The sequence below is a fragment of the Anabrus simplex genome, chromosome 10 (assembly GCF_040414725.1).
Source record: "Anabrus simplex isolate iqAnaSimp1 chromosome 10, ASM4041472v1, whole genome shotgun sequence".
Taxonomy (NCBI): Eukaryota; Metazoa; Arthropoda; class Insecta; order Orthoptera; family Tettigoniidae; genus Anabrus; species Anabrus simplex.
Window position 1 is genome coordinate 50357188 of NC_090274.1, and position 132382 is coordinate 50489569.

The 132382-nt window shown below is 39.2% G+C and overlaps 1 protein-coding gene across 4 annotated transcripts; it reads right to left on the reverse strand.

The window, feature by feature from the left end:
* Positions 1-43823: 43823 nt before the first annotated feature.
* On the reverse strand, positions 43824-98932 carry LOC136881953 (gastrula zinc finger protein XlCGF7.1). Of its 4 annotated transcripts, none has more exons than XM_068229417.1 (6): positions 98738-98932; positions 96923-97005; positions 68260-68391; positions 62585-62680; positions 55427-55509; positions 43824-44184 (listed from the first exon to the last, which is right to left on the reverse strand). In XM_068229417.1, the coding sequence occupies exons 2-6, from the start codon at positions 96989-96991 to the stop codon at positions 44049-44051; spliced, it is 516 nt and encodes a 171-aa protein (XP_068085518.1). In that variant the 5' UTR covers positions 96992-97005; positions 98738-98932; the 3' UTR covers positions 43824-44048. The 4 variants fall into 4 exon arrangements, with proteins under 4 accessions (XP_068085518.1, XP_067010520.2, XP_067010522.2 ...); XM_067154419.2 differs by lacking the exon at positions 43824-44184 and adding an exon at positions 44913-45867; XM_067154421.2 differs by lacking the exons at positions 43824-44184; positions 98738-98932 and adding exons at positions 44913-45867; positions 76105-76183 and having other exon boundaries at positions 96923-96988.
* Positions 98933-132382: the final 33450 nt, after the last annotated feature.

Consider the following 132382-nt stretch of genomic DNA (forward strand, 5'->3'; position numbering starts at 1 on the left):
GTTTTTCTCTCGCGTTGGAACAACAGATTCTTTCGTTCAATAATGCAGCGTAGGAAACATAACTGATTAAATGCGATCAGCACAAATGTACATATCACCATGACCAAAAGACTGTCTACATGATTTTCAGAAAAGCGGGAAGGCCAGCAGTGACTGACAGAGTCCATTACAATGTCAAAGAACTAACAAGGGTTAGTCACTTCAAATATCTGGGAGTCATATTCCAAACCAGAGGTGATGTTTTCACAAAACACATAGAGAATAGGACAATCTTGGCATTTAAAGCATTGAACGAAATCAAAGATTTACGTAAGATGTTAGTTAAAGCAGCGGTACAGCTCTTCAATATTAAAGCTGTGCCTATAATAACCTACGGTCTACAACTCGTCTGGGAATACCTAAATAGCAATAGTCTACGACGGATAGAGAAAGTCAAAGCCGCATACTTAAAGAGAGCTCTGGGGCTTTCGAAGTATACGCTATCTCGACTTGTGTATGTTCTGACGAGGGAATCTTTCCTGATCGAAGAGCTACGCCTCAAGATGTCACTACCATCCGCGACGAATTACGATCGACTACTTACGGAACTGAAGCAGAAAAGAGAAGACATTTGGCTAGATTTCTATGCAACAGATGCTATGACGATGCGGGGATGGATGGAAGCGAACTACGAATTAAGACATATTGTAATTAGATTGGCTGTTCATGGCTTTCACTTTTAGCACTGCAAAACCAAAACATTTCATGAAGCTGATTTCGGATGCATGTGTAAATTGTGTGATCGTGAATGTGATAGATACCACGTCTTAACATGTCCTAATAGAGGGAAATCGCTGATTAAATTCTGTTCAGAAGAATGAGACCCATGTGGCTTGGAAACTTAAAATTAATGTACTTAATTACATGGCCTTTTGGCTGCAATAAATCTATTATATATCACCTTGTATAGAATCTCTTAGTACCGGTTCGGTACGCACAGTATTTTTTCTTTTTTCGCGTACAGTATTGTCACACTCTCTTCTATTTTTTTTTCAAGAACTATTACACAGTAGGAGACGTATATGTTCGATATATTAGTACTCCTTACACGACCATCCAGCTAAGGAGTCGGACTCCTTACACAACTACACGTTAATAAATAATTATTTGAAAATATACTGCGGTATACACTTTGGCATGAGTTATTTAGCCTATATTTCAGCCAAAATCAACGGTATTTTCTATTGCCCTTCATTCGATTTAAAACTACGGTATATCATTTTATCCACTGTGCCGAAAAATCGAATAATTTTGGCAATATGTTGATTCATAACTACGAAACATGTGAGGATTTGTCAGAGTATTTCTTAATTATTTCAGACAGAATAAAACTACGCCGTTTTTACTTGCCGGTGGTATATTCAGTATTCTGGATATTGACTGTTGTTCCTGCTTTAGTTGAGGATAGTTAACCTGAACTTGGTGTCGTTTATTTGCTCTTAAAACTTACTGGATCTACAGTACATCCTTCATAAATTGTGGGTGTATACAGGAAGTGAACTGGTAAGTATTGCTCTATAACATGTTGTTTATTGCATTTTATTGTTTCAGCAAGTTGCCAGAAGTATGGGACAATTAACGTGCCTAACAGACACACCAGACACCACAACCACTGCGCTCAGTGCACTGACTGACACAGAGTTTACACGAGGACAGAACACTGGACAATACAGTGGGCCAAGACAATATTGTCCTCGTGTGAACGAACTAGCCGAGGACAGGACAATGAATAAGCTACTGTCTTACGAGTTAGCCTCGCTTCCTATCTATCGGGACAATGTCTTCCCCCTCCCCCCCCCCCCCATCCACCAACGCTCTTGTTGATCTGTTGATAAAGTATGTTAGAATCCATAATTTGTAGTTTTTCTCTGGCGGGTAATGCTTCTCTCATTAATGTGCCGTTACGTTGAATCATCGGTGAGACCTTCCTCAGAAGGTCTTAAAAACAACATTTTATATTCTTGAGAATCTTCTTCTTCTAATTCTTTTAATAATAAAACAGACGATCCTAATGAAGATTTGCGTGACAACCATTTCCGTAACCACAGTCTCTTCTTATTTTTAGTTATAACGTCTTCAATATATCTAACACTTCTTCGTATAAGATATGAATCAATTTTCTTAATTTTCCTTGAAGAGCACGGCGTTGTGGATCCATTTTGACGATGGAAAGCGGACGACTTGATATTGTCTTGTCTTGCGCAAGGGAACTGTTCACGGAGCACAGGACAATACCAGGACAATACAGTATTGTCCTGTCTTGCGTACTGTCCTCGTGTAAACTCGACTTTAGGGCGGGAACAGGTTGGACGAAAGCGGTTTCTGTATGTCACGTGATTATCTGATGCATGGTATTGGCCAGAAATGAACGAGTCAATGTAATTGAACGACTAGCTCTCGTTCAAAAGAGCCAGTTCGTTCATGAACGACCCATCACCACACACAAGCATAAAACCAATAATGATAAACTTATTTCTATTTCCAATTAAACTGTACAGAATGAAGGATAAAAGGTGAAATGTATCAGTGCCCGTTTGGAATGTTCACAATGCTTAATATAACGCTGGAGCTACTTGCCGGAACATTTTGATTTTTTTAAAAAAATATTCATTTAGTCTCCAAACATTTGTAACTTCATCAGTGACACAAGTAAAATATTATGATATGAATTTATGGCTTACCTAATGGAATAAACAATCATATTACAGACAAACCAGGCTCGTTTTTTTCTTTCTTCAATATCACCGACCGATAATCGTTGCCTACGAGATACATAAGGCAGTTCATAGCCAAGTCGTCGAGCATCAAGATTGCAGACGAGTTGGCCGTGCGGTTAGGTCTGCGTAGCTTTCAGCTTCCATGCGGGAGATAGTGGGTTCGAACCCCACTGTCGGCAGCCATGAAAATGGTTTTTCGTGGTTTCCTATTTTCACACAAAGCAAATGCTGGAGCTGTAACTTAATTAAGGCCATGGCCTATTATTCCCTTTCATGACCTGCAGGACCACCGATGACCGGGATTTGCTGATCCTTTGAAACATTCTGTTATTTAGAAATAAATTTATATTAAAATTATTAGCTACGAAAATAATGGAAGGATTGACCGCACACAAGCTGACTCTGGAGGCCCATTATCATAAAGACAAAGAAGCCGAGAGAGTCAGCCAGTCTGAAGAGATTGGACTCCATTTCCGAAAAACGATAAAAAAATTGCGTTCTTTTCCTTGGAGAAAATTCCCGGGAGCCAACGACAATGCTCAGAACAAGTTGTGCAAGCAGAAGAATATATGATTGCAAAAGCGGGCTAGACACCTCAAATCGAGGGAAAAACCCACGGAATGACTAAACAGGAGCAATGACGTGAACATTGAAAGTAAATTCATACACATGACCCACAGCAGAATGAAATGGAGAAATAGGAGCAAAATAGCAGACCCAGCCATTGTATGTATGTTGGGTATTCAGCCCGAAGGCTGGTTGGATCCTCAACAGGTTCACCGTTAGCTGTAATAGATGGCCTAGGTGTCACTGAAGAGGCGTACTAGGGAAATGAGGAGTGAGGTAGTTTCCCGTTGCTTTCCTCGCCGAGCCAGAAGTTGCTATTACACATCAGTCTGCCAAGCCCACTGAAATGCCTGCACCAACCGACCCTATGAGTGACATTTTCACACAATTCAGAGCAGGGACTGGCTGCATAAGGAATGGCATTACTAGCGTCACTCATACCTCAGCCACTTTCATATCAATCAATCAATCAATACTGATCTGCATTTAGGGCAGTCGCCCAGGTGGCAGATTCCCTATCTGTTGCTTTCCTATCCTTTTCCGAAATGATTTCAAAGAAATTGGAATTTTATTGAACATCTCCCTTGGTAAGTTATTCCAATCCCTAACTCCCCTTCCTATAAATGAATATTTGCCCCAGTTTGTCCTCTTGAATTCCAACTTTATCTTCATATTGTGATCTTTCCTACTTTTATAGACGCCATTCAAACCTATTCGTCTACTAATGTCATTCCACGCCATCTCTCCGCTGACAGCTCGGAACATACCACTTAGTCGAGCAGCTCTTCTTCTTTCTCTCAATTCTTCCCAACCCAAACATTGCAACATTTTTGTAACGCTACTCTTTTGTCGGAAATCACCCAGAACAAATCGAGCTGCTTTTCTTTGGATTTTTTCCAGTTCTTGAATCAGGTAATCCTGGTGAGGGTCCCATACACTGGAACCATACTCTAGTTGGGGTCTTACCAGAGACTTATATGCACTCTCCTTTACATCCTTACTACAACCCCTAAACACCCTCATAACCATGTGCAGAGATCGGTACCCTTTATTTACAATCCCATTTATGTGATTACCCCAGTGAATATCTTTCCTTATATTAACACCTAGATACTTACAATGATCCCCAAAAGGAACTTTCACCCCATCAACGCAGTAATTAAAACTGAGAGGACTTTTCCTATTTGTGAAACTCACAACCTGACTTTTAGCCCCGTTTATCAACATACCAATGCCTGCTGTCCATCTCACAATATTTTCGAGGTCACGTTGCAGTTGCTCACAATCTTGTAACTTATTTATCACTCTATAGACAATAACATCATCCGCAAAAAGCCTTACCTCCGATTCCACTCCTTTACTCATATCATTTATATATATATAAGAAAACATAAAGGTCCGATAACACTGCCCTGAGGAACTCCCCTCTCAACTATTACAGGGTCAGACAAAGCTTCACCTACTCTAACTCTCTGAGATCTATTTTCTAGAAATATAGCAACCCATTCAGTCACTCTTTTGTCTAGTCCAATTGCACTCATTTTTGCCAGTAGTCTCCCATGATCCACCCTATCAAATGCTTTAGACATGTCAATCGCGATACAGTCCATTTGACCTCCAGAATCCAAGATATCTGCTATATCTTGCTGGAATCCTACAAGTTGAGCTTCAGTGGAATAACCTTTCCTAAAACCGAATTGCCTTCTATCGAACCAGTTATTAATTTCACAAACATGTCTAATGTAATCAGAAAGAATGCCTTCCCAAAGCTTACATACAATGCATGTCAAACTTACTGGCCTGTAATTTTCAGCTTTATGTCTATCACCCTTTCGTTTATACACAGGGGCTACTATAGCAACTCTCCATTCATCTGGTATAGCTCCTTCGGCCAAACAATAATCAAATAAGTACTTCAGATATGGTACTATATCCCAACCCATTGTCTTTAGTATATCCCCAGAAATCTGATCAATTCCAGCCGCTTTTCTAGTTTTCAACTTTTGTATCTTATTGTAAATGTCATTGTTATCATACGTAAATTTTATTACTTCTTTGGCCTTAGTCTCTTCCTCTATCTCGACATTATCCTTGTAACCAACAATCTTTACATACTGCTGACTGAATACTTCTGCCTTTTGAAGATCCTCACATACACACTCCCCTTGTTCATTAATTATTCCTGGAATGTCCTTCTTGGAACCTGTTTCTGCCTTAAAATACCTATACATACCCTTCCATTTTTCAATAAAATTTGTATGACTGCCAATTATGCTTGCCATCATGTTATCCTTAGCTGCCTTCTTTGCTAGATTCAATTTTCTAGTAAGTTCCTTCAATTTCTCCTTACTTCCACAGCCATTTCTAACTCTATTTCTTTCCAGTCTGCACCTCCTTCTTAGTCTCTTTATTTCTCTATTATAATAAGGTGGGTCTTTACCATTCCTTACCACCTTTAAAGGTACAAACCTGTTTTCGCATTCCTCAACAATTTCTTTAAACCCATCCCAGAGTCTGTTTACATTTTTATTTACCGTTTTCCACCGATCATAGTTACTTTTTAGAAACTGCCTCATACCTGCTTTATCAGCCATATGGTACTGCCTAACAGTCCTACTTTTAAGACCTTCCTTTCTATCACATTTATTTTTAACTACCACAAAAACAGCTTCATGATCACTAATACCATCTATTACTTCAGTTTCCCTATAGAGCTCATCTGGTTTTATCAGCACCACATCCAAAATATTTTTCCCTCTGGTTGGTTCCATCACTTTCTGAATCAGCTGTCCTTCCCATATTAACTTATTTGCCATTTGTTGGTCATGCTTCCTGTCGTTCGCATTTCCTTCCCAATTGACATCTGGCAAATTCAGATCTCCCGCTACAATCACATTTCTTTCCATGTCGTTTCCCACATAGCTGACTATCCTATCAAATAATTCCGAATCCGCGTCAGTGCTACCCTTTCCCGATCTGTACACTCCAAATATATCAAGTTGCCTATTATCTTTAGAAATGAGCCTTACACCTAGAATTTCATGTGTCTCAACTTTTTCGTAGCTTACAAATTCTTCTTTCACCAGAATGAAAACTCCCCCTCCCACCTTTCCTATCCTATCTCTACGATACACACTCCAGTGCCGTGAGAAAATTTCTGCATCCATTATATCATTTCTCAGCCATGATTCAACTCTTATTACAATATCTGGTAAATATATATCTATTAAATTACTTAATTCTATTCCTTTCTTTACAATACTTCTACAGTTCAACACTAACAATTTTATGTCATCCCTACTTGATTTCCAGTTCCCTGTTCCCTTATCACCGCTCCCTAGGCCATCCCGTTTCCCTGAATGTACCTCCCTATTACCCTTCCAAACAAATTTCCTAACTTATACGTACCACTGCGGTTTAAATGAAGGCCATCCGAGCGCAGATCCCTATCTCCTACCCATCCATTAGGATCTAGAAATTTCACTCCCAGTTTCCCACATACCCACTCCATAGTCTCATTTAAATCCCCAATCACCCTCCAGTCAGTATCGCTCCTACACAGTATTCCACTAATAACAATCTCCGCTTTCTTAAACTTCACCCGTGCTGCATTTACCAGATCCCACACATCTCCAACTATGTTGGTACTTATATCAGCTTGCCTTACGTTGTTGGTACCAACGTGAAACACTACCACCTTCTCCTTCCCCTCCTCCCTCTCTTCTACTTTCCTCAACATCTGCCTCAACCTAATTCCTGGATAACATTCTACCCTGGTTCCCTTTCCTCCACACACTTTCCCCACGTGTCTAACGATGGAATCCCCCATGACCAGAGCCTCAACCCCACCCACCTCATTTGATCCCCTCCCCTCCTGGTCAGCCCTATCTTTCCTGATAGCTGCAGAAGCTACTTCCTCCTCCCTTTTCTCCTTTCCATGACCCTGTTCCACCTGTCTTTTCCTATCCTCTACTCTACATTTCCCTTTCCTACCTTTACCCTTCCTCCTACTTCCACGCATCTCAGCAACAGTTCCCTGTCCCTCATCTTCCCTCTGTTGTTCTACCTGGAGTGACTCGTACCGATTTCGCACAGACACCTGTCCTGAATTCTGATCCTGAATAGAGCCCTTGACCTGCAATCTCCTTCCCCGTAGAACATTAGACCACCTGTCTTCTACAACTCCTTCCTTTCCTTCCCCTCCCTCTTGTACACCTACTGTAACCTGTGCATTGTTTGAGGGAGTCCTTTCTTCCTTCCTGTCTTCTGTGAGAATCCTAATTATCTCCCTCAAACTTTCCAACTCCTCCCTCATACCCCTCAATGCCTCACCACACCCACAATAAGTACACTCGCGCTCCTTAGCCATTCTTTACGGGGGGAAAATTTTAAATTAAAAAATAAAATAACTTATTTGCGAAAAAATAAATGAACGGAGAGATATATTGTCTGGGATAGTACACAACAATAAGGTAATTAATATACGACTACACTACAATACTACTTAGTCGTGCTCTATTTTTTTATCCTACAACCCCTAACAGGATAAAAGCTGCTGTTAATTACTGAATATCGAAAGTAATACACAAGAAATACACAATTCCAAACTGCAATTAAGCCTATCCTAATTTCAACAATATTTTAGTAAGAGTTTCTACGGATACCTCTACCACACCAGTACTACACAAATATTTTACAATAATAAAATAAGCACACTAAATTCTAATAGGATATTACTCGTATACTACTGTACAGTACACTACAGTAATTTTTAAACTACTTTCAGACGTATCCTAATTACGATACCGGTACCGTACCGTATGTCACTACTAAGCACAACAGAAATGAAATTTGCAAGAACTACTGTACTAAAAGATTACCAACGAAGCTAAATGCTTAGACAAATTATTATTAGTATTACGGTCTAATAGATATACACGAAAGATAACACACGAATATAGCACGCAAGATACGGCACTATCTAAATGTACTGTATCTATACTACAATGTATCTACACTACACTACGGTACACTGCGTTTGGTTAAATGCTTAAGTATCAAAAGGATTGCCGTACACGAAGAAAAACACGAATATAACTGGCAAGATACTATCTAATATATTATACCTTATCTTCACTACAATTCTACTGAAATGTGGTTATGTGATTATTACAGCTGGTGGATTACTATTAATTTCCCTACTCCACGGGACCGAGAAAAAAAAGTGTCCTTAATTAGGCCTACTGAAAAATACGAGGTTGTCTACAATAATTTCTCAAATATTTCTATCAAAACTACTACTACTACTACTCCAGGGACTTGAACTGCAAATACTGGGATATATGAACTTTATTATTATTAGCTAACCGCTCATAAATACTGAAAGATCGAGGGAGCGAAATATAAATTACGGATACTAACTACCTACTCAGAAGTACAAATGAATGGAATACAAGGTCAGCTGATTTTTATTTATATTTACTTGACTACAATACACCCTTTGTTCACGACTGTAGCCAACAATGCAATATTTGAATATGAGGAGCGACAATAATCAATAACAATACGACTGTTAACTATTACCGTGTAATCTCTTTAACTTCTTTTTAAATGGAAGTTTACAGGCGTATCGTGTTTTTTAATGTAGTAAATTATTACCTTCGCGATAGTTTGAACGTATATCTATACGAAATACCGGAGAAGTTGCTGCAGAAGTTACGGTACTATTCCTTATGATAATCTGCCTTTGTAAGTACAACCAACGAATCTACAGATATTTACAAATATTTTTAAAGTTAATATTGATACCCAAAGTATTACCTAAACCTAAATTCGAAACAAGGGCACCTAGCTAGCCTACTTAATCTAGAAAACGTAATTTACTGAAGACCAACTGAATTACTTGTTACAAAATTTAAATAATTATTACTACTCCCAATTTCTACCAACAAGCACTAAACACCACTATATAAACAGCACTAAATGAATCAGATATACACAAAATTAAGCTATTTCAATAGGTTTTCACTACTTTATCACTACAATAATGCAAGAGCTCTCTCAACAGCCAACCGTTCTCAAGCGCATCCAACAAAGCCAAGGAAGAGACTGAGACAGCCATTAGACAGGACTAAATCCTTTGGAATATGGTCACTCGCAGGTGTAATAGGCTACTTCTGGATCAATAAATGCTGTTTACTCGATCATAATATGCAATGCTTGGTTCAATGTAACATAAAGGTATGTTATAGGGTAATATCTATATTTAACTTGTGTGTTTGACAGACTGAAAAGGTTTTACGTTACACTTAACTGAGTCGCCACTGGAAGGTAGACAGATTTGTAGCCAAAGTATCCATGCTTTGCTTCCTTTAAGTCCCTCTGAACACTTGACTTCTTGAGCGTAAAAATCTTTTATTACAGAGGAAAATTACATATTCGTTGAACATTTCACCGTCTGTATGACTACTTACATTAGGAGAAATGCAATAATCAGGACGTTCTTTGTTGAAGTTCTCCGCTTGTAGCTTACGTTGCTCAGCTTTATTCTTACTTCGCTGAAATTCTCCCCGTTGCGTCCTATCTTATGTTACTAGTTTGGGACGTCATGTGCATTGTATGCAGGGTTGATACGAGAATAGGGAGTAGGAGTCCATTGTTTCCCGTCAAGCGTGTTCATTTTCTGCGCTCAAATCCAAACTTACTTTCTAAACTATGTTGCTTTTAATTTGGGAACCTAAAATCCTTGTTGCAGCTGATCTGTCCTGGGACATAATGTTGCACCCGACTTAAGCACATTTGCTCCGACTCTCTGAAGAGTCTTTAACCCTTGTGTGGTGGCGCGAAAAAAGAAACGTATTTGGTCGCACACGGTCAAAATGACCGGGCATTATTAGAAGTGGGCTAGAGTTACTGACTCCTCGTTATCATCCATATCAGATGAGAGGTAGCTGACCTGACTTTCGTCCATGGCGTTACGGTTTTCAAAAATTTGTCGAGCGCCTTTTCACTTTGTAAGGTTTTGTTTGGGGAAGAAGAGAGAGTTTTTATCTTCTTTCTGTGCTCTCCTGCTTCTCTCACCACACTCCAATGTAATCTTCTGTGTGTGTGGCTTGCAGCTCAGTGGCTATTCATCCTGACAGGAAAAGTGTATATCGGAGTAACTCACAGGGTAAAGTAATGGCGTGGTAGATTAATTTTGATTTGTGTGATCCTGTTTCGGTCTATTGGTATTTGAAGATGCTGAAATATGTGTGTTTGTTGGTAGTTATACAGGCCAATAATGAACTACTACACTACAACATTATGGTACCTCGGTGTCTTTGAAAACATTAAAAGTTGGTAGAGGTACATTAAACAAATAACTGTGGCTGGACAGTAATAATCTACTCCAAAGACCAGTAACTGCTACCTGATCAAATTGATATTGACAGACCAAGAGTTCCTTAAAAGTAGAATTCTGCCGTTAATGCAAACTCTTCTCAGAATAAATGTTGCTGGAAGAGTGTGAAGCTACAGGATTGATGTCTAAGCACGTCCGACGTATGTGTTCAACACCTCCGCGATTGATATTCCTTATTATCCTCTTGAGGTCCGGCTATATAAAGTGTCCTCAGTTGAAGACATTGAGTTTTATCTTAATTTTCCATGTTAAATCCATTGACAATACTCCAGACCAACTGTACTCCTTTGAGAACAATTGGAGTGCTCTCTGATAACAGAGTTTTCAACTGGAATAGGCGGGATCTGTTTATTTTACATCGCAAGTTGCATTGTTTACCTATGAGATACTCCACAGCAAATTATTTATATTGTTTGTGTATGATTGTTAGTACTCAAACCTTCTCTGTTGATATGGTTTGTTTGAAGTTTTCTCTCAGTCCTCGATTATTTACTGATGGTGATTGAAGATATTCTGATCTGCATTCATCGTCGTAGAATTTGTCCTCAAATGAAGACATCAGGCTTCAATTTAGTCTTTTCAAAGTATTTACTTATTTCATTCAGTCTTTCCTCTTACTGATTAGATAGGAAAATTTAATCTTTATTCTTACAACTTGACTTTATTGACAAAGAGGATGTCACTGAAGAATGCATTATCTGAAGATGAAATTCTGGATTCGATTGAAAATGGCAATGTCTCTGATTTTGAAGATGGCTATTATATTGAACGCAGTGTTGAGAAAAGTGCTTATAATGTAACGTTAACACAATTTAACACAAATGCTCCAATTTATTTACATAAAACAAGTTTAGAATTCACTGCACTGACCAAGAGATACATTGTACGCCATGATCTACAGCACAACCAAAGATTACACAAACAAGATAAACAGTGTTGTGTCACTTGTAATGTTCATAGATATGCCAATAAGATATGACATGGCAGTCCATGGAATAAATGTGGTTCCGTAACATCCTCCCACCTTGCAATTGTTATTTTCAATTGCAAAATACTCCGTACCGCAACTGAAACACAAACACACAACACAATAAATAAATGAACACAAAAGCAAGGTCACATCAAGAGTATTCACAAATCAAGTCTTGATGGCACTTTAATTCTCCGCCCCCTTTTGACAATTTGAATTCTTCATGTGGAGGCTTTGTCTCAGGCAAAGTGATAGTCACAGTTTCAGGCTGCTTCCAATCCTCTGGAGTTGTGTGCACCTCCAATGGATAGAGACGCTGGAGTGGTCTGATCAGCTCTCCCTCAGATGTCTTCAGTTTGGCTATTCTTGATACTTCATCCTTCCCTGGATACACTTCCACGACGACCGCGAGGGGCCAGTTGATGCGTTTTGTGGAATCTGCTCCTATCAATACCACATCTCCCACCTTGATGCTGTTGGTCTTCCTCTGGCCGTGGTGAACTAGGAGCGTCAAATATTCATTCCTGAATCTTTGTCGTAGGTCCTCACGTAGTTTCTGGAGGTACCTACAACGTTTAACATAGTCAACCTTGTCAACTGCATCCAAATCTGGAGTCTCATTTGTAGGAATACCCTGCAGAAATGTTGCTGGTGTCAAAGGCTTTAGTTCAGACGAATGGTCCGCAATGTATGTAAGTGGTCTAGAGTTGATCGTCGCCTCGCAATCACACAACACAGTATATAGCTCTTCATAGTACACAGAGGCTCGTCCCAAGATTCGACGCAGTAGTTCTTTCACTGTTCTGATTAGTCTCTCCCACCATCCTCCCCACCAGGCTGCTGTAGGTGGGATAAATTTCCAAGTAATCTTTCCCACAGCTGAGTGGGTGACAATCCCATCCCAATCCAACGCTTTCAGGGCATTATTAAGTCCTATGAAATTGGTCCCGTTGTCTGAGTACAGCACAGAAATTCTTCCACGCCGGGCAATGAATCTTCTTAACGCCAGAATGAAAGCATCAGTTGTCAAAGACTGCATCAGCTCCAGATGTATCACACGATACACCGCACAAGTAAATAATACAACCCACGCCTTTTCTCCAGACTTTAGCAACAGCGGTCCAGCATAATCCACTCCCGAGACCTCGAAAGCTGCTGTTGAGCCCACTCTATCCTTGGGCAAAGGAGCAAAAGCTGGTGCTGTAGGACTAGCCTTGTACCTTTTACATTTGACACATCTTGCAATAACTCTTTTGCCACTTTCCTAACTCCAAGAATCCAGAATCTTTCCCTGAGTCTAGCTAACAGCGTCAGTAGCCCTGCATGCTGTGACCGATGATGTTCGACCCAAATCAATCTGGTCACGATGGCATGGTTTGACGGCAACAAGATGGGTTTCGTGAATGCTTCACTTTCTTCCCCAAAGGTAAGTTTTGTTTCAACCCTCAGAACTCCCATTTCGTCCTTGAATACCCTGACTTTCTTCTCAAGTTCCTGCTTGTGATCTCGAAAGCATTCCTGCTGCACAACTCTCAACAAGGTGTTCTCGGCTTGTTGCATTTCTTCACTAGTGAGTTCACATCTTCTTGCATGTTTTGCCTTAGTAAAATTGCGGAAAAATCTGATGATCCAACCAATCATTCTGACTATCTTGACATAACTTGAGAAATACAAGAGGCGCGAACAAAAGTCAGGTGAATTACACGCCACACTCGATATAACTGTCTTCCGTTTCTCAATATTGACTTCGTCTTCAGGTGCGGCAATTTCATAAAACGGCCACTGTTCAGGATTATCCCTTAGCCACCGTGGTCCTTCCCACCATTTGCTCTCAAAGAGTGCCTTTGGACTGCAGCCCCTTGATGGAAGATCTGCTGCGTTCAGAGTCCCCAGTAGGTGGCGCCAATCATCAGTATTGGTGTACTGTCGTATTTCATGACAACGGTTACCCACGAATGTACTCCAGTTGTCCGCCCGCTTTATCCAAGTCAAGGCTACTGACGAGTCGTTCCAAAAGAATGTCCCGCACCGTTGTATTTCATGACAACGGTTACCTACGAATGTACTCCAGTTGTCCGCCCGCTTTATCCAAGTCAATGCTACTGACGAGTCGCTCCAAAAGAATGTTCCGCACCGTTGTAGTCCCAACGCCTCTTTCACTTGGGTAGAAATTCTGGTACCAATGACTGCTGCCAACAGTTCCAAACGTGGTATAGTGACATGTTTGACAGGAGCAATCCTCGCCTTAGCCTGGACCAACTGGACCGATACCTCTGCGCCTCTCCTTTCCCTCAAGAATACACAAGCTGCATAAGCAAACTTGCTCGCATCACAAAATACATGAAGACTGATATCTTCCTCTCCCCAGTCCACTTGTACCATTCTCCTTGGAAGTCGACATCTAGCTAGCCATTGCATCTGCTCCACCCAGTTCTTGAATTTACTTGTAATAATATCTGGAAGCTCTTCATCCCATCGAAATTTGTGTTTCCATGTTTCTTGCAGCATCAGCTTTGGTAGTAAGGTAGACGGGCATGTGAAGCCAATTGGGTCGAAAACACGCTGAGCCACAGACAACAGATTCCTCTTGGTAACTCGACAAGTGATCATCGCAATGGTTTTGGCATCACAGAGAAGCTCATCTGTAGTGACATCCCATAAGAGACCCAGGACCGGAACAACTCCGTCTTGCGTCGCAGCTCTGTCTTCTTGATGAACGGGGCTGCTGATCCATCCGCGAAGATCAAATTGTGCTGTAGACATCAGTGCAGTAGCTTCCCTCAAAAATTTCTGTAGCTGTTCTTCATTGGCTACACTGGTAACACAGCTGTCCACGTAGAAAGAGTCTCTGTGTCGCTCTGCACTACTATTCAGTTCCTCAGGCGCATGTCTCAAGTAATGTGATATAGTCGCACCCAGTAGAAATGGACTAGACGACACTCCAAAAACAACTCTGCAGTGCCTGAGGATTGCCACCTCTTTGTTGCGACAGTCCTTCCACCAAAGAAATCTTAAAAAATCCTTGTCACCTTGGGCTAGCTTGATTTGTAAAAATGCCTTTCTGATATCAGCTGTCAATCCAATTACATGTTTTCTGAATTGTATCAACAGCTTGGGTATTAATTCCACCAAATTGGGCCCTTTTTCAGACAGCTGTTAAGTGAGTTGCCTCTTTTATCTTGGGCTGAGGCATCGAACACAGGCCTAATTTTGGTGGTCTTACTAGATTCCTTTATTAAGGCTGGTGAGGGAGGTAGTGACCATCATTCTTGCTGGCAGAGGGTATCATTTTCACTATGCCCTCCCGCAACCATTCACGAAAGATTTCATCATACTCTTCCAACTTGCCAATGGTTTCTAGTCTTTTGCTTACACTCAACAATCTCTTCCCCGCTAGATCGTAGTTGTCCCTCAGCTGCGGGTGCCCCTCTTTCCAGGGTAGGCAAACCTCGTATCTTCCTTCTTGGTCAACTTTCACTGTCTTCTCGAAGAATTCAAGTGTCACTGCTTCTAGAACTTCTTTGGTTTTGACATCTGCCGGGTCGCTAATGCCTATGGCTTCCAGACGCCACAAATCAGCTACATTAAAACCTGCCATACAAAAGAGGTCAGTTACTGTATTGCAATTGCTGAATATTCTACGCTGCCCCATCACCGTCCAGCCCAGCTTAGTTTCGAGAGCAACCATCGTGTCATCTAAAACTAATCTGCAGCCTGTTAGCAGTTGCCCCATTACGTCTGCCCCAAGTAATATCTTTACCTCAGGAACATTATAGCCTAAATCTGATAAGATTATGTTGTGGTTTCGAAGCACTGGGTAATACCGCTGGGTCTCAAGCCGGGGTACAAAATCACAAATTTTCTGTTGGTCCAACATAGGAATGGTGCACTCAAAATTTTCATCTAAACTTCTAAGAGTAACTTCGTAAATACCATGCACTTCTCGCCCTGTCTCTACTCCACCAAACAGATTATGTATTAACGTCTCTTTCCCTATCTTCTTCAGCCCAAGCTTGTGAACACTGTCCTTCGTGATGTATGATCTTTGAGATCCCGAGTCTAGTAACACTCTTCCTCGATTTCGTCATCCTCATGTATCTTTCTGAACTGCCCCCAGAAGGCTATCCAGTTACGGACATCTCCATCAAACTGTTTAAGTTCTAATTTAGGCAATCTTAAATTTCTTTTACTCCTGGATTTACTAGAACTAGTACTAGCAATACTATTTGCCCCATTGTCACTGAGTGTGTCATCATGCAAAAAATTCTCATACCTGGTCTTTAAGGTTAACCACCTTCCGCGGTATCCCTCCATGATTTCGTATTCCGCAGCGATCTCTTCTTCTTCTTCGTGCTCTCCGGCGTACCAAACATCACGAATTTTTTCATCGAGCACGAATAATCGTTCAGCTTTGTCCTCGAAGATCTTGAATCCTGCCGAGACCTCTTCTCTTGTGGCTGGAACTGTATTTAGCTTCTGTTCAAAGTCATTGTCAGCACGTGTAAACAATCGGTGCAATTGTGTTCGTTCACTTTTCAATTTCGTAATTTCTGCCATATTTACGCGGAAACTAGTCCTGTACGGTCGCCAGATGTTGAGAAAAGTGCTTATAATGTAACGTTAACACAATTTAACACAAATGCTCCAATTTATTTACATAAAACAAGTTTAGAATTCACTGCACTGAACATGATCTACACCACAACCAAAGATTACACAAACAAGATAAACAGTGTTGTGTCACTTGTAATGTTCATAGATATGCCAATAAGATATGACATGGCAGTCCATGGAATAAATGTGGTTCCGTAACACGCAGCATTTCAGATCATTCCTTTCCTGACATTGTATCGTATAAGGTTGATGTTGAGAATCGGGAAGTGGTTCAAGAGTAGGATGATGTGGAGTTCCATCTGAAATGATTGAAAATGAGTTGGAAGGGAATATTATCCAGCCATCTGTTTCTGCAAAAGATTATTTACTTCTTCACAAATGGAGAAAACACTACCAGTTTCAAAATCCAGAAATTGGAGACGATATTCATCCTTCATAGGAGGATGTTCAAAATAAGACAGAGTGGTCTGCCATTCACTAGTTTAAACAACATATGACTGAAAACATTTGTATAACTGTGGCCTTGAATACTAAATTACGATCTGTACATAATAATGGAAAGAGTTTGAATGTAACCAAGGATGAAGTTTAGCAATTTACTGGTGCTGGCATCCTTACCGCTAGTCTAAAATACCCACAAATTAGAATGTTCTGGAGGAGGAGTACCAGAGTTCCGATGATTGCTAGTTCTATTTCAAGTCAAAGGTATTTTGACATCAGAACTAATTTCAAGTGTGTCAATGACAATGATGTTACGCAAGAGCAGTAAGATAAGGATAAGCAGTGGAAAGTTCGACCATTATTAGATGCTGTTCGCTCAGGCTGCTTGATGCTCCCACGTCCCACGTCAATTGATGAACAAATGATTCTCTTTACAGGGAACACATCTCGCAAGCAGCATGTAAAAGGAAAACCCAATCCCGTTCGACTAAAGAATTCTGTTTTGTCATCGTCATCAGGATTAGTACTCGGCTTTTATGTTTATCATGGGAAAGGAACATCATTTGCTAATTCTAAGGACATTTGGGATATAGGGCTTGGTGAATTGGCTGATATTCATACTTGTGAGACAGTGCCACCGGCATCATGTATTTACACAGACAGGTATTTCGCGTCTCACAAACTGGTCGACTTCTTGCTCCAAGAGTCTGTCTATGTAACTGGTACCATTCCAATCAACCGAGTAGTGTTGCCATCCCATAAATATATTCTCCGCCAAATTTTAGTTGAAAATCCGCTAAATTTCTAAATAGTATATACCAGCTGTTAAAATTAAAGAGATTAACTCAACACTAACCTGTTTCAGAACAAGGAGTTCATCATCTTCTCCTCCCCGCACTATATGCTCTGAAGCAGATGTGCTGGGTTGAGATCCTGTGGTTTCATATGAAGCCACATGATACCATTCCTTTTCGAAGTACCTATACGCTGGCAGTTCACAGCTGCAAAGCACATACGGAAATTTTCAAATCTATTTCGAAAGTTATTTTCACTTTCATTACTGTTTTCATTGTTTTGGTAAGTGCAGAAAGATATACTGTCAAACAATTTCGCATTTATATCAAATACAGTAGAGACAATACGCAACACTTACGGATTTAGCCTTGTTAAAATGGGAGACAATTCGACGGTGGCGCTCCTAGTGACTTGACCTGAAAAGTCGCGCTAAATTCAAATATCAATGGAAATGTATATACGAACATGGATAAATAAATTACGTCTAGAAAAAAGTATTATTGAGATATTAACTTCGAAGTTGCTAAAGCAATTCTGGATAAATGAATGAGGAATTATTTAAAAGGTTATTATTTAAAAACCGAAATTAGATATATAAACAAGATGTGAATTGAACTGCTGTGAAAAGGGTTGATCTTTCATTTATGCATTAGTTTTTTGCTTTAGCATTCCTGCCTGAAGTTTTATGGTTAGATTTGTGTTTTTTTCTCATTTAAAACACATTGTATCATCACATTAAGACACTTGTCAATCAAAATATCGGCACATTCCTTACACTCATGATGCAATGAATTAACATTTAAAAGCTGGAATATTTTCCTCTTAACATGAAGCCTACTAACAGAAAGAGAACCTAAAAAATCCCGGCTTTAATCTGAGAAGAGGGATAAAAGAAAGAAAAGTATGAAAATGTTGTCGATAGTGATGCTTTGAGGGATATTTACGTACAATTAGAGTAAAAATGTAACATACCCTTGGCTGTATAGTCGAGGATTTTTAAAGTTGCTGGCCTGGAAATGATCTGAACAGACCTTATAATTCTTATATAAGCGTAACGTCCCTTCGTTCTTGTACATCTTATCCAAATCACTTCTGTGACATTTCAAAACCCACAGATCACACCTACAACAACACATCGGTATTGAAGGTTAACTGCTGCACTATACAATAAAATATGCGTGTTACATTTTAAGCCAGTTAAAATATGGGTCGAGCAGGCCAGAAGAATATGAAGTACTATAAAAATCGTCACTGGAAGAATATATATGCAAACACAATATTACTTGCATATTCTTGTCACGCGGGAAGCGAAAGAAAGACCGCACTTTCTTCTCTGCTTCATAGTTACATCAGTCAAACACAGCGCATACCTTTCCCCTCATGCTGAGAGGAGATATCAAGGAATGGCACACGCTACTATTTAATTATGTCAACTCACTGAAAACGTATAAATAACACCAAAAACTTCACACACGAATACACGTGCTCTTATCAGTAGTTCTCAGGTCTACCCGCTAGAGAGAACTCTAATAGCTGTCCATCGATATCTCGCTGAGTGTCGCGTATTGTCTCTACTGTATTTGTTTATATTGTACTGCCAGTAGATGCACCGTCGGTATGTTGGATCAGTGGGAAACTCAACCAACTAATCTTTTAAAGTTTAATTATTTCACCCCTCTTTACGAAATATCTGACTACTTTTTAACCTATCCTTTCGACATTATTGACGTACCAAAAAGATCCTGTTGTCAAAAGAAACACGTTATCAAACACGACACTATCCGGATCATCAAGAGTACAGTAACGATTGTAACAAATTCTGACTGAGGCTGTGGGCCAGAGCTGGTCTAGAAAACGAGTCGTAGTATGCAGCATAAGTTCAATACAACTGGAATAAGTAGACTATTATGCCGTAGTAAGTTCTATATTTTTGCCCTGGTGATGAAAGGTGATACCGTTACCGCTGAAAATCGCTAAAAGAAATTTGAAAATCCGTAAAAAAAATCCGCTGTTCGCTAAATGGAAAATTCATCAGCTTTTCTATTTAAAAATCCACTAGATATGGCGGGAAATACGCTGAGTTGGCAACACAGCAACCGAGCTCCAATTGTTCCTCTAAACGCAAAGAACTCTCGAAACGGTCCCGTGGGCCATTCGAAGAACTTTTTTTGTGTTGATGGCAAAATTTCTTTAATAAAATGTTACGATAAGAAGGGAATTATAGTAATGTCCTCTTGTGTCAAAATTCTTCATAAGTTGGCAAGTACAGGAGATGGTGTACAAGAAAACAAATATAAAAGAGAATGATAATTATAATGAAATTCTATAATGAGTTCATGGGAGGAGTCGACTTGAATGACCACATCATTGCATATTGTCGCAATAAATATCGCACGTACAGGTGGACTCTCCGCACAATTCTCCATTTCATTGACCTTCCTTGTGTTAACGCCTGGTTCCAGTATCGAGAAAATTGCAAGGTACGAGAAATTGCTCGAATGAACCTAATGCAGTCCTTGAACTTTCGTATTCTTCTTGCTGAAGAACTAATCACAGGAAAGGAGGACACAAATGGAGCGCGTAGTGAGGATGATGACGATGAGCCACCCACGAAAGTAGTTAAAGTTCCATGTGAAGAAGCAAGGAAAAAGGGGGCGATTCATCTTCCTGAAGTTGTGGAACTACTTAACCCACAACGTTGCCGTCGTGAAGGATGCCATGGGAAGAGCATCAGGTGTAAAGGGTTCCTGTGTCTCAACAAGGGTCAAAACTGCTTTGTTATGTTCCATTCCTAGATATGTCAGTTAGATTTCTGTGTTGTTAATGTTAAGTATCATTTCAGACCCGATGTCCTCAATTGAGGGCACTACTTAATTCACTGTCGTTGCTGAACAACGTGAACTTTATCGTTATTATTGGTATGTGTCATCATAGAATAGTTAAAACCTGTATTTGCTTATCATTAGAAGAATGTATATTTCAAAATATTTCTGGGCCTCAAGAGGATACGTCACATATAGGCCATCATGGAGGATACGGCCTTCGTCTGGATTTCTGACGTAATCGAAATGGTTTGCAGCAAGTTTGTCCTACAACCACAGTAGAATATGAAAGAGTTCTCCACTGGACGGAATACATGTGACACAGAGGAGCACCAAACTATTCACCTGTGGTAATGAGATTCATGAATATCTCGATTTTCAAGCAGAATACTCGTTCTATGCTGTCATGTCGATGCTGATACATTTTTCTAAGAATAAATGATGTTCAGTTACTTCAGGCCAGTTCATGTTGCATGTGTTATAGATCAGGTCTCCTCACCTAGGTCATAGCGTCCTGTGTGCACTCAAACTAAGAGTTGGGACCGGCAGTAAATGGCACAATTCTCGAGCATCCACGCCATCTTTACGTTAGTGCACTTTTTGTTTGTTGTAGTTCCTAGTATACCAAAGTCTTACAGTTTCAGCTTTTGCGTACATAGCGAATAAGAAGTGGTTTAATAAGCTGTGACAGGAGAGCCAGAATTCTAGGGTGTCTTCTCTTATTATCAAACGATATGAGCAAAAATCAACAGCGGACAGAGTTTTTAATAGTCTGTTCTGTGTGAGGGTCAGCTTGAGGCAATGATATCTTCCCCGTGGCAAAAGCTAAAGGGATATTGTAAGGAAACGTACGATCGCTGAGTCTTCTTTATCCTCTGAAATTTGGTACCGGTTTTCAGATGTTTGTGCAACAACTGCAACTTCGTTACTGGTAGTACGCTCGATCTTCAACCGCGCGTATTTTAACTTCGTGTATCAAAACACTGAAATGTTGGTTTTCGGTAGGAGCACATTCGACGGTTTTCAACATTCTGACGTGCGTGTTACAAATATGTAGAAATCGCTGTAGGAAAATAACTAAGGAATGTCTTAAAAACATCTTCAATCTGCCTCAATATTCTCGTCACGTAAGAAGTGTATTCACGGGAATTTATGATCCTCGTTGGAGGCGAGTAGCAAACTATAACTATGCCGTAAAAGGCAGCAAGTATCTCTTTGCAGCAGAAGAACTTCATTTGGAATCTAATATCTTATTTTCTTAAGTGGCTCAACATACATCCACACTCAGGATAGCCATGAGTCCAGAGACTTTTGACGGGTGGGAATTCTAAGTTCCCATGGACGGTCCTGTAAAGGAATGTCGTAGAACAGATATCGTAATTAAGATAAAACTTTCAGTAAACAATTTAATATAATAGAAAAACATTATCCTTGGACGTATATGAGTAGGCACTAGTGGAAAGGATTTGTATCTAAAGACTTGTAACATAGCAGCAGACACACAGTCTTCCAATATGGCGTCAAGAAACATCACCATTAGGTCTCTGGTGTGAAACATGTATATATTCTTTGTAAATTGTTTTGTCAGTAGAGCGACTGTTTTCTTAAAAAGACCAAAAAAGTTAGCACAGTGGTGGATAAAAAGAGATATTGACGAGAACAGGACAAGTTTCGTAGTGATAATAAAGTCGTTTTAGACATAAGTAAACGCGTTCTCGTGTGATATTTCATTTCATAAAATAAACATCGCATATAGAGAAAGATAAATAGCCGACCGCGACAGGACTTTCGAAACTCAGCGATGAAGATTGATCAAAAGACCGTGGTGATTTTACGGAAGGCGCTGGCATCCCGAGGTTTACCGACGTTTGGAAGTAAGGCGGAGTTACAAGAGGCTACGCCAGGATTTGATAGAAAACGAGGAGGACCCAGGCAGTTTAGACTTCGAAGTCATCTCGGAGAAGGAAAGCAACGACTGGGTAGGCATTATGCTTGCACAACTAACTACATTGATCGAGTCACAATCTGAAAAACTTGAAGAGAAAATTTTTTTTTTTTTGCTAGGGGTTTTACGTCGCACCGACACAGATAGGTCTTATGGCGACGATGGGATAGGAATGGCCTAGGAGTTGGAAGGAAGCGGCCGTGGCCTTAATTAAGGTACAGCCCCAGCACCTGCCTGGTATGAAAATGGGAAACCACGGAAAACCATCTTCAGGGCTGCCGATGGAGGGATTCGAACCTACTATCTCCCGGATGCAAGCTCACAGCCGCGCGGCTCTACGCGCACGGCGCAGAGAAAATCGAGGTCCAGTCTCAAGAAATAAATGGCCGAATCAATTCCTGGGACAAAGATCTGAAAGAGGATATTTCAAAAATTAATGATAAAAACAACCGCGTAGAATTAGATGTAGATAACATAGTAAGTGATATGCGTACATTGGAAAACAATGTCGAGGAGAAGATTGGAGAATTCGAGCGGGAATCCGATCGTTTTAAAACAATAGTAGGTCAGAAATTGACGAAGGTTGAATCCGAGGTTAATGGAAAAATTTTAAATATGGAGGACAGCCTACCAGAATTTCATTGGAGATTCAAGGAGTGTCCTAAAGCATTCCTAAAGACATCGGAGTCTCTACTGCGTAGGACAAATATACATACGGAGATATACTTACAAATTGTCAGCCAACAACTAAAAGCATCAGCAGGGACTTGATGGCAGAACATCAAAGGCTGAATCTCGACTGGGAGGAATTTAAGAAGGAATTCGTCCAGACATTTGACTTGGAGTCTGTCCAAACTTCAGTACAAAAATGTTCCTAACTGAAACGCGACCCAGTTGAATGAGAGCGGGAGCTTTCGTAATTCAAAAACTCCAGCTATTTAAGCGAGTCCACGAAAGGGAAAACATTGATTCGAGCGTCCCTTATATAATTGAACTGCTACATGATAGGGTTCGATCGCTTGTTAAGATGGCACAACCAAAAACCTTTGAAGAGCTCTGTCATATCGTAGCAAAATTGGATGAAGAAACAAGTTATCATACCTCAAAAACGAAAACCTCAACAGTGGAGGAACCTCGGAAACGTTACCGATGTGGGAAGACCGGGCATTTTAAAAGCCAATGCCCGTAAAACTAGCTTGGGACCGTTCGAGTTGGGGTAAGGTGGGTTCCGGAAGAATGAGGAAGCCCAATATATACGACACCTGGCTGGAAGGTAAACATATAGGTCAAATCTGTAGTGATGATGAGCCTAGTCCACCCCACCCGGCTATTAACTTGACGAATGATGATAAGCCTTTAATCGCTACCGTTCATACTCAAGGTTCACACTCATTTGTGAGCATGTGAGCATGAATGTGGCAAAATTATTAAAACCTATTCGTCCTGCTAAGGTGGTAACAGTCAGGGGGGCAACTCGTCACATACATTACCAGATTGACGGTTGTACCTTTCTTCAAGCCAAATGCTCCACTGAAGTCACAGTCATACCGGTGAGGGTTGTCAAGGATTTGATACCTGAAATAATATTAGGCCACGACTTCGTATCTAAATGTGGGGGTAGTGATAGATTATATAGCTAATGAAATTATCTTTGGTAATAAGAACAGAAGTAGGCTGGCATAGGTTGAAAATAAAGCTTTTGAGTCAGAAACTTTATGACCCAATGTATTGGCCGAACTAAAAACAGGAGTGTTGAGGGTGGAGGAGAAGGACGACCTTGAAAAGTTGCTGAATAAGTTTCCTGAGGTCATTACTGATAGAATCGGATTTACCACAACGGTAAAACATAAAATAATTTGTAAGGATAATACCCCAGTTAAACAAAGGCCCTACCCACTTAACCCAGATAAACGAAAATTTGTAATAGAAAAAGGTCAAGGAAATGAAAAACCAGGGATTGATTGAACCTTCTGTATCAGGATGAGCTTCTCCAATAGTACTACCTAAGAAAAAAATGGGGATTACCAACTTTGTGTAGACCTACGTCAGGTAAATAACAAGACTATATCAGATGCCTACCCCATACCGCATATTCGCCATCTGATAAAGCAAGTGAGTGAGGCAAAATTCTTCAGTACCCTCGATTTGAACTCTGGCTACTGGCAAGTAGAAGTCAAAGAAGAGTCTCGACCGATAACTGCTTTTTCCACCCCAAGAGGACTCTATCAATTCAGAGTCATGCCTTTTGATCTTAAGAATGCTCCAGCTACCTTTGTGCGTCTGATGGATAAAGTGTTGTCCGGATACACAGGAGAATTCTGGAAGGTCTATTTGGACGACATCCTCGTGTACAGCAAGACATTTTTGAACCATTCGGAACACCTAGTTAGAATATTAGAGAGGTTGAGGATTCACGGACTTACCTGCCAAGTAAGGAAGTGTCAGTTCGCATCAAACTCGGTTGAGTACCTATGTCATGTATTGACGGACACGGGATTGGAGAGACAAACTGAGAAGAATAGGGCCGTTCAGGAACAGGAAAGGCCTCGAACGAAACGCCATATACGTCAAATTTTAGGCCTCTGCGGGAGGTACAGTAGTTTTGTACCGCACTTTGAAACGAAAGCTGCTCCGCTAGCCGACCTCCTCAACAAAAACATACCATTTAAATGAACTCAGAGGGAAGAAACAGCCTTCCAGGAAATAAAACGATGTATTTGTGATGCTCCAAGTCTAGCATATCTGGATACAAGCCGGGAGGTCTGCTTTCAGGCGGATGCGAGTGATATCGGTATTGAGGCTGTACTGTTCCACGAGAGAGCTGGAGAGGCAAGGATATAATTGAGTATGTCAGTAGGAAACTTTCTGCTCCCGAGAGAAACTATTGTACAGCCGAGAAGGAGGCATTAGAAGTTGTATGGGCTGTCGGGAAGTTCAGAGGTTATCTAGAACGAAGGAAGGAAGGAAGGAAGGAAGGAAGGAAGGAAGGAAGGAAGGAAGGAAGGAAGGAAGGAAGGAAGGAAGGAAGGAAGTTCAGGCTCTTTACAGACAACTCTTCACTACAATGGTTGAACCAAGTGTCTGGATCTAAGTCCAAACTGATCTGATGGGCCTTGATCCTTGTCGATTTTTACTTCGAGATTTGTCATGTTCCTGGCGCAACCAATTATGCTTCGGATAGTCTATCAAGAAATCCTGAGGACGGACACATATCAGCCACGAATTTATTAGAGAGAGAGATTCCTGGGCCAACTAATATGTCTCGAACCGACCCTGTGCTCCTTGCTATCCAGCGAGGAAATAATGAGATCGATTTAGATTTAATAAGGAAATGGTATACTGAGGACGTCCTGTAACCGAATGATATCCTGGATCAGCAAACGAACCACTGATTGTCGGTCTGTCCCAGTTCAGTTTAAGATGCGCTACAAGAACTTTTGACTTGAAGACGGCATACTTAAATATATTTCCCACCTGCCAGGATCTTCTCCGGTCATCGTCATTCCGAAGTCGCCAACCACGAGAATTTGGAACAAATACCATGATAATCCCAAAGCCGGTCATCCTGGTCAAAAGGAAACCTATTCTTCGATTCGGCGACGTTTCTTCTAGGTACACATGCGTCAGGAAATTAAGAACTACGTCCAAGCATATGTTATCTGTACTCGCACTAAGGCGAAGAACCAGAAGGCGAGTACCAGCATGAGAGGAGGCCGGACCCATCAACCTTGGGAGGTACGGTACTCGCCATTGACATTATGGGAACCTACCCTACGACATATCGGGGAAAAAAGGGGATCCTCGTGGTGACTGACCTATCCACCAGATGGGTGGAAGCATTCGCCATCATTGAAGCTACATCGGGACGAGTCGCAGTACTCTTAATGATGGAAGTCTTCAGCCGGTAATGCACCCATAATCGAATGAGCCTAATGGAAATGATAGTTTAATTATTGAAATTCGCAGATGTGAACACTGTAAAGGCAGGGAAAAGCTAGCAGTCTCACAAAGCGACACTCAGGAGCCGTGTTGGCTGGAAGTACATCCGTCAAATATGCTTTAAGTCACGGACAGGAAATAGCTAACTGAAAGCCTCCCTCTAATAAAGGTTTATTGCGCCGAAGTATGCAGACCTTTTATCTGGTTTCTCACGGGAAATCGGCAATATGGAATGTGCCCATCCCTAGTGTGCGACAAAGAAAATACCTGTCACCCCTCCGCAGAAGGTGGTTCAACCCAAGCCACGAGGAGCGGCAAAATTTCAACCAATCACAATTTACAAAATTTAAGTGTCATGTCCTAGCGGGAATCTGTATCCAGTTTTCTGTGATGTGGTGTCGAAAGTAATAATGGAATACAGTGTCCTGACTTGCAAATAATATTTAACGAATATTTCACGCAAATACGTGGTTAATTATTTCTCAAAACATACGTTTTCAACATTGTTTGGAAGAGTGGTTGCGCCCAGAGAGCGGAGTGTCATGGCGGCAAGGAGCCATGTTCCCAGTGTAAATAGGCCCTATGACGCTTTTCAATTTAAAAATTAAGCTGCGATAATTTCTCATAACGTAATGCAACACTCAAAGCAAACCAAATTTTGGAGTATTTAGAGTGCATTCCCGAACATTTTAACCTACGGACATGTGGAAAAACGATCCAAGGTACCGTATTACTACGCCGCATTCCCTCCAATCGGACTATTTTGAAGTGGGGGTGTGAGAATTTACAAAAGCAGTAGCCGCAGTGTGGTGATATCTCAGTCCTACTTGAAATTTCAGTGCAGACAGGTGATTCTACAGTGAGTGCAGCGCCAAGAGACGACTTAACATTTGTGTGAGTAAAGAATTAGGCAAGCAAAGAACACTTAGGGAGAACTCTAAAATAATATCAGACTTTAGGAATTAGTCAAACAATTATTCTAGCAAAATGACAGTGATAGTTGTTTTACAAACTTTTCATTAATGAACATTTAATGTAGTGAGGCTGGCGGACAACAGAGACGGACAATAGGAGTTTGCTTCATCTGTAATTATACAACTTTTCTTAGCTCACAATTAGCTTGCACGTTACGATCCTAGTGGAGAAGTATTGTTTTGGAGGACGGTATTTTCATAAACATTTCTCCATATCTTACATGGGAACATTACAATTAAAGGTGAGCAGTCTATAAAATGGTTATTTCATCTGAGACATTTGGGAGCAAACATTAGGTGAGCTAATTGCAGGGTTAAACTTTGTTTACTACTGGAGCTTAACGGTACAAGGACTGGTATCCAATTTCATTTGTCAGAGAGAGGTCGATGGCTGCTAAAATCCCTTGTGTAAACAAGCGGTAGAAGGAGGGTGCTGAACAGAGACGACCAGCAGCAGATCGCCAGGTAGACGTTTTTCTTCCAGGGCACGTCGACTCATCGAGAGCTATTGCAGTGTAATTTATGTTTTTCTTCATATAATTGTTAAAAGGCGTGTGAAATAATCTTACGTGTGCAACGCAAGCTTGAGAATGGATCCAATTCGTGTGTATAAAGTGTTGAATAGCCTTCGCAAAATGAAGAAGATGGTGTAAAATCATGTAGCGGGGACTGTGAGGATCCAACCCGCCTTCCAGCACAAAGGTAATGTGAGCATATTATAATCATGTAACAATTTACTTGAGGGCTATGAACAATCAGTGGTCAAATTTAGGGTAGCGTTTTATGTAGGCTTAATAATTATAAATTTTACGTACCGGATGGAGTAATTATATTCTTCGATGTTATTTGTAGTTAGAGTTAGATGTGACACCAGGGCAATCATATCTGACGACTCGGGATGTGAATGCCATGGTGTCATGATGATAATAATAAATATAATAATCTAATAATCGTATTTTTCTTGGTGAGCTTTTCTCACGTATTTCTGAATAAATTTTTGATATGAGTTACCACTTTTAACAGTCGTGAATCTAAAGTTTCTGTAGATATTTTATGTCCTGTACAAGTTCTGATTTTAACATATAATAATATGGTGCCTTGGTGATATTTTGATTTTATGGACGCTGCCGAGTTGTTTTGGGATTTTTAACTAACTGTAATTATAGCGCACCCAATTTTAGTATTCATTTTGCACTATCACATTTTAGATGATCGTTTCTCGTTGGATATCTTACCTGTTTTTTGCGGTATTGTGTTTATTTCGTAAATAAATACTTATTTTTTTATTTTCTTTGTGAGTACGTGGATTCACATTTTGATAACTGGGTATTTGACAGGCAAATCTTGTTGTTACAGTCTATAAATAAGGATAGGGAAACCATTGCAGGTCAAATCTGATAATCCATGGCATGTAAATGTGGAAATAAGATGAAATAAATGAACAAAGAGATGGTAATACCCCTGATGATAACAATTGAAAAATGGAGAATATGAAGCTTGAGGACCATGTTGTATTATGGTGTCGTAATAAATGAATGCGTACGACACAATGTATTATTAATGATTGGCCCGTATTCAAATGAGCGAGGCTACATTGGCGAATAAGTGCCACTTTAAGGATAATGAGATGAATGTGAATTGAGAGGTAAACAATTTAACTAGGATAGTTAAATCTTCGACGATATATGTGACATTTGCAGGTAGAAGGCTTACATATTTAAAATTTTTCCAGGGATGAACGTATCACTCGGATATATGCAAATCAAAGACCGAGTTGAAACATGGAACGGACTGACCAAGCAATGTGTGAAATCATAATTGACATGTAATATTCCTAGTTAGAATCCTTGAAAGTTGTGAGAGGTCATGCCCAGACATTTACGTCTGATATCATGAGATTGCCATCAATTTCACCCTATTGTTACTTTAAATCTGTTTGATTACGATTATTCTGCATCTGGATCTGTGCGTATTTTATTTAAATTTTGATAGGCAGTGATCACGTCCATTTTATTGTGATTTTCCTTATACGGTTTCTTTCTGCTTTAAGCGGATATTTTATTTTTGGTCACCGTGTTTTAATATATTTTTGTAGTGCCAGAGGTACGTGAAAGATTGTTCATGATTTAATTGATGTAAATAAGATAGGAGTAGTTAGGTTATTTTTGAATTTATTTGTTTTCTTTTGGAGCACTGTGATTACTCCATTGTCATGTGCATTTTGTAAATAATAATTTCAATTGTGTTCGGTTAGCAAGACCACAGATCGTTCATAGCCAATATCAAAGTAAACATTTATGCTCTAGGACATCGTAAATCACAAAATTTTGAACCCCACTACAAAAGTTAAAGTAGGTAAATGGTTCGACCTTTGATAAAAATAGCTGTGTCATAAGTGCCGTAAAACACGTAGACAAGATGGAATCTGCCTCCATCGATGGTGATGACATATAATTATTAATCATTCTCTGTGCAAGGGTCGAATTCATTTAATAAGGTAAAACTGAGGCACTTGGCCTAACTTGTTCATTTCATTTATAAAGTGTCCAGAATATCACAGCTGGTAATGTGTAAATTAACTAAATAAGTAGCTACTTGTCATCAACGATTGATTTGATAACTTTCCTTGGTTCAGCCAATCTTTATTCAATTTTGTGGCTAAGAAATAGAATGGTGGTGAGACACCGTGTTCATGGATTTTCTTTTATTAACTATGGCGATTGTACACGATTATATTTTACAGTTGGGCAGTTATCAACTTAAATTGAACTTTGTATCATCAAGTCTAGGATATCCACATTATGTAATCATTTAATTAATTAATTATTTAAAGTTACGCAAGTCCAGTTATTTGAGATATGATTTAAATGTATTCCATGTGTCTTATTCAAATGCTGAATATTAATGGACCAGTAGTCTGTCGTGGTTGTATCTCGTACATAAGAGACACCATTTCGATGGTGATGTGTATTATTAAAATTTATTGACCTTCAGTCGAATTCATTTAGGCAGGCGTTTTAATATTTCGTTGAGATTTTGCATTGTAATATTTTCAAGTAACCTTATTGATTTTAATTTGATTTAACTTCATTTTATTCTACACATTTTTCCGACTTTGTTCAATAAACTATTTTATTATTCAAATTTAATTAAGTCTCTGGGTACCGTCATTTTAGTAGTTTAGTGACCCCTCGTCTTTCACTTCCTCGCCCCCGATCATGTGTGGCCTGTCAACCCCGAGGAAAGCTGAAGGACGTAACCATCCCTGAGAAGATAAGAGTCTACATGAGCGGTAGGTATTATGTAAATGTCATTTGTTTACAGGAGCAGCCGGCGCATCAATCGAGAAAGAAGACTACCGCTTCGGAGGTCTTGAAAAGGGCACAGTATGGATATCCTCGGCGTATACTCACAGAAAATGGTAGTCAATTTACTTCTGCAAACTTTGTCAGAGTGGTGAATTGAACACTGTACTACACCGATCTACAACCCGCAGGCGAATCACACCGAACTGAGAAATCAGGAGCTAAAGAAAATGTTTCGGATTCACTTGATTGACAAACAACATACTAAGTGGGAGCAACACATACATGAGTCCCTCCTGGCCATCAGACAGTTGATTAATCGCGTCACGGGTTTCTCACCTGCAGTACTTTCCCTTGGACGTCCAATCAAGGGAACTAGCGACTGGAAATTCATCCAAGGACGAGGAGAGGAACCGGACGGTCCTGATGCATGGTATGTGCGCAACCAGCGGCAGATTCAACAGGCACATCGCCAAGCCGAAGAGCGTTCCAGGAGAGAAGCCGAGAACAACGATGCACCAGAGGAAATGGAGTTCAGACCTGGAACACTAGTTCTTCGTCGAAACTATCCCATCAGCAAGAAGCTTCAAAAGTTCCACGCTGGGATGGCTCCGAAGTGGCTCAGTCCTTTTGAGGTGGAGAAAAAGTTTGGAAATGGTTTGTATCTTCTGAAAATTATACCGCCGACGAAGGTGCATACGTCGGAATTGAAGGGGGCTTCTACCCATAAAAGAAGGCGGAGAGAGCGGGGAGTGGCCACTCTCTAAAGGACCCCAGAAGAATGCGGACTCAAGAGAGGATCACCATACGCCGATACCTACCTTGGAGGATAAGAGAGCTGAAGACACAGATATCAGGACACCTAGGAATAATTTAAAGCCTAGAGAAAGAAAGGTCCAGGATAGGTATTGAAGGTTTTAGGGGGGATAATTATCATAGGACAGATATCCTAATTATTAGAACTTTCAATAAACATATATTAGCACTGGACGTATATGGGTAGGTACCAGTGGAAAGGATTTGTTTCTAAAGACTTGTATCATAGCAACGGACACGCAGACTTCCAATATGGCGTCAAGAAACATCACCATAAGGTATATGGTGTGAAACATGTATATATTCTTTATAGATTTTGTAAGTAGAGTGATTGCCTTTTTAAAGGGACATAAAGAAGTTAGCACAGTGGTGGATAAAAAGAGAAATTGACGAGAACAGGATAAGTTTCGTAGTGATAATAAAGTTGTTTTAGACATAAGTAAACGTGTTCTCGTGTGATATTTTCTTTCATGAAATACACTTAAGAAAATGGAAATTGCAGAACCCAGAAGGAGTGGTGCTACATTGCTGCAATTGAACATGCAGGATGAGTGTTCGGTTGTAATTCGATGATTATATAATGGATTTTGAATAACTCGTCGTGAGCCATGAAGTATTTTACGGCTTAGTTATGTCTTCATGTGGTTGTCGCCTGTTGAGTGAGCTTGAACATCGAGATATGCATTGCCTTATTCTTCGCTCGGTAATGGTACGCCTTCTAGCGGCCGGCATGGTACTAGGGTTCCTTGTCGCTAGTATGTGCTGCTCTCTAGCTGCGAGAAGTTAAACTTGCTATGCGATCGACTGACGTAAGACGACAATGAATGAGGAAAGCAATTGTTTTGATTATTAATCTGAAGAAGGAAGTTCGCTGGCAACGATCGGCTCCTACATTAAGCAATAAAACTGCATATTCGAGGAGTGTGAAGATTTATCTGCCAGGCGTTTAGCGCCTCCTAGTGCCGCACCTGTCGGTATTTCTCCAGAAGGTAACCAGGATGATCCACACCCAGCAACATCAGCTGCGAGCAACGAACACCAGTCAGTGTCATGGGATAACAGTGCCACTTCAAGAACAGTAATCCGTCCCCAGAATCAAGGAACACTATCTATGTATTATGCAAAACCTTTGTCTAACAAAAGAAATCAGGGGATTGATTTTGCAATCCTCGAGACTGTAGTGAAAGATTATTTGCTCTTTAGCACAGTTGAGAGCAAACATCTTCAAATGTTCGTGTTTTAACTAAATGGTGCTTATAGAATACCTGCGCGGAAGACCATTTCCAACACACTTCTCCAACAACAATACGCCATGACGAAGGAAGTGGTGAAAACCAAAATTCAGGCTGCAGAAGCGGTTGTATTGACAATGGATCGGTGGACTTCTATTAAAAATGAGAACTACTTGTCAGTGCCAACACACTATATTAAAGACCTGAAGCTGGAATCGTCTCTTCTAGAGTGCTTCAAGTACGACGAAAGACACACTTCAGAAAACCTCGCCGATGAACTGCCACGTGTTACTATGGAATGAGGCATTGAAGAAAAAAGTTGTGTGTGTAGTTAGTGACAATGCTCCTAATATTGTGGCAACAATACGACTCACAGCAGCCTGGAAAAACACCCGCCTGTTTAGCACACATCCTAAATTTAATTGTTAATAATGGGTTGCAGTACATTCAACCCATTCTGAACAAAGTTAAAAATGTTGAATTTTTCAAAGCATGAGGCTTAATAAGATGCAGGAACAGTTGAAAGAGCCAGTCTTAACGATAAAACAGGATTCTACCACAAGATGCAATTCAACCTTTGAAACGCTACAAAGAATAGTTGAAGTCAAGCATTCCCTGATGTCGATTATAACCATAAATTACCCTGATCTTCCAAATTTGACCACAGACGACATTGCAAGCCTGTGAGGTGTTCAATGTTTTCAAAATTATACTGAGGAAATTAGTAGTGAAAGACTAGTTACTGCATCAAAAGTTATACTCCTCAGTAGGTCATTGAAAAGGTGGTGTTGCCAAATTTGCCAATAACTCTGAAATTCGTGGTGATGTGAAACAAATAGCCAAGAAGCTAGTGGAAGAGCTAAATCGACGATTTCACAATATAGAAGAAAATACAATTTTCGCAAAAGAAACGTTATTGGACCCCTGATTCAAATCACATGGATTTTCTGAAAAAAACTCTGCTGAGAAAGCAGAGCAAAACCCGATCGGGTACTGTGAGAGATATGTGTCGGATACATCCATAAGAGTACCCCTGCAGGAAACCCAATTTCAATCGCCGAATCTACTTATTATCTTTGGGTTGAACTCGATGAGGTAGTTTCCAGGGTACAGAGTAATTCACACTCCAGAGCTGCTGCCATAGCGGAAGTTGATAAATATTTTCAGAGGCAAGGAAATCCACTTCATTGGTGGTCACTACTCAGCACCCTTTTTGAACTTGCTAAAATGTGGGTATGTATTGTTGCAATCTCCACGCCATGCGAAACTGTGTTCTCGAAGGCCGGACACCTCATAAAAGATAGAGGGAATCTGTTTTATTTCTATTGGTTTTACGTCGTACCGACACAGATAGGTTTTATGGCGACGATGGGACAGGAAAGGGCTAGGACTGGGAAAGAAGCGGCCGTGGCCTTAATTAAGGTATAGCCCCAGCATTTGCCTGGTGTGAAAACGGGAAACCACGGAAAACCATCTTCAGGGCTGTCGACAGTGGGGTTCGAACCCACTATCTCCCGAATACTGGATACTGGCCACACTTAAGCGACTGCAGCTATCGAGCTCGGTACAGGAGGATTCGCCTGACTGGAAAAAGAGTGGAACAAATTATGCTTTTAAACGGAAATCTCTAAATATTTGTTTAAGAAGTGATATAATGTCCGTTCATTTTTATTTAATTAGTCTATCCCCCAAAGTGAAATTTTGTTTAATTATGTAAGTGTTGTGTATGTGATAAACGTACCTACAAGGAAGACACTCTTTCGGGCGTGGATTCAACGCATTCCTTAGTTTTAAAAAGTGATACATAGTCCGTGGTCCGCCTCTGTGGTGTACTGGTTAGTGTGATTAGCTGCCAACCCGGCTCTGCCACGAAATTTGAAAAGTGGTACGAGGGCTGGTACGGGGTTCACTCAGCTTCGGGAGGTCAACTGAGTAGAGGTGGGTTCGATTCCCACCTCAGCCATCCTGTAAGTGGTTATCCGTGGATTCCCACTTCTCCTCCAGAGAAATGCCGGGATGGTAACTAACTTAAGGCCACTTCCTTCCCTTTCCAGTCTTCCCATCCCAACCAAGGCCCCTGTTCAGCATAGCAGGTGAGGCCGCCTGGCCATTCTCCCCAGTTGTATCCCCCGACCGAATGTCTCACGCTCAAGGACACTGCCGTTGAGGCGGTAGAAGTGGGATCCTTCGCTGAGTCCGAGAGAAAAACCAACTCTGGAGGTTAAGCAGATCAAGAAAGAAAGAAAGATACATAGTCCGTTCATTTTTATATTTTTATTTATTTAGTATCTTCCCAGAGAATAGTTTTATTTAATTAAGCCTTGTCTATGAAATAAAATACTCCTGCAAGGAATATACACTTTCGGCTTGGATTCAACGCATTTTTTACTTTAATATTCACAAGGTAAGATTTTATTTGCATGTCTGCTGTGCTCAATCTGTCGGACTGTCAGTGTCTTCGTATAGACAGGGTGAACAAGAAATGCCGCACGTGGAGGTCAGCATGCGGCACCTCGTCGAAATTCACGACAAAGTTTATCTTGTAACACCTAGTCCCACCAGTAGGTTTAATAGAAATGCGAGTTAAGGAATGAGGCTCTGGCAACGCTGTAACGGGGAGCAGCGTGGCCAAGGACACGTCGCATGAACCCGGCACTCTGCCGGAGCTGTCTGATAACCTCAGTGAGACGAGGTAATGCCATAAATGCCGGTTGTGCAGACGCTCCGATGTTCGAGTCGCGTTCGCGCCAATTTTTTTCAGTTAATGTATCAAATTGTATCCAATGTACACCTCCACTATGCAATACACTATGCTCTATCTTACCGTTACAGTTACCTTTATTTAAACATTCAAACATAACATTAACTTCTTACAGACGTAAACGACAACTGTGTTTCGTCCATGGCACAAATAAAGCCAATACGTAGAACATAATAGTGGATACAGTAACATCATCTCTATCCAATGCGGTGCAAGGAAACACAATACAGTACAGTAGGTAGTCTACACTGGATCGCCCATTATGTTACGTACAGTACGTGTACAGTGTACATGTGACGTCCAGTCTTATCTTCACAGAGCCGGTGGGTACACTTACGAGCAACGTTCACTTCACAGCAGATGTTCAAAGCGACCAGCTTGCATTTGCAAATACTTCGCCACTCGCTGGAACATACTCTGCCGGACCCTATACAATACACTTGCATCCACCGTTACCGACGCAGCATGCACGCGAGCTATTCGATCTTGTACATTCATGGGTGGAGTACTATAAACGTGTTACTTTAGGTGTACCCACAAACAAAAATCTAGTGGATTATGGTCCGGGGAACGTGGATGCCACAACACTGGACCTTCACGACCAATCCATTTCCCTAGAAAAGCTTCATTTAACCAATGTGTGGCGATGCACAATCATGCTGAAACCATAGCTGTCACCGAACACCAAATGGTACGTTTTCTAAAGCGTCCAGCGAAATATTGCCCAAAAACGTACGATAGCGGGGCTTATTCAGATTCTCCGGCAATAGGTAAGGGCCTAAAAAGCACTCCTTGCACGACACTAGCCCACAGATTTATGCCAAAGCGTGCCTGAAAGCCACGTTCACGGGCGAGATATGGGTTGTGGTCAGACCAATAGTGGCTGTTGTGATGGTTGAAAGTCCCTCCTCGAGTGAAGCTACATTCGTCACTCCATATCATATTCTTTATAAGAATGTTCGTTATCTTCAACTTGTTACATAAGCCATTCACAGAACTGTACTCGTTGAATGAGATCTTCTGACCGCTGGTGTTGAGTTAACGTGTAATGATATGGATGCAGTGTTTCGTCGTGCAACACGTCAACAACCAGTGTTTGAGATACCTGGTACTGCCTTGCAATATCAGGGTACTTCGCCGAGGTGACTGGTGAACGGCTTCAGGAATGTCGTCCTGTGTTTCTGGAGTACGTCTAGTCCTAGGATGACCTCTGTCCACTACTTTTAGACGAAGATTACAGGTTTCCCGCAGGCGTTGCACAAGGCGACGAAAAATATTCTTATCGGGATGGCGCCGTTGAGGGTAGCGTGCTGGATACTCACGAGCAGCAGCAGAAGCTTCGTTATCGGATGCACCCAGCACTAAAAGCATATCCACGTATTCGCCGATTGTGTACTCCATCAGGAACCCGTCCTACATGCACTTGACAGGACCAGCTACGGTTGGGCACTGTGTGGTTAGTCGAATCATGCAATCAGCTGAATGGATCACACTGTCATGTGTTCGACTATTGTCATGTGACAACAGGAAGCCATTCTTACAAATGCAGTTACACGACGGGAACTAGGGACCTGACGTAGTTTCGAGCCGTAGCTCCATGGTGCCTGCGGGTTTGATAACCCAGCAGTCTACTCAGTGAGATGCGACGGCGGGTGCGGTAGAGTGGGATGATACACGTTTCTCTATAAATTCCGATGCGCTGCAGGATGTGACAGTGTTGCCAGCTTCTCGTTTTCGACTTGTTTTCCAATGGCACCAGATCCGATTTGGCTTTAGAACCTTTTGTCTTGCAATACGTTGAGGAATTGGATGCCGACCTCCAAGTTCACCTGTATACAGAGTGAAGCTAAATTCGCGCACTCAGGCGTCGCAGCGAATTCTTATTGCGAATTTCGCTTCACCCTGTATATCTTTAATGGTGTAATAACCCAGTTGACAGGTAGGACGGGACCGGGAGTGAAGGAAGAAATGAATTGCGTAGTCACAGGGGTGCAAGAGAGAGAGAGTGAGCGAGCGACAGCCGAATCGAATGAGCTGTGAATGACATGAAATTTAGGGACGCTGGGATTGAGTTTTTGGTGAAAAAGTAAAAATGATCGATTTTTCAATTTGTACATATTATTGTACGCCAACCTCCTGCGGATCATTTGGCGGTGGTATTTTTCGCTCCCATACAGCTGTAATTCCATTGTCACCTACAGTTCAATGGACATAACTAACCAACAGCGACTAGCATGATGGTGGCTGCTGATTGTCGGTGACAGCGAATTTCAGAGGCCGTGCCGGTTCCGCACATCGCTAAAGGAGCGCTTTCATTTAGCGAGTTAACTTCGGACTAAGATTGTGCTTATGGCGATTTGGCTAGGCCTCGTTCAGTTGTGAATTTCATTACAATCCATATTGACAATCGAACAATATCAAAGGGTAGAGAAAGGTCCACCTGTTCAATACCATTATATTAATATTATACCTTATATTATTGGTACTAGTTTTTAACCTTGCCACGATAGGTCATCTTCAGTCATGATCAAATTGCAAATACATGCATGTATATAACCACCAATACAAAGTTTACAAATTGGTATGTCTTAAGTAATGTCTTAAACTAAAACAATGATGGAATGTTACACTATATACTTAAAATGTTAATGAAATAACACATTAGATCTGTTGTGAACAGTGTTGTTGGACTACACCAATCTCCTTATAATAAACAAGTATTCTTGAGTCTTGATTTGATCTTGGACCTGATATTCATTGTTTGTATAGAGGACCTATTTGATCTACAAAATATGCCTCATTGAGTAGAATATATGAATTTATATAGGTTTGAAGGGGACGTTCACAACTTGAATAACGTACTTGATCGCACATAACTCGTATTTTTTTGACCAAAAATAAGTGTGAACATTTTTGTTGCGTTATATGTGCGTGGATTGCTACGCGAAAGATCGTATGCCCGAAAAAACGCAAAATTTCCATTAGGCTATTGAAACAAGACAACTGGCATACTTAACCTATTCATTGTCACTGCCTTCAATCTCAGAGCTATTCTCCCGTCCATCATTCTGGTCACCATCCCATACTGCATCACCCTGACTTCCATCCAACATATTTGCGATGCCCGTCCTCAAGACACTCTTCGCATAGATGTCCGTCGACACCATAACCCATGCCTGCATAACCAAATTACACTCAAGTTCAAGTACCGGCCTCTTTATTTTGCCCGCTGGAATCAGCTCATGCTTCTGCCATCCATTCGGCATACAATTTACGTGCGTTGTCCTTGAAGGGCTTGTTGACGGAAACATCTAAGGGCTGCAGACAATGAGTGAGTCCACCAGAAATTACGAGATCAGTTTTCACTTCCTGAAGATGTTCCTTTGTGTCTTCCACCAAGTGTCCGTGGAAACTGTTCCATACTAGCATTGCTGGGCATCGAAGTAGTGCCCCTGGTCGTGCTCCCCACACCGTATGGACCCAGTCCTGAAAAAATGTATCCACCCATCCTTTCTCTTGAACTCGTACATGAGTGCCTTTGGGAAACTTCGCTTTTGGTACTGATTTACTTTAAAAAATAACGTATGTCAGCAATTTTTTTCCATCTGCGGTTATTGCTAGCATGACAGTGCAATGCTGTATTTCACACCCAGTTATACGTAAAAGCACACTAGATTCTCTCTTCTTGTTGATGGCAGTGTTGCATGGCATGCCGAGTTTATCGGGCTTTGATCTGCATAGCCAATCTGAGATAAGTGGTAACTTTTTTCCCGAATGCTGCCACATGGCGAAGAGAATCTATGATTTTGTTGCTGGAATTGCTTGGCATTTTCTGACAGAAATGTTTGTCTTCGCAGACACAATCTCTTTCGTGACATGTATCTATGGATCCAACCCTGGCTCACATTCAGATATGAACAGCTATTTCTCCTTTAATTGCTAGTTCACACACTTTGAAATGTATCAGCTCGTGCGGGATACTAAAGCCATCATTTCGCTACTCGTCTTCCAGTTAAGGAAACTTACCAGTTTTCGACCCTCTGAATGTCTTACATGTTCGGTTGGTGGTTTTTAGCGCAGCTTTCTGTTTACGACAGTAGCAAACATTAAATTCAGTCAGACCGAATTCTCAACCGGCTGCTCTGTTACCATATTCCTCACCATATTTTATCACTTTCAGGTCAAATCCAGCTGTATATCTCCCACGTTTATCCATAACTTAAAAACTACTAGTTTTGTGCCTCCAGTATCAGCATATCTTGATTGTATTGTATGGCAGATGTACAGATAACAAGTTTACAAATCGGAAACCGTGAGTATGTCCAGTTCATAGCCAAGTCATCGTGGATCAAGATTGCGGCAGAGTTAGCTGTGTGGTTAGGGCTGCACAGCTGTGAGCTTGCATCCAGAAGATAGTGGGTTTGAACCCCATTGTCAGGAGCTCTGAAAATTGTATTTCGTGGTTTCCAAATTTCATACCAAACAAATGCTAGGATGTACCTTAATTAAGGCCATTGCCTACTAATCTCCTTCCTTAAGTGTAATGTTTAAGGAAGCAGTAGATGAATTAAATAAGAATATTATGCATGTATCAGAATAATGAATTCCAATAAATGATTACTCTCTCCCCAGTTCCAGGAACTAGGGGATGAGAGTATTCTATTCTGATTCCTGTTCAAAATTCAGAACTAGTGAGAAAAGGAGTGAAACACCATGAAATTATAACTATAAGATGGCATAAGTTATTTAAAATAATTTTAATGTACTGTAATCAATCTGAATAGCAACGTGAATATAGTCCATCACAATCGTCGCCATAAGACCTATCTGTGTCGGTGCGACGTAAAGCAAGTAGCAAAAAAAAAAAAAGAAAAAAACATATAGTCCACCATCAATTAACAATTGGAAAACATACAGAAACCATCAATAAAAATAAGTCATGGAAGTATATCACACTGTGCATATAAAGATGCAGTTATTTCCCACGATTATTTTACCAAGACTCAGTGGCTGCTGTCTTGAGGTGGGGATGATGATTTGTATCAATTAACTTCATAATGGTACGCAAATGTGTGGAGGAATAGGAAGAAAAACATAAAAACACACTGAAGTTTTACTGAGTGATATTTTAAAGTTTGTTCATCATGATAAAAGAAACAAAAATTACGCAAAAAAGCATCAGAATGAAGAGAAATATTAGGAAGAAAATTAAAAGTTAGCTCTCAGTAGAGTTATAACTGTCGTGAATTATTTAGAAAGTAGAACCAGCAAGGGTTGTCACAAAAATCTTGTCCCATGCAGCAGAATGCCCAATTATTTAAATAATTAGTGATGAACAATATTTAAAAGATAATAAAAACTAAAAGATCACATCAAGTACATGCAGATCACAAGAGCTGTTAAGATGAAACTGTTGACTTCTAGAGTGACTTTGATTACCAGTACAGAATTGCTTTAATAGTCTGTCTTGAAACCACATTTTGCTGAGAATGTTTTCAATTCTGATTTCACACAAATTCATAATTAGTGCCATAAAAATGACTCAACAATTAGCAGAGTGCATGTGCAGCACGTACTCATCTTAATGACCAATATGTGGACACCCATATGCAAAAAATTTTGTTATTTTAATAAGTCAGATTAACCCTCTACCAACTGGAATCACTAAAGTTAATACTTTCTGTGATTTTAGTAAGTAATCCATTGCCATACATCTTCTTTGCTTGGAAGTTGCCAGGATATTCTGCACAAGCATTTATGTGTAATGACTCTGAATGTAGTGCTAAATCAAGGTCCTTGATTTATGTTGTTCAATGCTTCTGCCACAGTTAATATATTATCTCTATGAAGCTAGAAAGATATTTACATATGATTTCCAGCTTCGATTATTTGAACAGGATCTTATTTGACTATGTCAAAATGGGAATGTTACATTGATGAAATTATTCCAATTGGAATCAACGGGCTTTTCTGGTGTGTAGTATACTACATAAAGTCCACATTGTGTTGTCAAAATCAATGACTGCCTACCCTCATAAGAGAATGAAAGTTGTTTTCTGTCCTTGGATGGGTGCTCTTGATGCACAGATTCTTTACAAAAGATATTACAAGCACAATAATGCAAAAATGTCATGTAGTTCCTCGAGTGGAATATTTCGATAACGTCTGTTTTCATGGCTGCCTGAAGAATTGAATCAAAGGAGAAAGGGCATTATTTTTGAGAGCAGTTATCTCCACCAGCTCCGAAACTTCCATTAGTGGGCAAACAATTCAACCAGATTGGCCACTGGCCTCAATATTTGAAGTAAAAAAACAGGCAAAAAATGTGTTTTAAAGACTTCGATATAAAGTCAGTATGGGTGAAAAATGACAAATTATGCTTCATTTCTAAATTCTGTATGCTCAAGTGACATATCCAAATAAGGTTGTACACTTTTTATTGCATAACGCAACTCTACAGAAATTGAACACAGGCCCGTAAGGACGGCAGTAGATATATCAAACTGTCATGCTCCGGAAGCGGACTAGAATAAATGTTCCAGACGAAATTAAAAATATACTTACAAATTATTGTATGCTTCTTTTCCGTAAAAAGCCAGAAATATCATTTCTGATGGTTGAACATTTCCAACAAAATACTGCCCCCTTTATGCCGGGCTCAGCTCGCCGGAGAGCGAGGGTCTCAGTGGTGGACCGTTCGCTATCGGCTGTGCAGAAAATTTTAAAGGCAGGGATAGATGAAGGACTAGCGACAAATGAAAGAAGACTAAAATAGGTTTACACATTTATTAAAACTGACACTCCTTTAAAGAAAACAATTAAATTCACAAAATCTGGGTTTGATTCTTGAAAAACATCTTCTCCTCGTGCTTTCATTCATGAGGGATCTCGCTCAAAATTAAATTTTCAATGATTGTTCTTTTCTGCAATAATAAATATAGAAATCATTAACTTACTGAAAAATTGATTGAAAAACAAAATAATATCTGATATCCTTCTCCTATGATGATAATCCAATTATTAAAATTAAAGTCTTCCCTCCTGGGTTTCACTTATTTTCCAAGAAAATGATTATTTTCTCCTCATTTAAATTATTGAAAATTATTTAATTCATTAATTTATGATTAGCAAGTCTTCCCTAGACTTTCCTTTCAACAATTACTTCGTTTTTATAATTATTGATTGAATAAACTTCTTCTAATAAATTTTACTTGAACTTATATCATCCTAACTTTTGCTCAATTTTATGCAGAAAGTGACTGTACAATATCTAACAATTAAATCTCGTGACATCAGTCCACGGACGTTGCCTTCTCTTATTCACTTTGACTTAGTAAATTAGGCCCTAATCAACCTTAAATTAAGATAAAATCTTCTAAAGATTCAAAATTGATCCAATTACGGACACGCGAAATAATACAAGTCGGTCAAAACCTTGACGCACATTATGAAAATTACCATCACAAAATCGTACATGAAATATTCAAAAAAACACAGATTAGGATCAAATCTCACATCACACATTCACACAGGGGTACACGGCATTATTATAACATTATTTACACGAACACTAACCCATTATTATTAATTTTAGGATTTTACTGCGAATTAGGGAAATCATTCTCTAGATGACACTATCACACACATCTCAGGTATCAATTCAGAATGTGATAGAATTAAGGTTATCACTTATACAAAGAAATTAACTATACAACGATGTTCAAGGAGTATTTTAAACAGAAATCATCCTAATTTAGCGAGTAGAATAATTATAACACAGGTTAAAATAATAGAATACGCGTTTACGGTACATGAGTTGCGGCATTTATTTTTATTCATCATAATGTCGTGGCTCTCAATTATTCTGCACTGAAGCTCGAAGAAATCATGTCCAGTGACACATCTCTTCCCAAAATTGACTCTAATGGGTGCATAAATTACTCAAATACAATGCCCATCTGAGTGTCATACTCAAATTCATAGCGCAGAAATATACCTATAATTCGTCGATACTCCGTCCGGAGAATTTGCCATGTCCCAGGCTTACTTTACATAAAGTGAGCACACGATAATACTTTCCTAAAATAACTAACATTAAACTCATGACCTTATTAAATCATTTTAGCCCGTAATTAGCTTTAATTATTTTTACTCATTATTATTATTATTATTATATTCCTGACCGTGCATAATCTCATTCGCAAAGTTGTCGTGTGAAGTTATTTGGATGACTCTAAATAAATTCGAACCCATAAACATGTCGTACAATCGTAGAATGAAATTCTACACGAAGAAAAACACTAGAACATTGTCCTAATTTGTTTCAAATAACTTTCAAATTATTTCAAAACTAATCAAAATTAACGCGGGGTTCATTTAATTTTTATCTCGTCTATTAAATTCTTAGGACAGTTAAGGTCTCTCTCGATGACTCACACTCATTTCTAACTAATAGAGCAAACACACACTCATTCCAAGGTTCTAACTACCTCTCACCAAAGAAAGAAGAATGAAAAATCAAACTACTGCAAAACTAATAGAAATCTAAATGAATAAGTAAGGCTACGCTTACAAATATTTACAAAGATAGAAAGCAATTGAATTCTTAAAGAATACTCATGTGACTGGTGTGAACTGGATTGTGGCTGATGACCTAGCACGTGGTCACATCACCTTCCATCGAACGAAGTCTCGCCCATGTCCGATGCCTTACATGTTTAGTGACTCATGGAGGCGTTGACGATGTACAGGAACTTGCAGTATTCTTCGTGGAGCTGGATAACCATCTCGCAGTAAACTCGAACTCAGGACCTTTCTTCTTCCAAGTTCTTGTAGAAAGCTGAAACTAACAAAAAGTCTTAGAAATAGCCCAGGATTCACTCTCGATACTGAAGACACTTATCTTAGGACAACCCTAAATAAATCGTAGCTAATTTTTCGAGTGTCTGAATTGCTGTTTATACAGTCCTCGACGCCTTCTCCAATGTAAAGTCTTCCGATGAAGCAAACGACGTCCAGTCTCTTCGGTTGCTGCAGTCAGAGTAATGCTCAAATTTAGCGTTCAGAAGTATAAAACCCTCTACCAAATTTTCCTCTGGAATTACCATTAATTTCCTGTATCAAGACATAGGTGTGTCTCTTAATTACATCTAATTGGTGGATTTGTTGAATCCCAGTGAAGGTTGTCACTTTTATTGGCTGCTCCAGTTTTACGTCACTTGACTTACCATTTATTGATCGATTGAGATCAGACTGCTCGCCGGGTCACGTGGTACGCACACATGTGTCTGAAGGCCACATAACAGGAATTCCACCCTGCTCCCTCGTTCTCTCTGTAGGTCGGGAAAAACCGGTTCGCGAAGTAACTAGCTCGCACTGGCACGAAATACAGAATCTCACCCTCTTGTCGATTAAAATATTGTTCCAACACGCTGATGAAATAAATCATTTTTTTCTTAATAAATTATGACCACTTTTGAAGGGGACAATACATTCACATGCAGAAGTCCCAACGGTGCTGCCTTGCTGAGCAGAGTTGACATACGAGATGGTAGTGCACTTCAGCGAGCAAAATACAATTACATCCTATTCAATGCAACATTTTTCCGGAGACAGCAATGACCTGATATCCTAAAAAATTACAGCAATATTCCACAATGTATTACGATATGCTACCCGAAATGATCACCTTACTATTTAAATGTACTATTGCATTGATTAGAATGGCATGCTTTTTCAAATGGTGTGGGTTTGATGTTTACTATTAAAAGCAAACGAACCATTGTAATCTAGGCATGAGAATGACATTTTTCTAGAATAAAAACCCTATGGCTACACATATTACTGTACAAACAGTTTACAGTATAATCTACGTCGGAAGTTGCATTGTTAGCGATGTTATGGTCTTTTTACGGAGTGGATTGCCATGTGGCTACGGACACCAATCTTCCGGGAAAACGACCTGTTGCATTCATTACATGAATACGGTCTTGCCTCAGAATGAATTATCTCGTGTTTACGGAGATCACTCCTACGTGCAAACGATTTCCTGCATTGGTTACATTGGTAGGGTTTTATTTTTACCCCGGAGTGAATTTTTACATGATCAAGGAGAGTAGTTTTCTCAGTAAACGAAGCGTTACATTTGTCACATATGAAAGGTCTAACTCCAGCGTGGTACAACTTGTGTCTACGAAGATGACTTTCGCGTGTAAACGAACTATTGCATTCGTTACATCTATACGGCCTTACTCCAGAGTGAACGAACATGTGTCTCTCGAGGCTATTCTTCTGCGAAAATGAACTTCTGCACGTGCTACAATCATATGGCCTTTCCCCAGTGTGTACTCTCATATGCGCACGGATATGGCTTTTCATGTAGAATGAACTATTGCACTCACTACAAAAGAACCGTCTTTCCCTTGATGAGTGTTGTTCCGAAGGAAAACGATAAGGAAAAGTATCGTGCTGCAGTTTACTAGCATCCGCTTCTTCCCCAATGTGCACAGGCACAGCATCATTATCAGGTCTGAAATGAAAATGAAAATAATTACAATATGTTGGGGGGGGGGGGAGGATAATCACAATTCTTCTGGGCAGATCATTGTAGGTAAGATACCTCAGCTTTAGAACATACAGTATTACACGTTTTGCAGCCCCCACCAGGACGAAATAACCATGTAATACCCCTTTATAAATAATGACATGTCTTTTAATGCCAAAACAATGACATGTCTTTTAATGCCAATTAAGTGGAGTCAACTGAAATTTTACCTCCTGAATGGAAATTCTGTATTATATGCGGTATATCTCACAGCATTTGTTACTGTCCTCCCTTACAGTAAGTTTTGGCACCTCCTGCAGCTTATTCCTCTACTTGCTATACGTAATGAAATTGCTAAACAGTCAAATGAAGGCTTTGGATTTATTACACTTCAAAAATATATCTCTGGCATTCATGCATCCTTCCGGCATGAAGGAAATAATGAATTCGGCATTTAAAGATTTAAAATTTTTAACAGGTTTCCATGGTAACAAAAATTACATAAGAACATTCCATTATGTATTATCTCAAGTAGCCTATCATAATGTATTTCCATGTTATTTTTCCACTGGCTCATATTCTGGATACTTGCTTCTATGGCAGAGTACTGAAAAACTCATATCTTCACAAGATAAGATCACTGATTGCAGAAAAACTTAGCAGCAAAAAGTTCCATGTATTTGAAGGGGTCTACAATTTGCCTAACACACAGTACAAGGTGAATCGACATAACTGCCGGTAAATATAGTGACAAAAATGGCTTCATTATCGACCTCACTATCCTATTCCAGAACAATGTCGACAAGCCTACTGAAGTCCAGCTTGAGAAGTAGAATATTTACAAAAACAAATACCAGCCAAATGAAATGGATATTATCAGCCTAATACTTAGGGCTTTTGGCGCAATACCTGCCTCGTTCATGGAGTTCTTGAAGAAGTTTGAGCTATGCATAGCTTTGAGAGTATATTTTCCACCACTATATATGGTTCTACACTCACTCTGAGATCTCATTTGTTCGGACTTCCATAACTGAAAACAAATTACCGCTACATTTCTATAAGGTGAAAATTTCTGCAACCTGATGTGATGACCATTGCGACAACCCATAATGGTAGGAAGTTGTTGATTCATTCAAGAAATATACATGCTAAGCCCCATAAGCATATTCCTATAGGTGCAAACAGAACATTCCAAACCAACAATGATAGTTGATTTGTAACATATCGAAATTGATGAAAAATCTATAAAACTCTGGACATTACTGTCTTTGACTCAAGATGGTATTTTAGTCAAAAAATCAAAAGTGGCTTGTAGATGCAATTATTGGCTCCATCAATATCCTCAAGCTGGCCTCCAAGTGACTAAAACTTAATGGTGGGATGAACTACATATCCAGGAGGACAGATAGGTTTATCAGTGATATTAACTTTGTGACTGCTGTTGGGATTTCAAAGCTCATGCACATCTCCATTGATGATAGCATTCTAGAATTTGGCAGTTGCAGGTAAACATCGGGAGTCACTATGACATTATCTGGGGCAGGTGATTTAAAATTGTATTCAGGCCCTATTTCTGCGCTAAGTAAGCTTTGATATTGTCTAGAATATTTAATTCTAAACCACGATTGCTTTTCTAAATAAATTTCATATCTCTTTCAGGCCATAACATTTGTATTATTGCTGTAAATATGTTCTGCAAAATCCGAATATTTCTTAAGTTGTAGTGCTTTACAGTGTTCTTTGTAACACTGAGCAAATGTTCGGAGAGTCCATCCTTTATAAAACATCTTACCATCTCTGCAAGTTAACCTCCATGCTATCGCGTTGTTGCAGGAATTATTTTTATTAACAATACTGGACTTGCAGATTTTTTGTGAAGCTCTGACTTCAAACTAAATTTTCTCAATAATATTCGCATTTTTATACACTTTTACCAAAACCAAAGAAAAAAGATCTAGAAGGGTCATGAAATCCTCCTCCGCCACTCCTTTTCTTCTTCTTCACCTTCACTGCATTCTTCTACATCTCCTGAAGGATGACTGAAGAATAAGAAGGGAAAAAATAGACAAGGGCCTTGATGTTCTCATTCTTCAACTTTTTTTCTTCTTCATCATCTACTTTTACTTCTCCTTCCGAAGAAAGATTGAAAAATACCAAGTGAAAATGTACATGAGAATACACAACTGCTCCTCATTCTTCTTTTCTCCTTGTCCCATCTCTACATACCAGAGTGTGCAGCAATGATGATAACAATATTGTTCAGTATTGGTAGTAATCAGATGAAGTACAGGCAGTAAACGCAGAAAATATTACTACTTCTTCTTAAAGAATATTGGAAAACAAGAAGAGAAAAGATACCGGAGGGCCTTGACATTCTTCTTCCTCTTCATTACCTTGTTCTACGTCTCCTTCTTAAGGCTGACTTAAAAGATCCATATTCATTTAAGACTACTATTAAGATGGGATCGCGAGACACAAAATTGTCTTAGAGCAACTGCCAGCAGGTTATCAGGCTGCATTTTACATGGAGTCCAGACATGTTTTGCAGGCTGGGGAGAGAGGCTACTTAATGCACTCCTGTGCGAATTTCTGCACTGAGGGGACCACCATACCATCTTATGAAACTCAGCCGCCAAAGCCGTCGGTCACCTTAGAGGATCAGGTCCAAAACTCAGTGCTGAGACACTGACTGTACCATAGGGGAGTAAGTAGTCCAAAACCGTAAGCACATGATGTTGAATATCACATGTCAACAGGTATGGATTTCCTAGGTAATTGTACACACAACCCAGTGGAAAAGAAAATAACTGCATAGATTAGCAGTGGGAAGCAAATGAGCTGGGGAGCAAAAAAAAATTAATTACTCTGCTTGGAAATTTAATCCATTTATTTGATGAGTCTAACATTTTATCAGGAACTTGTTGGACGACCCTGTCTTGTAAAGATTGCCTATATCTGTTCCTGAAAAATTCTTTAGCATTCATGTGAAATTAGTGTTTGCATTATATGCCTTTCCAAATGGATCTTTGAACATTTTTTGCTTTATCATGACAAATACAACATTGGTATCAAATTTGCTGTTTCCATCAAAGCCATAATTTTTGGGGGTTCAGTTAAGTCTAAGTGTTAATACACATGGAACAATGAAATTGGGCTTCACCATTATAGAACGACAGTGGCTCACCAAAGAGGTTATCCCATGGCAAATTAGAAGAATGACATCTCATTAGCAGGAAATTTTGAAGAAGCAATGTTCTCTGCCACTTTTTTTATTAAAAGATGAAAAATCTGACTACTACACACTAGCAGTATGCTACAGTTACCATCAAATGCAAGAAAATCTAATTTTTTAATGAATATATTGTACCGGTAATGGCGGTACGAAACTAAGTCCCGCTAATGAAAATTTAAAAACTTAGGCGTTACGCTCCAGACCAGCAGCGAAAGACTGACTGAACAGCGAGCAACAGCTGTGTGCGTGAGACGTAGAGCAGGTGACGTCACAGCATGCCTCACAACACAGAGCCTAGACTGGTGTGGAATCTTCCTTGAGCTTCTAAGGATAATAACTTTCTCCATTATAATAATTAGACAAATTTAACCATATCATCGTGCAGCCAGATCCTTTATCTACGTTCCTGCAAAGTTTTACGTAAATCCGACATGAGACAACGAAGTTATGGAACGAGATGTGAAGGCACGGATCAGATATAAATACAGTACTGTTTCGCTTAGCAGAGCAGTGTGTGACCAGCGTATGTATGTGCACACATGGCAGTGGAATTCGTGCAGTCGGTTCGTGAGGGCCACGATATAGCGTGAAGCGGCCGTCATACTTCGAGTCCATGGACTTTAACTCAATCGCAACGAGTATGAACTTGTACGAGTTTCTTTCAACTGTGAGTGATAAACTTCTGCTCCAACAGGGCGTGATATAAATTGTGCTTCATCTGAACATCATCAAGTGACTGTTTATTCTACACGAGTGTCTAAGACTTGTGAATAGTTTTCAAGTACTCGTAATTTAAAGTTTAATGTTGTGGACAGGTTTTGGAACAGTTTGCTCCTTACAAAGTACTGAATACTTCAAGTTAACGAGACTGTGCTTTATTTCAGAATTACTCAAATTGCAAGCATGATTACGTCACTAATTTACCATTTCATGAACTGTGTAAATATTTGTAGGTAATGAACTTTAGACTGCGTGCATGAACTGTGCATTTCAATTCTACTAAGAACTGTACATTTCAATTGTACGAACATTCAGCTGTGCGTTTTGATTCTATGAACAGTCGAACCGAGGACTATTGATGCATGATTAATTTCGTTTTATTTTTTTTATGTATGTCATTACCAATGCGTGAACAAGTCTGAATTCACGAGTGAAACACCCTTATTTTTCCCAATCCAAGTGATTACATTGAACAATGCTTCAAACTAAGAACTAAGTTGTGCAGCGTAACTTCACATTATGACAAGTGCTACAAACTTTAAGCGACTATTTTGAAATTCGATAAGTTTCGAGTGGACTTTCATTTTATGAATGTTAAACTTATATACTCATTCAAGTTTAATGACCTTCTTGTTCATTTCAAATGATTGAGGATTTAACACGGGATAGATTTCTACCGTGTGATAGACCTTCAAACATACGTTCTCACGTATCATGAACCTTGTTAAAACCAGTGATAAACCTTTCTCTCATCTGTGCAGAAGCAGTTTTTTGCATTAACTTGCCCCAAGGCTTAACGGTGTTCATTCACGTTCGTCATTTACATGGTCTGTCTCAACGCCCTTCATAAGCACCGTATGGAACTTCTAGTCGTCGAATGGATCTTCTAGAACTTCCATCGAGGGACAAATGGTGGTCCACTGGTATGGAAGGGAGAGGAGCTGCCGGAATCCAAGGATGTCGCCAGCCCTAGGACGGGGGATACTTCTACTATATCTGCTGTACAGAGGTGACATGGTTTTGAACTTGTTAATAAATTTAGAAAAAAAATTTGAAAGATTTTCTTCTAAACACACCTTGCCTCACTCCTTTCCTTATTGCTGCTTCTTTTTCAAACCTCTGGATTCTGATCATTGCAGATTGATTTTTGAACAGATTGTCGATAATTCTTCTTTCTTGATATCTGATCTCGATCACATTCAAAATCTAAACAGCTTGGTCCCATCAACATTATCAAATGCCTTTCTAAATTTTCGAAGGCCATGTACATGTGCTTATAACACTTAATTCAGTCGTCCAAGATCAGATGTAGAGTCGAAATTACTTCACATGTTCCGATATTTCTCCTGAAGCAATACAGATCTACTCCCAACTCAGTTGCAACTTGTCTTTCCATTGTTCCGTAAATAATACCTGTTGAAATGTTTTGGCCAGTGGGTACTAACATGATGGTGCCGTTGTTTTCGCACTTGCTTTCCTCGAAATAGGTATAACAAAACTCTTGTCTAAAATAGGATGGCATTTCTCCTGCATCACACATCTTACATACTAAACAGAATAACCTCACCATACAGGTTTCTCCTCAGGCAGTCAGTAATTCTGAAGGTATTTCACCAATTCCAGGTGGCTTGTTCCTATTTAAGTATCTCAAAGATCTATTGAATTCTGACCTCTAAATTGGGACTCCTTCTTCTTGTTTCCAAATTTGGCTGCCTATGGACCGCATTGAACTTAAGGCTTTCTCTTCTTCTTCTTCTCTCAGAACCTTATCATCCTTTCAATTCTGATCTTCCTTTCTTTCTCAGATATGCCCAGTTTGGGTCTACATTTTGGTGGTTTCTCCTGGAATATTTTGATGCTGTCCACTCAGCATCTAAATTATTTTCTGTTGTGAATCACATCCATTGTAAGTCCTCTTTCTATTGCATCTCTTTTTACCTTTTCTACCAACTTCGTCGAAGCTTTCAGTCCAGTGATGTACTTGAATATTTTCTTAGTTAGCCATTTCTCATCCATTCTTTCTAGATGCCCATAGAATTACAGCCTTCACTTTTGCATGGTGATAGGGATTTTTTCAGTGTATTTGTAGAGATCATCATTTTTTCTATTCCTCCACTCCCCATCAGCATTTTTCTGTGGTCCTAAAATATTCCTTAAGATTATCTTCCTTTTTTTTTCAAGTTCTTGAAGCTCACCCTTTTTATTCATTGTCAGGCTCTCTGAAGCGTAGAGACTCTCTGGCTTTACCACTGTGCTGTAGTGTCTAAGTTTTGCCTTGTAAGATATTGTTCTTTTGTTGTATCTGTTCTGGGTTAACCTGTAAGCCAATTCTAGTTTTCTAATTCTTATCCTATTCACCTCTTTATCCAGTCTGTTAGATTCCATCCATTCCCCTAGATATTTAAAATTCACAGTTCTTTTTTTTGAGTACCATGCTTCACTTTTAAGTGTCTCTCCCCTTGATGTCCATATTCCACATATTCCATCTTCTCAGAAGATACTCTGAGACCAATTTTCTCAGCGATCTCATGTAGAGATTTCAGCATAATTTGGGCATTTCATCAGAATCAACATCCTCTTTGTGTTCCAGAACATCAGTATCTACTTCATTACCTTGATACATTCTTTTAGATCTTTTGGTACACCCCTATTCGACTGTATTGTTCCACATACGGCAGTGTTCTGTTTCCGTAATTGTTTCGCGAGTCCAACGCTATTTGTAATAATTGTCCATATAGACTGTATACCCCTGGCCAAGATAATTTTCAAGCAGCTGAAAAACTGTGCTTTGTAAATTCGCATCACTTGCATCATTTATATTGTCCCTACATGCCATGGTTACACTTCAGAACGTGATCATACACACGCTTGTGCAATCACAAACCAACTACGCAGCTAGTTGTGCGAGCGCTAGGCTACCTTCAGAAACAAAACAAAGAAAGTGCACTGGGAAGGAAAATCGCCGTGGCCATGTGGTTTTTGGTGAGTAGAAACATTCATACGGGTATTACTTTCATCTCTCTCGCACATATTTGTGACCAAAATAGATCCCAGCTGCGTAGGAATGGCTCGAGTTCAAGATTGCGCTTATCCGGGCTAACTCGGATACGGTCCACAGCATGGTCACACGCTATAGGCAATAACTCGGATACAAGTGTGAATGTGTTATAATAAGGAATGATGTCATCAACAAACACAGGAAACTGAATGCACTCTGGTTTTATCCTCTAGTTTAGAACCTTGTATTGCACGGACCATAACATACATTTCATGAATATTTCCAATCCTTATCATTAATACCTAAGAAATTTTGTACAAGATAACATGGCATAGAGAACTGTTTGAAACCATTTTAAAAACTGATACTCAACTAACAACCACAATCAAGGAAAATGCACAGACTTACTAAACGACACACTACACAGGTTCTCCTAAATTGTAGAGATGAAAATTAATGCACTCTCAATTTAAATCATTTATACTCAATATGAGAAATTTATTTCCACATTCCCAATTAACTTATTCACTCCCAAGTGCAATGATTGTTGTTTCAGAGCACTGATTCAAATAGTTGCTTCTATTTCCCACTCATAGCATCCTAATACTAGAAAACTTGCTATGCAAGATTAACGATAGTGCTCTGAAACAACAGTGTATAATGGGTGCGCTCTGTTTATCAAACAGGAACCACAGAACCAATCACATATATGCCTACAAGCAAGGATAGGTTACCATGTAGCATCATAATTCATCAATGCATAATATAGTTGGAAAGGCAGAAATCTATTCCATGCTGAACAAGTGCTTTTAATGTTACTCTGAAAGCTTTCAAAACATGGGTGCAACATGCTACCAGTATTACCACTAAATCAAACTATTGCAGGAGACCCTAGGCTCACTTATATATGAATTTCGTGACCTGAAAGCACTGAAAAAAGAATTGTTCCAGTTAAAAGCTGAAGTGAATGGCAAGACAATCAGCTGGATGAGGCCAAGCAATACAGACCTATCTCTCCCTTCCCATCACAAAGGGTATTCCTTAGAAACAAACAATTTCCCCTATACCATGGTGTTCAAAATGGTGCCTTATAAATGCTCTTCCTTCCTGCTCAGACTGAGGAGATACATGCAATTGTTGATGATAATAAAATACAAGTTTTATTATGGTGGCTCACATCTATCATCTCATCCTCTACAGTACCACTTTGTCACTACAAGCTGGACCACCGGAAGTGATCTGATAGTAGTAACTGTTTATTATATAAAGCACTTCAAATGTACAGTAATATGTAAATCATTACATGATGCTCAGCCAGGACCATGTTGAATGAGATTATTGTTAGTTTTCTACAAACATCTTTGAGTAATGAACGTGTCTGACTATGATGCTTGTTTATTGAAAACATATCTTCCCATAAGCATGTAATAATCATACATGACTTCAATATCAACCTAATGAACAATTCAGCCCAGACTGAAAAATAACCAGACATGATTTATTCCTGTAACATGACTATTCTTCCTTTTAAACCAACTAATCACATATATACAAATAATCACACTTCACACACATTAATATATCATAACAAACGAACCCCATGAAGTTCTAAATCATGGCTAAATTCCTGTTCCGTTCATCTCAACTCACCCTCCTCCTATCAGTAGCCAAATACAAGCTATTTCAAGATTTCAAACATTATTGTACACTAGCAAGTCCTAAGAAACATTAATACTTTAACTCTTTCCCAGGCAAATAAAACACACGTAATTCTTGGAATCAAATCCATTCACTGGGTATTGTGAAAGGACATGAGCAGCAACCTGAACCAACTGTAACTTGAGAGAATTTACAGTACATATCTGAGCTGTTAATCATCTGTGGCACTGTTGCACTGAAGCCCTGGTCATGGTCGCTATGAAGGGGAATAACGAAAATTATTCTGTTGAAAGGGGAGGAGAAGTAGGGAGTTGAGGGGAAAACTGAACACAATAACAGTTTTATTGAAAGGGAAGGGCTAATGCTTCTCTGTCATCTTTTAATCTTTTTAGTGTATCAGGGAGTAAATGTACATTAATGACAATGATGAAATAAAAATACAGAAATGAATTGAAGAGTTTCTCGTAATACATAATTATTACCCTCAGTGATAAATAAGAAGCTAATAAAACCTCTCAAGAGGTGTGAATACTGCGTGTATTCAGACTATTTACTACAATGAATGGTACTGCATGATAATGAACCCGCTCCAGATAGATCTCAATATACCAGAAATTTTTTGTCAGTATATTCAGAAACACATTCAACACGTTTTAAATCACCTGACATTTCACTTGACTCCACCCACTAGTTTTCACTTTACAAATGAAAAAAAAGACTTCCATAATTCACCTTACGGAGGATAAACAGGAATGCGGAATAAAATTTATAACATACAACCACTAGTTTTTTTATGATATTTAAGACTAAATTTAACCATAGAACGATACGATTAACTTAACAAAAATGAACAGTTCACAGAGATAAAACACCCATGACAGTGAACAGGTATAAGCAACCCATTTCATATTGTGTAGATTAAGTAGTATACTTACTTGTTTCCTTTTTTGACATGTGGGAGCAGTTCACCAAAGGTATCTTGCTCTATGGATATTTCCTCCATAATACATGCACTAGGCTATGAGCAAAAAATAACAAACATAGAATAAAGAGGTAAAGAACCAAAATATTACAACAAGAAACAGCTGACAAAATACATTTCATAATGGCACAATAAAATTATTATCTATTTATGTTCCAATGTAAAACTACACCGAAGAAAATGGAAATTGCAACACCCAGAAGGAATGGTACTACATTGCTGCAATTGAACATGCGGGACGAGTGTTCGGTTGTGGTTCAATGATTACACTTTCAGGTCCCTCTGACCGCAAGTTTGGACAACAATCAATACAGGATCTGCCCACCACGAGCTGCAATACATTGATGAATTCGTTGAGGCATGGAGTCAATAAGGCCCTGGATCACTTCCTGAGGAGTTGTTGCCCATGCTTGCTGCACTGCACGGGTCAGTTGTTCCAGAGTTGTGGGTGGCTGAGGACGGTTGGCCAGTTGTCAACCCATCATGTCCCACACATGCTCAATAGGACTAAGGTCCGGGGATCTGGCAGGCCATTCTAAGGTTGTGATGTCGTGGAGAGCTACTCTGGAGATGCGTGCAGTGTGAACCCGGGCATTGTCATACTGAAACATCCCATTAGGAATGTTCACCATCATAGGGACAACCACTGGATTGAGTACCCTATCAACGTACTGTCGAGCAGTCATAGTGCCCTCAACAAGCACTAATTGTGATTTTACATTAAAACCAATAGCTCCCCATACCATAATGCTTGGTGTTGGCCCTGTGTGCCTCTCAACAATAAGATCTGGGCGAGCCCTCTCCCCGGTACGTCGGCGCACACAATTCCGGCGATCACTGCGGGCAAGACAGAAGAACGATTCATCACCAAAGACAACCCTATGCCATCCGTCGACCCACGTCGATCTTTCTCGACACCAGGCCAGCCTTACACGTCGCTGTTGTGGGGTCAATGGAACACCTTCTGCAGGGACACGGGCTCGTAAGCCAGCTGCATGCAGGTGATTACCAACTGTTTGTTGTGTAACGTAGGGTGTCACAGCTGCTCAAATTTGTGCTGCTGTTGCATGGGGTTCCATCCTGGCCATCCGAATGATGGGGCGATCTTCTCTCACAGTTGTCTGTCGCGCTGGGCCTGTGCCAGGTCTATGAGTGTGGGTACCTTCATTTAACCACTGCTGCCATACACGTACCGTAGATCCTGTCGGCCAACACGAGCAGCGACAGTCCTTAGCGATAATCCAGCCTCACACAGCCCAATTATCCGAGCCCTCTCAAACGGCGACAGTTGTTGATAGTGTGCTCTTTTCTGTCGCTGAGGCATGTTTGACGGGGAACACTTCACTGCAAGTCAACTACGCTACACCAGAGTCCGTATACTGGAGTTGATTCCTCCACCACCAATCATGTGGAGAGACCTGTAGCAACAATCCAATAAGTCTGAAACGTTGATCGTTTACATACCTAAATGACATCGTTCCATATCCTGAAAATCAACACAAACGACCAATGCCTTTATGGTGTTGCAATTTCCATTTTCTTAAGTGTATAAGACATAGAGAGTAATAAGCAAATTTTAAATCAAGTCATAATTACACGGATATATAAGAATATGAAAAAAACACACGGTTAGACAGCACAAGAAAAGGTAGGAACAGAAACTGAGAAACTTCAAAGGACAACGATATTCTGCACATCTTTACACAATATCATCCTTTGTATTTTTATTTCCATTGCTCCCTTTCTTCCACACTCACTAGCTATTTAGTTTATCCTATTATATGCACCTTTCCCTGTTTGAATCTTTGCTGCTGATGATAATGATGATGTCGATGATGATGTTTGTTTTTTAAAGGGGCCTAATAGCCATTTCATAGACTCCTAATGGTACATGTTGTAACGGAATGAAGTTATAATTAAAATTTCCAAATCATCTAAAACAAACAACAAATACTAAAACAAATAATAATGAAAAGTGACCATGAATCCAAAAGAATCAGAGAATCAGACATGGAATATACAGAGTGAAGAAGCAAGGTGCAAGGCATCAGAAATCCTGGGGTTCCTATGAAGGAATTTAAGAGGCTTCAATTCGCAACCTATAAGGTCAGCTTATAATTGCTCTATTCAACATGTACTCATATATGGTCTACCTGTTCGGCATCCCATAACAGCAGAGAACATGAGGAAGTTGCAGAGTATGCAGCACCACACCAAAAGGCTAATTGTCACTGTCACTCCATCTCACATCCAATAAGGTTACCTTCCATTGAGATAACAGCCAAACAAACTCACCAGAAATCCCTTTCTGCCTTTCTAGAAATTAATCCCCTCTCGTGCCTCTCGCATGCTTACCACTGAGAAAAAAGAGGCAAACAGAGATACCATTTGTCCACCTTTTCGCATACCTCTACCTTTCAGAAGGGCTTTTATTGGTATTCCGCAATGTTATGGAACTTGTTGTCAGGGAAATCTTGCCTCTTCCAAAATTTTAGAGTTATGTAAAGAAAAATGCAATTTAATGGAACTGTCTGTGAGTGTGTGTGAATCAGAGAATAACAGATTGGCAGAGTGAAAGGAAGTATGTGAGCACAGGAATTACAAATTAAGTATGCATGTATATATTACACAGTATTATTTAAATCTTTTGTAAACTATGTAAATATTGTAAATAAGATCTAATCTTAAGATAGGTCTAGGGAAAATTTAATATGTACATAGGGGCTCACCATTTTTCTCTAGACTTTCCATATTCTTGTACAGAATTTGTGGTAAATAAATACTAATACCTTCTTTTCTGAGATGATGCTTGTTGTCCAAAAGGGTCCAAAGTCCAGGTAACCAGCCCAACATAATAATATTAATCGCTGGTAAAGCAGAACCATGATGTTCCTCACATAGTGGTACTGATCATAGGTAATACAGACTCATGGTGTCCCTCATATGGTGGAACTAATCACAGGTAGTATAGACCTACAGTATGTCACACACAATGGCACAACTCAAAGGTAATAAAAACCCATGGGCTTCCTCACATAGTGGGACCAATCATGGGTGCTGGCTGGATCCATGTTGCTTCTAACATAGTGGTACTAACTACAGGCAACATCAAAACCGCGGTTTTCATCACACAATGATACTAATTACAGGGAAAACCCAGACCCATGGTGTTCCTCATATAATGGTAATACTCCTAGGTAATATAGACCCATAGTGTTCCTCATATGGTGGTACTGCTCCTAGGTAATGTAGACACATAGTGTTCCTCATATGGCAATTCTAATTGCAAGTAATGTTGACCCATGGTGTTCCTCATGTAATTGAACTAATTGCAAGTAGTGTCATGGCTCAAAGACATTCATCCCATTGTTACCCCTTTTATTTGCCTCTTACGACAGGGATGGGATACCATGAGTGTATTCTTCCTCTGCATCCTCAACCCACACGGTGTATACAGTCTGAGATTCATTATTTCACTTTTCATTTTCTTGTACTGTTCCACTAGAATGAGGATTCTGATCGTCTTACAGACAAGTAATACTAATATAAATGGTCTGTTATTGGACATTGTAAATTTTCCATTTAATTAATTCCTGTTTTGCTTCAGTGTACTAAATTGGGCTCATCAGTTGGTAAGACAGACACAGTTTTTATGGTCAAATCAGTAGTGCTGGGATAAAATATAACATAATTTTTGGACCGCAAGTCATTCCGTACTATACAACACGCCTTCATGTTAGGAGGGATATCTAAGGAAAGAATATTCCTATGAATGTCTCATATAAAACTTTATCATGGATGGTACACTTTAAGCATGAGGACTAAACATTACACTGTTAGACTAAACCACAGAATCCCATATTTAGTCCTAAATATATTCATTTTCACTGTCCAAATTCTTACTTCCATAGACCTGATACTTCAATGTCTTCTATTCATCACAAACAAATCAACTATTCCATACATGGTGGTCCTAAGTGTCCTTCTGCCGCACTATTAGCAATGTTTCTACCACTTACTGAAATGTTCCATGACAAAAAAAATCTCTTAACAGGTGGCACTCAGAACTTTTCAAAACAGTATACGGCACTGTTCACGTCTGAAAACCAACAAAATAGTTGAGACAAGACAAGACTCTTTTTTCTCTCACCCACTTTGCTGGCCACTTCCCCTACTGCCACCTAACATCAGGTAGCTTATCCAAGACCATGATATTATAACAAGTGCATTTCTCAATAGTCAGAGACAAGTGTTTATAGACTTTCAGACCATAAGAAGCAGGGAATTACGACTGTATTTCTTGGGACTACAAATGCACCTTATGAAGGGTAAAAAGAATAACATGCATTTAAATATGGGTGGGAGATGGTCAACAGTCACACAAACAGTGTCAGGTATGGTGAATGGATGATATTGCAATGTGATAACGTATGATAATACTGCGTCCACGATCACATAAATCAAACGATTCCAACTGAGGTGCTCCCATGACCCCAGCCAGCCCTGGCAGCAGCCCCGGCGCTGTGCTGTAGCCCCGGTGAGGTGGTGACGGAAGGATGGGAAGTGGCAGAGGCAGAACCACAGGCCGTCAAGTCAGCGCACAGCGTATGAAAACAATATTATTTATGATAATTCTGTGAACTTATAAACAATTTATTCTGTGCATACATTGTGTTTGTCATAATGTACTTTTAGTGTTTAAGTCGACTGTTGACATCATTTTGGGGCAATTAATTTACCAATATTCGGAACAATCGATTTAACAGTAAAATTTCTAGGCACAGCCTCTAAGACAACATCAGACAGAGAAGTCCAAGTTCTACATTTATTTATATTCAGAATTGAAAACATCTGTTCACAAGCATAAGTGGTACCGAATACTGACGTAAATTTTAAGGCAAGTACATGAAGTCTGGGAAATTCTTGTGGATGAACATCTTTCTAAAAGGAAATCAAATCACCGTCATAGTTGTGGTACCTGTCCTTTAGGATTGCGTTGCACTGTAGTTTCATCAGCACTGTTTGGAAATATGACAGTGATTTTTCAAGACGTGCTGGCAATGGGGTCATAAATATTTCAAGTTGAGGTGCCATATCATTCATTTCTTTGAATTGGGCATTGAATTCCTGGTGCAAAGTCTGTAACGATGTCTGATAGTCTCCAAGACTTTTGTAAGTAGACAATTGTAATGATTTTAATGAAGTAAAATTGTCAAAATTTCCAGCTCCAAGCTGACTTTTCAATTACAAGCTCTGCATTTTGAAAGCATTAATTCTATCACACATGGTGCTTATCAATGTGTTTCTCCCTTGCAATAAAATATTTAAATCATTCAAATAAGAACGTTATGTCCACCAAGAAAGTGAGGTCAGCTACCCATTGTTTATTCCGCAAAGTTGGTTGTGGAGAAACTTTCATCTCCATCTGCAGAAATTTACAATTTTTGCACAAAACTATTCTGGATGTAAAATACGATGTACTGCATAGAATAGGTGGGGACAGAGGGAAACTATGCTCCTGAGTGCACCGCTGGTGCGCCCCAGCACTAAGTGCTCGAGATGGAATGGCCTGACATAAATAGAGAGAAATTTCATGAAGCACCACGGAGCATCCAGTTGAACGTAGTGCCTGTCAAGACTCATGTCAGAGTGCAATGGAGCAAAGCACAAACCTTGAGTTGTGTTACAAATTGTATATATCTCGGTGCAAATGTAACGGAACAGAGGCCGTAAGCAGAAATTATGTTTATGACTGATTCAAACACTACAGACAGTTTTATTTTAAAGTAAAATAAAATAATTTACATGATAAAAATTAATTTTGAAACCATGAATAAAATTTTTAAAAACGTATTTTACTTATTCATACAGCATATCAAAATATAAAACTATCATATTTTAATACATCTGTATTGTATATAATGGATGATAAAATACAGTAGTATATACTGTAAATCTTCTGTCATTTAAAGCATATAAAACATGCATTTTATTAATATACATTTTATTTTGTACAAACACAGCAAATCATATTCAAAATCACTCACTTTTTCATGATATGGACAACTTGTGCAACAATGACTGGAGTTAGGTGATGTTTGATACCTTCATTGACGATGTTACCTAGATTCATTGCATGTTATATTAAAAACTGTGGAAAAATGGTTACTACCCTTTGTCATCTTTAGTGATCATTCTACCATGTCTCATTGCATTCAGTCTGGTCTCCCCAAACAGTCTCTAGAGGACCAGCTGCGTGGATGAGGATGTTCCCTAAGAGGCTGTATTCCAGTACAATTTTTATTACCCATACAATTATTATTATCCCTATTACCATTGCCGTTTTGGTATTGGTGTTCAATAGTTATTAACACTACAAGACATAGTAGTATAGGCTACTGATTTGTACATGATATTGTATATAATGAAGAGGTTTTGTCAATTTGTAACATTAAAACTTCCGGAAAATGCTTAAACAAAATTCACACTACTGTTCTAACACCACGCTAATATGCCATGGATTGAATTAAGAATTCCTGCAATATACTTCAATGATACCAGGTCCCATAAACACTAGGTACATAGTGAAGAAACTTGGTACTATATCAGTTCTTTCATGGTGCAGAGTGGAGGGTACTGAAAAAATATTAGTGGTTTACAGTACCCTTGGAAATACATGAAGGAAATTGGATTATCATGTTTGATATCTGAAAATGAGGGTCTTTCACTGAAATCAGTTCAATAGCATTTTCATGATATTATACATATTGTTAATAAGAGTAACAAGATAATAATAACCAACAGAAAATCTGACTTCAAAGATATTAATACAATCCGAAGTGTTAGTAGCAACAATACCAGCTCCTAGGTGATGTGATATATAGCAGTGGTTTTTGGAACTATACCACCTGTCATATGATATCTAGTGTAAGACCTTGGAATTACTCAAAGGAAATATGAAAATCAGTTAAAAAATATGTCAGTCACATAAAAATTTATATTTTGCCTAGGAACTTGAAATCATATGCAGTGAATGTCCACTGAAATTTATTCAGCCATCTTCTCACTATTTCAATTATTAGACAATATCTTATCAAATTATGTACATTACCTCAAATATCTTTCCCTGATTTGGCCCTGGTTCTGTCAATTCTAATTTGGTTTCCTCATTCACAGGTTTCATATCTGAGACAAGTTCAAAATTTTCCTGAGGAAAAGAACACATATTAGGCATGCTATTCACACACATCTGCCCAGTTAGTCACCAAAAAATGAGCATAATATTTAATTGAGTCAACTTGCAAAATTTTACTGATGTTATAGAAAAAAATTTCTTCACATAGAGGAACCTTATAATCAAAGTCCAGGAGAAGTAAAACATCCTATCTGAATGCTCAGGGACTTTTTTACTGTACAGCAATTATATCACATATTTAAAACCCTTAAAATTAACTGCAACATCAGGAAAAAGTATGCAAATACTAATAATTATTCTACTCATCCTAAAAAAATTAACACTTAAAAGTTCAGAACACCAAACTTAACACCAACAAAGTACAGCTCAGAATGAAATATATCTTCTCCATCTCACCTGTTCTAACTTACTCCCTCAGCTAAAAGACAGGATGTATTATAAACATATTTGCAATCAACTGCCGTAACCAGCCTGGGTGCCATCAAGAAGTCATACTAAGGAAATGAGGAGGGAGTTACCATCCCGTTACAATCATTTCTTAGCCAAACAGTTGGTCTGTCAAGCATGCTGACATGGCTATTTCTTTATTATTTGTTATACATTGCATCAACACAGACCTGTTTTATACTGATGATGGGACAGGAAAGGGCAGAGACAAGGAACGTGTGACCATGGCCTTTTTATGGTACATAAATGGAAAATTATAAATAATGACTTCTAGGGCTGCCCTAGGTGTTTAAACCCACTATACCCCGGATGTAAGCTTACAGCTACTCCACAGCCAACTCACTTAGTCCCACTGAAATCTACACTCTAATGTAAATTAATAGAAAAACTTTCAGAAATGTGTGTACTGAGATTGTCACTAAGACCAAATTTCTACCAGCTCATACCAGAAGATATATCGCACAGAATTGATGAAGGAAGCTACCGTAGACATAACCCCTAAGTATAAACATTAAAAAAACGAACATGCAAGTGGCAACCATATAACAGCACATTCTAGGGAAAGATGTGTTATGCACCAGGCTCAATGCAGGGGAAAAGACCTTCTTTACTATTGCAAGGATATGATGTAGTGCTCTGTGAAGGACTGTGGGGATGCAATTATAGGTAAAATCCACTCTCTCCTCCTTAACCATCCTTAGTGAGCCAAAGGAGTGGGAGAATACACCTGCTGGGGCGAGGAGGAAATATTCTAATATAAAGTAAGTAATTTTTGCTAGTTAAAACTTGATTATTATAATGTATGAAAATCTGCATATTTAATACAGAAGTAAATGTATAATAGGAAAATAAAGTAATGGGGAAAGAAAGAGATCCACAAAATGTCAATTATAGCTATGAGGAAGGGAAAGAGTACGAAGGGAGCAGAAAGTACAATCAGTGAGATACTGTGAAAGAGGGACACAATGGAGGGTGATTGTAACTCTGGAGTGGGTATGTAGGAAACTGAACGAGAAGTTTGGATACAGTGACATATCTGGAATATTTATTTATACCATGTGCATGAAAGAGCTATATGAAGATAAAGTTGGAATTCAAGTGGACAAATTGGGGCAAATACTCATTTATAGGAAGGGAAGTTAGGGATTGGAATAACTTACCAAGGTAGATGTTCAATAAATTTCTAATTACTTTGAAATAATTCAAGAAAAGGCTAGGAAAACCAGAATGGCTGCCCTAATTTCAGATCATTAGTGAATGATTGATGCCTGGATGTGTGCCATGCGATGAAAAGAAGCCCTGTAATAGTACTGACATATAATGTGGAGAGTATACATTTCATATTTCCAAATATTATTTGATGTGAAAGACTTTGTAAACTTCTTCTTCTTCCATTCCCATCTGCATTGTTTCATTCTGAATCTGTGCCTCTGTCAATGTTTACCATTCCAAATTCCTTGGGACACTGTCATATGCCTTTTCAATATCTAGAAACATCACTACCATGTCTTTTCCACATTCCCAATACCTTTCCATCATTTGATACAATGTAAATTATTGGGTCAAATATGGACCTGCCTCTCTGAATACATACTTGTGTTCCCCCAATTTTCCCTCTATTCTGTTTCTTATCTGTTTATCCAAGATTCTTTCAAGGATCTTAGCTGTATGAGGGATCAGTATCACTTCCCTGTAATTTTCATACTGCTTCCTCTCTCCTTTCTTGAAAATTGGTATAATGACACCTTTGATCCACTCTTTTGGAACAGTCCTTTTTCTCCATATTCACCCTGAAGAGTCTATAGAACCACTGTAGACAAATTGCTCCTTCTGCTATTATCATTTCTGCAGTGACGTCGTCAATTCCAGCTCCCGTGCCTCATTTCATCCTTTAAGTGGCCCTCTCAAATTCTGCCATGGTCACCCCATTTTCCTTATCTTCCATCTGTAGTAAATCTGGTTCTTCGATTTCTCCTTGAACCATGCAACTAATGACATGGTCTGGTAGAGATCGGGAGTTATTGCCATTTAAGTGAAAATGTGGGAAGGGCTCCTGAAGTGGTATTGCCATGTTCTGAGGGAAGGAGCCAATACTGTAGCTTAATGATGCCTACAACTTCAATGTTGTAGCTGTTTGCCATATAAAAGTCACAGGTGTTTATTCATTTCTGATATATACTTTCTTTCTAAAGGTGATAAGTGAATTTTCAGACTACGGAAGTTAAACCTTGGGTTGAATCCGTATTATTTTTAATGAAATTTATTTAATTTAAAATCAGGTAATTCACCACAGTATAAATAAAATATTGTACACATGAGCCGCTAAAGTGAGAAGTTTACTATACTCATTTCAAAATTCCATGAACATCTCATTGGTGACGTAAAAGACCACCTTCCATGCCTATTACATGAATATCTATTACACAACTTTCTTTATATTAAATTATTCAATACAGCTAACAATAATGCACAAAGATTCAGATGTGGCTCATAGGATTTGGCCCATATCACATTCAGCGTAATGATATGGCATAATAAAGCCTCCCCTTCGCACTCACAGCTATGGAATTTATTGTCAGCATTATGATACACTCATTCATACAGGCAACTGCACAAGTTTGAGTTGAAAACAACTGGACTTCATATGCAGGGCACATGAAACAACACATAGCACATAGTAATCTTCACAGCAAAGTGCAGGCAGGTTCCACCGCATACATTGCAGAAAGCAAGAATGACTCACCTTTACTGTATTCAGGTATGCTTCAACAAAGGAGGTATTCATTTTCAAAATTTCCTTCATTAATCAAATGGCTATGCGAAAGCCCATAACACCTCTGTCGGTAATAGCTTATTTAACTGCAAACAGCTATTTTACGAGCTATTTAGAAATGAACATAACAGAACACCTTCAAGATGAGAACTGATCATGATTTAGATTTGTCTACAAAAACGCGACTCACACGAACATTGAACAACGAAATAAAAACTGTCCTCTATCACACTCGAACCTCTGACTAATGAGCACCACATTCCTCCTCTAAATCAAGCACGTTAGGCTATCACCAGCTGTCATTTGGAAGTGTTATATCAACAGTACTTCTAGTCATTCAGACATTATAGTCTCTGTATATGAAGATTCTGTGATACAGAATGTTTACAATTCTTTATAATCATTCAATACTTTATCATTAATGCTGATTTCATTGACATGAATAAACAAATTATAGAGAGCCTAGTAAGACCAGACATCACTGTGAGTAGCCAAGGTCAGTGTTTTTAGGTTAGGCTATATTCTGTGTGTTGGACAAAACTGATTGAATAGGGTCAGCTGTATCCCTCTGTACATATATGTATAGTTTCTCTGTACATTCTGTGTGCCATATCAAGTAAATAAATAAATTGCTATAACTGATTTTGTGGGGCTATTTATAGTTGGGTGCAGCGCTTGTAAGGAGACCCTCCGATGAGGTTGGGAGGCATCTGCCATGTGTATGTAACTGCCTGTAATTGTCATGCAGGATAGTGTTATGTGCAGTGTTTAAGTTAAAGGGATGTTGGGGACAGCACAAACACCCATAAAGACATCTTTCCAGATAACTTTATAGTTTGTTTATGGTGAACATGCTATTCTTGTGTCATACAAATCTAAACCAAGTAAAGTGGCTTGGTTGCTGTCGAGGAGAGAATCCCCTAGCTGCTAGCATAACATCTGCAACTCTGTGGTTTGTAGAAGACAGCAATACGGTAACTGGCCCATACTCCGCCCCTTGCAACAGACTATAGTGCAATACACCTCTGATTAGAAGTGTACGAACATATGCTTATGCCACAGTACCTATGTGAGTCCTTTTGAACTAGCTCATGCTGTACACAGTCGCTCATCAACACCACTGTTGCTCTTCAGGTGAAAAAGCTCGTTTTCACCAAGTGGTGACTATTGACCATGACGATGAATGTGGTATAGACAAACAGGAATAATATTATTTTCAAATAATTTCACATAATATTACAACATTCTAAAGACTATTGTGATGCTGAAAAGAGAGAGTTTGCGGGACACAGTGTGTGTGGCGAAAATACTGGTTGGAGCTGAGCAATAAGATGGTCAGATTAGCAATAAGTCAAATAATAGATTCAGTGATTTACTGAGGCTCACATCAAGGAAACTCTAATAATAATAATAATAATAATAATAATAATAATAATAATAATAATAATAATAATAATAATAATGTACCCTACAGAGAGGCCTGGTGCGGGTCTTTCCATATGACACTTTATAGATGATCTGTGTGTATATGAGGATGGGGATGTAAAAACGAATTCTAATGATGAAGACAGCACAGACACCCAGTCCTCCAGCCAGAAGATTTAGCCAATTACAGTTACAATCCCAACCCGGACAGAAATCAAACCTGGGTACCTGTGGTCTGAAAGGCAGCATGCTAACCATTTACAAGTGGAGGCAGACAATAAGGAAACTGATTAACAACAAACGATCTCCACAGAATGATCTGCAAGTAGAAACTACTGTAACTACAGCAATCTTCTACAGACTTATATAGAGTGAACTCGGTAAACAAATCAGTCTTCGGTGAGTGAGTGCTGCATCGGTCATGAGCGAATGAAGGTAAGCATATCAGATGTAGGGCTTTTCAGGCGTTTGCTCTATTAACCAGTGTTTCGTCTTAGGTCTGACACTAGACTCATCAGAGTGGGATGTGTCAGACCCTACCCACTGACGCTGGGATGTATGCAGGTGAACTTATCAGAAGCCTATATAAGAGGCACAGTCTGATAACTGCATACGGGAGATAAATCTCCATAATGGAATTATTGCCCGCCTAGCAATTCCGAATGGAAAATTCTAAATTCCCATGGAGGGAATTAGATACATATATATATATATTTTAATCTAATATTTAATTCTAATTCCCTACATGGGAATTTAGAATTTTCCATTTGAAAGTAAGCAGACGGATGCCTGAATAGGCATGGCCTATGAACTGGAAGGGTTGTTCAATAGAGTTCAAGTTCATCTGCCCATCCACTCAACTTCAAGAAAGAACATAGGCAGCCTAAATGGCATAAAATCAAAACACCTGCATACCACAGTTGGGCAATAAATTGTTATTATTCACCTGGATTTCATATTCCTCTTTTACTGTGCTCACTCCAGCCTCATAGGAATTTTCATCAGCAAAGTCATGACAAGGTTCAAACTTTATTTCAGCTAACATATCATCAGCAGTTGGAAGCAGTGGATTCGGCACCTGAAAAAGTTTGGTAAGAATCAACATTATCTCCACATCAACTTTTACATTTTACATTTGTGTGTGTTACAGAGAAAACTGTCAACTTGTACTGGAATATATAAGGGGCAGTCAAATGAAAACCAAACATGCGCCATAACGCACATTCTGCATGAAAGGTGGCAATACTTGTTACGTACCGATACTGCCATCGCTGTGGTAGAAGAACCGCATAGTGACAACTCACAGGTACATTCGGGTTGTTCGGTCATGTCTTTGTTGGCGCAAGAACTGGTCTAGTGTCTTCGTCCAGCTGTAGAAAAGGAGGCAATCAATGGAAAGCAGAGAAGTGTGGTTCGTTTCCTGATGGTTCAGCACTCCGAAGACTCTACAGAAACTGCTAAGCACCATACAGTCAAAACACCCTGGAATGCTGTCGGATGGAGTCATCCTGTTGCATGGTAATTTTTGCTTCCATACTTCCAACCTGGAGGAGGATACAGTTCAGCAGTTTGGTTGGGAAACACTTCAACATCCTCTGTACAGCCCGGATCTACTACCTTGTGATTTTCACATTTTCATTCCTGGATGTCAGTTTCATTCAGATCAGGAACTGTAAGAGTGTATGTGGTTGTAGATCCACCCGCAACTTACCTCTTTCTACAAAACTCCTTCTGATTATCCCATCTCCCAGTGGAATAAATGCATTAATGCTTTTGGCAATTACTTCTGAATAAAATCACTCCCTGGTCACTTTGTAGCAAGTGTTCAGTTCCCATTTCACTGCCCCTTATACGTAAATCAGACTATATCATACAATATACAAGTTTTAGTAAAAGTCCCAATAACTGGAGATGCACTAACCAGGTAAATAAGCAGCTACCAAGGCAATGATTTAAAACCATTTAAATTTTAAGACTGCATTGTACTTGAAATTATATTTTGATATATGAAATTTAATTTTGAGTACAATGTGTTTGCAAAATTTTAATAATTTTGTGAATTGGCAAACATCGCGATTTGTAGGCATTCTAGAGTTTTGATGGCTAGAATGCCACACTTACTTGTTCTTTTGGGAAAGAGCTAAACAATATGATGTAGGCCACCACAGCTCAATGGTTAAGAGCATTCAAAGTTAAATGGAAATGTTGTTGGTAAGGATTGCACTGGGGTCTAAATGGCATTGAGCTGTCTAATTAACATCTCCACAATATATGGTAATATGTTGCAAAACTTTTTGAATCAGTACCCACTGTTATTAACCTGATCCTGTCATGATCCTATATTTTTCACCCACTATACACTAAATATGACAGATCAGGAGTGATAAATAAATACATAAGTAGTGATAAAAGACCGCTTCTGGCCCAGGGTCTAATGGGCAAGATGGCCGCTATACATGGGCTCTTATGGGACTAACCCACCGAGAGCTGGACCAGGAGGGAATGGGCAAGATGGCGGCTATATATAGGCTCTTATGGAGAAAGCTGGCCTAGGGTAGGATAGGCGGTATACATAGGACTTACGGAGATGGCCTAGGGGACTAATGCACAAGATGGCGGCCGTGTGCAACTTCCTAATGCTAGAGCTCCAGAGGCAAGACAGCCGCCTGGGGAGGTATGCTGGTGTTGAAAAGGTGTACGTGTTACGTAGTGTACTTCAAGCCAATCAGGACGCTAAAAGGTAGAAAACTGCCATTAACACCACTGCGAAGGTTGTAGCCCCGTCTGACCGAAGTGTAGCAAGTTCTCTACACCCTCTGTGAGGGCTCTAGCATCGACCGATCAAAGCCTGGAGAGGTATGCTGGTGTTGAAAAGGTGTACGTGTTACGTAGTGTACTTCAAGCCAATCAGGACGCTAAAAGGTAGAAAACTGCCATTAACACCACTGCGAGGGTTGTAGCCCCGTCTGACCGAAGTGTAGCAAGTTCTCTACACCCTCTGTGAGGGCTCTAGCATCGACCGATCAAAGCCTGAGGAGGTATGCTGGTGTTAAAAAGGTGTATGGGTTACATAGTGTACTTCAAGCCAATCAAGACGCAAGAAGGTAGAAACCGCTATTAGCACAGCAGCGGGTTTTTTAAGCCCGTCTTACAAAAGTGTAGCCAGTACTCTGCTCCCTCTGCGAGGGCTCTAACATCGACCGATCAAAGCTTGAGTATACCATGAATCTAAAACTCTAAGTATAAATGCTAAATGCTTTGTGGATGCCTCTCCTCCTTTATCCGGGCTTGAGACCGGCACTAGGGCTTACCCTAAGGCGGAGTTAACACCCTTAGAGAAAGAAGAAGTGAAGGAGTCTGCAACATTATAGCTACTCGGTCCACCATATGTTACAGAAAGTAAGGGTTTGAGGTTGGTTAGGTATTAGACATAGGATTTAGGGTGTTATGCTGCACTGTAGAGAGAGACGACTTTTTCTTTGCTAATATAGATAGGTTTGTTGAAGACTAGTTTCCGCTTCGCCATATGAATAGCCGCCAGGTTGGGTCCGAAGATCGTTCTGTCGATGAAGGTAGGTTTTGCTACGAGTTTTTCTACTACCTTGCTATCTGTTACAAGACGTATGTCTATCCGTTTGCGAATGTTTTCCATAGTTCTTCCGAACATTGCATTATTAAAAAGTTTATAGAGGTCCTTCTCGAAGTCGTTCTTAGCTTGTTTTCTGAGATCGTTATTAAATTCTACGTAACATTTCAGCCAGCGTGACTGTCGAAATTTCAGCGCTCGATGTACCTTCTTTAGTTGCAGTCCATGGTTCAAAGCTTGTTGGAGGGTCATGTAATGCACCACGTAATGTTCTCGTTTTCCAAGATGTGTTATTAATTTTTTCGTTACAGACGATTCAGTCGGTTTCATACTTTCTGGAAGGAACGGTAAATCATTATGAAGCGCATGTAGTTTAGGAGGATACTCAACGTCTACTTCTAAAAAGTAGCCGTACGGATCGTCTTCTTTCAGCGTATTTAGATTAATAGTGTCTGGGGAGACCCACTGAAATTCTCCGTAAGGAAGGGGATGGCACATAGCCCAACCATACTGATTGTTAGCATCTTCATATGTAATAAACCTGGATGGTTTCTCAGGATCGAAATCCGACATATACTTATTATTAGCCTCTCCATAGCGATGTGATACTTGACATATCCCACCTCGTATACCAGACTCTACCATAAGTAGCTGATCGTAATCTCTTAGTAACTCCAGTTTAATACCTGTATAGAGCATCATAGCGTCTCACGTAAGTCCGGGCGCAGTGAAGTAGTGGGCCGGATCGACTCTATGGGTTTCCATGGTAGTAGCACGAAACGTTTCGAAAACATCTGCTAAGAGAAGTACGTCAGACGTCAAGTAGAGATCGCTGTATTCTCCCAAAGTTTTTATGTTGAAATGATTCCACACGTTGTTTGCATGTTCATAATCTTCGTCACTGATTTCGTCTTGTTTTAATTTGCTGAAGAAGGCTTCTTTAGGAGGTAGAGATTTTTCACTTAATTTTTCCCAGGAGTCTAGGTAATCATACGGAAAGACGCCTTTTCGTGTCATTAAAACCGAATTTTCTCGTCCAAAGTATTTGATTGTTTCAGGACACAACGTTAGATTTTTTACTAGTGTATCCAAGCTGCTAGCCATGAACCGATACGTATCCACAAATCTATGCTTTATATTGCCAACATATTTAGTAAAGGAGATGTACTTCTCTTCAGAACTAGGAATAACTTCTACTCGCTCAGTAGTGCATCCCAGCTGCCTTACTATAAAGTGTCCATCATACCCACTAAGATTGTGTATAAACACTGGGATGTAACTAGCCTGCCTACACTTTAAATTGCAAGTGTTGTGAGAGCTTCCGCGGTACTCTCCAGTAATATGACAATGATCTCGCACTTTCCAGTTATCCTCGGTAAATTCTCTACAACATAGGTAACAGCTCGTAGACGCCTGGAACTCCTGTTCTTGTTCCTCTGTCAAGGCTTTAGGGGTGTTTCTGATGTATATTTGACTTATTTCAGTAGCTATAGACGTTAGATATTCTATAAACTTCTCGGCATCATTAGGTCCCCGATATACGTACGGCTCTTTAGGCAAGTTAGTTGCTACGTGTTCAACAGATGTAGCAGGCTTAACGTACACAGCAAAGCTCATAAGAGTATGACTTTGGTATGGCATTGTATAACTTACATTATCGCTAGGTGCGCATGTTTGAACCGGAGTCAGAATAGTCTCAAAGTCTGCGTAGATTACATACGACAGTTTCAACAAATTTTGAAAATTCTTAAATTCTAGAACAGAGTTGTTAACGGTAGGCATTTCTATTCTAGCAATTTGCTGCTGGAGACAGAATCTTCTATGCTCTTCTAGCTTTTCTTGTGCACTTGCTTTATACCGATTATCGAAGTGGGTGAAACAACGCTTACATATAACCACCTTATGCTTATACTTAGTAAGCTGACAGCTTACAAGCTTCTCGAAATCTTTTATAAACACATAGTGACCAACACCAGAATTATTGCTTAGTAGAAGAAGATCACGATGATCGGATAACTCCACATCAACTACCTTTAGAGGATAAATTTTATTACTTTTATCCAGTCCGAAAACGTTTATAGAAATATTATTATTTATTTCAAATTTAGGAATATCTTTGAGAGGTGTAGGAAATGCAACACTCGAAAAGTCGTATTTATCCTCCAAGCCTGCGTACTTGCTAACGCGTTGAGGATGCTTTTTAACGAATTTCGCTAGTACCGAATATAAGAAACACCTTTCGTCTCCATAGTTTTCAGTATTTATGCATGCCTTTTTAGCAGCGATATTTGCTGGTAGCGGTATATAGGTACTCCCACGCAGCGGGGTATACTTCTTAATTTTTACTCTTAGCCCATCAACAGCTAGCAAGGACCAGTTACTCCCTTTAAGCGTTGATTCTTCCATTTCCGACGTTAACTTTTGAAATTTCTCCTGAATAAATTTGTCAAGATCTGTTTCAAGAAATACGACGTCATTTTTAGTTTTGAAAGCGCGATCTATTGTGTCTCCGTGTATGTTAATGAACCGGCATCCAGCCATGAAATTAACTTTTAAGGACTTATGAACACGAAGTTCTTTTAGTATGGCCTTAACTACCAGATCTTTTGCCTCTTGGAGGTACACATATAAGTCTTCGTACGTATAACATCGAATAAAGTACGACCGTAGTCGACCTTCGAAAGAAGTTTCATATTCAGTAACGTTATTATTATCAGGAATCATCGACAGCAGGTGATGTTTAGTGGGTTCAGCTTTTACCTTCTTTGCAGGCGATGATATACCGACAGTTCATGACGTTTCCTGTGGTATTCCCGGAGAAAGGTTTTTCCACACTTCTTGCAAACATAGGTTGAAATAGTTTGCTCCATGATAGGCGTCATCTTCTCCTAACAGATTCTCCTTTAAATATAGATCACACCTGTGGAAGAGAGGGCAACAGAATGATCTATGCTCACATCAACTGTTTATTACAAACTAAATCTACTAGGCACTTACTTATATACTGCAATACAAATATGTGTAGAGTACAATAGTAGCCTATACTAGAATAAGGACGAGAGATCTTACCACGATGTGGACTGCTCGACAGTTAACAGTAAACTAACAGAAAGCATGCAACCTATCCGTCTTATATACAACATGAATCGCTAATCATTTAAAGATGTTAAACAATTTTAAAAGAATTGCCGACGTCATCATCTAACATGTATAAACATGTTTTTACAATCTGCTTTACGTCGCACCGACACAGATAGGTCTTTTTATTTTTATTTTTTGCTAGGGGCTTTACGTCGCACCGACACAGATAGGTCTTATGGCGACGATGGGATAGGAAAGGCCTAGGAGTTGGAAGGAAGCTGCCATGACCCTAAGGTACAGCCCCCAGCATTTGCCTGGTGTGAAAATGGGAAACCACGGAAAACCATCTTCAGGGCTGCCGGTAGTGAAGTTCGAACCCCTATCTCGAAATTCCAAGATCACAGCAGCGCGGCCCTACCCGCACGGTTTTTAAAGTTAAAGCTAGCTTAGTAGGTTTCTTTATGACTATGCAATGCGCGCTGCTATGTACGTTGGTGTGAATGGTTGTAATATATACACAAGGTTAGTATATAGCCATAAGGGCATCAGTGTACGTATCACTTGATATACATACTTCGCACGGCTATGGAGATAGACCATGATTTTACTCGGTGGCGTAGCCGTTTGCGTTCATTTATGCACCACAACTGTGTTGGGGAGTGCAGCAAACCCTCGAGTTCATCGGTTTAAATTTTAGCACTAACAGCACCCATCCTTAATGTGGTTTCCTCTCCCAGTTTTCTACATTTCTTTTAGGCAAATTACGGGGCTGGTTCCCGAGTTTTAAGCCGCAATATGCCTACCTCAGTCCCCTGCTGTAATTAACACACAACTACATTTATCATAGAAACACAGGTTATCAAACAAATTCTACATACGAGTACATACAAGCATACGAGGCTGATGACCACGATATATCAAACCCATACATAGAGCAACAACAACTACCACTACTTTAGTTTATGTGATTTTGCAGATCTAGCCCTCTCAACTTCCTATTATCATACGCAATCCTAATAAGTAGAACGGTTCTGTGAGTAGCGAGCCTCTTACAGATACAGGCGGCTTCGAGCACTCTCTGATACTTCTGATACCCTTATAAGTGTAAGCTTTTAAGAGCTCTGAACGGTAGATTGTAGCGAAAAGATACGACTACGATGGGATAGGAGAGAGGAATTCTCCCTTGTTTTAAAAAACTTGTTAAGAAATTTAATTCTAGTCTGAGGGTTGGAACGAGGTACACTCAGCCCAGCCTCGTGAGGCAAAGATGAGAATAGGTGGGTTGATCCCTCCCGACCTCAGATTATCCTAGAAGTAGTTTTCTGTAGTTTTTCCACTTCTACTTCGAGTAAACGTTTTCCCAATCCTAGCCTCCTTTACAAATAAAGACTCCCATTCTACAGTCGTAATGAATCAACAATAGCGACATTAAAGAACTATTGTTATTAAATATTTTTAATTACCCATCATGCACTGCTTTTTGAATAGCTTGATCACGCGGCCTTTTTTAAATTTTCTACATATTATTCCTCATACACTGTGTTTAGGTAAGAAATTACACATATTCATGTAACAAATCATAAAACAACAAACTTTCTCACTTTTACAAGAATATTAAGCTCCAGAGGGTAGCGTTTCAGAATAGTTTTAAACTATTCGTAAAATTATATCGTAACAGTAACATTTTGAAAGTATATGTTTGTAAGCCAATCAGGACGTTAAAAGGTAGAAAAACTGCCATTAACACCACTGCGAGGGTTGTAGCCCCGTCTGACCGAAGTGTAGCAAGTTTCTCTACGCCCCTCTGTGAGGGTTCTAACATCGACCGATCAAAGCTCACATACTTTACACAAAATGTACGTGGAAGACAAGCTCAACTAAAATTAACTACAATGCTGTACGTAAACTCTCATCGTTGACATACCAACGAGGTTTGCAAGCTCGGATGACAAGTATGTCTCAGAGGTCTACTCTCCCTTCGTAAAGGGCACCGCGCAATATAGTTATGTTTAGAGGAGCAAGCATATAACTTCTTATGTATAACTTTTCCAAATGGTATGATTTCAGAAAAAATCTCTTTCTAAGCTCACTAGTTCAAATAATTAATAACATATTTATACATACCTGCAAATGTGAGAGTGGATACTGCTGTAGTCAATGGAGCATCTACGTAGAGAATGTACTCACACAGCTACTAAATTACCTGTAGAAAGGAAAACAATACTATTTGAAAAATTAATCTGGTACATAACTCAATATATCAGGTAAAAGTGTTAATAATAATAATAATAATAATAATAATAATAATAATAATAATAATAATAATAATAATAATAATAATAATAATAATAACAACAATAATAATAATAATAATAATAATAATAATAATAATAATAATAATAATAATAATAATAATAATAATAATAACAATAACCAAAATCCTAAAATAATGGTTGGAGGGCGGATTAGTCTATATCATCTGTTAAAGGATTATTTAAGCGATTTTTAAGCTAAACATTAATTTTATAGCACCAACCGTTTAGGAGATATTACATTTTTAACTTAAGGGTTGTTTTCACCCCTAGCTTTCTCTAGACTCTAAAAGTCATCTAGAATATACTCCAGTACCAAATTTTAACATTTTAAGCTCTTTTCGCCCAAAAACCTAAAATAATTGTTGGAGGGTGGATTAGCCTATATCATCCGTTAAAAGATTATTTTTAGTGATTTTTAAGCTAAACATTAATTTTCTAGAACCAGTGGTTTGGGAGATATCGAATTTTCAAGTTAAGGGTTGTTTTCATCCCCCGACTTGCTTTTGAATCTATAAGTCGTCTCGAGTATACTGCGACACAAAATATTAACATTTTAAGCTATTTTTGCCCAAAAAATGGTTAGGGGGTGGGTTGGTGTATATCATCTGTTAAAGGATTACTTTTGATGATTTTTAAGCTAAACATTTATAATTTTCTACGACCAGCTGTTTAGGAGATATTAAATTTTCAATTAAGGGTTGTTTTCCCCCAAAGAGGCTTTTAACTATAACAGTTGTTTAAAGTATTTTCAGGTACATATTTTTAACATTGTAGGCTATTTTGCCTAAAAATCTAAAATAACAGTTAGAGGGTGAGTTAGTGACGCTGATACCATTGACGTTTATGAGAAAATGGTTAACCTGTTTCAATAGAATAATAATAATAATATTATTATAGGCTTTACGTTCTACTAACTACTTTTACGGTTATCGGAGACGCCGAGGTGCTGAAATTTTGTCCTGCAAGAGTCCTTTTACGTGCCAGTAAATCTACCGGCACGAGGCTGACGTATTTGAGAACCTTTAAATACCACGGGGACTGATCCAGGATCAAACCTGGGGGTCTCAGAGGGCCAGCGCCTCAACCGTCTGAGCCACTCAGCTCGACTTCAATAGAATAGCTATTGTGCAGGTCGCTATTTCGGTACTTATACACTCCTCAGCTGAATTCAGAATACGTTACTGATTCAAGCGATCTTACAAAAAAAAAAAAAAAAAAGAAAAAAGGGAACTACAGTATATATCGAACTTCGTACAGAAAGCATGCAAGAGATATCTGGAATAGAGCGTTAGTACTTACGCGCTGCTGCTTCTTCCCCAATGTTATTCAGGACACGGTCACTGGGAAACTGATTATTATTTGCAATACACCGCTCTGATATAGACATCACCGCGAACAAGCTTTGACCTTCACGGTGACGTCACTACCAACAAGCTTTGACCTGCATAACAGCACATGTCACCGCCAGCAAACTGAGATTTGAAGTGTTAGAGACGAATGCTGGGATGGTTCCTAACTTAAGACCACGGTCACCTCTCACCCAATCTTAACCCCCTTACTACAAATACACGCACTACTAGAGACTGCAATGACACAGGTTATCAGAGAAATTCTACATACATACAAGTACACGAGGCTGATGTCCGCGACATATTCAAACTTATACATAAAGCAACAACAACGACTTTATAAAACTACTGTTATTGAGAGAGCGTGAAGTGAACAATTAATAATAATAATAACAATAACAACTCATGTCTAATTCAGTTACTCTATACTTCTTAAGACACACCGCCAAGCCAAGATTGGATGAGTAAAGGAATGAAATGAAATGGAATGAATACTTACAGAAGGCTGATTTCAGATGTCACGTCCACAGGATGTCGTTTCTTCTCAAGGTCAGCACGTTATTAGTACGAAATTAAGCCGCCTCGCGATTACCCCTGCTTATAAACGGCATTGAGCGCTGGAATGTTAAAGGTGCTAAGTAGTTGTATCACAGTACACCAAAGCCATTATAATTTAATTTTCAGTTAAAACAGAATTTTGATCTCCTCGTATATTAAGAAGACACTAAAAGGATACTGTATCAATACTGAATTAGTTGAATTGCAAACATTAGAAGCATTATTATCAAATTAGGCTAGACATGGCTAGTAGTTAAATGACCTTGGTCTACTTGCTATGCAGTGCTATAAGAAAAACAAGTTAATCCTGCTTAGCACATGCATGATAATAATAATAATAATAATAATAATAATAATAACAACAACTTGGCAGTTATTGGATAATTATACTAGCACAATTCTGTCCAGAATACTTAAATACTGATAATGCCGCCTTATTATTATTATTATTATTATTATTATTATTATTATTATTATTATTGTCCGACTCGTTGGCTGAATGGTCAGCGTACTGGCCTTCGGTTCAGAGGGTCCCGGGTTCGATTCCCGGCCGGGTCGGGGATTTTAACCTTAATTGCTTAATTCCAATGGCTCGGGGCTGGGTGTGCGTGGCGTATTCAACATTAGAAATCATCCTAGGTAGGGCCCTCATCTTCACAGACAGGCAGGTCGCCTAATAGGCCGTCTACTAGAAAAAGACCTGCATCAGGCCTCTCCGGAGGCCATACGCCATTAAATTTATTATTATTATTATTATTATTATTATTATTATTATTATTATTATTATTATTATTATTATTATTATTGATGGCGAAGCACAAGGAGAATGTTTGTTAATTAAATCCTGTGCCGTAGTCTTAGTCATAGTCTGTAGATTATGGGTGACACTTGGTCAGCCCATCAACTCCATCAGTCGCATAACTCAGCTTTTTTGACTGGGATCGCAACCTCTTATATCAGACCACAACGCCGTTATTCACACAAGGCTGAGTCAGTTCAGATCAGGTTGAAAATCCCCGACTGAGTCTGGAATCGACCCGGCCGGGAATCGAACCCGGGGCCCTCTGAACCGAAGGCCAGTACGCTGACCATTCAGCCAACGAGTCGGACAATAATAATAATAATAATAATAATAATAATAATAATAATAATAATAATAATAATAATAATAAGTTGGTATAGGTAAGGAGCAGAGAACCAGCAGTTTTTAACCGGCTGCTCCTGGTATTATCCGTATTTAGCTATTCTAGACAGCATGAGTGTCTTGTATTTATAATCAGACTCCTTCGCTGATAGGTCAGCGTTTGAGTCTTCGGATCAGAAGGTCATGGGTTCAATTCCAGGCGGCATTATCAGTATTTAAGTATTCTGGACAGAATTGTGCTAGTATAATTATCCAATAACTGCCAAGTTATTATTATTATTATTATTATTATTATTATTATTATTATTATTATTATTATTATCATGCATGTGCTAAGCAGGATTAACTTGTTTTTCTTATAGCACTGCATAGCAAGTAGACCAAGGTCATTTAACTACTAGCCATGTCTAGCCTAATTTGATAATAATGCTTCTAATGTTTGCAATTCAACTAATTCAGTATTGATACAGTATCCTTTTAGTGTCTTCTTAATATACGAGGAGATCAAAATTCTGTTTTAACTGAAAATTAAACTATAATGGCTTTGGTGTACTGTGATACAACTACTTAGCACCTTTAACATTCCAGCGCTCAATGCCGTTTATAAGCAGGGGTAATCGCGAGGCGGCTTAATTTCGTACTAATAACGTGCTGACCTTGAGAAGAAACGACATCCTGTGGACGTGACATCTGAAATCAGCCTTCTGTAAGTATTCATTCCATTTCATTTCATTCCTTTACTCATCCAATCTTGGCTTGGCGGTGTGTCTTAAGAAGTATAGAGTAACTGAATTAGACATGAGTTGTTATTGTTATTATTATTATTAATTGTTCACTTCACGCTCTCTCAATAACAGTAGTTTTATAAAGTCGTTGTTGTTGCTTTATGTATAAGTTTGAATATGTCGCGGACATCAGCCTCGTGTACTTGTATGTATGTAGAATTTCTCTGATAACCTGTGTCATTGCAGTCTCTAGTAGTGCGTGTATTTGTAGTAAGGGGGTTAAGATTGGGTGAGAGGTGACCGTGGTCTTAAGTTAGGAACCATCCCAGCATTCGTCTCTAACACTTCAAATCTCAGTTTGCTGGCGGTGACATGTGCTGTTATGCAGGTCAAAGCTTGTTGGTAGTGACGTCACCGTGAAGGTCAAAGCTTGTTCGCGGTGATGTCTATATCAGAGCGGTGTATTGCAAATAATAATCAGTTTCCCAGTGACCGTGTCCTGAATAACATTGGGGAAGAAGCAGCAGCGCGTAAGTACTAACGCTCTATTCCAGATATCTCTTGCATGCTTTCTGTACGAAGTTCGATATATACTGTAGTTCCTTTTTTTTTGTTTTTGTAAGATCGCTTGAATCAGTAACGTATTCTGAATTCAGCTGAGGAGTGTTCAAGTACCGAAATAGCGACCTGCACAATAGCTATTCTATTGAAGTCGAGCTGAGTGGCTCAGACGGTTGTGGCGCTGGCCCTCTGAGACCCCAGGTTCGATCCTGGACCAGCCCCCGTGGTATTTAAAGGTTCTCAAATACGTCAGCCTCGTGCCGGTAGATTTACTGGCACGTAAAAGGACTCTTGCAGGACAAAATTTCAGCACCTCGGCGTCTCCGATAACCGTAAAAGTAGTTAGTAGAACGTAAAGCCTATAATATTATTATTATTATTATTCTATTGAAACAGGTTAACCATTTTCTCATAAACGTCAAGGCTATCAGCCTCACTAACTCACCCTCTAACTGTTATTTTAGATTTTTAGGCAAAATAGCCTACAATGTTAAAAATATGTACCTGAAAATACTTTAAACAACTTTTATAGTTAAAAGCCTCTTTGGGGGAAAACAACCCTTAACTTGAAAATTTAATATCTCCTAAACAGCTGGTCGTAGAAAATTAATGTTTAGCTTAAAAATCATCAAAAGTAATCCTTTAACAGATGACATACACCAACCCACCCCCTAGCCATTATTTAAGGTTTCTGGGCAAAAATAGCTTAAAATGTTAATATTTTGTGTTGCAGTATACTCGAGACGACTTTCAGATTCAAAAGCAAGTTGGGGATGAAAACAACCCTTAACTTGAAAATTCGATATCACCCAAACCACTGGTTCTAGAAAATTAACGTTTAGCTTAAAAATCACTAAAAATAATCTTTTAACGGATGATATAGGCTAATCCACCCTCCAACAATTATTTTAGGTTTTTGGGCGAAAAGAGCTTAAAATGTTAAAATTTTGTACTGGAGTATACTCTAGATGACTTTTAGAGTCAAAACAAGTTAGGGGTGAAAACAACCCTTAACATAAAAATGTAATATCTCCTAAACGGTTGGTGCTAGACAATTAATGTTTAGCTTAAAAATCACTAAAAATAATCCTTTAACAGATGATATAGACTAATCCTCCCTCTAACCATTAGTTTAGGATTTTGTTTATTATTATTATTATTATTATTATTATTATAACTATTATTAACACTTGTACCTGATATATTGAGTTATGTACCAGATTAATTTTTCAAATAGTATTGTTTTCCTTTCTACAGGTAATTTAGTAGCTGTGTGAGTACATTCTCCACGTAGATGCTCAATTGACTACAGCAGTATCCCTCTCACATTTGCAGGTATGTATAAATATGTTATTAATTATTTGAACTAGTGAGCTTAGAAAGAGATTTTTTCTGATATCATACCATTTGGAAAAGTTATACATAAGAAGTTATATGCTTGCTCCTCTAAACTTAACTATATTGCGCGGTGCCCTTTACGAAGGGAGAGTAGACCTCTGAGACATACTTGTCATCCGAGCTTGCAAACCTCATTGGTATGTCAACGATGAGAGTTTACGTACAGCATTGTAGTTAATTTTAGTTGAGCTTGTCTTCCACGTACATTTTGTGTAAAGTATGTGAGCTTTGATCGGTCGATGTTAGAACCCTCACAGAGGGGCGTAGAGAAACTTGCTACACTTCGGTCAGTCGGGGCTACAACCCTCGCAGTGGTGTTAATGACAGTTTTTCTACCTTCTAACGTCCTGATTGGCTTACAAACATATACTTTCAAAATGTTACTGTTACGATATAATTTTTTTAAGTCAACTCAGTCATATTTTTAGACAAAAAAGATGCTTGCTCGTCTAAACTTAACTATATTGCGCGGTGCCCTTTACGAAGGGAGAGCATACCTTTGAGATAGACTTGTCATCCGAGTTTTCAAACCTCGTTGGTATGTCAATGATGAGAGTTCACGTACAGCATCGTAGTTAATTTTAGTTGAGCTTGTTTTCCACGTACATTTTGTGTAAAGTATGTATGCTTTGATCGGTCGATGTTAGAACCCTCACAGAGGGGTGTAGAGAAACTTACTACACTTCGGTCAGATGGGGGCTAGAACCCTCGCAGTGGTGTTAATGTCAGTTTTTCTACCTTCAATCATCCTGATTGGCTTTCAAACACATACCTTCAAATGTTACTGTAACGATATAAATTTGAACTTGAGTATTTTTTCCAGTAATGTGAAGGCATTAGGTTAGCCACACTTCATGAAAATAATTTGAAGTACTGCATCCTATATGTCAGAAGATTAGCATAAGATGTTCAGTTCACCACGGACTGTTGACGTGATAACATCGTTCTTTATAAATGAAAGTATATACCAGCAGAAGAAGTGAGCAATATTTTAGTTTGTAATAAACTTTTGAGGGGCGGGCATACATTACTCTGCTTCTCTCTTTTTCTCAGGTGTGATCTATTAGCAGAAGAAAAAGTCTATCATGGAGCAAACTATTCCGAGCTATACGTGCAAGGAGTGTGGAAAAATATTTCACCGAGGCTATCATAAGAGACGCCATGAGATATCTTGTAGAACAATTTTTCAATGCAAACATTGTAGAAGAGAGTTTAAGAACGCTTACAACGCCCAACGTCACGAAGCCGCGTGTAATGTAGCATCATCGAGACGAAAATATAAAGAGCTCAACCGTATTCAAGCAAATACTGGGTTATGTTTAAAAAGTACACCTCTGCGAGGGATTTTTAATTCTCACTCGTCTAGGCCTACTACAAGTTCTGTTAGTAAACACACATTTCGAGATAAAGAGAAGCAAGATAATGGTGATGAGAATGAAGATGACGAGGAGGAGGCGGATAAGGATGCTGATGATAATAGTGATAATAAAGGAAACGAAGGAGAAGAAGAAAAAACGAAGATCTCAATGTTTCTTTGCCATTAGAGCTTTATGATTTTACCTCATTTTCTAAGCCTGCAACACGTTCTGTAGCCGTGCAAACATCTCAAGAAGGGATGCAAAATGAAGTAGAAGAAGATATCAACGCTTTGCTACCAACACAAGTAAGGTTTGTACCTGGAAACGCTACTGCAAAATCACGTATTACATCAAAACAAGTCCCTACACATCAACGGTCTGCATGCAGGCACAAAGTGCACAACAAGCCTCTGTTACCCCATGTAGACGTAAGATACTGTAAAGACCCCAACCTACTCGTAGAACGTTTGCAACTGCTAATAGCCTACCAAGATGCAGGTTGCACAGAGTATAAAGCAGATATTTTGAAAATAGAGCAAGAATTGCGTCGTGCAGGTATTATTGAGTAATAGCTCTTCAAAGTAAATACCTTACCTGTAAGCACTCTCTCGACAGTACAGCAGCCTAAACAACTTCCTACATTTCCAGCCCTCACCCTTACCTAAGTCATCCTGCTGAAGCATATAGTAGATCGAGTAGCTATACTAGTACAGACTCTTTTCGAAAGTTCTCCCTTCCTTAGGAAAGAGCTCAACCGAATTCAAGCAAGTACTGATTAATATTTAAAAAGTACACATCTGCGAGATATCTTTAATTCTCACTCGTTGTCTAGGCCTACAAGTTCTGTTACTAAACACCCGTCCCTCTACAGTACATCATAGCACCCTAAACACCTTCCTACATCGAATACATTCCCCACGGCTGCTTCCCACCATACCCATCCTTCTGTAGCATATAGTGGACTGAGTAGCTATAACGTTGCAGAAACTTTTAAAAACTTCCTTCCCTACATCCTCAGGGTGTTAACTCCGCCTCTAGCTGTAGAGCCGGTCTCAAGCCCGGATAAAGAGAGGAGAGGCACCCTAAATGCTACAAAAATGTAAGCTCTTTTGCTCTTTAGCCTATTAGCCCTTTAGCCCATTAGCCAATTAGCCCTTTAGCCCATTAGCCCTTTATCCCTACCTATGTAGAATGTCTCAAAACAAACACGCTTGCAAGAAAGCCTATAAACATTATTATATCTCGAAAACACAATGTATCATCAGTTAAAATTAATAAGATAGCCCTGTCACCTCACGACGATAAAAGAGTAATCGCATCTGATCAGATATCTACTTACGCTCATGGTCACTATGTGGTCTCTTCATTAAACTGCATAAAATGAAATTACTGCCGCGTTATTATCATGTTATTAACGCAGAATAAAAAGTGTGTCTCTCCGTCTACAGTACATCATAGCACCCTAAACACCTTCCTACATCGAATATATCCCCCACAGCTGCTTCCCACCATACCCATCCTTCTGTAGCATATAGTGGATCGAGTAGCTATAATTTTGCAGACACTTTTAAAAACTTCCTTCCATATATCCTCAGGGGGTGTTAACTCCGCCTCTAGCTGTAGAGCCGGTCTCAAGCCCGGATAAAGAGAGGAGAGGCACCTTAAATATTACAAAAAATTGTGAGCCTTTTTGCCCTTTAGCCCTTACGACATTTTGCACTTTAGCCCTTTAGCCCTTGAGCCCTTTAGCCCATTAGCCATTTAGCCCTAGGAGGAGGAGGAAGTCTCGGTGAGGACGAGGAAGAAGAGTCCTTTCATCCTTTTGCCCGTCTGATAAGATGTGACCCTTGGGTTCTCTTCCCTATCATGCATGTAGTACAAATTTTTTTCAGATCATGATTTTGTAATCCTACACTGAATGAACTTTATCACTTCTAACAGAATACAAAGTTAGGTTATAACAATGTTCTATATGTTTGTCTACATCTCATCATTCTAATTATGCTTTAAGCTTTGAGCGACTATCCATCCTCGAGATCGCTAGTGCAGCTTTCCTCCCCCAGTGTTAGTCCCATAAGAGCCTATGTATACGCAAGAGCCCCCCTGCGCTAGACTGATGTTTGGAAGGGTATCCGATTAGGAGGATAAAACACCGACCCCCGCATTAGCCCAATACTTGAAAAGCCCTAGCACAGCTCTCCCCAAGTTAGTGCCATAGTAGATCGAGTAGCTATACTAGTACAGACCTTTTCGAACTTTCTTCCTTCCTTAGGATGTTAACTCCGCCTCTAGCTGTAGAGCCGGGTCTCAATCCCGTATAAAGGGAAGAGATGCACCTTAAACACTACAAAGAGTGTGAGCACTTTTTGCCCTTTAGCCCTTCTGACATTTTGCACTTTAGCCCATTAGCACTTTAGCCCTTTAGCCCATTAGAACTTTAGCCCGCCCTTTAGCCCTTCTGACATATTGCACTTTAGCCCATTAGCCCATTAGCACTTTAGCCCTTTAGCCCATTAACACTTTAGCCCATTAGCCGTTTAGCCCTAGGAGGAGGAGGACGGTTCGGTGAGGAGGAGTAAGAAGAGTCCTTTCATCCTTTTGTCCGTCTGATAGCAGCTTGGATACACTAGTAAAAATCTAACGTTGTTTCCTGAAACAACCAAATATCACATCGCTATGGAGAGGCTAATAATAAGTATATGTCGGATTTCGATCCTGAGAAACCATCCAGGTTTATTACATATGAAGATGCTAACAATCAGTATGGTTGGGCTATGTGCCATCCCCTTCCTTACGGAGAATTTCAGTGGGTCTCCCCAGACACTATTAATCTAAATACGCTGAAAGAAGACGATCCGTACGGCTACTTTTTAGAAGGAGACGTTGAGTATCCTCCTAAACTACATGCGCTTCATAATGACTTACCGTTCCTTCCAGAAAGTATGAAACCGACTGAATCGTCTGTAACGAAAAAATTAATAACACATCTTGGAAAACGAGAATATTACGTGGTACATTACATGACCCTCCAACAAGCTTTGAACCATGGACTGCAACTAAAGAAGGTACATCGAGCGCTGAAATTTCGACAGTCACGCTGGCTGAAATGTTACGTAGAATTTAATAACGATCTCAGAAAACAAGCTAAGAACGACTTCGAGAAGGACCTCTATAAACTTTTTAATAATGCAATGTTCGGAAAAACTATGGAAAACATTCGCAAACGGATAGACATACGTCTTGTAACAGATAGCAAGGTAGTAGAAAAACTCGTAGCAAAACCTACCTTCATCGACAGAACGATCTTCGGACCCAACCTGGCGGCTATTCATATGGCGAAGCGGAAACTAGTCTTCAACAAACCTATCTATATTAGCAAAGAAAAAGTCGTCTCTCTCTACAGTGCAGCATAACACCCTAAATCCTATGTCTAATACCTAACCAACCTCAAACCCTTACTTTCTGTAACATATGGTGGACCGAGTAGCTATAATGTTGCAGACTCCTTCACTTCTTCTTTCTCTAAGGGTGTTAACTCCGCCTTAGGGTAAGCCCTAGTGCCGGTCTCAAGCCCGGATAAAGGAGGAGAGGCATCCACAAAGCATTTAGCATTTATACTTAGAGTTTTAGATTCATGGTATACTCAAGCTTTGATCGGTCGATGTTAGAGCCCTCGCAGAGGGAGCAGAGTACTGGCTACACTTTTGTAAGACGGGCTTAAAAAACGCGCTTGCTGTGCTAATAGCGGTTTCTACCTTCTTGCGTCTTGATTGGCTTGAAGTACACTATGTAACCCATACACCTTTTTAACACCAGCATACCTCCTCAGGCTTTGATCGGTCGATGCTAGAGCCCTCACAGAGGGTGTAGAGAACTTGCTACACTTCGGTCAGACGGGGCTACAACCCTCGCAGTGGTGTTAATGGCAGTTTTCTACCTTTTAGCGTCCTGATTGGCTTGAAGTACACTACGTAACACGTACACCTTTTCAACACCAGCATACCTCTCCAGGCTTTGATCGGTCGATGCTAGAGCCCTCACAGAGGGTGTAGAGAACTTGCTACACTTCGGTCAGACGGGGCTACAACCCTCGCAGTGGTGTTAATGGCAGTTTTCTACCTTTTAGCGTCCTGATTGGCTTGAAGTACACTACGTAACACGTACACCTTTTCAACACCAGCATACCTCCCCAGGCGGCTGTCTTGCCTCTGGAGCTCTAGCATTAGGAAGTTGCACATGGCCGCCATCTTGTGCATTAGTCCCCTAGGCCATCTCCGTAAGTCCTATGTATACCGCCTATCCTACCCTAGGCCAGCTTTCTCCATAAGAGCCTATATATAGCCGCCATCTTGCCCATTCCCTCCTGGTCCAGCTCTCGGTGGGTTAGTCCCATAAGAGCCCATGTATAGCGGCCATCTTGCCCATTAGACCCTGGGCCAGAAGCGGTCTTTTATCACTACTTACATATACATTCAAATTGAGCTGCAACCTTCTGACACTTTTGACTAGGGTTTCCTGCACTAAGTGTCACATATAATAAGCTATCATTAACAAATTATTGCAAAAGTTTTGCCAAGCTGGTATTTCCTGCAACTTAAAAAAAAATGTTTAATCTATCTGAGATAACAGAATGATAACTAGGATCTAGAATAATAAATGTATAAATTAATAGTCTACATTAGTTATGATCAAAGGTAGTAAAAAATAAATATCAGAAAAAGAATTTAGTGATTTCCAGTCTAATGAATATGTTAATGTGAGGATGAAAATATCTAGTCATTCCATAAATTCTGTCCTTAATCTTCAAAGGTAAGTATATGTTATTTTGGCACCCCTGCAGTATTATTTACAAGAAAAGTGTAATAATTCAGGATCCTGAAAAAATGAGGGCTGAAGATAATTTGCTTCTTAGTGAAGATGTAAGGGAGACTAAAGAGAACTTAATTGCTGCAATTATATGATACAAGTGCAAGAAGACTCGGTATCTGACCTGACTTATCACAATTTCTATAAATCACAAGCACATTTATGTATGTCATATTTCAACAATAAGAAAAGACATTCTTCCTCTGTGAACTCTTATAGTGCCAGACAGCTGTCTACGAGCCATGTGAGCTGCTTCTAAAAATGATGGGGACAATCTGCCAGCTATGTTTTTTTCCCTGTATCTTCAATTCCTGCCACATGAAAGCAGCGTAAGCAATATACTGGAAAGATTGAAGGTATTACTCTCTGAAAATACCAATAACATGCAATATCGATATCAGTGAAGTTTCATAGACGCTTTATTTTGACACATTGCAATTTCACGTCTGGTAGCCCTGCACTTTGCCACTTTGTGTTACTTGCTTGTTATTTCACGTGTTTATAAGTTTATTTACTTCCAATAGTATAAATGATGGATAAGTATATGAACGATTATTAAAATATGCAATGTTTTAATAGTAAGTGATTCTTTAGAGAATAGTTTATAGACTGACAAGTGTTTGAAGTAAAAAAGAGGTTAATGTATATGTAAAATATGTGTGCATAACTTTGTAAAAAATTCATGATTCTCAAAAAGTATAATCATGAATTGATAACATTTTAGATTCTTATTCAAAATTGGCTGAATATTCTCATAAAGGTATCATACTTATAATAAAAGTACAGCTATGAAATTAAAAATTAGGTCAAAAATTAACAGTTTTGTTTTTAAATAATAATGAAAAAATTTGTATACCTTTAAATGAAGGAAATAATAATAATGGTGTGTGACTTCCAGAGAGGCCTGGTGCAGGTCTTTTGATATGACTCCCGTAGGCGACCTGCGCGTCATGATGAGGATGAAGTGATGATGAAGACGGCACATACACCCAGACCCCCTGCCAGTGGAATTAGCCAATTATGGTTAAAATTCCAATCCCACCAGAATCCACCACAGGATTCCTGTGATCAAAGGCCAGCATACTAACCATTTAGCCACAGAGCTGGACAATGAAGGAAATAATAATAAATAATAATAATAATAATTGTATGGCCTCAGCTACCGTGTGCAGACATTTCGATTTGACGCCACCTGGCTGTCTGCTTGTCAATTTTGACGTTCCGTTTTACTCTAGGCCCACTAGATGGCAGACAGAGTAAACCGGATATCTCTAGGGCGTCTATGGCTGAGATTTAATGAATTTTGTCAGGTAAACACCAAATGTGCCAGCTATGTTTTTTGCCTGTATCTTCAATTCCTGCCACATGAAGGCAATACCAATAACATGCAATATCGCCATACAGTCAAAACACCCTGGAATGCTGTCAGACGGAGTCATCCTGTTGCATGGTAATTTTCGCTCCCATACTTCCAACCTGGAGAAGGATACACTTCAGCGATTTGGTTGGGAAACACTTCAACAGTTATAGTCGTACCTGTTCTCTATCCACCCCTGTGCAATGGGAAAAAAGAACAGGGATTTACCTCCAAAAATGTAAGTAGGAGTATGTTTCCCCTTAGTGTGTGTATTTTCATTAAAATTGTCTTGGCATTCTTAGCGCAACCACTACAATACAGTCTGGCATCAAAAGGGTTAATGATATGTAGGCAAGTTGTACACCAAGTTCGACAAACATATCAGTAACCATCAAAGAATCATTTCCCGGAAATTAAGGATCTTCCACAACTGATGCAATACCATGTTGAAGAGTACCATGGGTGAAGGTTATCAATAAAGCTCAGGATTGTGGCCAATGGTAGGTTCACCAAACAGGCACATAAGACTGTTGGAGAAATGTTAAGATGGCAGGTGAAAATCTGGACAATCATAATGATTGGGTATATGGCCACAGCAATCAGGAAACTGATACTAACCACCCAAAGTGGAAGGACAACATCATCCACAGTGAATAGTGGGAATTATCATGTTATCCCTATATTTCTTGGAAAGACAGGTGAAAAAAACCTGTCACCAACTCACAAAGCAATATTCTTTAATGGGTTATTACCCCTGACCAGCACCTTATTCACAGATAAGCTCTGGATATGTTACAGCAGAACTTGCTCTCAGCACACATGACCACGTCAACACAAGGTTAGCTGTACAGCAATGTACCTGATACAATGCTGCTTGTGGAAATTCTGATCATAATTAACTCAACGATCAACTGTTGAATATTTTTGTGGAAAAGACCTGATCTAAACCCCATAAAAGGAGAGGGGTCTTAAGGGCATTATCACAGGCCGATCCTGATATTGTTAAAATTAACAGGTTTATATCTCACTTTGTCTGGAACAGTTGAAGGAGATATAACAAAATTCTGATAGGATATAGATTCATATCTAATGCATTTACTGAACTATGTTCTTACTTCCACCTTTATTAGAAATCAAGATAAGGATTTTTGAATGAAGTTAATACATTTTTAAATTTATTTGTCTTTTAAAAATATTTTTTTTTATCAAACTATGTGTGATATTTCTACCATTGTAGATTCATATAAAATAAAACAATGCTGTTAATGAGAGGTAAAAATTTCAGAGCTCAACCTTAAGTACTTTCTGAGAAAATGGGAGCATTCGCAAACACAGTGCAGCTTCTCAGAAACCACACTTAATAGCACGATGCCACTTACAAGACTTGGAAGCTACCATGCTTATTACCACACGAATACCACACATTAATTGATATCAAAGCCACCATTGTACGCAATTGATGCAGCAGGAAGTTCACTATCAATCAACATAAATTATTGCCTTCTAGAGCAAATAGTTCTCGAGATATCTTGTCTTAATTGAACAAGTGCTCACAAAATCTGGAGAAAGGGCTTGTGCAGTAATACTTTTTTTTTTAAATTTATAAATACTTTAAGTCATACAAAATCAATAGAAAATACAGTGGCTCACATATCTGAATGTACATCAATTGGGTAGAGATATATTAATGCAAAATATATACTTCCTTCATATTATGTATTATGTAAAATAAATACTTACATTGCACGGCCATCTGGCAAAAAAAAATATGATAAATGTTCAATTCATATACTTGTTGGCTATAGAAAAACAAATGAAAATGTTTTTTATCAGTCACAAAAAATTGAATGAACACCAAAAAAGGTGTATAATGATATAAATTCAGCAGGTGCTTTAAGTACTCAGGTACATGTCCTTTGTATCACAGCACTGCTTCCAGGCTGTTTGTCATAGAGTCCAAGAGTTTCTTCAAAAACGATGGTGAAATCTTGCTCCATTCCTCCTGTAGGACCCTCTTGAATTGTTCCTTGCTGGTCACTTTATGTGCTTTTCACTCCAAGTGCCACCACAAATTCTCAAATGGTACGAGATCCGGTGATTGTGGGGGTGTTTCCAGTCTCTTTGTTACGTTATACACAACTACAAGCACACACTGTGAATGGTGTGCTTGGCATCGTTATGCTGCTGAAAAGAGTAGGGGGCACCCAGTCCCAGTTTGGGTGCACTTTGTTTGACGTTTTGTTCAGTACGGAAATGTACACTAACAGGTCCATATTTGTGTCAATAAAGTGCAGATAACCCACTCCAGAGGCCCAGAGTAGATTACCCACTCCAGAGACCCAGTGCAGATTAGCCACTCCACAGGCAGACATGCAGTTCCATACCATTACAGAACCACCAACATGTTTTACAGTTGGACGTACCTTGCCTTCTTCTAAAGCTGTAGTAGGTTGCCGCCACACGTAATGGCGGCCATTTGATCCGAAGATGTTAAATTTACTCTCATCACTAAATAGCACAGAGTTCCAGAAGTCATCTGAATAATTTCTGTATTCTTTAGCGAACCTTAGTCTTTTCAGCTGGTTCATCTCACTAAGCCATGGCTTGTTCCTTGACACTCATCCATGGAAGATTTCTAATCCTAGTGTCCTTCTAACGGTTTCACATGACGCCAATTGATTGATCGTGGACACTACCTCATACATCAGTTTGGAGATACTTGCATGTGGGGTCTTTGCAGAGTTGTTCAACAATGATGTATTTGCCCCTATCCTGTAACACTGGTTTCCGTCCTGTCCCTACTTTATTGTATACCCATCTGTCACATTTATATCTGTCAACAATACCTTGGATTGATGATTGCAGTCTTCCTATTGCATGTGCAATTTCGTCTAAAGATCTACCGTCCTTCGTCCATTTCACTATTAGGTGCCGTTCTTGTACAGACGTTTCTTTTCTCAGACCCATTATCACCTGTTGACTAAATGAACACTGAGGAGTATCTGTAATGCCAAACACGTTCCTTGCTTCTGCATAACTGGATATCCTGGAAAAGCAATTTGTCATGTACGTTCAATTTTTGGTGTTTGGGGCAGCGATGTTTATATGCAGGATGGGTCTTGGACAGAAGAATGGGATTTCTGTTGAGACAGACAGTACGCCAGAGCTTACTACTCAATTATCTGGTATGTCAGTAGTCCGCCACTTGTCAAGCTTGATCGTTATCTTCGACAGTATTATTTACTTCCAGGTGTACACTCAAATCTGTGAGCCACTGTATATTGACTCATGGCTTGTGCTGTAATATTTACGTTTTTAAATTCATAAATACTTTTAGTCATCCAAAATCAAAGGAAAATATATCAAATTAAAGAGAAACTACCAAATATTCATTTTTTGTAAAAAGTTAAAAATCAACATATTTTACCAATACCACATTATGTACTCACCTTAAAAGCAGATCTGTGAAGGAAGCAGTTTCTACAATGCTACAAGTGTTTCTACAGTGATGAATAAGTTGCTCATCACTTGAGGAAATGTTTGGGTGAATAATTTGAGTAATTTATTTCCAAAGTACCGGGCAAGTTGGCCATGGGGTTGGGAGTGCGCAGCTGTGAACTTGCATCTGGGAGATAGTGGGTTTGAATCCCTGAAGATGGTTTTCTGTGGTTTCCCATTTTTGCACCAGGCAAATGCTGGGGCTGTACCTTAATTAAGGCCACAGCCACTTTCTTCCCACTCCTAGCCCTTTCCTATCCCATCATTGCCATAAGACCTGGCTGTGTTGGTGCAACATAAAGCCACTAGAAAAAAACAAAATTTATTTTCAAAGTGACGCATCTCAGAGAAATTAAAATTTTCAGGAAATGCAATATTTTAATAAATGGATTCCTAATAAAATAAGAGACTTCATTTTTTTCTATGTAGCTACACCAATTTAAACAAAATATGCTGGCCATGGTGGCTAAAATCCCAGTGCAAAGAATACCATTAATATGGAACTAAAGCAGGGCTAGCAATGCAATTTATATGGAACAGTGTAGGCTATGTTACACTGTAGGTGCTAAAACATTCAAATATAATGCTTAATGATATATTTAATCAAACACTTCACAAAAATGCTGTATTTATTCACAATTTGTGAATTTCAAAATGCTTATAATATGAATAGCACCCATTATTATGATTAAACATGATCCCCGGCTGATGACCATCACATCCACACCACCTAATTTTGTACTTATTTTTCTGCGAACCTGCTGGTATTCGTTTCCTTTTCGGCGCATAATGATTTGCCTGTGTCTCAATTTCTTAGTAAAACATTGTCATTTGCACCAATATTTGCCACTATTACAGAAAACTGCAGAGAAATAATGAAACCACGAGTGAAAGAGCTGAATCCTGCCACAATTGGTAAGCGGTCACATGATATATGCGTGCCAGGCTATTGGTTGTCTGGAGGTGTGGCACCACAGCAGGAAGTTGTGTCACTTCGAAAATAAATACAACTTTTAGATGCCATTTTAACCAAGATATACTCCACTTTGGAAATAAATACATTTCCACATGATAAAGAACAATTTTGGAAATACATTTCTATGTTCACCTTGAAATCAGAAAAAAGTGGCATTGCATCACTTTGGAAATAAGCCCTTCGTATATGCACTTTGTAATGAATAAGTAACTTAAAAGTAGTTTTTACTTTCTACAGACTATCTGCTTTTGTATGAGGGACAGACCATATTAAGTGACAAGGTAGATTGTGTCTCAATATTTTGAAGGTTTCTTGTGATGGCAACAATAGCGATTATGTTTTAATTGATTGTGAGAATGATTGACAAGTTATTGAAATGGTTGTATGTTTTCTCTTTGTTGACTTCTATTAACCATACAGCACCAGTCTGTTATCATATGTTATTAACAAATGTACACTCATTTTTTTCTTTTTTTTTTTTTTTTTTTTTTCTTTTTGAAGTTGATGTCTAATGAGTGTTACCAGTATTGGAGATCCCAAGAACTTCTTTGTGACAAATCATGCTGGAATTCTTCGTGCTCTACAGGATGGAGTGAAAGTTATTATGTCGGGCATTAATTAGAGTTCAGTCATATATGGAGTGAAAAACGACATGAGAGATGATTCTGATCTTATTGTGACAATTTTAATATAGTTGATACCAATAAACACACAATTATTTACATCTATCAGTAACACTCAGCACATCTCCACAGTGTATTAGCAATATTAGCTGTAGTCCTTGGAGGATCAACTTTCCTTCCAAATACTGCTAGAAATTGCTAGACTGTACAGCAAAAACTTGCCATTAAGACTCATCTGAATTCATAGCCAACTCTGTAGAGAAATGCGACAATGATTGGGTAAACACTGCTAGAAATTTGAGACTAGGAGGTTTGAAATATGGTTAAGATGCTACAATGCAGCTCACCTCCACTGTAAGTGTGCTGGAAAAGGACTGCCCTACTGCAGGATTGGGAAGCAAATGTAGGCTCCGGTAAAGAAGTAGGGGACTGGAAATAATAATAATATTGCATTGAAAATTACTCACTTGTGTTCAGGACTCCATTTTCAATATTATTAGGTCCCGAAATGTGGCATTCTTAGTGATTTTGTCAGTAATATTGGTAATAATTGCACATATTAAGTATAAAGATGTGTTCATGATAGACATCTTTGTTTGTTTCCAGAGATGTTATGGAATAGACTGGTTACTTTGATATTGGAAAGCATGGTAGCATGGAAGTTACAATGCAAAGCATGGATGTTACAATAGAAAGCATGGATGTTGCAACATAAAGCATGGAAGTTACAATGCAAATATGTCATTGTCATGACAGAGCTTGGCCTGGATTTTGCAAAGATAGGTTAGAGCCACAAAAATATACTTTTTTCTTGCCGTGCGGGCAGTATGCGCCGCGGCGATAGTTTAGAGCCTCTCGAAGGGAGTGTGGCCCCCGAAGGGGGCCACTATTCTCATGACAGAGCTTGGCCTGGATTTTGCAAAGATATGTTACAGCTACTAAATTATATTTTTTCTTGCCGTGCGGGCAGTATGCGCCGCGGTGATAGTTTAGAGCCTCTCGAAGGGAATGTGGCCCCCCAGGTGGGGCCACTGTTCTCATGACAGAGCTTGGCCTGGATTTTGCAAAGATATGTTACAGCTACTAAATTATATTTTTTCTTGCCGTGCGGGCAGTATGCGCCGCGGTGATAGTTTAGAGCCTCTTGAAGGGAATGTGGCCCCCCAGGTGGGGCAACTGTTCTCATGACAGAGCTTGGCCTGGATTTTGCAAAGATATGTTACAGCTACTAAATTATATTTTTTCTTGCCGTGCGGGCAGTATGCGCCGCGGCGATAGTTTAGAGCCTCTCGAAGGGAGTGTGGCCCCCGAAGGGAGTGTCGCCCCCAAAGGGGGCCACTGTTCTCATGACAGAGCTTGGCCTGGATTTTGCAAAGATAGGTTACAGCCACTAAATTATACTTTTTTCTTGCCGTGCGGGCAGTATGCGCCGCGGCGATAGTTTAGAGCCTCTCGAAGGGAGTGTGGCGCCCGAAGGGGGCCACTATTCTCATGACAGGCTTGGCCTGGATTTTGCAAAGATATGTTACAGCTACTAAATTATATTTTTTCTTGCCGTGCGGGCAGTATGCGCCGCAGCGATAGTTTAGAGCCTCTCGAAGGGAGTGTGGCCCCCCAGGTGGGGCCACTGTTCTCATGACAGAGCTTGGCCTGGATTTTGCAAAGATATGTTACAGCTACTAAATTATATTCTTTCTTGCTGTGCGGGCAGTATGCTCCACGGCGATAGTTAAGAGCCTTTCGAAGGGAGTGTGGTCCCCTTATGACAGAGGTTGGCCTGAATTTGCATAGATAAATTACAGCTACTAAATTAGAGGAGTTGTAACATCCATGCTTTATATTGTAACATCCATGCTTTGCATTGTAACTTCCATGCTTCTCCTCACCAATCTGAAATTCCTTGCTTTGTTGTAAAGTCAAAGTAACATCTCTGGAAACAAAGATGGCTATCATAAATATATCCTCCTACTTCTTGTGTGCAATTAATACCAATATTACTCACAAAATCACTAATAATGCTACATTTTGGGACCTAATAATATTCAAAATGGAGTCCTAAACACATGTGAGTAATTTTCAATGCAATATCATTATTATTTCCAGCCCCCTACTTCTTTACCACTGCCCACATGTATATTAGCCGCACTATGATAGCATCTTCTCAACTGAAGGTTTTTACCATTCAGACATACCACTAATTAAGAGCTCACTTACCAAATTAGTAGTCTCTTCTTTGCCTCCCAGCATTTCTGACTCGCACTTGATAAAATGTGGCTCCTCCATGATGTTTCCAAAACCTACACAACAAAAACATAAACTTCAATGATTTAAACACTGAGAAATTAACAGTATCTTGAATGGCTTTATTCAAGCCTTTTTGATTATTAAATACACAAATGCGAACTGTAAACAAAACTCGCATCCTTATTTATATGTTATGAAACAAGACAAATTTGCTAAAAATAACCATTATTATTGATAATTTACAAAGCTTTTTGGTTCACATTATATTCTCCACAATTAGACATGAAACGAAGAGGGTGCCTTATTCCCAGCAAAATAATTGTCTTCAATATGCACATGTTTGTTTGGACAGTCCTTGGCCCAAAGGATGGTTGGATGCCCAGTAGATGCACCAACTAAAGTTATAGTGTATTTACTTGCACATTACAGCCAATTCCTGGCTGTCAGATGAGCAATAAGGATCTCTGTATTTTAAAACAGGCTTGAGATTAATATGTAACATGTGTTTTGGCTCCTTGCTATGTGATTCATTCTAATAGGGTATCCAGGGATAGCGCACATGAAGCATAGCTGAGGATGTAACATTCCCCCCCAGAGATTCTTGATGAACTTTAAAAATAATCATGCCCCCTGAATTTGCAATGTCCAGAACTCAGTAAAACTTCCATTGACCATTCAAAAAACATAGGTTAGAAATCCAATATGGCACAGCACAATTGACGTTGCAGGTAATAAACAAAGCTTGACAATTTGGCAAATGAAGAGGCAGCATGGCAGAGCAGCCCATTCCCCCATTTGAGAGGGGTCAAAAGAGTGAATTATTTCTTGGACATTCTCAACATGACAGCTATAAGAGCATTAGTCTGGTTAGGTTAGAACAAGACTAATGGTCCAAGGGAAAGCTCTGCCTAGCATCCACTGGAGTCCTGCTAAAATGTTAAAAAATTTACAAAGTGACAAAAAGTAAAGTTATGGAGCATACGCATCCATTTCACACCAATACAACTTCAAACTGTGCGGTTTAGTGATTTGTGGCGGTCCTGTAGCCAGAAATGATGATGATCACGATTTAAACAGGCCGTGCAGTTAAAGGCGCAGTTGTGAGCTTGCATTCAGGAGATATATTGTTCGAACCCCCTTGTTGGCAGCCCTGAAGATGGTTTTCTGTGGTTTCCCATTTTCAGACCAGACAAATGCCACAGAAGTATATTAATTAAAGCCGCGGTCGCTCCTAGCCCTTTCCTATCCCATCGTCACCGTACTCCCTATCTGAGCCAGTGTGACGTCAATAAACTGGTAAGAAAATCTAAGTCATCGGCCTCATGGCCAGAAATGATGTGGGCTCTATGAGAGATAGGAGCAAACTGGTCTTCCTTCGTCATAGCCGGCCAATTGCAGCACTATATATGGTCGAATTTCCCAGATTTACACACCTTCGGTTTCAAATGTTCTTTCTAAGTAAGAATATTTCTACGGGACCCCAGCAAGCATGGAGGATGTGCCTACTTCAGGTATCGTTTCACGCCATTCTTTCCGTGCTTTTTCTTTCCTCATCGGGCGAATGGTCAACGGAAGCGCCACCAATAACGTTTTAGACTATGTGCAGAAAACATTCTTTTCTTTTAAAAACAAAGTTAATACTCTGCAGATACTGAGTAGGGAAAAGTATTTTACAGCATGTTCTATTTTGAACCCCTATGTAACATTGCCAAGAACGAAACTAGATTTTTCAATTAGATTTAATGGTTTACGAGTGATTAGAATTAAACATTTTAGCTCACTCACCCTGTACACTTGAAAAAGATTTGATGGTGGTCTTCCTCTCACAATCGCATGCATTTATTTACTAAGACATTCCACTTTCCGCAAGCACTGGATCTAAAGGAATCCACTTCTACGAATGGTACAGGTAGCTGTCGTCACAAATGGCATAGTTCGAACGAGATAATACCTGGCATGTCGAGGCGAAACTGGCTGACAGCTTTGCGTGCACGAGTAACAGCTGTTACGATCGCTGGTCCAGGACGTTATAAGATAGCGCAAGCCTGGAGGGACGCACATTACACTATCTTAACTACGGTACTCCGTAGAATGCATGTGTATATTCTTTCTTACAAGGAGGTACGTAATGTATTCAATATGGCATTTGCATAAAAGTCACGAAACATGCTTTGTAATCACCGTGTACCAGGAAAATAAATTATGATTCTACAGGTGCCATAAGCAATGGTCATTTAATTTTTTGGGGGCTTTACATGCTCAACTCTCCTATGAATAATTGTCAATCTGAGTAATACCCAATATTATGCCGCTACTATATCGCTTGTATGGCAAAATGTCATGCTTTTAAAAACTTGAAGTAAAATAGGCATCGATAAAAATCATCTCCTCAAGTAACCGTGTTGATCGAAAAGTACACAAATACAAACACACACTAACAAATTACTGAGTCAATCCGTGCTGATGTTTGTTGTTTTAAGGGGCCTAACATCGAAGGTCATCGGTCCCAAGAGTCAATTCGTAAGCCGCAGTGGAAACTTTCAACCAAAGAGGATAGCTATCAACCGTATCTTGTAGAGCAAAATGGGTAACTCGAGCCTATCAACGATAAGCGTGCACAGCTCTGACTCGGCAACGTGGTGAAGTACAAGCCGACTGAGTGGAAGCGGAGTGCGCCTTAAGGCCGCCGTCGTCGTCGTCAGCACCTACTCGTTTCCGACTTCACAGATTTCCTGGCTAATAGCTCACTTCTTCTTCTTCTTCTTGGTTAGTTGTTGGACATCGTCGTAAGACGCTACGTCCTGTCACTGGTTTGCGGGTTAATTAATGTCTGGGAGAGGTGCCAACAGTATAAGAAAGTAGTACACTACAAAAGAGGAGGGTTAGCTATGTAAAGAAGCTAATTGCAACAGGTAATGATGAAACTTAGGAAAATACCAATGATATAGAGGCTAAACGATCAGGGAAGAACACAAAAACACTGGGACACAGGGTTCTAATTCTTCACGTCTGTGTGGTCTGTCACGACATCTTACTACAAACAAACAAGACCGGACCACATATAAGGGTTAGTATGTGCAAGTCCGTACCTAGAGGAAAGGAAAAGGTTACCAATGGATGTTACATACAACGAAAAAATTGATGATTAAGTCTACAACGTGAAAAGTCGGGTAGGACACTAAACACGAAACGTTTAACGGCAGTTGGTAACCCTCATGAAAAAGCTTATCTATGAATTCGCGACGGTGATGTTCATATGTCTGACAGTGAAAAAAGATGGGAGTTACAGTACTGACTGCTCGGCCACATGGACAGAAGGTACTGTCAAGAAGAGTAAGGCAAGAGAGATGTGTAAGCTTACAGACACGATTTAGGCGGAGTCGGATGTGTGGAGAGTGCTCCTACAATTCTATTGCAATAGCCGTATGTTTTACTTGGAAGGAGTGAAGTGTCCCAATAAAAGAAGAGTCTCATCCTGTAATGACTTTAACAAATGCTTCAATTGGACATTTTGTCCCATGTTTGCTATTAACTCTTCAAATTTCTTAGAGACGTTGCGACATTGGTCTGTAAAAGTAACATTTGAATTACCGTGTAAAGCCGTGACAGAGGGAGATGCTGATAGTGGTGCGGGGGAATCCGAAGGTTGCCCGTGGGGACTTGACTTCCGTGATGTAGATGCAGGCTCGTTAGGAGTAGCAGGTATCAAACGCACGACTGGAGTGCCAGAATGTTCTGGAACCGTCTTCGGATTACTTATCAAATTGAGATATGATGCCCTGTCATAACCTGGTTTAACGGGTGGGCGGGGAGGGTTACTAACCACCATAGTAAATTTACGCTTTCGCGGGAGAGTTTCTTCCGATTGGGATGGTCTATTGGGTAAAGGAGGGAAATATTGTGGCATCAGAAGGGGGTTGGATAGGGACTGTAATGGGGCAAAATAGTTTTTCACTTCTAAATATGATTTGTTTTCAACACTCATAATGCGTTTAATTTCTTTCTGTTGTTTGTGGATTTCACAATGTTCTGCTCCCGCAGGATGATTTCCGGCACAATTAGCGCATTTAACTAGTTGGTGAGTGCAATCGTCGGTAGAGTGAGTAAGGGAACATTTTCCACATCTCGGCTCCCTGGAACGACAATTAGTAGCGGTATGTCCATACCGCTGACATCGTTTGCATAATAAAGGAGAGAATATAAAGGCCTGAACCTCTAAAATGACTTTAAAAATGGACACACTTTTCGGAAGTTGTTGACTTTCGAATACAACCTTCGCAGTACCTGTAGGGATATATTCAGTTTTTCCTTCTTTGGATGAACGTCTATTTAGACGTTGTACTTTCACTACAGGATATGGTGAGTCTAAATAGGTGAGAATGTCGGATTCGGAAATAGTAGTGTCTACTCCCCGTACTACCCCTACTCGCTGAATATTCGAGGGCGGAATAAAAGCTGTCAATTTCTTTTCTTTAAGAATGGGATGAGAAAGAAAGGCATTTGCAGCCTTACTAGACATGAAAGAAACTTGGATCCTATTTCTTCCCTTCCTATGGATGGCCTTGACGTCACCAATTTGCCTCTCGTAGAAAATCCGACCCAGAGTCATAGGGTGAATATGTCCTATTTTATTTTGAGATTCGGTCGATTCGACAAATACTATGTAGGGGCCAAGATAAGTGTTAGAATAGGTAGATACAGGAATGTGCGGACGCTGATCCATGTCACGTATTGTAACTTGAGAACTGTCTCGTTGGGTATCAGTATTACTAGCGTCCATGTGTAAGTCCTCACTCACGGCATCTTTACCAATATCAGGAGGTCTTCCTAAAGGGCCACCGCCACTATCTACAGGCATAGTACTCCAAAAGGGGATTACACTATACTAGCACCGAAACAAACACAAAAGAAAAATTACTAGGATACAAACACAAACATAAAACACTCTACTTATCTACAGACGGGAAAAAGCCGCTGCACCAGTGACCGGAGCGAGACGTGTGCACTGCACAACAGCCGAACACCGAATGAGGTTCGTTCATTCGTTCTACCGGTTTAGGGCAGACGTCTCTTTCTGACTTCCGGTCGCTCTTCATGACTTCCGGCCGCTCTGTATAACTTTCGGGAACGAACGAGATAGTGCAAATAGTTTATACTTCTCACAACAGATGGCAACACAATGTCCAGTTTAGAACGCTACTCTTGAAATAAAACAAATTTCAACTAATATATGCACTACCGGCAACTTTGGCAATTAATTTAACGATAAAGCTTTATATACAGTAACGAAGAAATGTATCACAAATATACAGTATTAATGGATGACATCTAATATTACTTTACCTAAGTTTCATTCTTCTTAAAATGATGTCTTTCAAGACTGAATGCACCGTAACGAGACATATTTTCGAGATATTGGCTCTACTTACACGTTAATAAATAACTGTTTAAAAATGTAATGCGATTAAGTTGCTATAGTATATACTAAGGCATGAGTTATTTATTCATGAAAACACAAAAAGTGTTATTTTACATTTTCTAGATTGCTCATGACTTCCGTTTTTATTTGTAGGGACGAGATAGCGCGAGATAGTTCACTTTTCGCACGAAAGATGGCAACACAATGTCCACTTTTGAACGCTACTCCTCTGACCGGTTGCGTTCACAAAATACGACTCCGAGTAGAGTTGGAGTAGAGTAGAGTATCGCGGAGTAACTGGTAAAGTTAACTCTGAGTAACGGTATTTCGTGAACGCTTCGAGTGAATACAGAGTAACAGAATATGGCTAATCAATTAAGGAAGGTTATTTGTTTTACCATAACCTCATTTGCGAGGAATGTAATGTCTAATTTCTAGGCGAGTTTCTTCATAACAGCGTGCTATATGAGTTATTACTACTTTCCTCACCAAGTTGTGCCTTAAAACAGTATCCGTTATTCTTTACCTCCTAGGAACAATCTGATTACATTGATGATGAATACCAATACATCGACTCCGCACTGATGCACGATAAGCCATTTAGGACAACTAACTGTAAAGATTATGTTGTTAACAACTACGACGAAACTGAATTTAAACAACATTTCCGATTGCCGGATCAGCATTCGAACATCTACTCAGAGTCATTGGCCCTAAACTTTTAAAATCCAAAATCGGGGAACGAGGAAGACGATTGCAAGACCCACGAAAAAAAAAATTCTGGTTGTAATTTGGCTCTTAGCACCTGATTCGTACATATCGGTTTCGTGAGAATTATAAATGCACTGTGTGGTATTTCTGATCGTATAATTAAATGGTCTCATTCAGAAGGTCATCTAAAATATTAAAAAGTTACGTTGCATTTTCCCAAGGAAATCTCATAAAGTTGAGGTTAATGAATCAGCTGCTCATTCATAACATGGGTTTTCTTATAAAAATTCAATCATGTTATTTCCGCCGATTATTAAAATTGGCACGGCGCCTATTTTTCCTGTTTTAAACGAAAATATCCCCTTCTTTTTTCAATACATAACGCCCTTCTTTGTCAACAACTGAAAATAATTTGAATTCATTGCCATGTCAATATAGCCACAGCAAGAGCCGCAGTTAATATCTATCCTCTTTGGTTAATATTTCTCACCGCCACCAATGAATGCATTACTGCGTATGTCGAGTTAAATCTACCCACCTATTTACGCAGAGTAAAAAGAGTATACTCTAAGTTAACTCGAAAGCATTTTCTGAACGCCTTGTAGAGTTGACTCTTTACTTTTATGAACGGATAGAGTTAACTCCGAGTTTACTCGGAGTTGGAGAGTAGTATTTTGTGAACGCAACCCCAGGTTCGAGCATAGAAATAGCTAGAGAGGGCGCTCCGTATGTTTCTATCGGCCAAGCGTGGCACCAACATCAAGCTCTGAGCGATTAGCTGATGTAGGGCAAAACAAGGCGGTCTTCCATAAGAATAGCATTGCGGAGTGCTTTTAAATCCCGATTTAAGCGTGCTCCTTATGATTAATTGATTTAAACTATTTAAGATGGTGATAAATGCAATCCCCTAGGAATATTTCCATTCTTTTTTGTATGAATAATGTTAAGTATCATATTATATGTGTGATATTCTGATGTGTTTATGTATCAGTTAAGCGATACGGTGACGCGAGTAGGTCTCACGTTGTTAACCTATTTTAGTTCTCCTAATTTCACAAGTTTAATTTTTCTCCGTAATATTCGTCTGAAATAGTTATTTTTAAAATATTTTCACAGTGCTGCAAATAATAAACTCAACAAACATACCAATAACCTGCATTTCTAATAATGCCGATTTAATGCTGGTTAAGCCTTATAAATCAAGAAACGTGACCGATAATAACGCAATCGTTCCCACTGCACATATAATAATTAGGGTCAAAGAAAGTTTGAAATTACACATAATGCAGGTGATAACCTCAAGGTTCTGTTATTAAAAAAACAGCTATCACCATCATCACACTTATTCACAGACCTTCACATTTAGTTTGCAGATGTACATTTAGGCATGATGATAATTATTGTTTTACAGGGCCTAACATCTAGGTTATCAGCCACTATCATGCATGAACGCACACAGAACAACCTAACATCTAGGTTATCAACCACTATCAGATATGAAAAAGCACACACACACACCAAATGTTGTTCAGCTGTTCTAAATACTCAGGCTATATCAAACTATAACTGAGTTAGTTAAGCCTAATGAGATGTAACATTCACAAAACTATCCTTAAAATGTACAATATGATGAAAGACAGGAAGTCATGTAGGCTACAAGTCACCAAAACAGCTGCAGACAGTTAATACATAAATGTGTGATAGAACACAACACTATAACTGAGGTAGCTAAGCCTAATGATATGTAACATTCATAAAAAAATCCTTAAAATGTACAATATGATGAAAGACAGGAAGTCATGTAGGCTACAAGTCACCAAAACAGCTGCAGACAGTTAATACCCAAACGGATGATAGAACGCAGGAAACAAATATTTACATGTAAGTTATTCACCATTCTTCTCCAGGCTGCTGATCAGGAATGTTTTGAAAACCACAGAACTGCATGTCTTCACAATACTGTCCTAAATTACTGATGATTGAACAATATCTATTTGTTCAATACACTTCTTACTTTTTTTCTGTCTCTTTTCTCTTCTTCCTTAGCACATTCATGTCGCATTCTGGAATTGACATAACACTTCACAATTAACTTAACCAAGTCAATTTCATGGCTCTGTGCAAGTTCTTGCTCAAGTAAATGGTCCTTTATACAATAAAAGAAGGTTCCATTCACTGACCTCAACAAACTTCTTTGCTCCTTAGTACATTGATATTTCTGAGTGCACTTTCAGTCACCTTACACAACACTATCACATCTTAGGAGGGCACGATTAATCCCTCATCTCCAGAGTACATCTTCTACTTGATTAAAGCGTAGTCTGTGTAGTTCTCTCTGGCACTCCTCAGAGCACTCAAGCATAGTGCATTACACCTTCCTCACCACAAATCCAGCAATATACCGGTATGTCACATCACTCACATATAGGGACAACTGTTCAAATGCTGGACGAGTACAGTAGTCATGATCAAAACCTGGAATTAGTGGGATATCTGCAACCCTATCCTGTGATACTGCGAGAATTGCATGACACTGTAAATCTGAACTGGGCTCAGAGCTAGATGCACTCAATATATTAATTTGATCCAAGGCAACGCAGTTGCTTGAATCTGCTCCTTTTACCTCTTGGCGAACCAGCAATCTTTGGTACGCAGCTTTAAACTGAGCCAGCAGTAGGGTTATTGATATTACCAGACATTCGGTGTTCGGCTGTTGTGCGGTGCACACGTCTCGCTCCGGTCACTGGTGCAGCGGCCTTTTCCTGTCCGTAGATAAGTAGAGTTTTTTATGTTTGTGTTCATATTTTAGTCCTTTTTTTGGTGTTTGTTCTGGGGCTAGTGTAGGGTAATTCTTTTTGGGCTATTATGTCTGTAGATAGTGGCGGCGGCCCTTTAGGCCGGCCTCCTGATATTGGTACAGGTGCCGTGCGTAAGGATTTACCCATGGACGTTAGTAATACTGCTACCCAACGTGACAGTTCTCAAGATACAATACGTGATTCGGACCAGCGTCCGCAAGTTCCTGTAGCTACCTATTCTACCACTCATCTTGGCCCTTACATAGTATTTGTTGAATCGATTGACTCTACAAATAAAATAGGACATATTCACCCTATGGCTCTGGGACGGATTTTCTACGAGAGGCACATTAGTGACGTCAAGGCCATCCATAGGAAGGGAAGAAATAGAATTCAAGTGACTTTCATGTCTAGTAAGGCTGCAAACGCCTTTCTCTCTCATCCCATTCTTACGGAAAAGAAATTGACAGCTTTTATTCCGTCTTTGAATATTCAGCGAGTAGGGGTCATACGGGGAGTAGACACTACTCTTTCCGAATCTGACATTCTCACCTATTTAGACTCGCCATATCCAGTGGTGAAGGTACAACGTCTAAATAGACGTTCATCTAAAGACGGAAAAACTGAATATATCCCTACAGGTACTGTGAAGGTTGTATTCGAGAGTTAACAACTTCCGAAAAGTGTGTCCATTTTTAAAGTTATGTTAGAGGTTCAGGCCTTTATCTTCTCTCCTTTATTATGTAAACGATGTCAGCGGTATGGACACACCGCTACTAATTGTCGTTCCAGGGAACCGAGATGTGGAAAGTGTTCCCTTACTCATTCTACTGAAGACTGCACTCACCCAGTCGTTAAATGTGCTAACTGTGGCGGAAATCATCTTGCGGGAGCAGAACATTGTGAAATCCACAAACAACAAAAAGAAATTAAACGCATTATGAGTGTCGAAAACAAATCATATTTCGAAGTGAAAAACTATTTTGCCCCATTACAGTCCTTATCTAACCCCCTTCTGATGCCCCAACATTTTCCTCCTTTACCCAATAGATCATCTCAATCGGATGAAACTTTCCCTCGAAAGCGTAAATTTACTATGGTGGTTAGTAACCCTTCCCGCCCACCCGCTAAACCAGGTTATGACAAGGCATCTTATCTTAATTTGCTCAGTAATCCGAAGACGGTTCCAGAACATTCTGGCACTCCAGTCGTACGTTTGATACCTGCTACTTCTAACGAGCCTGCATCTACATCCCGGAAGCCGAGTCCTCAAGGGCAACCTTCGGCGCCTCCTGCGCCAATATCGGTCTCTCCCTCTGTCATGGCTTTACATGGTAAATCAAATGATCACTCTGATGTACGGCTTCCAAAACTCTTTAACGATTTTGCAGCTTTAATCGCAGTAATGGACCCAAAAGACCCATGGAAACCACAGCTACAAGAAGTATATGATGACCTTTTTCTATCACTTGGACTTTCCCCTACTGCTAAGTAACACATGCGGATCCTGCAATGGCATTATCGGAACATATTACATATGCAACATCATACAATATTTTGGAATATTCACAGCTTTCATTTGTACTAACTACTAAAGCACCTTGATGGCTTTAGACAATCCCGAACATTCAATTATTTGGTACATTCAACATTTCCGTAAATTACGTTCAGACTTGTCCCTCCGTCATGTTCAAGTATTATTCACATGGCTTCCGGGCCATTCTGGAAAACACGGCAACGTCATAGCGGATATCCTATCTATCGAGGCCGCCCAGGGTACTGGATTGGTCTACTATAACGCAGTTTCACACACTGACTTATGGGAATACTGTCATCACGCCATCCACGATCAGTGGTGTGCAATGGCGACGAACTTCCCCGTTGAAAGGTAAGCACTTATTCACGATACTGTCTGATATTCTTACTAAACCGTGGTTACTACACTCGGCGTCATATTCTTCAAATCATACGTTTCTGCTTAAATCATGTGTGTACGCCTGCTCATCTCTATCGCCTTAATCTTATCGAAAGTAACTTATGTCCATGTGTTTGGGCAGTAGGTCCTGTCAATCATATCATTTTTCAGTGTCAGACATATGAACATCACCGTCACGCCTTCTTAGCTAAGCTTCTTCATGCGGGTTGCCAACTGCCGTTAAATGTTTCGTGTTTAGTGTTTCAACCGCTTTTTCGCGTTGTAGACTTAATATTTTTTTTTTTAGTTACCTGTAACATTCAATTCTAACCTTTTCCTTCCCTATAGGTACGAACTTTCGCATCCCAACCCTTATTTGTGGTCCGGTCGAGTTTGTTTGTAGTAAGACGTCGTGGCAGACCACACAGACGTGAAGCATTAGAACCCTGTATCCCAGTGTTTTTGGGTTATCCTCATTATTTTAGCCTCTATATTATTGGTTTTTTCCTCAGTTTCATTATTACCGGTTGTCATTCACTTCATTACATAGCTAACCCTTCTATCTTGTAGTGTACTACTTTCTTCTCATGTTGGTACCTCTCCCAGACATTAATTATCCCGCAAACCAGTGACTGGACGTAGCGTCTTACGACGATGTCCAAAAACTAACCAAGAAGAAGAAGAAGATATTACCACCTCTCCTTCTAATGGCAGAGAACACAATACCTTCAATTGGTCCTGACTGAATTTGTACAATAACAGGTATTTCAATTTATGCTGCTCACTGAGGACTAAATACTTATAGAGGCCAAGGCAACTTCTAATGCACACCAAAAATCCAAGAAATCCAGTCTTCTTCCTTGAGTGAAGAACAGAAGAGTCTAACGAACTTAATGTTAATAGCTGCATGATGTATGATTCTGCCTTACTGAGGAAATCCTTTATAAAAACTTCTGTTTTGGGAGAGAATGCACACTTAAATCCCTTTTGTAATATATTCCTGCTGTTCAAACTGTCAAATATGTTATTTAAAATGTCTACAAATTCAGCTGTAGCTTCACAGTCTTCAAATAAATCATACCCTGAATTTTTCAAATACCTGAATAACTGAGCCACACTGTTAGTCAAAGTTTGGGCTGCTAATTTGACTTTCATCTTTTCCGATTCCCAATTAATATGGCACTTACGAATCTTAGTAGCAAGTGTTAATCCCTCTTCTAGTTGTATTTCCACTAGTTTTTCTACATATGTCAATTTTATGGCATTACCTTCACTGTGAAAAATTGTGCCCAAAGAAGCCAAAGAATTCCTCACCAATTTCAGGATGTGGCACACATCTGGAAAAATAAACAAATGTAGTGTGTATAAAAGAGTTTTACTGACTTTTAACATTGCTGCAGCATTTTCATTTATCATTAGTTCCTTCTGTAAATGAGCCACCAATGAATTTAAATAATTATTTATTTTCTTAATTCTTGTTTTTTGTTTCAGTAGGTTGTGAGAACAAATTGTGCTGTGTGCATTGAAGAGACATCTGTTTGCCTTTTGGGGGGAAATTCATGTCACTTTCTTCAAAATCACCAATGTAATGCTTTCTTTTTTTAGACTTGCCAGGAATGTTAGAACTAGTATTGGGAATGTTTACAGTGCATGGAGCATGCTGCTCAGTTATCATTACTTTCAATTACTGGAAGTGAAGATGGAGTGCAAGGGGTGTTTCGACTTTTAGGTGGCTTATGATGCCTGGAATGTTTGTTCAGGTGTTCTGGAAATTCAAAAACAGTTGGAACTGATCCTTTCAGAGGAAATGGATGGCCAAACCTCTTTGTCGAAGCAGCTAGGTTCAAAATGCTTTGAACAAAGTTTACTAAATTTTGATGGCTGAAAACACTCTATCTTCATATCCATGACCCATTTCTTCAGCAATTTGGGGTCTGAAGGGAAAATGAAATAAGTTAATAACATAGTCAGTTATGCTTAGAGTGTGATATCCAGCAATGTATCCCACAATAACCCACTGTTATTCCCCCTCCCCAAACATTTATATCTTACATTAAATAAATGATGATGTTACTTCATTTGAGTGGCTTGGGACATATTGGCCATCATCCCCTTATCCTCAGGTGTTTGTTGAATTTGTCTGATAACCCAGTGTGTGTAACTAGTTTTTAAGGTCTGGGATTCAGGTAAGTTGGGGGGGGGCTTTAAACAAGGTACCATCCTGGTATTTTCCTGGAAGGAGTATTGGAAATCCACTACTCTAAGGATGGCCAGTCAGCACTGGGATTCGAACTTTCTATCTCCGGACATCCGGCTCAGCCGCGTAGTCATGGTGCGCGACTTACGGCTGTGCTGTGAGGTCCAGAAATAAATTTAGGCTACCAGGTAAAACGATTATGTCAAAAAAGTTCAAAGTAAGATATGTCCACGATGTAGTTATAAGTCATAACTAAACTATATGTACCAAGGCCTAATATTTCATTTGGTCCCAACGGTACAAGTAAACATGTTAATATCTATGTATGGGAGAAGAGTACAAGTCATTTTCTGACTTATACTCGTTTTCCCTGGCAGCCTAGATCCTGTAAATCAAGACAGTGTTTTTTCAGTTAGAGATTTTAATATTTACTCGTGAAAAGATATCTTACTCCCCTTTTCAAATCTCTGACTGCAATTGTAAGCAGAGCAAGAAGTGACTATTTTTGCTATATTCTTTCAGACTGGTGTAATTCACTTATCACATAAACGAAAATACGCGTTTTTTATGTTTGTAACACATCAAAATTGCATAGAAAAGGTCTGGTTTGTCGACAATGAATCCTTGAAATCTCCCCGCTTACGCCGATGGCCCGCGCAATTTACAAAAGGTGCCCAACATCAGCTGATTTGTATCTTGGCGCCACGTTCTGCTGGCAGCGCCCCCTCTATCTATTTGTATGCTCGAAGTCTGGAAGTAAAACAAAATGATATATATATACACTGCTGGCAACATTGTCAATTCATCCAATGCTAAATCTTTATATACAGTAACGAAGAAACGTATCACAAATATACAGTGTTAATGGATGACGCCTAATATTACTTTGCCTAAGTTCCATTCTTCTTAAAATGATGTCTTTCAAGATTGAATGCACCGTATGGTCGAGATATTGGCATTACTTACGTTCGATCCCGACAGTCTATTAAGACGAGTCTCTATTCCTGTTCACGTAGTTTACATGTCACTCAACAGATGTCATCAGAATATACTCTATCGACTGGAGCTACAGAAAGTTTTTCGCTCGCGTTGGAACAACAGATTCTTTCGATCAATAATGCAACGTAGGAAACATAACTGATTAAATGCGATCAGCACAAATGTACATATCACCATGACCATAAGACTGTCTACATGATTTTCAGAAAAGGGGGAAGGCCAGCAGTGACTGACAGACTCCATTAAAATGGCAAAGAACTAACAAGGGTTAGTCACTTCAAATATCTGGGAGTCATATTCCAAACCAGAGGTGATGTTTTCACAAAACACATAGAGAATAGGACAATCTTGGCATTTATAGCAGTGAACGAAATCAAAGATTTACGTAAGATATCAGTTAAAGCAGCGGTACAGCTCTTCAATATTAAAGCTGTGCCTATAATCACCTACGGTCTACAACTCGTCTGGGAATACCTAAATAGCAATAGTCTACGACGGATAGAGAATGTCAAAGCCGCATACTTACAGAGAGCTCTGGGGCTTTCGAAGTATACGCTATCTCGACTTGTGTATGTTCTGACGAGGGAATCTTTCCTGATCGAAGAGCTACGCCTCAAGATGTTACTACCATCCGCGACGAATTACGATCGACTACTTACGGAACTGAAGCAGAAAAGAGAAGACATTTGGCTAGATTTCTATGCAACAGATGCTATGACGATGCGGGGATGGATGGAAGCGAACTACGAATTAAGACATATTGTAATTAGATTGGCTGTTCATGGCTTTCACTTTAAGCTCTGCAAAACCAAAACATTTCATGAAGCTGATTTCGGATGCATGTGTAAATTGTGTGATCGTGAATGTGATAGATACCACGTCTTAACATGTCCTAATAGAGGGAAATCGCTGATTAAATTCTGTTCAGAAGAATGAGACCCATGTGGCTTGGAAATGTTAAAATTAATGTACTTAATTACATGGCCTTTTGGCTGCAATAAATCTATTATATATCACCTTGTATAGAATCTCTTAGTACCGGTTCGGTACGCACAGTATTTTTTCTTTTTTCGCGTACAGTATTGTCACACTCTCTTCTATTTTTTTTCAAGAACTATTACACAGTAGGAGACGTATATGTTCGATATATTAGCACTCCTTACACGACCATCCAGCTAAGGAGTCGGACTCCTTACACAACTACACGTTAATAAATAATTATTTGAAAATATACTGCGGTATACACTTTGGCATGAGTTATTTAGCCTACATTTCAGCCAAAATCAACGGTATTTTCTATCGCCCTTCATTCGATTTAAAACTACGGTATATCATTTTATCCACTGTGCCGAAAAATCGAATAATTTTGGCAATATGTTGATTCATAACTATGAAACATGTGAGGATTTGTCAGAGTATTTCTTAATTATTTCAGACAGAATAAAACTACGCCGTTTTTACTTGCCGGTGGTATATTCAGTATTCTGGATAGTGACTGTTGTTCGTGCTTTAGTTGAGGATAGTTAACCTGAACTTAGTGTCGTTTATTTGCTCTTAAAACTTACTGGATCTACAGTACATCCTTCATACATTGTGGGTGTATACAGGAAGTGAACTGGTAAGTATTACTCTATAACATGTTGTTTATTGCATTTTATTGTTTCAGCAAGTTGCCAGAAGTATGGGACAATTAACGTGCCTAACAGACACACCAGACACCACAACCACTGCGCTCAGTGCACTGACTGACACAGAATTTACACGAGGACAGTACACTGGACAATACAGTGGGCCAAGACAATATTGTCCTCGTGTGAACGAACTAGCCGAGGTCAGGACAATGAATAAGCTACAGTCTTACGAGTTAGCCTCGCTTCCTCGGGACAATGTTTTCCCCCTCCCCCCCCCCATCCACCAACGCTCTTGTTGTTCTGTTGATAAAGTATGTTAGAATCCATAATTTGTAGTTTTTCTCTGGCGGGTAATGCTTCTCTCATTAATGTGCCGTTACGTTGAATCATCGGTGAGACCTTCCTCAGAAGGTCTTAAAAACAACATTTTATATTCTTGAGAATCTTCCTCTTCTAATTCTTTTAATAATAAAACAGACGATCCTAATGAAGATTTGCGTGACAACCATTTCCGTAACCACAGTCTCTTCTTATTTTTAGTTATAACGTCTTCAATATATCGAACACTTCTTCGTATAAGATATGAATCAATTTTCTTAATTTTCCTTGAAGAGCACGGCGTTGTGGATCCATTTTGACGATGGAAAGAGGACGACTTGATATTGTCTTGTCTTGCGCAAGGGAACTGTTCACGGAGCACAGGACAATACCAGGACAATACAGTATTGTCCTGTCTTGCGTACTGTCCTCGTGTAAACTCGACTTTAGGGCGGGAACAGGTTGGACGAAAGCGGTTTCTGTATGTCACGTGATTATCTGATGCATGGTATTGGCCAGAAATGAACGAGTCAATGTAATTGAACGACTAGCTCTCGTTCAAAAGAGCCAGTTCGTTCATGAACGACCCATCACCACACACAAGCATAAAACCAATAATGATAAACTTATTTTTATTTCCAATTAAACTGTACAGAAAGAAGGATAAAAGGTGAAATGTATCAGTGCCCGTTTGGAATGTTCACAATGCTTAATATAACGCTGGAGCTACTTGCCGGAACATTTTGATTTTTTAAAAAATATTAATTTAGTCTCCAAACATTTGTAACTTCATCAGTGAGACATTTTCAAAATCCAGAAATTGGAGACGATATTCATCCTTCATAGGAGGATGTTCATAATAAGACAGAGTGGTCTGCCATTCACTAGTTTAAACAACATATGACTGAAAACATTTGTATAACTGTGGCCTTGAATACTAAATTACGATCTGTACATAATAATGGAAAGAGTTTGAATGTAACCAAGGATGAAGTTTAGCAATTTACTGGTGCTGGCATCCTTACCGCTAGTCTAAAATACCCACAAATTAGAATGTTCAGGAGGAGGAGTTCCAGAGTTCCGATGATTGCTAGTTCTATTTCAAGTCAAAGGTATTTTGACATCAGAACTAATTTCAAGTGTGTCAATGACAATGATGTTACGCAAGAGCAGTAAGATAAGGATAAGCTGTGGAAAGTTCGACCATTATTAGATGCTGTTCGCTCAGGTTGCTTGATGCTCCCACGTCCCACGTCAATTGATGAACAAATGATTCCCTTTACAGGGAACACATCTCGCAAGCAGCATGTAAAAGGAAAACCCAATCCCGTTCGACTAAAGAATTCTGTTTTGTCATCGTCATCAGGATTAGTACTCGGCTTTTATGTTTATCATGGGAAAGGAACATCATTTGCTAATTCTAAAGACATTTGGGATATAGGGCTTGGTGAATTGGCTGATATTCATCCTTGTGAGACAGTGCCACCGGCATCATGTATTTACACAGACAGGTATTTCGCATCTCACAAACTGGTCGACTTCTTGCTCCAAGAGTCTATCTATGTAACTGGTACCATTCCAATCAACCGAGTAGTGTTGCCACCCCATAAATATATTCTCCGCCAAATTTTAGTTGAAAATCCGCTAAATTTCTAAATAGTATATACCAGCTGTTAAAATTAAAGAGATTAACTCAACACTAACCTGTTTCAGAACAAGGAGTTCATCATCTTCTCCTCCCCGCACTATATGCTCTGAAGCAGATGTGCTGGGTTGAGATCCTGTGGTTTCATATGAAGCCACATGATACCATTCCTTTTCGAAGTACCTATACGCTGGCAGTTCACAGCTGGAAAGCACATACGGAAATTTTCAAATCTATTTCGAAAGTTATTTTCACTTTCATTACTGTTTTCATTGTTTTGGTAAGTGCAGAAATATATACTGTCAAACAATTTCGCATTTATATCAAATACAGTAGAGACAATACGCGACACTTACGGATTTAGCCTTGTTAAAATGGGAGACAATTCGACGGTGGCGCTCCTAGTGACTTGACCTGAAAAGTCGCGCTAAATTCAAATATCAATGGAAATGTATATACGAACATGGATAAATAAATTACGTCTAGAAAAAAGTATTATTGAGATATTAACTTCGAAGTTGCTAAAGCAATTCTGGATAAATGAATGAAGAATTATTTAAAAGGTAATTATTTAAAGACTGAAATTAGACATATAAACAAGATGTGAAATGAACTGCTGTGAAAAGGGTTGATCTTTCACTTATGCATTAGTTTTTTGCTTTAGCATTCCTGCCTAAACTTTCATGGTTAGATTTGTGTTTTTTCTCATTTAAAACACATTGTATCATCACATTAAGACACTTGTCTATCAAAATATCGGCACATTCCTTACACACATGATGCAATGAATTAACATTTAACAGCAGGAATATTTTCCTCTTAATATGAAGCCTACTAACAGAAAGAGAACCTATAAAATCCCGGCATTAATCTGAGAAGAGGGATAAAAGAAAGAAAAGTATGAAAATGTTGTCGATAGTGATGCTTTGAGGGATATTTACGTACAATTAGAGTAAAAATGTAACATACCCTTGGCTGTATAGTCGAGGATTTCTAAAGTTGCTGGCCTGGAAATGATCTGAACAGATCTTATAATTCTTATATAAGCGTAACGTCCCTTCGTTCTTGTACACCGTATCTAAATCACTTCTGTGACATTTCAAAACCCACAGATCACACCTACAACAACACATCGGTATTGAAGGTTAACTGCTTCACTATACAATAAAATATGCGTGTTACATTTTAAGCCAGTTAAAATATGGGTCGAGCAGGTCAGAAGAATATGAAGTACTATAAAAATCGTCACTGGAAGAATATATATGCAAACACAATATTACTTGCATATTCTTGTCACACGGGAAGCGAAAGAAAGACCGCACTTTCTTCTCTACTTCATAGTTACATCAGTCAAACACAGCGCATACCTTTCCCCTCATGCTGAGAGGAGATATCAAGGAATGGCACACGCTACTATTTAATTATGTCAACTCACTGAAAACGCATAAATAACACCAAAAACTTCACACACGAATACACGGGCTCTTATGACAGAATCAGTAGTTCTCAGGCCTACCCGCTAGTGAGAGCTCTAATAGCTGTCCCTAGATATCTCGCTGAGTGTCGCGTATTGTCTCTACTGTATCTGTTTATATTGCACTGCCAGTAGATGCACCGTCGGTATGTGGGATCAGTGGGAAGCTCAACCAACTAATCTTTTTAAGTTTAATTATTTCACCCCTCTTTACGAAATATCTGACTACTTTTTAACCTATTCTTTCGACATATTGACGTACCAAACATATCCTGTTGTCAAAAGAAACACGTTATCAAACACGACACTATCCGGATCATCAAGAGTACAGTAACGATTGTAACAAATTCTGACTGAGGCTGTGGGCCAGAGCTGGTCTAGAAAACGAGTCGTAGTATGCAGCATAAGTTCAATACAACGGGAATAAGTAGACTATTATGCCGTAGTAAGTTCTATATTTTTTCCCTGGTGATGAAAGGTGATACCGTTACCGCTGAAAATCGCTATAAGAAATTTGAAAATCCGTAAAAAAATCCGCTGTCCGCTAAATGGAAAATTTATCAGCTTTTCTATTTAAAAATCCGCTAGATATGGCGGGAAATACGCTGAGTTGGCAACACAGCAACCGAGCTCCAATTGTTCCTCTAAACGCAGACAAAGAACTCTCGAAACAGTCCCGTGGGCCATTCGAAGAATTTTTTTGTGTTGATGGCAAAATGTCTTTAATAAAATGGTACGATAAGAAGGGAATTATAGTAATGTCCTCTTGTGTCAAAATTCTTCATAAGTTGGCAAGTACGGGAGATGGTGTAAAAGAAAACAAAAAATAAAAGAGAATGATAAATATAATGAAATTCTATAATGAGTTCATGGGAGGAGTCGACTTGAATGACCACATCATTGCATATTGTCGCAATAAATATCGCACGTACAGGTGGACTCTCCGCACAATTCTCCATTTCATTGATCTTCCTTGTGTTAACGCCTGGTTCCAGTATCGAGAAAATTGCAAGGTACGAGAAATTGCTCGAATGAACCTCATGCAGTCCTTGAACTTTCGCATTCTTCTTGCTGAAGAACTAATCACAGGAAAGGAGGGCACAAATGGAGCGCGTAGTGAGGATGATGACGATGAGCCACCCACGAAAGTAGTTAAAGTTCCATGTGAAGAAGCAAGGAAAAAGGGGGCGATTCATCTTCCTGAAGTTGTGGAACTACTTAACCCACAACGTTGGCGTCGTGAAGGATGCCATGGGAAGAGCATAACGCGTTGTATCAGGTGTAAAGGGTTCCTGTGTCTCAACAAGGGTCAAAACTGCTTTGTTATGTTCCATTCCTAGATATGTCAGTTAGATTTCTGTGTTGTTAATGTTAAGTATCATTTCAGACCCGATGTCCTCAACTGAGGGCACTACTTAATTCACTGTTGTTGCTGAACAACGTGAACTTTATCGTTATTATTGGTATGTGTCATCATAGAATAGTTAAAACCTGTATTTGCTTATCATTAGAAGAAAATATATTTCAAAATCTTTCTGGGCCTCAAGAGGATACGTCACATATAAGCCATCATGGAGGATACGGCCTTCGTCTGGATTTCTGACGTAATCGAAATGGTTTGCAGCAAGTTTGTCCTACAACCACAGTAGAATATGAAGAGTTCTCCACTGGACGGAATACATGTGACACAGAGGAGCACCAAACTATTCACCTGTGGTAATGAGATTCATGAATATCTCGATTTTCAAGCAGAATACTCGTTCTATGCTGTCATGTCGATGCTGATACCTTTTTCTAAGGATAAATGATGTTCAGTTACTTCAGGCCAGTTCATGTTGCATGTGTTATAGATCAGGTCTCCTCACCTAGGTCATAGCGTCCTGTGTGCACTCAAACTAAGAGTTGGAACCGGCAGTAAATGGCACAATTCTCGAGCATCCACGCCATCTTTACGTTAGTGCACTTTTTGTTTGTTGTAGTTCCTAGTATACCAAAGTCTTACAGTTTCAGCTTTTGCGTACATAGCGAATAAGAAGTGGTTTAATAAGCTCTGACAGCAGAGCCAGAATTCTAGGGTGTCTTCTCTTATTATCAAACGATATGAGCAAAAATCAACAGCGGACAGAGTTTTTAATAGTCTCTTCTGTGTGCGGGTCAGCTTGTGGCAATGATATCTTCCCCGTGGCAAAAGCTAAAGGGATATTGTAACGAAACGTACGATCACTGAGTCTTCTTTATCCTCTGAAATTTGGTACCGGTTTTCAGATGTTTGTGCAACAACTGCAACTTCGTTACTGGTAGTACGCTCGATCTTCAACCGCGCGTATTTTAACTTCGTGTATCAAAACACTGAAATGTTGGTTTTCGGTAGGAGCACATTCGACGGTTTTCAACATTCTGACGTGCGTGTTACAAATATGTAGAAATCGCTGTAGGAAAATAACTAAGGAATGTCTTAAAAACATCTTCAATCTGCCTCAATATTCTCGTCACGTAAGAAGTGTATTCACGGGAATTTATGATCCTCGTTGGAGGCGAGTAGCAAACTATAACTATGCCGTAAAAGGCAGCAAGTATCTCTTTGCAGCAGAAGAACTTCATTTGGAATCTAATATCTTATTTTCTTAAGTGGCTCAACATACATCCACACTCAGGATAGCCATGAGTCCAGAGACTTTTGACGGGTGGGAATTCTAAGTTCCCATGGACGGTCCTGTAAAGGAATGTCGTAGAACAGATATCGTAATTAAGATAAAACTTTCAGTAAACAATTTAATATAATAGAAAAACATTATCCTTGGACGTATATGAGTAGGCACTAGTGGAAAGGATTTGTATCTAAAGACTTGTAACATAGCAGCAGACACACAGTCTTCCAATATGGCGTCAAGAAACATCACCATTAGGTCTCTGGTGTGAAACATGTATATATTCTTTGTAAATTGTTTTGTCAGTAGAGCGACTGTTTTCTTAAAAAGACCAAAAAAGTTAGCACAGTGGTGGATAAAAAGAGATATTGACGAGAACAGGACAAGTTTCGTAGTGATAATAAAGTCGTTTTAGACATAAGTAAACGCGTTCTCGTGTGATATTTCATTTCATAAAATAAACATCGCATATAGAGAAAGATAAATAGCCGACCGCGACAGGACTTTCGAAACTCAGCGATGAAGATTGATCAAAAGACCGTGGTGATTTTACGGAAGGCGCTGGCATCCCGAGGTTTACCGACGTTTGGAAGTAAGGCGGAGTTACAAGAGGCTACGCCAGGATTTGATAGAAAACGAGGAGGACCCAGGCAGTTTAGACTTCGAAGTCATCTCGGAGAAGGAAAGCAACGACTGGGTAGGCATTATGCTTGCACAACTAACTACATTGATCGAGTCACAATCTGAAAAACTTGAAGAGAAAATTTTTTTTTTTTTGCTAGGGGTTTACGTCGCACCGATACAGATAGGTCTTATGGCGACGATGGGATAGGAATGGCCTAGGACAGGGATGGCGAACCTATGCCACGCGTGTCACTAGGTGACACGCGAACAGGATTTCAGTGGCACGCCACATGAACATATTAAAGTTTTTGTATACGTCTAGTGCTACAGACTATACAATATCACATAGTTCGTATAGTCATAGTGTTTCACGTGTAAGAAATAAATATCGAAAACCTGGCCGTCAGTCAGTCGGTGAGTGAAGTTTGACGAGTGTGTGGTAGCCAGTAGCGCGTAATTATTCGTTGTGTGTTACTGTTTATTGAATGTCACAAACATGTTTTCGATGCCGAAAAACAGAAACTTAACAAAAGTAGTAACCGGAATCTTCAAGAACAGTGGACAACGGAATTCAGAGTGATAGAAATAAGCAATAACGCTTTGTGTTGCCTGTGACTGAAAACCGTCGTGTCCCGCACATTTACTGTAGGCCAAAAGCACCATTTCCGGACGAATCATTTAAATGATCGTTCCATGTCAAATGAAGAAAGAAGAGAGCTCATTTCACAGAAAATCAAAGAACACACAAAGTAAACTATTTGTTTTGTATCATCTTTCAGGCCAAGGAATAATATCTGTGCGGTTGTTTCCATCTGTCTCACTGCATATTAGAGCATGGGAAGCCGATTTTTGACGGCGAGTTCTTGAAAGAGACTTTCTTATCGACGTCCGATACATTAATTGAAGACTTTCCTAACAAACAGCAAATAATTAACAGAATTAAAGAAATGCCAGCCAGCCGAAATACTGTCAAGGGTAGAATAATAAGAATGAGTGAAGTTGTTTCGGAGCATTTGAAAGCTGATTCGGAATACTCCCAGATGTATTCAGTATGTCTTGATGAAAACACGTATGTGACCTTACAACAAAAGGATTGCTGTTTTGTCTAATTTCCTTGTGAAAATATGATGAGGGGAGGGAGGAATTAGTAAAATTGTTGAGTTTACGAAATACGACAATAGGTAAGGGTATAATGAAGGATGTGAAGCAGGAACTCGTATTAAAAATGGGCTTTGACTTACAGAATAGCCTCAAGTATGGTGGGTATTAATAATGGGTTTGTGCAATTTCTTACAGAAAACGTTAAACACCCTACAATGAACGTTGTGAAGTCAACAGTTAGAATCCGTCTTGGTTCAGACCTATGTGCTTCTTGTGTGTTACTGAAGACAAGAAGTTATGAACCTATATAAATGACATTGGTACTAAATGTGAGAACGATATTTCACTCGAAGTTCATTAGCAATATTAGTATTTTAATTGTTATATCTAATAATATTTAATGACGAGGTGTGTTACAAGGGGAGCTTATTATATATTTTTACAAGTAATGTTAGGTGTTCTCGAAATACTTAAAAATGTATTTTTGATGTTTTTGCAAAATACAACCACGAAACATGCAGTCAAATATTTACAAGATATGTATTAAATAAGTAAATAAATCACTAAAAGAATAACTAACATATTATGAAACATAATTGGGAATTAAGAAAAGGAAGTCGTACGGGGGGGGGGGGAAGGTTATAGCCATTGCTTAAAAGAAAATAACAAGTGACACAGTAAACAGTTGAGAATAATAAAACAGACTTAAAATGGCACACTAGCTGGAAAAGGTTCGCCATCTCTGTCCTAAAGCATTCCTAAAGACATCGGAGTCTCTACTGCGTAGGACAAATATACATACGGAGATATACTTACAAATTGTCAGCCAACAACTAAAAGCATCAGCAGGGACTTGATGGCAGAACATCAAAGGGCTGAATCTCGACTGGGAGGAATTTAAGAAGGAATTCGTCCAGACATTTGACTTGGAGTCTGTCCAAACTTCAGTACAAAAATGTTCCTAACTGAAACGCGACCCAGTTGAATGAGAGCGGGAGCTTTCGTAATTCAAAAACTCCAGCTATTTAAGCGAGTCCACGAAAGGGAAAACATTGATTCGAGCGTCCCTTATATAATTGAACTACTACATGATAGGGTTCGATCGCTTGTTAAGATGGCACAACCAAAAACCTTTGAAGAGCTCTGTCATATCGTAGCAAAATTGGATGAAGAAACAAGTTATAATACCTCAAAAACGAAACCCTCAACAGTGGAGGAACCTCGGAAACGTTACCGATGCGGGAAGACCGGGCATTTTAAAAGCCAATGCCCGTAAAACTAGCTTGGGACCGTTCGAGTTGGGGTAAGGTGGGTTCCGGAAGAATGAGGAAGCCCAAGATATATGACACCTGGCTGGAAGCTAAACATATAGGTCAAATCTGTAGTGATGATGAGCCTAGTCCAACCCACCCGGCTATTAACTTGACGAATGATGATAAGCCTTTAATCGCTACCGTTCGTACTCAAGGTTCACACTCATTTGTGAGCATGTGAGCATGAATGTGGCAAAATTATTAAAACCTATTCGTCCTGCTAAGGTGGTAACAGTCAGGGGGGCAACTCGTCACATACACACCAGATTGACGGTTGTACCTTTCTTCAAGCCAAATGCTCCACTGAAGTCACAGTCATACCGGTGAGGGTTGTCAAGGATTTGATACCTGAAATAATATTAGGCCACGACTTCGTATCTAAATGTGGGGGTAGTGATAGATTATATAGCTAATGAAATTATCTTTGGTAATAAGAACAGAAGTAGGCTGGCATAGGTTGAAAATAAAGCTTTTGAGTCAGAAACTTTATGACCCAATGTATTGGCCGAACTAAAAACAGGAGTGTTGAGGGTGGAGGAGAAGGACGACCTTGAAAAGTTGCTGAATAAGTTTCCTGAGGTCATTACTGATAGAATCGGATTTACCACAACGGTAAAACATAAAATAATTTGTAAGGATAATACCCCAGTTAAACAAAGGCCCTACCCACTTAACCCAGATAAACGAAAATTTGTAATAGAAAAAGGTCAAGGAAATGAAAAACCAGGGATTGATTGAACCTTCTGTATCAGGATGAGCTTCTCCAATAGTACTACCTAAGAAAAAAATGGGGATTACCAACTTTGTGTAGACCTACGTCAGGTAAATAACAAGACTATATCAGATGCCTACCCCATGCCGCATATTCGCCATCTGATAAAGCAAGTGAGTGAGGCAAAATTCTTCAGTACCCTCGATTTGAACTCTGGCTACTGGCAAGTAGAAGTCAAAGAAGAGTCTCGAGCGATAACTGCTTTTTCCACCCCAAGAGGACTCTATCAATTCAGAGTCATGCCTTTTGATCTTAAGAATGCTCCATCTACCTTTGTGCGTCTGATGGATAAAGTGTTGTCCGGATACACAGGAGAATTCTGGAAGGTCTATTTGGACGACATCCTCGTGTACAGCAAGACATTTTTGAACCATTCGGAACACCTAGTTAGAATATTAGAGAGGTTGAGGATTCACGGACTTACCTGCCAAGTAAGGAAGTGTCAGTTCGCATCAAACTCGGTTGAGTACCTATGTCATGTATTGACGGATACGGGATTGGAGAGACAAACTGAGAAGAATAGGGCCGTTCAGGAACAGGAAAGGCCTCGAACGAAACGCCATGTACGTCAAATTTTAGGCCTCTGCGGGAGGTAGAGTAGTTTTGTACCGCACTTTGAAACGAAAGCTGCTCCGCTAACCGACCTCCTCAACAAAAACATACCATTTAAATGAACTCAGAGGGAAGAAACAGCCTTCCAGGAAATAAAACGATGTATTTGTAATGCTCCAAGTCTAGCATATCTGGATACAAGCCGGGAGGTCTGCTTTCAGGCGGATGCGAGTGATATCGGTATTGAGGCTGTACTGTTCCACGAGAGAGCTGGAGAGGCAAGGATATAATTGAGTATGCCAGTAGGAAACTTTCTGCTCCCGAGAGAAACTATTGTACAGCCGAGAAGGAGGCATTAGAAGTTGTATGGGCTGTCGGGAAGTTCAGAGGTTGTCTAGAACGAAGGAAGGAAGGAAGGAAGGAAGGAAGGAAGGAAGGAAGGAAGGAAGGAAGGAAGGAAGGAAGGAAGGAAGGAAGTTCAGGCTCTTTACAGACAACTCTTCACTACAATGGTTGAACCAAGTGTCTGGATCTAAGTCCAAACTGATCTGATGGGCCTTGATCCTTGTCGATTTTTACTTCGAGATTTGTCATGTTCCTGGCGCAACCAATTAAGCTTCGGATAGTCTATCAAGAAATCCTGAGGACGGACACATATCAGCCACGAATTTATTAGAGAGAGAGATTCCTGGGCCAACTAATATGTCTCGAACCGACCCTGTGCTCCTTGCTATCCAGCGAGGAAATAATGAGATCGATTTAGATTTAATAAGGAAATGGTAGACTGAGGACGTCCTGTAACCGAATGATATCCTGGATCAGCAAACGAACCACTGATTGTCGATCTGTCCCAGTTCAGTTTAAGATGCGCTACAAGAACTTTTGACTTGAAGACGGCATACTTAAATATATTTCCCACCTGCCAGGATCTTCTCCGGTCATCGTCATTCCGAAGTCGCCAACCACGAGAATTTGGAACAAATACCATGAGAATCCAAAAGCCGGTCATCCTGGTCAAAAGGAAACCTACTCTTCGATTCGGCGACGTTTCTTCTAGGTACACATGCGTCATGAAATTAAGAACTACGTCCAAGCATATGCTATCTGTACTCGCACTAAGGCGAAGAACCAGAAGGCGAGTACCAGCATGAGAGGAGGCCGGACCCATCAACCTTGGGAGGTACTCGCCATTGACATTATGGGAACCTACCCTACGACGTCTCGGGGAAAAAAGGGGATCCTCGTGGTGACTGACCTATTCACCAGATGGGTGGAAGCATTCGCCATCCCTTAAGCTACATCGGGACGAGTCGCAGTACTCTTAATCCTAGCAGCTAACCGAGCTGTATATATCAACGAACATCTGACATCGGGGAATAAATATCTCCACAAGATGGCCAGGGATCTACGGCAACATGGATATAAATATATTTGGACAAGGGACTGCAAAATCTACGTAAGAAGGACTGAAAACCATCGATCAGTGCGAATTAGGAGCATTGATGATATTAGAAAGTTTGGACAAGGGACTGCAAAATCTACGTAAGAAGGACTGAAAACCATCGATCAGTGCGAATTAGGAGCATTGATGATATTAGAAAGTTGCAGAGCGAAGACACAAGTGTAACGGCACAGCCAAGATATCATACCAACACTCGTTAATGGCAGTACCTAAGTGTTACAACAAATATTCCATTTTTCCATTAGGCTGTTATGAAATACAATACGATTCCATAAATAATTTTGTTTTACAGAACATCAGTTCATATACAGTTGCTTCTCACCTGGACGGAAACAGCTCTACTGGCCCGTCAAAATCTTACAGTGCGTTTAGGTGCTTGTACCTAAACAGCAGGAGTATCCGAAACAAACTTGAGGAAATAGGAATTCTGTTGCACATTATAGGCCAGGTAGATATATTGGTTGTGACAGAAACTTGGGTAAAAAGTGAGGAGGCGAAATACTATAATATACCAAATTATAGAAGCATATTTTCACACAGAGACGGCAAAGCTGGAGGTGGCTTAGGTATTTACACTTCGCACTGTTGGAAAGCAGATGTGAAAATGAATTGTGAACTTGATCATAGCTTGATATGGGTTGAAATTTATACGGATAAATTTAGTAATAGTAAATATAAAAGTATTGATTTAATTGCAGGATATAACCCAAATAGGAATAATGCCATACCATTTCTAGCATCCCTCGAAAATTTTCTAAGTAAAACAACTAACAATTTATGCCTATTTTTGGGTGACACGAATATTGATATCTTAACTAGTGACCAACTGAAAAGAAAATACATGAACCTGCTTTCTTGCTATGATTTCAAGCAATGCAATAATGTATATCCAACACGAATATGTGATACCACAAGCACTTTAATAGATCATGTGTCTATAAATAATTCTGGAATATATTATTATTTATCAAATGTTGGTAGCTATATAAGTGACCATAATATATTAATATTTGATATTCTTTTGCCAAATTCTACATCTCCATCATAATCGCTTGAACTGAAAAGGCTGAAAGCAACTAATGTAGACCAAAATAATGATAGACCTGAAAGTAGTAATATCACTGAACATAACACAAAAGTCATAAACAACACTACTAGTAGAATTGGCATAATGTATAATTCCTTTATTGACCAGCTACCGCTTGGTACACAAAAACAGAAAGCACAAAGTCATCGAACACAAAGAACTGGTAGCTTGCCTGGATATCTTCTGAACTTCTCAGCCATATTAAGGGACGTGACATTTTACATGCAAAACTTAAAAATCCCACCCTAAAGAATAACATCAATCTCAATCAGGAATATCGCAGGTGTAGAAACAATGTGACAAATCTAAAAAGGAGCTTAAAAAACAAATATTACTCTGAAAAATTTAGAATTCATAACAAGAACCCAAAGGAAACGTGGAAAATAATCGATGAAATCATACATAACAGAAAAACAACAAAAGGCGATAATTGTACATCTCTAGAAATAGATAACAAGATAATTACAGACAGTCAGGAAATATGTGAATCATTAAATTTATATTTTACAAATATTGCTAAAACCCTGGCTTCTGAAATCCCTCCCCAGAGCACTGAAACACTTGCAGTTCCTAGTTACTTGAACTCATTTTACCTATATCCAACTGATGAAACAGAAGTAAGATCTATAATATCAAATCTAAAAAACAAGAGTAGCTGTGGGCAGGATGGTATAACTGCCAACTTTCTAAAAGAATTCTTTAAGTGGGATGCTAACAGATATCATTAACGAATCCTTGGCAACTGGTACATTACCTAGTGAGCTAAAAGTAGCTAAAGTAGTTCCTGTCTTCAAGGGTGGGGACGGGAGGAATCCTAGTAACTATAGGCCTATCTGTATTCTTTCCATAATTTCCAAAATATTAGAAACTATTGTTAAAAAGAGACTTCTCACTTTTTTAAACAAAAATAATTTCTTTTACAATGCACAATATGGCTTTCGTGAGAACTCTAACACTGAAATAGCAACCGTAGATCTCATAAATATGCTGCAAGAGTCAATAGATTTTAATAGTTTTGCTGGTGGGTTGTTTATAGATCTAAAGAAGGCCTTTGATACAGTGGACCATGAAAGACTGTTAGCTAAATTAGAGAGAGCAGGAGTTCGTGGTGTTGCATTGAAGTGGTTTGATAATTATCTGTCCGATAGAAAACAGTATGTAGTGCTGAATAACTGTAGGAGCTCAGTAATTAGGGTAACCCATGGCGTTCCACAGGGGTCAGTATTAGGGCCGATTCTCTTCCTAGTCTACATCAATGATATTGCAACTTGCCGCTTGAAAGGACGTATCACACTGTATGCCGACGACACAAACTTGTTCTATACTGGCAGTAATATAGACTCCATTGTTAAGGATATGCAGGAAGACCTCAATACTCTGTGCTTTTGGTTTCAAGCAAATAAATTAACTATTAATGTGCAAAAGACTAATTATATGATAATGACAAAACAAGGTCAGAATGAAATCCCACACAGTAAAATATATATGCAGAATACTGAAATAAAACTAGTTAGAACTGTCAAATATCTTGGGTTGGTGATTGATAGGAACTTGAACTGGACAGACCATGTTGAATACATTACTAAAAAGATCACACCTGTTGCAGGAATTTTAAAGAAACTTAGTTATCTTATCCCACAACAACTTCTAAAACACATCTACTACTCTTTAATTCATAGTCACCTACAATATTTGAATGTAATCTGGATGCGCTGTAAGAAGTCCGACTTGAATGAGCTAATGGTAGTACAAAATAGAGCTGTTAGAAATATACTTAATCTTCCCTACTTAACACCAATAAAATATCTATACCTAGGTGCTAAAATACCACCCCTAAGCATGAGTGCAAAATTCAATACAGCTGTACTCATGTATAAAATAAAACATAAATTTATACAACACAACACTACATATACGGTACTCTGAATTCTGACAACCATACATATAGTACTAAGCATGCAAATGACTTTGCCTTATACAATGTTTGGTCTTATAAATATGGTATAAACAGCTTGAAGTTCTCTGCGATCCAGTTATTTAATAACATCCCTGTGGAGATAAAAACAGCACCAACTTTGGCAAAATTCAAACAAAGAGTCAAGCATTATTTTTGGGAAAGGTACAGTGCTGTTTAAATCAAAATATCAGATGTCATTTAAGGCATTCTCCCAAACAGTCTTGCAAACTGTCCGGAACTATTCTTGTACCTCTACAACTTTTATGTTATGTAAATGTAAATACTCTGTTATCTGTTCTTGTACCTCTGCAACTCTGTGTTATGTATATATACTGTAAATACTCTGTAATCAATTCCTGTACGTCTGCAACTTTTGTGTTATGTAATTGTAAATAATCTGAAATCTATTCTTGTACTTCAGCAACTCTTATGTAAATGAAAATACTCCATAATCCATTCTTGTACCTTTGCAACTTTCATGTTACGTAAATGTAAATACAGTCAGAAATAATTCTCTGTAATCCTCATATTAATGATGTACATATTTTATATATTGTATGTGTTTATATGTTCAACCATTTACTAATTATACACAAACTATATTTTGATGTGTAAGTGCCCGCCAGTATGTAATGTCCTGTACAATTCCTATGTATGAGCCTGCAGGCTCGTTGGAATTAATTGAAATAAATGAATGAATGAATGAATGAATGAATGAATGAATGATGGAAGTCTTCAGCCGGTATTGCACCCATAATCGAATGAGCCTAATGGAAATGATAGTTTAATTATTGAAATTCGCAGATGTGAACACTGCAAAGGCAGGGAAAAGCTAGCAGTCTCACAAAGCGACACCCAGGAGCCGTGTTGGCTGGAAGTACATCCGTCAAATATGCTTTAAGTCACGAACAGGAAATAGCTAACTGAAAGCCTCCCTCTAATAAAGGTTTATTGCGCCGAAGTATGCAGACCTTTTATCTGGTTTCTCACGGGAAATCGGCAATATGGAATGTGCCCATCCCTAGTGTGCGACAAAGAAAAAGAAAATACCTGTCACCCCTCCGCAGAAGGTGGTTCAACCCAAGCCACGAGGAGCGGCAAAATTTCAACCAATCACAATTTACAAAATTTAAGTGTTATGTCCTAGCGGGAATCTGTATCCAGTTTTCTGTGATGTAGTGTCGAAAGTAATAATGGAATACAGTGTCCTGACTTGCAAATAATATTTAACGAATATTTCACGCAAATACGTGGTTACATAAGTTTTCAACATTGTTTGGGAGTGTCATGGCGGCAAGGCGCCATGTTCCCAGTGTAAATAGGCCCTATGACGCATTTCAATTTAAAAATTAAGCTGCGATAATTTCTCATAACGCAATGCAACACTCAAAGCAAACCAAATTTTGGAGTATTTAGAGTGCATTCCCGAACATTTTAACCTACGGACATGTGGAAAAACGATCCTAGGTACCGTATTACTACGCCGCATTCCCTCCAATGGGACTATTTTGAAGTGGGGGTGTGAGAATTTACAAAAGCAGTAGCCGCAGTGTGGTGATATCTCAGTCCTTCTTGAAATTTCAGTGTAGACAGGTGATTCTACAGTGAGTGCAGCGCCAAGAGACGACTTAACATTTGTGTGAGTAAAGAATTAGGCAAGCAAAGAACACTTAGGGAGAACTCTAAAATAATATCAGACTTTAGGAATTAGTCAAACAATTATCCTAGCAAAATGACAGTGATAATTATTTTACAAACTTTTCATTAATGAACATTTAATGTAGTGAGGCTGGCGGACAACAGAGACGGGCAATAGGAGTTTGCTTCATCTGTAATTATACAACTTTTCTTAGCTTACAATTAGCTTGCACATTACGATCCTAGTGGAGAAGTATTGTTTTGGAGGACGGTATTTTCATAAACATTTCTCCATATCTTACATGGGAACATTACAATTAAAGGTGAGCAGTCTATAAAATGGTTATTTCATCTGAGACATTTGGGAGCAAACATTAGGTGAGCTAATTGCAGGGTTAAACTTTGTTTACTACTGGAGCTTAACGGTACAAGGACTGGTATCCAATTTCATTTGTCAGAGAGAGGTCGATGGCTGCTAAAATCCCTTGTGTAAACAAGCGGTAGAAGGAGGGTGCTGAACAGAGACGACCAGCAGCAGATCGCCAGGTAGACGTTTTTCTTCCAGGGCACGTCGACTCATCGAGAGCTATTGCAGTGTAATTTATGTTTTTCTTCATATAATTGTTAAAAGGCGTGTGAAATAATCTTACGTGTGCAACGCAAGCTTGAGAATGGATCCAATTCGTGTGTATAAAGTGTTGAATAGCCTTCGCAAAATGAAGAAGATGGTGTAAAATCATGTAGCGGGGACTGTGAGGATCCAACCCGCCTTCCAGCACAAAGGTAATGTGAGCATATTATAATCATGTAACAATTTACTTGAGGGCTATGAACAATCAGTGGTCAAATTTAGGGTAGCGTTTTATGTAGGCTTAATAATTATAAATTTTACGTACCGGATGGAGTAATTATATTCTTCGATGTTATTTGTAGTTAGAGTTAGATGTGACACCAGGGCAATCATATCTGACGACTCGGGATGTGAATGCCATGGTGTCATGATGATAATAATAAATATAATAATCTAATAATCGTATTTTTCTTGGTGAGCTTTTCTCACGTATTTCTGAATAAATTTTTGATATGAGTTACCACTTTTAACAGTCGTGAATCTAAAGTTTCTGTAGATATTTTATGTCCTGTACAAGTTCTGATTTTAACATATAATAATATGGTGCCTTGGTGATATTTTGATTTTATGGACGCTGCCGAGTTGTTTTGGGATTTTTAACTAACTGTAATTATAGCGCACCCAATTTTAGTATTCATTTTGCACTATCACATTTTAGATGATCGTTTCTCGTTGGATATCTTACATGTTATTTGCAGTATTGTGTTTATTTCGTAAATAAATACTTATTTTTTTAATTTTCTTTGTGAGTACGTGGATTCACATTTTGATAACTGGGTATTTGACAGGCTAATCTTGTTGTTACAGTCTATAAATAAGGATAGGGAAACCATTGCAGGTCAAATCTGATAATCCATGGCATGTAAATGTGGAAATGAGATGAAATAAATGAACAAAGAGATGGTAATACCCCTGATGATAACAATTGTAAAATGGAGAATATGAAGCTTGAGGACCATGTTGTATTATGGTGTCGTAATAAATGAATGCGTACGACACAATGTATTATTAATGATTGGCCCGTATTCAAATGAGCGAGGCTATATTGGCGAATAAGTGCCACTTTAAGAATAATGAGATGAATGTGAATTGAGAGGTAAACAATTTAACTAGGATAGTTAAATCTTCGACGATATATGTGACATTTGCAGGTAGAAGGCTTACATATTTAACACTTTTCCAGGGATGAACGTATCACTCGGATATATGCAAATCAAAGACCGAGTTGAAACATGGAGCGGACTGACCAAGCAATGTGTGAAATCATAATTGACATGTAATATTCCTAGTTAGAATCCTTGAAAGTTGTGAGAGGTCATGCCCAGACATTTACGTCTGATATCATGAGATTGCCATCAATTTCACCCTATTGTTACTTTAAATCTGTTTGATTACGATTATTCTGCATCTGGATCTGTGCGTATTTTATTTAAATTTTGATAGGCAGTGATCACGTCCATTTTATTGTGATTTTCCTTATACGGTTTCTTTCTGCTTTGCGCGGATATTTTATTTCTGGTCACCGTGTTTTAATATATTTTTGTAGTGCCAGAGGTACGTGAAAGATTGTTCATGATTTAATTGATGTAAATAAAATAGGAGTAGTTAGGTTATTTTTGAATTTATTTGTTTTCTTTTGGAGCACTGTGATTACTCCATTGTCATGTGCATTTTGTAAATAATAATTTCAATTGTGTTCGGTTAGCAAGACCACAGATCGTTCATAGCCAATATCAAAGTAAACATTTATGCTCTAGGACATCGTAAATCACAAAACTTTGAACCCCACTACAAAAGTTAAAGTAGGTAAATGGTTCGACCTTTGATAAAAATAGCTGTGTCATAAGTGCCGTAAAACACGTAGAGAAGATGGAATCTGCCTCCATCGATGGTGATGACATATAATTTTTAATCATTCTCTGTGCAAATACAGACAGCGGCAAGGTAAAATAAATTAATTTGTAAAAGGGTCGAATTCATTTAATAAGGTAAAACTGAGGCACTTGGCCTAACTTGTTCATTTCATTTATAAAGTGTCCAGAATATCACAGCTGGTAATGTGTAAATTAACTAAATAAGTAGCTACTCGTCATCAACGATTGATTTGATAACTTTTCTTGGTTCAGCCAATCTTTATTCAATTTTGTGGCTAAGAAATAGAATGGTGGATTTTCTTTTATTAACTATGGTGATTGTACACAATTATATTTTACAGTTGGGCAGTTATCAACTTAAATTGAACTTTGTATCATCAAGTCTAGGATATCCACATTATGTAATCATTTAATTAATTAATTATTTAAAGTTACGCAAGTCCAGTTATTTGAGATTATGATTTAAATGCATTCCATGTGTCTTATTCAAATGCTGAATATTAATGGACCAGTAGTCTGTCGTGGTTGTATCTCGTACATAAGAGACACCGTTTCGATGGTGATGTGTATTATTAAAATTTATTGACCTTCAGTCGAATTCATTTAGGCAGACGTTTTAATATTTCGTTGAGATTTTGCATTGTAATATTTTCAAGTAACCTTA

Coding starts and splice junctions, on each gene's coding strand:
- LOC136881953 (XM_067154419.2), bottom strand. CDS start 96,991: ATGGAGGAGCCACATTTTATCAAGTGCGAGTCAGAAATGCTGGGAGGC. Junction 55,510..62,584: donor ATCAGGGAAAGATATTTGAG/GTAATGTACATA, acceptor TTTTGCTCATAG/CCTAGTGCATGTATTATGGA. Junction 45,868..55,426: donor CATGTCAAAAAAGGAAACAA/GTAAGTATACTA, acceptor TTTTCATTTCAG/ACCTGATAATGATGCTGTGC.